General features: G+C 38.3%; 3 protein-coding genes and 1 long non-coding RNA gene across 4 annotated transcripts; all 4 read left to right on the top strand.

The window, feature by feature from the left end:
• The first annotated feature begins 2,454 nt into the window (after positions 1-2,454).
• Positions 2,455-8,078, top strand: LOC139150263 (uncharacterized). The gene is made up of 6 exons (XM_070722520.1): positions 2,455-2,604; positions 3,917-4,078; positions 5,244-5,394; positions 5,893-5,931; positions 6,828-7,010; positions 7,948-8,078. The coding sequence occupies exons 2-6, from the start codon at positions 3,941-3,943 to the stop codon at positions 8,076-8,078; spliced, it is 642 nt and encodes a 213-aa protein (XP_070578621.1). The 5' UTR covers positions 2,455-2,604; positions 3,917-3,940.
• A 530-nt stretch (positions 8,079-8,608) lies between these two features.
• On the top strand, positions 8,609-9,708 carry LOC139148482 (uncharacterized). Its single transcript, XM_070719953.1, has 2 exons — positions 8,609-8,789; positions 9,231-9,708. Exons 1-2 carry the CDS (start codon positions 8,654-8,656, stop codon positions 9,542-9,544), a joined length of 450 nt encoding a protein of 149 aa, XP_070576054.1. The 5' UTR covers positions 8,609-8,653; the 3' UTR covers positions 9,545-9,708.
• A 3,495-nt stretch (positions 9,709-13,203) lies between these two features.
• Positions 13,204-100,067, top strand: LOC139150270 (uncharacterized). The gene is made up of 10 exons (XM_070722532.1): positions 13,204-13,236; positions 81,315-81,490; positions 82,497-82,659; positions 87,959-88,009; positions 88,531-88,584; positions 89,461-89,565; positions 92,012-92,062; positions 92,614-92,667; positions 93,544-93,648; positions 99,703-100,067. The coding sequence occupies exons 2-10, from the start codon at positions 81,353-81,355 to the stop codon at positions 100,065-100,067; spliced, it is 1,086 nt and encodes a 361-aa protein (XP_070578633.1). The 5' UTR covers positions 13,204-13,236; positions 81,315-81,352.
• Positions 82,749-85,481, top strand: LOC139148487 (uncharacterized). Its single transcript, XR_011555947.1, has 3 exons — positions 82,749-83,005; positions 84,438-84,491; positions 85,376-85,481. It is a non-coding gene; the product is annotated as an uncharacterized lncRNA (long non-coding RNA).
• Positions 100,068-115,080: the final 15,013 nt, after the last annotated feature.

The raw sequence follows: 115,080 nt of genomic DNA on the forward strand, positions 1-115,080 counted from the left end.
AAAAAACAATCGTTTTTGCAGTAGTGTCCTTCAAATTCGGTAGAATCAAGACCCAATTCGATTGCATTCCAGTACAGTTACGCCATAAATACGGTCAAAATGACATGAATAACACGGTGGCAAAGGCTTTCATTGGGTTTTCATAGTGCGCAAATAGAACCTTTCGCAAACATCAGTAGACAGTGCAATCCTTTTGTTTTTATGTGCGGTCATGTAAAAAAAGGGTGACACCAGGTCTACAATACAAGTTAGGCCGCATCGATGGAAACCCTTGATTCTCAATGAGATTGATTGTCGTATCTCTGTAGTGAATCTGAGCCTCCGTGTCATATAGCATTTTGATTCTTGCTTAAAAAAACGTTGAGACTAAAGCTTCTGCTGGCGTAATGCCAGTGTCTTTGTCACTTGAAGACGAAACTACGGTAACAGCAAATAAAAGTCTTATATTTCAAATTGGAGTGTTTCACGAAGAAGGAAGACTGAGAAAATATTGAAACAGCCAAAATAGAGAACACTCACCTAAGTAACAATAGCTCCTTTATACCCCCTCTATTCAGTAAGAGAAATCGTACACGCTTTTAGGAGGTGCGGTCTACGTCTCGCATCTGTACAATGAAGTCGATGGTGTCTTTATAACGGTTAATTGTTCTTGCCTGCTCGACGGCAAACGCAGTCCTGCATTAACTGCTGGTCTGCTCGTAGTATCAAGGATGTTTGATAGAAATTTATGACCTGCAAATTATAGAGTTCTTAAGAAACGATTTGAAATTGTCCCTTGAAATACTAGCGCTTTTCTTCATTTTAAAGTGGAGCTAGATGTTGCCAACAGGTTTTCTTCAAAGGAATTTTTCTCATCTAAGATTACAAGGAAACCCCACTCATACCGTATATTTCCAAAAAGTAGAGAATAGTGAAAAAAGTAGAAAATAAAGAGATTGCGAGCAGATATGAAGTAAGAAGATAATGCACAGATAGTCGTTTTAGTTTTGACTTTCAAGGAATGTTATAGGATCTTATTTTATCCAAATTGCTGCTGTAAGTCATATAATCAGTTTGACCCAATTTATTACATAAACAGACACACACACACACACACACACACACACACACACAGACAGACAGACATACATCGCTATAACATTAGCCCATGTGTTTGAACATGTGAGCTAAAAATATGTGCTGTTCCGATAACCCGACCTACCCTATTTTTTACCTGCCGTCCCTAAACTTTTTAGAGCTACGTAAACACCTGGCATTTGGTTTTTGCTTGAACGAATATGTCTTGTATGTTTTTATTCCTTATATATGTATGATACTGTTTTCTGGAAATGTTGTGGCCAGTATTTGAACGCCTGAAAAGTGCATATTTAAATATGAAAATATTTTGGAAAAAATCCCAGCCGACCTACCTACCCTATTTTTGAAAAACATTTTATCGGAACAGCACAATTTATTTATTTATTTTCTGTTTTATTTTATTTTATAATATTTTTTGCCCTACGAGAATGTTTACGTGAGCCGGCAGGCTCGGTTGTCCCTAAACTTCTTTCCTAGGAGGGTCACTTCCGGGCTGCACACCCTGACCCTTGACTGATAATAAGTGAGAACGTACAAAGCCACTACACCTTACGGTATGGATGTAAAACAATTCACTTTTGTGCATGCATGGTTACGGTAAATTCATCTTTATGGCAGCCATAAACCCGTCGTCAATTAGGCCAAATGAATAAGTGACCGGTTGAAGGTCACAAGATAAAAGAACACATGAATCGATGGGGCGTTTTAGTTCACTTTCGGTCACTTGAATTGAGATGATTTGGATGCTCGCGAGCGACACACAATTACAGCAAGCAACATTAACATTTTGCTCCTTAATCTATTTGCTTCAAATGCTGCCAAAGAACGAAAATGTAATATTGATTCGCTGATCTATAAAGCTGAAAGATATCATCGTTTGGTGGATAGGCCTGGGTAATGGATTTTCAACAGCAAATTGTACATCTAGGCCGGTGGTCTACAGTACTGAATAAATATGATGATGATGCTCTGTCGATGCTTTCAAACAAAATATATCCTGAAAGGCAAAATGGTACTTGTGCCAGTGATACAGGTGAAAAGGAGAGGAAAACCAAGATTAATCAGTTTTATATATGTGATGTCTGGTACAGATTTCATTCACATCTTCTCCAATGCAGCTGGCATAGGCACAGCAAAGACAAAGGAAACTTTCACACTGAAGACTAATTTTGGATAATTGGATCTTCATATTTTTCAAATTTCTCAAAAGTGTTGCAATATTACAAATCTAACAAAAATAAGTATGTACCTTAAAAAGAAAATGAGATGAAGTTACATTTGCAGATTAAATTAGATTACTTCAAAATCCAATAATCCCAAATTAGTTCCAGTCGTGTTAATTTTAAAAGTTTCTCTTTGATCTATTGAATTGGAACAGATTTAGATCCACGATGTCGTCAGTCTCTAATATATTATTCTTATCTATTCACAGATTGAGCCAGATTCTCTCGATACGTGAAGATTGTTGTCAGGGGTGCCTATACAAGTGTGTGCAGCGAAATTCCTGAACGTCGTAGGGCCGGAAAGGTGTGAGCTTACAAACATATTTGACATTCTAACCGATATACACCGTCGATCTATGTTCAATCTGAAGTGATTGTATGTTTGGCTTGATAAGTAGTGTTATTATTATTATTATTCTTTATTTAAACTCGATAACTCCATAAGTGAAATACCTCTTTTCATGGAGGTCGAATAGACAAACGAAAATCATATTACATCACCAAATTATAAACACAAAAAACACAGAAGTACAAGTATAAAAAATAAAAAATACGAAGAGGCATCAGACAAGTAAGTAAAATACAGAAAGTTGTTACAAAATTTCCCAAAACTAGTCAGTGACTCGGAATCCCTGATTGATTTGGGGAGATTGTTATATTCATCCAGACAAGGTGATTTGATAAAGAAGTGTACGTGCTTTTGTAACTTTAAGGAGGTTCTGATTGGAAAAACGAAGTGATCTGGAAGGGATATAATTATTGAACATACTGGTTATATAGTCAGGGGTTAGATTGTGACCTGCTCTGTAACTTTTGGCCAAACGGTTAAACCGGAGTTTCAAGTTAATCGGCAGCTAATGAAGCTGAGTAAGAAACTGTTGACTAAAATTAGAAATTAGAAAAAAAATAGAATTAATTATGACTGCAGTGGGATTTTAATTATCAATGTCAGTAGCATTGTCTGGTATGACGTCGGTCTTTTGTTATAACACTCACCCTAATGGGCTGTCACTTCTGACATGAGTCATCAGTGATAGTTTAACCTTGTTAGCTTTATAAACAAGGTAATAAATAACACGCCCCTTGCATCGATCATACATTACCAACCGACAGAACTGTGTGTCATTTGAAATTGAACGGCTGTCTTTGTATGTCCGTCTGTCTGTATGTCGGTCTGTCTGTATGCATGCGCATGCATGCATGTATGTATGTCTTACTAGTTCTCTACTATTACTTCGCCTCTCATTAAAAGAGGAAACCTTTTTAAGTGAGACCGACGAATAGACATTTTGTAATCCGATATATAGCAATAAATTCGATGAAATTCAGAAATACGAATTCTGATATGTATGTATGTATGTATGTATGTATGTATGTATGTATGTATGTATGTATGTATGTATGTATGTATGTATGTATGTATGTATGTATGTATGTATGTATGTATGTATGTATGTATGTATGTATGTATATATGTATGTATGTATGTATGTATGTATGTATGTATGTATGTATGTATGTGCGCATGCATGCATGCAGGCAGGTAGGCAGGCAAGCATACACGCACTCATTCATGAATGTATGGACATGTATTTATATTATGTACAAATGACAAGTTTCTTACAGTGATACTACTTAAAATGGACGAAAGGCAACAGGCAATTTTAACGAGGAATCTAAAATATCTGTCAGGAAAAATACGAGTGGGAAAGGTTGTGGAAAAAACTCGCGAACGATATCCCGATGTCTTCACGAAACGACATCTCAAGGAAATTGAGGTCAGTCTGCGGTCACCGTTTCTTAAGTAATCAATGTATCACCACAGCCAAATGAAAGACAGACCAGCAGACTATGGTAGATTATGACCTTTTCATATGAAAATGAGCTTCACAGGTGTTAGATTTTTTGGAGACTTTGTTCATGTTTGATAATTGCACGAGATTACGCGAAAAGGACGACGAGATGGCATCGTGCAGCCATGCTTATTTTGTGAGCCGTCAGGGCAGAAACACTGCTTCACGCCAATCAAAACATAACACGTCAGCAGCTTCATAGACACGTCCTTCCATGCCCAACTTTTAAAAGACGATATGACTGACCGTAAACCATTGAGTAAAACCAGACAGTATCGATAAAAGACTTTCAAATTTGGTTCAAAGACACTCATTATATATTCATAAAAATGTGAGAGGAATTTTTAAAATGGTAAAACTCACTTTCCCGAAGCTCTAAACTTTCCCGTTTTCGCCAGCACGCCAATTCCGCTCTGCACCACACCACAAAAACAACACAAAATTTGCCGAAAATACTTTCGCTTAAAAATTGGCGAAAATCCAGAAATTACCCAAGGATGCATGGTCGGAACTCTTCGGAAAAGAGAGGCGAGAGCTACCTGAGGCGAGGCGAACATGGGGAGCTTACGTAAGCACTTCACACCTTGCCCTTGCTAGTCTGTCTTTCTATTTGTCTGTGGTATCACTAAGCCCTGTCTTCAAATACTGAAAGAGGATTGCGCTATTCAAAATCGCCTGTACTGCGGGAATGCTAGTAATGAAAGCATGCAAAAGAGGACACATTGCTTTGAACTTTGATGAAAAAGGATTAATTGTGCAAAAATATGACAATATGATAAAATTCAATTTCAGTACTCTCTTGTGAATCGAAGAAAACACTAATAATCTTAAATTAATCGTTAGGAACCTAGTTCTTGTCGATTTGTTGTTGATGGTGATGATAATGATGATGATTTATATTATTTATACTGTTGCTGTTGTTGTTGTCATTGTTGATGTTATCGTTGACATTGTTTCAAGCTACGTTATTGTCGTTGTCGCTCACTTTGTTATTGTTGTTGCCATTGTTAATATACCGCTTTAAAATTCCTTACTTTATTTGTTCCAAAACCTTTTGTCGAAAACAGTGTTACTTACTTCATCTTCTCAGGAAAAATCTGGAGACCCTCGCGTAGCTTATGTCGTAGGTGTTTTCAAAGCTCAGAGTGACGGGTATGGACAGTTATTTGACGTCCTTAAAGAAACTGGACACGGTGAAAGTGTGTTGAACGTTCTGCGGCCAGGACTCAACCTACAAACACGTGAGTTGATGAAGCGTATGTTGGATATAACTGCTTGATTCGTTGATAAAATGCATGCGTTTTACAAATTGCTTAAAATTTCTTCCATAACAAAAGGGTGAATAGGCAGTGTGGAAACGATGTCTATGGGTTTTAATCTAAAGTTTTTTTATTGAGGTCATCAAAATAGTTTACAATCTCAATAGTAGGAGGGTAAATACATGTCTATTACAAATACTACAATGCAATGATATCAATAAATGTGGTTTTCCTGCATTTCCTTACAACAATATACTTTATTTTGCTAGTTGATTTCCTTTCGTTTTTGGTTCGATTAAAATTTGTTTCATATAACGCTTTTAGAAGAGACAAATTCAATGTGTTTAAAATAAGACTTCGCCTTTGTAGAAAAATCGACACATAATCGAAAACTCGTGATGTCAGATTTCCAGAAACAATCTAATGTTGTTTTGAAATGTCTGTATAATTTTTAACTATGAAGCATGCCTTCAATTTTAGGTGTTGCAATCCCGTCATCCCCTGGACCTGACACTGATGGTAAGTCTGTTGCTTACTTCTGTTTGTGCTTTGTTTTTGTTCTGTTTCAGGAAGATTTTGTATGTCATTGTAAAATAGTGTTTAGGCATTCGTGAACCTTTTTAGTTATCGAACCGGGAGAAATTATTTTTATAACACGTCACTATGAAAGAAATGGTGACGTCCTCAGTGACTATGCTAACCTTTTAAGGAGTAACCTTCCCCCAACGAGCTGACAAAATCCAATCTAAATCCAAACATAAAGTGCATTCTTTAAATCTTCTTTATCAATGTACATACTTATTCTTTCTTTTCGTATTTTTCCTTAAGTTGATTAACCCCATGTCTTTTTATTTCGACATTCCATTCTGCATATGTTTTCACTCACAATATTAATGCAGTGGGATTTTCCCCCAACGTTTTTATCACGTACTCCTAATGTATATAGAAACTGTTTAATAAGTAATTATCAATTGATCCGCTCTATTCTATGGTAGTGTATACGGATTCGTTGAATTGTTCTAAAATTGTTAACAAGTAAAGGGAGGTACCGTGGGACAGTGATTAGGGTACCGGTCGCGCGCACTATCAGAGGGTAAGTTCGAGACCCAGTAATTCAGAGTAACGGACTGATCACTGTCGGAGGACGGTGAGTTCGAGACTCCAGTACGGTGTTGTGCCCTTGAACAAGGCACTTTACTCGTCATTGCTCCATTGGTTGGGTCATGGGTACCTTATGCTGTAATTGGATGTTCGCCTGTATGATAATGGATTGTATGAGAATGAAAACAATAGCTCAATACACGCATCAATGCAAAGTGAAGCACACTGTGTGTCACGAAAGACGAATTACCTAATCACGAAAGCGGTTTACGCTGTCTTGTTTTCAATAGTAATGCTAACATTGCATTTTGCAGCCATTGTAGCAGCCATGAACAACCTCATGCTGGAGCAGGAACAAAGACTTGCGGCAAAAATTGATGACGTCAAGCTTGGTATAGAGGAAGCCATGCAAAGCATGAGAAGCGATCTCAGAGACCTGGGCAATAAAATCAAGAAACTAGATGATCTGGAAAAATCTCTGCGAAAATTAGAGAAAGGTACGAATGTTTAGATTATTTATTTAAGATAGTGGAATATAGCTGATGCAATTTTCTCTTCAAGAGTCGGCCTTGATTCATAAAATCTTCGAATCGACTCTGAAGGAAGTTAGTTCGTTTGGAGTAAACATTAGTCGAATCATGAAGGGATAATAGACGAATAACGATGACTAATGTCAACGCATATCTGAGACAACATATTGTATACTTTGGTGTGTAGAGGTTGGACAAAAGATATTTATTGACTCAAAGGTACAAGAGAAGATCATTATTAGGTTAAGCGTTTGAATTTGTAGCTGCTTGCCATTGTTTGATAAACAGTTTACCACAGTAAACATTTTAAACTTGTAATTTGTTCTCTTTTTGTTTTATCGTAATTATCTATTACATATATCTTTATCTTCCCTTCTCTTACTGTGGCGTTTTACAAATTTCAAATGCCCCGTCAATGTCAACGTGCATACGTTCTTAACATACCTGCATAAAATATTTGACTTTATGAGTTACATAATGCTCGTACATATATCCATCTCAAGTAAAAATGTGCAGAAATAAAGTGTGTTTCGAAGAATGTGCAGAAAAAAAGTATATTTCATAGAATCATCGATTCTACTTATGACTTTACCGATGATGATGAATGCGAAATACAAAAACGGTGTTGAATTTGCCGCAAAAGTTTTCATAATACAGTTTACGTAATATCGTTGGCTGCGTTCGTGTTGTTTATCAAAAGTCAAGCTAGTATGTGTTGTGTCTATCCAATGATAATACATAAGAAACAACTGGGCCTCATGGTAGAACTTTTAACGGTTAGAAATACACTATTTTCTGAAGAGTGAACGTATGTTTGAATTTTTGCGTATGTTGTCTTTGCTATGAAAAGTAAAAGTGTAATAATTGGTCTGCCTGACTTGATATGATTCTCCATGTTTTTAAGGTCTGACCTCGGAGACAAAGTCCAAAGAACAATTGCAGAAGATTGTGTTACAACTCGTCTCACAGATCACTGAACTGAAAAATAAAATTACGGATATTGAAAAGCGAGATGGTAAGGCAATTGACTTATAATGAATGACATCTTCCAATATGTCCACAAATGAACAATGAATCAATAAAGTAACCCAGGCTAATTTAATCGATGTCTACAAATTTGTATACATATATTTACAATAATGGATGGGAGACTAATGTTGAATACTGGGTCGCAGCTAGATCCACGTGATTGTTTGCGTACAGAAGAGTAAAATGGGTGCTTAAATACTAAAAAAGCAGAAAGAGCGCATAATAACCATATAAACACAAAACTTAATTAAACGCGTTTGAAATCCAACCCGTAAAACATATAATCGTTTTCGTAATAAGACGACAAATCAAACATACAAATCGTTAGAAGAGATAATGAAAAAAAATATGAAAGCTTTCTTAGAATGACCTGATCATCTGGCGATTAACGTATGATGAGTGTGAAATTCCTGAGCTAAAAGTTTATCCAGCTGAAATCATTGTCTGTATTCTCAAGTCTTACCAGGGGGAATCGTCCGTCCGTAAACATTTAGAGCCACACTTCTACTAATTTAACCATGTTTGTCCCAGATACTTTAGACACGCGAGTCGTTGACAAAGTAGTAGAAAAACTGAATAAGATGGAAAAGAGGCTTGGGATGAGTGAAATCGACGAAATACGAAAAGAGTTACGACAAGTAAGAGATTGGACAAAACAACAATGTGGCGATATCAGAGAACGAATGAACCAGTTTGAGAGACGATCAAGTGAAACAGGTAGGACAAAAACGCATGATGCTTGATTAAGAAAGTTTGGTAAATGAGATAACAGATCTTGAAGCCAATATGAACACATAGTGATTATTTAGCATTCCTTGAGATCCAAAAGTTAAGAACACTAACAGTGGTTTTATTTCTTTTCATTATCGAGGAATTAAATGTCGATAGATATGAAACAATTTCATATGAATATGCACTGACAGTACACACCCGTCGAAAATTGCAGTTGTTTATGTTAATAATCACAACCAAATAAGAATTTCTTTAAAATAGTTCTTTGGTGAAAGGTTTTACTTATTGATGAGAAGCTTTACCTAGACAAATATTTATAACAAACCGACCAAGACTTGATAAATTTACCGAACCAAATGCTTGAATTAAAAGTTGTTACGACTGTTTTCTCTCGTCTAACAGCTAACTTTTTTTGACACGTGTCAGATCTAAGTCAAGGTAGTGTCGCTATAGCGGAAAGCGATGCAAAGAAGATAGCCGTGAAGATCAAAACAACCTGGGAAGTCATCGCCCGAGATGTTGGCATAGAAGGGGAGACAATCAAACATTCCAGAGGAAGCCACGAGTTGACAGGAGAAGCCGCGGCTGAAGCTTTCATCACGCAGTGGATACAAATGAGTGCTGACAAAAGCACAACGCCCCCAACGCCACCAACATGGGACTCGTTGTACAATATCGCTAGGAGACACAATAAAACAGTGGCCAAAGAAATACAGGATCTGAGAAAATTATCAAAGTAGTGTGAACTGATCGGTGCGAGATATTTTACTTGAATATGAACTTGAAAATCTGTCAAGTCAGCCAAAATAGTTAAATTCTACCATATAGAAATGACCGTGAAACTCGTTTGGTTGCATGCCTACAATACAGTTCACCATTTTGATTTAGTGTCTTCTCATAGACTCATATTTTAAAATAATGGTTTAGCTAGTAGCGACAATGATATCGTTTATAATTTGAAGTAGGCAAATTAGAGAGAGATATCGTCAGCTGTTTTTAAAATGTCAATGTACCATAATCCGATGTATTACTACTGGCTCTTTGTTACAGAGTATAAGGCTAGGTTTTGACCCACCATGAAATGAGAGTATTGACCTATTTATCTGATCAGTTACGTTGGCAACATTTAAGATTATTTGCAGTCTCAAAACTGACCCGTAAAGCTCGACAACAGAAATCCTGAATAAAATTGTGTATGTAAATAAGAAACCTGAAAGCAAAAAAATACGAGCTGTAGTTGTAACTGTTTTTCTACAATTGTTTTATCTTTGAATGTTATCACTGGATCTGAGCCGCCAATATGAGATTACGCCAACACGCATACTTACTTTACTTTGCTTAAAGGAAAAACTAATAAACTTAACGATAAGCAGCAAGAAATGTTTTGTGTCCCGTAAACGTTTTCTAGGTGCTGATAAAAGTCAACACTGTTCGCTTTATTTGTATATTTCTTTCCGCATTTTGACAAAAGAAGCGTGCTTTCAGTGCCAGGCAACGAGAGAAATGATAGAATTAAACGAATCGTTAAGTCAATAGCCGAACAATTGGCATGGTAGTTAGAGTGCGCTCTAACATTACAGAGGAGCCGACTGGGTTATATTTACACGAGTGTTTTATCTGTAAATACAGAGATCCGGGTGTGTAGTATAGTACTATGAAGTCTTTCAAAATTTATCTGAAACACGGCACAACATTCACATCGAACCGCACTTGATATACTTAGAGGCTTTGCACCAAATAAGTTCATACTATCAAATTAAGTGATATCCTAGTGAAGCACGAGCAACATTATTGTTAAAACCGACAGTACATCTAGATCAACTTACACTGTCTGCATTCTAGTGGTAATCTGTTGTCTCAACACCACTTCCACAGAGAATGCGAAAAAGTTTTCAGAAGAAAATTGGAGGAAATTTCTTTTGACGTGCAAAACCATAGACAGTGGAGCGGAAGACTCCGCTGTCTAAACCTAGTATTTTTAGTGTGACATTAGATACTGTAACAAGGATTTCGTCCGTTAAGCAATTCAAAATGACATTTCACCAAGATAGCATACGTTTCTCAATTCGTATGCAGAATCTTCCCCAGACAGCCAGGTATTCAAAGGGGATTACAACATCAATAAAGGAACAATAAGGGTAAGTTGACAAACAGGACATTGGTTCTTTGTTGTCATATATGAACACATTACAGTCTTTAGAACGAAATGTGAAAGGAATGTGCCTATTTGCAGTAGGGTTATCTGAGGCTTTTATGTGGCGAACAAAGCGACGTTCTGTTTATTTAGTGGCACTGTTGACGTCGTCTTTTTTTCCTTGTGTACACGATAACAGTTAAGCATTGTATAGTACAGTCATGTTTACAAGCCCAAAAATTCTTTTTCACAAAGAATGTGACGTATAACGAGGAACCAAGCTGTTTTGTTTTTGACGAAGGCATATTTTGTATATGTAAGAGACGATTCGTAGACATTGACGTCTGCAGTTGCCCAAAAGGTTTAAATTATAATTCTCTCTCTCTCTCTCTCTCTCTCTCTCTCTCTCTCTCTCTCCTTTACCTTACTATTGAAAATTGACAAATGGCAACAGAAGGTTGTGAATCAAACTCTCACAAGTGTGTGTTTCAAAGTAGATTGGACAAATGTTTAAGTGTATGAAGGAAAAACATCTTGATGTGTTGATCAAAGAACATTTAAAGGATATATACCAAGCGTGGCCAGTAGGTTCTGACCGGCTTGATACACAACAATTTTGTAGTGAAGCATCATTAGCATGTCATTATGCAGACCTATAAACACATTGATCATGGTGTTCTCTAAGGAACTGTCTCGAACAAAATAAAAAAGTATTGTTCGTCTCTGTAGAATTGCAGTATGAACGGTCTATGCTGCAGCACGTTCGTGAGTGGAGTTAACAGAAGTTAACATCACAATGACAGGTATTTGTTGTGTAACGATTATCTCAGGAGAGAGACGATTGGTCGGAGAATACACTGATCAAACTGTTGATTGGTCTGCATAATAGCATGCTAATGAACGCTCGACTTCATAAATTTTATGTCATAGCCTCCTTGCATATTTTTACCTCCACGTAAATTGAGACTGTACACTTTTCCGGACGAAATAGAAAGAGGCTCTCATAGTCTACAGTTCAGTAAGGTTTTTTCTTCACATTACAATAATTATTGATAATTTGTTGACTTTTTTAAACATGATGTCAAGGCAAACTGTTCTGTGAATGTCTTGAGGTCAAACCTGATTCTTCTTGAGTGGATATTTAAATTGAACGACGAGGAACTGTCGGATGTCTAAGGTAGCGACAGTGACACCCCCCCCCTCTTCCTCACAATACGAAAAATTAATTAAATTTGGCAAACTTTAAAGAAAAATTAAGACTGCTCAATGCACAGCTTAGTAAAAATTCGGCTTTTATATTGACCGCCGTGATGAAAGTAACAAACAGCCAAAATTGCCTTTGGCATGTTTGTCTATATGCCATTGTTAGTTAGAATTGTTGACTAAATTCGTGTTGTGAACTGCCAGATGTTATAAAATGTCTCGCTAAATATCCTAGTCTGCTCAACGTAGAACCATGAGTAATGATCACATCTGTACAACAACCAGGCAGTCACCTTGCCGAATAGGACTTGTGTGAAGGCACGTGACAATGGATAATGTGGGTAGCTCCACCTCCCACATGTTAAATACATTTGCATTTTCTGATCTGGTCTCGGGGTCAAAGGTGGTAACGCACTTACAAAGTGGTGTCTTTCTGGGTTTTTTTTGCAAGGCCCATATAGGGATCCCCGATGAACATAGTAGGAGTGCATGGCAGATTCATCAAACATCGCCGACAAGAGTACTCTCATCTGAAAAAAGTAATTTCAGGATAAAATATCTGCACCTCCTTTGAATGTGATGTTAGGATATATGATGTAAAATTTTCATGGAACAAATACGAGGAATAAATCCGAGTACTAAGTAGACATTTCAATAAAAAATTGAATTTCTAACTCCAATTTATGCAAATAATTATCTTAAGTTACTAATGAAGTTGATTTTTTTAAGAACATCATGACCATTTTTAGATTGTTAGACGTCCGCACCCATTTTTTCTTGTAACAAAAACAATTGGATGAAATATTTTTAAAATGTTCAGATGAATAATACTTTTACGACGTCGACATTTTTGTAAGAAAAATTTGTAATTTTCCTCATCGCTGTTTGTCAGACATTGTTCCCTGTATTGTCTTATATTGGGTCTCTCAGTCAGTTGAAGGAGCGTTGACTCATTTTGTGTCTACTTTATATGTGAAGCATGTACAAACGCTCATCACCTTCGACCAGCAGACCTTTGACACTGCAACGTGCGTCGGCACGACTGAAACTGGTCGTCGTAAATTGTTTACCAGCCACACCACGGTGGAATACATGGTAATTTACTGTTTGATATCAAGCGACCGTGTAATTGCTGGAAACGTAAACTTTTTTACCTGACTGACGTTGATAACAAACACAGAAGATTTGTAATTCTCCACAGGGTAAGTGTTGACACAGATTTCCAATATTTTCGAGTGTTTAAGTCGTGAAGAATGTCGAGCAGAATGTCTCTCGTGGAAAGAAAGTTTGGCGTTGTACAAGTCTATAGTTACCTATTAACATGTTTAAGGGAGCCGTCATTATCTACCGCATGGGGGTCGGAAGAATTGCAACGTAAACTCCGAAGTTTTGAGTACCCCCTCCCCTGCCAACCATGATGGATTTGAGTAACCTCTCTCCTCTAAGACAGAAATAAGGACTGACCCCACTCCACTTAGAAAAGTTAAATATCAAAACAACTTTTTGTAAAATTTAAAAAATACAGCAATAGTATAATAGATCTTTCAAATCCTGGTGTAGGCCTACCCTGCTTGATTATCATCCATGACGGTTGAAAAAGGTGAAACCAACAAAATGATATTTCAAAGTCGATTTGTTCTTTTACTAGTAAAACTACTGCAACACCCAAAGAGGGAGAGCACGAGCGGGGTGTTCCCCCCCCCCCCTCGCATCGAAAATTTTGAGAAATTGATGTGTTCAATGCCGCAATCTGAAAGGTGTTTCAATTTATTTCGCACTAAAATTTTGCGTTCCCCCTTTTTCTCTGCACGTTTTGAGCAACCTTCTTCTAGCTTTCAATGTCCTGAGTGACTCCCCCTTCAATTATTCCGACCCCAGGCTGTAAATAATGACGTCTCCCTAATCCTTGTTAAACGCCCGTTGACATGTTCTGCAATAATTCACTTGTGAGATGTTTTACCGAAATTGGAGCATAAAAACCCAATAAGATGAAAGGCACTTCTTTGTTATGACATACCAAGGCTGCTTAATCTTACTGTAATGGCAATCATTCGTTTCACAACTATTTTATATTCTAAGTGATTGAATACAACGGAATGATAAGAGCGCTTTTCTTGTTCGGCTAATTGAGCTTTAACCATGCGAGTCAAAGTGAAAATGAAAAACCAATCATTTTTGCAGCCTTGTCCTTCAAATCCGCTCAAATAAATACCGAATTCGATGGCGTTCCGGTACAGTTGCGCCATAAATACGGACAAAATGACATGATTAACACAATGTCATAGATTTTTCATTGGATTTTCACAATGTTCAAACAAAAGCTTTAGCAAACATAAGTAGGCAATGCAAGTGTTTACGTTTTATTTGTGCGCCATATAACAAAAGGGTGACACCAGGTCTACAATACCAGCAAGGCAAAATCAATGGAAACCATAGGTTTACAATGTGATTGATTGCCGTACTCCTGTAGTGAGTTTGAACCCCTGTGACATATTGCATTTAAACTTTTGCTTAAAAACGTTGAGACTAAAGCTTCTGCTGGCTTAATGCCAGTGTCTCTGTCACTAGACGGAACTACGGTAACAGCAAATAGATTTGAATTGAAATGTTGTTTTAAGAAGAACAACGATAAAGAAAAAAACAGCCCCCGCACCCCAAAATACACACACCATATCAAGAATTATGTCTTTATGTATACCCCCTGTATTCAGTAAAAGCTATCGTTCACGCTTTTACGTTTTCCGTGTGCACAATGAAGTCATTGGGGTGGTTATAAAGGTCGATTGTGCTTGCCTGCTTGAAGATAAACATAGTACAGCATCAACACGTCAGTCTACTCGGCGTATCCAGGATGTTTGAGAGAGAAATGAATACTCCTAGAAACTATAGTGTCATCAGGAAACAATCTAAAACATTGAAACTGTCCCTTGAAATACTGACTAGTGCTTCTCTTTGTTTTAAACCCTTCGTACAAAAACTCGTGATCAGCGTGTTGAACATGTCCGATGTTTTGAAACCGTCTAGTACGTTTGCGACAGGGATGCTCAAACCTCATTATCCAGTTGTTGATCCTGGCAACCCTCTGCAGATTATTTAAAATATCCCAGGGCTCTCTCACAAAAAGTTAAATACATGACAAACCTAACATCTTTGGTTGCTCAAAAATATATCTTGGATAAAACTTATTATTTTTGTGACTTAAGTTGCGCACAAAATATTACCTGACTTTAGGACTTTTACGACTGCATGCGCCTGTCATCGAGAAGTGCTTACCAACTTTGTTCTGAAAAAGCCATTTTCTCAAAACATTTTTGTAATATGCACGGTTGACGTTGCATCAATCATGAGTAGAAATCACATATGAACAACAAATCAGGCAGTGACCTTGTCGCATATGATTTCTTTGAACGCACGTGGCATGCAAACGAAGATGATGTTGGATCTGCCTCCCTTTTATTTCATACATTTGCCAGAATACTGGTCCCTATTTTGTATTGAGAGCGTCAGCTTGGCTGGTTCTTTGTGTCAGCATAGGGATCAGCTAATAGGAGAAGAGGTGTCGGCATATTATCTGTTTTTTACATTTTAATAGTTTTGGACGAAGCATTCCCAATAAAGAATTATAATATCAACCTTGGGTGTCTTGGTTATAGCACTAGTTTTGTAAGATTTCTTCTCTCTTTCGTTCAAGGTCAACAAGGAACGCACCAGTAAGTGTACTTTTTCTTTGCAGGAGTGTTCCTTGGTGACTTAGCCTAAGTAACTCCATGATGATCTAGTAACTTCCACAGATTAGTTATTTGCCCTTCCTTGCTGATCATTAAGCAATCATACTCATCATATTACAGAAGCAGTATAGCGATAGTAATAATTTTGATGGTTAGGATAGAGAAGCCCTTTTTCATTTTTCAATGATAATTGATAATACTCGGATTGATTAGAAGTAAAACGCAATAAACTGTTTTGTAAGGTTTTCGGTTAATTTTGTCCGTAATATCGCCCAATGGTAAGCAAATGACGAAGTAATTTTAGAATAAAATAATAATTTTGGTTGTGAGATAGAAAAGCCCTTTTATTTGGTTCTGGCTATGGCTAGATTTTTTCTGATAAGTTTCTCTGTTGAATTAAGGCATAACGACATCAACGGTTTTGTCATGTTTTAGGGAAGGTTAGTTGTGGTATTTGGTCCAAGGTTGTTTGTAAGGCAATTTGCATTTTACTTTTAAACGCTAGTACTAGTGCTAGTACTTTGAAGGAGCATGGACTCATTTTATTTCTACTTTCTTTGTGAAGCACGTACACGTGCCTGTCGACCCAGGGCAGCAGACCTTTGACACGACAACGTGCGAAGGCACTCAAACAACAGTGACGCGGTAATTTATTTACCGACAGTCGCTGAAGGTGGTGTACGTGTGATATCTAACTCTTTGACTGCCAATCTAGCAGTGTAATTGTTAAGACAGTAATCGACTTGAATTGTTTACCAGGCGCACGTGATTACAAACCAAGAAGATAAATTTTCAAAACGGAGAAACAAATGTCTCTATCTTACCGTGTTTAAAAATGATTGTCCTAAAACCAAAAATTAACCATTAACATATTCAGCTCGCTATATGATTCGGATGCAATTATTCAGCGGCTAAATCCGTTAACATATATCCTTCAAGGATGAACTTCCAGTGGATACTAAAGCTATCCTGGCTACACATGAGCCGATAGCTTGTACCTCCATGTTGAAATACATGTTTGATTTTAAAAAGAACTAAACATTGTGCTATTATGAGACAGTTGTTCTTGATCGGGTAGCTTAATCTTAACGTCACTTTTGAAATTCAATTGACAAAACAGCCATGTTAGTAAGCAAGACCCCTGTTCAATATCGTTCAGGGACCTTGGGGCCAAAAACAACAGTCCCGTGTCATGATATACAGCTTCAAATCCTTGAAAACTACTTGTTGTTTTTTTTTCAAATGAGTCCGTTTTCAAATAAACAATAAATCAGACGGCGGCTACATTCTTCTTCAATCTCTGGAATTGCAGGCTTGTGTGCTAAACAATAATAGTGTACGGCTTGGTCTGCACATGCAGACGGAATCGATGAAAGAGCCATAAGATGAGAAACCCTACAATCCCAATATCAATGATAATGCCGTCTGTTTGCTAAGATTGCCCTTTGTGGCATGGCAACATTTGAGTGTTACTTCAATACCTTGAGAATAAAGCTCCTACTTGCTTAATGACGATCTCTCCGTTACAACAGTTGGGATTGTGATGGAATCCTTGCATCGATATTTAAAGCCTCTTCCTCAGCGTAAATACGACGTGTTTACGCGTATTAGTTATATTGATAATTCACGTTTCCGAGGTGTGATCTACATTCTGTGTTAGTTCATATGTTTGAGATTGTTGCCAGTTATGACGAGTAACTGTCTTTCGTCTTTACACAATATAGAAAACAGCGATTCGGTCACACATTAATCTGTGCCAGACATGGACGTCAAGCAGAGAAGGATACTAGTGGAAAACTTGCAGTATTTTACAAACAATTTAAAGGCTAAAGAAATAACCGAGTACACACGAAAGGAACATCCCAACATCATATCGGAGGGCGACGTGTGGTCCTTAAATGTTAGTAATATTACTCGCTGATTATTTGCTTCAGACTGGTTAATTATTACTCATTAAGTCTATCTTATCGTAGTAAATTTTATGAAACTGATAAAAATTACAAAACATGGCTGGCCTTAAAGCTTTATCATGCCGGATTACATACCAGTCGAACTTTCATTTTACAGACCACATTTAGATTGAATAGAACCAGATACTTGAATTACGGTCAGGATCACTGGGTAAAAAGCAAATCTTGCATAGGAAAAGCAAATACTATAGACAGGCTGAATTTTATTTATTTATTAATACATTAATTAATTAATTAATTTATTTATTTATTAATATATTTATTTATTTATTTATTTATTCATTTATTTATTTATTTATTTAGTTATACTAAAGTAATTAGTGAATTAATTAATTTATTTATTTATTTATTTATTCATATATTAATTTATTAATTTATTTATTTACTCCCGCACCAATAAGTTGCCCCAATGATAGTTTCGCTTAAAAAAATATAACATAATAAATAACATTAAATGCAACATATTATTCACGAAACAAATCAGCGCTAGCAGTATCAAAAACAGACAAAAAACACCAAGACAACCTGTAAAACCTATTCAGTAAAACGATCTTGCATAATGCATGTCGGAAATAAGTGTAGTTATTAAAAATATCAAAATCTTGAATATGAGGGATGGAATCAGAAATATGTCTGAGATAATTGTTAGAAAACCCAATCAGAGATACGGAGAACCCTTTTCGCTTTAAGTTTAATTTTCCACATTTCCTTATTGTTTTTGCATTCATTTGCCTGTTGCTGTTATTTTTTTAAATCCGGCTTGAAACAAATGCGAGGTAAAGCTGAATGAAAGTCACGAAGATTAGGTTCTTAAAGATCAATGTTTATATAAAACTTGAGTTTCCCGCTTCAATTTCCTCTATCGACGTTCGAAGCATCTTTATGGATGTAATGCATAAGATTGATAACAAACTGTCTTTAATTTCTTTGAAACTATTTCATAGATACGAACACAAGATGCACGCGTATCATATATGCTGGATTTATTTAAGCGCGCCGAAGACGGGTATAACATACTGTATGAGGTACTTGAGGCGACGAATCATTCCAATACAGTGTTGAGAACGTTGGATCCAAATAGACCGGTTAGAGGCGAAAATGTCCAAGGTGAGAGATTAGTTTATTTTATTGTATAATGATGCCGAGAGATATTACAGTGTAAAGGAAGCCAGCATCCATTAACTTGAGACATTGCCACAGAAAAAATACACACTATGAATGTGGCAATCATTAAGTATCTGTTTGGTAGTCATTGTCGAATCGAAGAAGAAGACGTTAATAATAAAACGATGTGTATTGTTGCATTTTAATAAAGACGTAATTGTGTTTATTTTTCCATACTTTATAGGTGCAGAGGGACCACACCCGAGTCATCCAGGACCAGAGGGTAATACTGGTCAGTCTTCTTAACTATTTTATGACTACAATCATGTACATTATTATAATTATTATTAGACTTTATTTAAACTCGATAAACTGTTGAGCCTGAGGCTCTTCTCACACAGAGTCGAGTAAAACAACATTTACAATATTTACATTAAAAAATAATTCAGGAAGAAAACTTTATACTGAAAAAAATGTAAAAACGCTTCAAGTAAAAAAAAATCTAAAAACAGATTAAAAAAATTACATAAAAGTAAGATTATCCCATCTATTTAAAAAATGGCACTTGCAATTTCTTTTGAATGATAGAAGTGAAGAGCTAGATTTGATCTCTCCAGGCAAAGTATTCCATATTTTATATAAAACTTCTTTTGAAAAAATGGGTTCTATGCCCTGGGATATACAGATCTTCTCTGTTTGCAGACCTTGTGTTACGTCCGTGGATCTGCTTTACACCTCTAAAAACGTTAAGATAATCAGGAGCAAGGTTATTCAGAACTTTGTACATTAAAACTGATTCATTGTATGAAACTCTTTCACGAATTGGCAACCACCTTGAGGATTTAAATATAATATAACTTGGAGTATTAAAGTCTTGATCTAAAATCATTCTAGAAACAGATTTCTGCTGTCTTTCTATACGTCGAGATAAAAGAGTGGTTGAACAATGACCCCATATGTTCGGACAATAATCAAAATGAGGTAAAATGAAACATTTATAAAACGTCAACATTGCTTTTTTAGTTAAGAATGATCGTATACGCTTAAGTGTAAAAGCTTAAAGCAACTTTACCACATACTTTACTGACATGTTTATCCCAGGTCAAAGTATAATCAATTGACAGACCTAAAAGGTTTTCTTGCTTAACACATCCAAGCTGCTCGTAATTACAAACAACTTTATACATTTGTCTGTTCTAGATTTTTTCTGGGGGTTCCAATGACCATCACCTTGGTCTTTTCTGTATTATACACATGTTATTATTACAACACCAGCTCAAAATGGATGTCATGTCACCATTGAGTTTAGTTTCAAGTTCTTGGATATTGTGGCCCACCGCCTGTGCCGTACATGCACTGAAGCGGGCGTGAATTGTCCGTTATGGGTCCCAATGTGTAATGTTGCATTCTAATAAAGACGCAATTGTGTTTATTTTTCCATAATTAATAGGTGCAGCGGGACCACACCCGAGTCATTCAGGACCAGAGGGAAATACTGGTCAGTCTTCTTAACTATTTTATGACTACAATAATGTACATGCAGTGAAGCGGGCGTGGATTGTCGGTTATGGGTCCTAATGTTTCTATCTACAAGCTCTTATTTTCTTTATTTCTTTGCTAGGAGACATGAGGCATGTCAATGACTGTGCTGTGCTGTGCTCTAAACTGGAGCTACATCGGTATTATCAATTTTCGACCGGACAGACCAAGCATGGAAATAATAGAATCTCACAACTCCAATGATCTTGGATCAGATTTCTCACACGAGTTGGGATATTTTGTCTCACACTCGCCTAGACAAAATACCCCCAACTCGTAAGAGAAATCTGATCCCAGGTCCTTGAGAAGTGAGATTCTTTTTCTCACATGATCACAAGCTGCGTTAAATTCACACTGGAAGAATAAAATGATTATTTCAATGTATCAGTGACTATCCTACTTCGCAGCTGTGGCGAGTTCCACTGCCGATATTTCAACTTCAGCTCCGGACGAGATTCCATCAGGAAAAAATGGCGTTATGTTCAACGTTGCGTACGTTCACTTGTCATTTGGAAAATTTGACAGTCGTTGGTGACTCTGTCACCAACAACGTACAACTTTGTCCAAATCGTGACAATGCTATCGTCTCCTACTGCACTTTGACCTGCTTACTTTTTAGTTCCGGTCCGTGAACTACTCATCGCGTCATTGGATAATAATTGCACACGGAGCGAAAGGCCGTTTATTATCCAATCAGAGCTCGTGTAATATACCGCTTTCGTATATGCGGATTTATACACAGTGTTGGACGAGTTCTGAGAGTGATCGATTTTTCCAACACTTTCAAACCTACACTCCTAGTGGCCAGGAATGTGAGAATAAAAATTCACGATATTTGGTGTGAAGTAAGGAATTACACAAAAGTTTATTTGAACTGCAACGTGCAGATTTCCTCCTTACCCTGTATGACATTACCGAGTGTATTGAGACTATATATGTCAGATCGCCGGAGAAGAGGGTACTTTAGATTTTTACGCGTTTCATTGTTCATCGGTTCATGTGAAAATGACAACTTATTGGGTAGGCTCTACATGTGTCCTAAATGTATAAAACCTAACTTTTCCTGTACAGCTTATATCCATTTGCAACTTTATGTAATTTTTTCTTCTATATCTGTAGGTCACTTTGCAGCAGCTCCAAACCCTAATGTTACAACAACAAAGGAACCGACTGGTTAGTTACATAGCAAATATTTAAATATTTAAATCGTTCGATAGTTGTAGCTAAGTAATTCAGCTCAAATTATAGTATCGTCGCTAAAAGTATATCAAATAGGTACTGGTAGGTTCCATGTATATAAATCCTAGATCATAACATACGAACAAGCGTTAACTTTCCATTCATCAAAGTTTAAATATATATAGATGCCAACATGTCCAAATTGCGTAAATGGGAAAACAGGCTACTCACACCTGCTGGAGCTATGGATGGCTGGTGAATATTGTCGTATGGCTATTTTATTATGGTAACTAAAGACTTATCAGTATATCTAATGCAAAGGTTCCCAACCTTTTCGGACTGTACTTTCCAGAACAGAGCTGTTTCAGTAACTTTGACATTTATGTTACACTGTCTGTCATATCATTAGGATGTGAAATCATTGACCTCAATAACATATATCGCTTCACTGTTGCCTTTAATAGACAGGGAACTTCTCTTAAGATTGATGGACTCTATGGAGGTACGATTACAAGGCCTTGCAAGAACTGAAGATATCAAGGGCCTGGCAAGAAGTGATGAAGTTCGGACTTTGCATTCTGAGATAGGTGAAATGGCAGGGAAACTTGACAAACTGACATCTGAACTGTCTTCTTTAAAAGAAGAAATGATGCAGAAATTTGAAGAGGTCGAAAAACGTTTTCAGTCGGTAGAGACAAGTATGTGTTTTGAAATTCTTTTTTGTAGAGGCTGCTCTGAATTCCAAGACAATTTTTTTGTTTTCAAAATCAAAAGTGTCGGGTACCCTATAGCTGAAAGTTACAATATTACAGATTACCCTTAAAAACATGTGAATTGCAAAAACAGAAGAGTAGATGAGCTTAAATTTACTGAATAAACCAATATTACTACAATATCCTATTATCCAAAATATTTCCAATCGTGTTGTTATTTCTCGAAAAAGAAAGAGGCAGATAATTTCACAGTTATTACATAATTTCAGCATCCTATTGGGAGAGACATTGATTGCTAATCAGTTATTACATAATTTCAGCATCCTATTGGGAGGACATTGATTGCTAATCTACTATCTAGATCAAAATTAATCGAACCTCTTAATACAAATTTCATCCATTACAGTTCTGTCGTCTCACCACGAAAAAAGTGAAATTGTGAAAACGGCCATCGCAAAGCTCACGAAAAGTTTCAATGAATTAAATAACGATTACCGGCGGTTTGCGGAGAGCTATCACAAGTCAAACCCTGAGAAAACAGGTAAATACTTAAGCATTTTTACATCAGCAATATTGAAATGCTCTAGGATTGCTGTCCGATGAAAATATAAATGACACATCTTAAAGAATGCATTTGTGAAGTATTAGGACTGCCTAAACAATTACATTGTCATAACGATCATAGGAGTACATTCTAGCTACAGAGTGGTCTTTGGAAATAACATGTCCCACTACAGCATCACAGAATCGTTTGCACTTATCATGAAAAGAAGACTAACATGAGAGTAAAGTTTTCAAGATGAAAATGACCTAATCTCTTCTAAAATAAATTAAAAGATGGAAATGACCCTATCTCTTCTAAAATAAATTAAATTTTTCGTTGTTATAATTTAGATTCGCATGAAGTGGAACTAGTTGTCAAGACGATCATTGAGAAGCTGACAGGTCTTGATGGTTTGGATAAGAAAAACATCTGGCTAGAAGTTAAGAAACTTCGAGAAGATTTCAATGAATATAAGCAGTTAACAGCACCTGTGTTGGAATCGATACAATTGAGTCTTCAACAAGGTATTGTATATGGCTGAAAACAACTTGAATGCTACACAAATTATCATCGACAATCATAAAAATTAGGTTGTTTATACATCGAAATACTTCAATCGACAACCAGTATGGAACAATTTTGTTGTATGATATTTGAAGTTACCACCTGTCATCGAAGTACGTTGATTCAAATATATTTACATTATATTGGCATCACGTTTTATGATTAACATGCGTACTAAAATATTAATTATAGTATCCTCACTTCGACCTCATCGACAGCTTCTTTAACAAACGATGACATACGTCCTATCGCACAAACGATAAAGAGTATCTGGCGCACCGTGGGGATGAACGTCGGGGTCGATATGACGGACTTAAACGATGCGACTTGCAAAATAGATGACGAGGGAAAAGCTGAAGAGGTCATTAAAAGATGGTTGAAGAAGAAAAACAATCGTCTGACGTGGACAGAAGTCATAGCTGTATTATCTGAAATAGACAACACTGTTGCTGGTGCTGTCAAAGAGCTTCAATCATCAGCTGACCATTCTTGATTCTACAAGTTGTGTCATATATCATGGAGACTGATCTCAGTCTTTCAAAAGTAAAAAAAGTACTGTAAATTGTATTTGCTTTAGAAATCAATTGACAGAAAATGATCATTTTAAACTTGTATTCATCATTGTACTTGCTTGCTTGTTGACCCCACATACATGTAGCGATAAGAGTTCGATGTTTTAAAGAATTATTTTGTTAGTAGTATCCTTCCTTTTCATGAACAGACTATGAAAGATGTGATAGTGAAGGAAGTTGACATTTCAACGACTCATTACGTAGTAGGAGGAAAATACAACATATAAGCATTTCCTTATTCCATCTCGTCAGATATTTGTTTACCGTTTGAAAAATCGATACACCCGTGGTCACTTTAGTGTTGATCAAGGCTACTCGAAACAGACAGAAATTATGTTTGTACAAAGGCAAAACTAGCTCTGTCCGGGGTTGTAAATGAGAGTTTACGATTGGCACCCTGTGGTCAAGACTGAGATACGATGTAATATTACCATACGCTGGTCCACGTATAAGTCTTGTTTATTTCAATTTTCCCAGACACACTGTCTGCATGGGACATACAATGCTAGTTTATGCTATAGCAGTGAGTTCATAAAAGTGTGTTGCCTCAATAAACTAAATATCGAGTAGGCTTTCGTGAATGGAAGTGGTATCTTATGTCTCAATTTATAACACACGAGTGCCAATCGTTAGCTCTCAGTTACAACCCTTGGTAGGGTCTGTTTTGTCTTTATACAAGCAGAATTTCTGTCTGTATCAAGTAGCCTTGATCAACACTAAAGTGGCCATGGGTGTAACTCCTTTTTTAATAGACAAGATTGTACTTTTTGTTGTCATGGCGAAGATCATGCGAGATTTAATCGTTTGCGAGGAACTAACAGACAAATACAAAACAATCAATGTGAAGATTTTGTGTATCAAAATATGTAAGTGCAGTTGTGATCCTTGTCGCTTGTGTGGTGGTTTAGTGTAAGTAGACTGGTGTTTGAAACAGTAACATGAGTAAATATTCTTCTTCAAATATATTTCTTTCTCTCAAAAATCTATGCAAGCATGCATAAAGACATGTGTTATGTGGACCTTAATGTGTGGTAAAGTTTATATTTATTTATTTTTATTCATTTATTTGTTTAGTTATTTATTTATTTTCAAAGTTATTCGGAGATAATACTAATCTGGTAAGAAAGGTATTCTGTTTTCTGGTAGGAGTACATCAAAAAACTAACAATCGGTTGAAGTTTATTTTCCTCACGATAACTGAAATCATAATTTAACGTGATCAGAATAGATGCATTATCTTCCCATCTTAATTCTAAATATCAAACCAGCTATAACTTGTGGCATGCAGGCGTACTCATTCTCTTTGATCATCTCAGTTTGTACTATACCGTTGACAAGGCGCCCTCCGACAGCATCCCTGCAATTTGTCCGTTGATCGACTTTTCTGTTTTTTCAACTTGTCAATGAGCTAAGAGATCCTGATGAACAGGTCTTATACCCGCATAAAGAGAGGTTATGTAGGTGTTTTATAGTACACCACACACTCAATGTTGCATTTTTTAATGTGTCTTGATATATTCACTGCAACAATCCATTCTGACAAGTTTATTAGGCGATTTCTCACAGCGGTAACAGTAGTACCAATGTCTTCAAACAAATATTGTAAGCATATCTAGCAACATCCTTGGTTGTACTCGACGTTTGAGCTATTCAAGTTCCAATGCTGTAGATAGGAGAATTTGCTATTTCTGAGAGAGGTTTGTTGCTCATCCCGGGCGTTAATCACGGTGTGAGTCACCAGCATTGTTTAAAAACTGCAGACGACACTACGCGTGACCGGGCACTTGTCAAAAAATAGGCAAAAACTATTCCTACGTTTTCTACGCCGCTGAAGATTACGGTCTCGGTCGACAGTGCATCATAACAGAATCGCTATACGACAAGTTTCCTGTTGACGAGTTAAGATATCTAGGTAGTGAATGATATCATGTATAGCCATAAAATGAGCCACAAAAATCCGACCATACTGAAAATACTCGCGACAGAAAAGGTGCGCATATTATATTTCCAATTTGTACAGTGAGATTCACAGGTCATGATCGTGTCCTTAGTGTGCGGGTTTCGGATACGATTTAAGATATTCCCAAGAAAGTCAAACTTTCGTTTAGGTTGTTTAAATCAGTTTAGTTCTATTTAGGCAAACCAGTAACGAAAATATACGAGCAGACGATGTAAATGCAACCTTATACGTACTGCAAAACAATAAATTCACTTCACGTTTTATCTAATCCGCTCACAAATTCCTTTCTAAGATGGTAAATTCAGCATATTTGACGTCAAAGGACAAGTATAATTCATGGAGATAAACTGACTGGTATGGCTACTATATCCACTTTGCATTCATATATGTCGTAAAGAGTATCTCGCTCTATGCTTTGAGCTGTTCGAACCCGATCGAACACTGGCGCGAGTATTTTGACCCCGTGTTTGGCGGGCCTCAAAAATTTCCCGAAGGGATGAGATTATTTTCCAAAACACGAAAAAAACCCACTCATTTTACACATTCCAGTCTATGTTTTACATCTACGGCCATACTTCACTTCATGATAAACGTTCTTCAAATAATAAAAATCTGTTTCGGCACCGTAATATGTAAATTTTTCGCTCTAAAAGTGTACCATAACCACTCCTTTGAAATGGAATGGCCCAACAGCGGAATAATATCAACAGATGATAAGGTTACCATCACTCCTTAGCAACCAACTTTTTATGAGTCGCAGTGAGCAGTGAGCAAGGTCGATTTCTATCGATTTCGTCGCGAATTTCGGAACGTCCTTATGAAAACAGTCATATGATGTGTTATCGTTTTAGGTAGGGTCATCAGTAAGTCACGCCCGTCACTCTGTATTCACAGCTATACGCTCTTCTATGAAGGTCACTCACCTTTTGGCGTCAAAAACTAAATTAATTTATCCACTATAAAGTCAAATTACCACAAAAACTATTTTATGCCCAATAATTGTTCAGTTTCGAATGATTTCAGGTTCCTAACGATATGGCTTGACGGCATGTGCGTAAACAAAGTGCATCAAGAAGTTTGAATGTAACTGCAATCATTGATTTTCGCTCATACCAGCATCATGTAAGAAGGATATCTAAAATTGTGTTGGAAACACAAATCCTTTTTTGGACCACGCGCACAAACGTAAATGGAAACGCATGTATATTCATACGCGGTTGCAGATCGATATATTTGTGTTACCATCACGTGGTCTCTTTGTGGTACCATGTCTGTAGAACACCGCGCATGTCGTTTTCATTCAGAAGTAGAACCACTGGACCCTCAGCAGGGTAACTCTTGTCCTCCTGAAGGCAGAGGCATACTGTTCAAATTGCATGTGAGTATCCTTCAAGAGTGTCTCTTTCCATTTGCCTCTCCTCTTTTGTCCACTCTTTTTATTTGTATCCTTAATGAATGTGATACATGTCATTATTTAATCAGAGGCCTCACATATTTAACGTGTTGTACACTTTTTTTAAATATTAATCAATATTTCCTATCAAAGATGACATAAAAACCCTTTATACTATATATTTTCGAAAAAGCAGATATTACAAATTTCACTATGTTAGCAATAGTTAACTGGGGGGGGGGGTTTAAGGGATACATATTTTGGGTACAATGTTTCAATTTTAGCATTAATGATAATTAAGAATTAACGCCAAAACTTGATACTATTTTAGCATTAGTGATAATTAAGAATTAAAGCCCACAGTTGATACTACTAACCGTTATTTAACATCTAATTTGAAGCCAGAGAATATGTCGTTAAAAAGACAATTCTGCTCTGCATTACCACTTCTCAGTGATTGAAAGACTGACACTCGAAAAGGTTATTAATTTAAAATTAATGATTATCATGAAGCATCATTGTTATTCAAATTTGTTCAACAGTAATGTATCCGAATGTGACGATTGAAAATAAATTTGGATATTTGTATTTTCGTTTCCCACTGATATCAGCGTTTTCATTGCTTACTTACCTGTTTGAACATATTATTTGTGTGACTGCAAATTTATCGATCACAACTCCCACTGTATATTTGCATTTGCAAGGAAACTATTCAAATCGTTTTCACTACACAGTGCTGCGTTATTGGTCTATTTACACCTGTTACTTACTATAAAAGAACACCCAAATTATTGCCACGTTGAACGTCAATTCAGTATCTCACGCACAACCGTGCTGTTCAGTTGTGGCAGTTTTCTAAGGTAGAAGACGGTGACTTTGGAGGCCTTCTCCTCTCCGTTAAAGCTACAAGTGGTGGGGTGAGTTTCTGTAGACCGATATATGCTTTCATTGTAAATCATTCGTAAGCTCATAGTCGAATATGGACAATTTCAGGACTCTGATATATGTATAAAAACCGTTCTCGTCGGATTTATTGAAGCCATGCATTGACCACAGACAAGACGCTACGTCTATTGTTTTGCTGTGTACGTGATAAAGAAAATTAATTTTTGTCTGTCACTTAACTATTGTAATTTTGTTTTGTGCGACGGGGTTTTTTTTGTAGTAGTCGCCCATTTGTACCTCTATTATGTGTCAGTGGAATAAATGGTTGCATATTGGAATTATTGTGAGCAATCTCCCTGGAGAGACGTGTGAAATGCAAGCTACCCTCATTGGAACGAACTATTGGTCACATTTGGCGTAGTCGGCAGGATCCAGTGACGTGGTTGCAGCTTTGAAAAGGACCCCCATCGCAGATTCAGCGACCAGAAGTCGACAGCTGTTCACAACGAAAGCAGGGACCGGCGTTCCGAAGTATATCAGATAACTCTTTTTTGTTTACTCCCCCTGGATATATTGACTTTCCATGTAAAAGAAACTATCGAATTTTCGAAGTTAATTCAGAACAGTGTAGTGCTATTTTCTTGAACATTGAGTATAACTTCGAATTTTATTCCTCGTACATAATGATATATCTTGAATGACTTTGAAGCAGTACTCTGTATAATTCGTATGGTACATGTTTATTTCCCGACTTTTTCGCTGGCGTTTCTTTCGATTTATTAGACTCTTTGGAAATACCAGTGCCAGAGTTGAAGAATAATTGAAATCATTGCCAAAACTCTTATTTAACTCTACGAACTGCTATATTTTTTTATTTCGGTATATTTCAGACATTTGGTGATTGTTATGTGTGTATAGTTATTCTGTCGTTTAGATTTTGATGTTGTGTACATATCAAGTGTTGTAATTAGCGAAATATTGTAGAAATTTGCTTGTTATTGTCACATTTTCACTTTAATAAGCAATGCAAATGTAAAAAAAAATTGTACTGAGTTTTCTTCCGTATGTGAGAAATTGTTGCTATTTATCACTGTAAACTGTACACTGTTAACTGTTAACTTTGAAAATGGAAGAGTTACAGCATGAAATTGATAGATTACGTGTCGAACTACATAACCAACAGAAGGTAGTGGCTCAAGCATCGGCTATAGATCAGCAGTTCCGTAGAGAAAGGGAGCATGCAGACAGGGCTGAAGAAAGACTTGAAGAGACACAGAAGCAGTTAGATGATCTTGAATGTAAAGACAGTGACAAGTAAGTCGAAAGAGAAAGGGACAACATTTTGATGGTTTACCTGGTCGTACGGTATACGTAGCTAAGGAGCAGAAGAAAATACCAAAACTTGGTGGAAGACCTCATACCGAGGGTGATGTAGACGTTGATGAATGGATTGAAGATGTTGAACGATATCTGAAAACAAGACACCTAACTTTGGAGGAACAAGTCGACTTCATCATGGAACATCTACGTGATCAAGCCAAGTACGAGGTAAGATACCGCTCCACCAGAGATCGTTCAGACCCTTGGCAAATTCTCCGTATAATACACGAAGTGTTTGGCGATCCAGAATCAGTAACTCACTTGCAAGAGAAGTTCTACCGACGAAACCAACTTCAAGGAGAGACAATCCATGAATATTCACTTTCTTTAATGCGTCTTTTTGATAAAGTGACAAAGAAAGACAAGAATGCAGACCTTACACGTGATGCCACATTGAAGGGGAAATTTACTGAGGGGGTATTTGATGAACACTTGCGTCATGAATTAAGACGACTTGATGCAGAATCGCCAGAGCTGTCCTTCTACAAATTTCGTGATAGAGCCATTCAATGGTTGGGAGAAGACGGAAGCAAGAAACATAGCAAAATGGTAAGGGAGACCACTGCACAAGAATCCTCTCCGGATATGACATCACTGCTAGAAGTTTTGAAGAAACAACAAGAACAGATCGATAAGCTGACAGAAATAATATCTGCCAAGACATCTCAGTCCAAGAAAGTGTGCTTTAGTGTCACAAGCCGGACATATCCGGAGAAATTGTCCTGAAACTCGTCAGAACACCGGAAAGAGCAGTCGACAGACATCAGGTAGGACAAGTGAAAACCAACAGTTAAACTAGGAGGACCCACTTCCACGAGCCAGGCAGTGGGTGGTACTTTTTGTGGCTCTATAGCAAATTTGGACAGACAAGCTGTATTTGAAAACGCCATTGGTACTTGTCCTGAAGCTACCGTATTATTTGGATCTACACCAGTAAATTGTCTTCTTGACACAGGGGCGGAGGTGTCCACAATTACTGAGAGTTTCTTTCGAGAACACCCATTCTCGCAGGCCAGAGCAATTATTTCCGCTCCGGTGACCTTCGCAAAAATCAAGCTCTGGCATATTACGCCGGGAAACTGCGGAAGTATGAATGGGGGTTAATTAATTATTCATGAGAACATATCATCAGAATTAGCCAATCACGAATACGTTTTACAAAGTCATGTCGGGTCGTAAGCTCCTCATTGTCTGTGTGTACACAATCGAGCTTTCAGGGCCTGAGATCTAGATCCTCTGGTTCTGTAGCACCTCTTCCGATATATGTTGCATTAAATCCGACAGCTTTCAAAATTTTGACTGTTTTTCTGTCATGATCGAGAGCAACGGCGACACCATGTGAATACTATGGCTTCGATAGGTACACAGACTACGGCCATCAATGAACCCTACCCGGTCCCACTGCAAGGTCGTCCCCGTACACTCAGTGTGACTATTTTCGGACGATCTCGGTTCGGACATTCAAAGACATGCTGTTCGTTGTACTCACTTTGCTCCGTATTGATAGCGTTTAACAAGTCATGATACCGCATATTAAGTCAGGTGACGCTGCTGTCCCGTTTTGAATAGTTAGTTTTTTTCGGTAGAAGCTATTCGGGCGCTATAAAACTTACGATCTGAAGCAACACACAGAGACAGCCCATATCCGATGTAAGCACCATACACGTCGAAATATAGTTGCGTCGTCCATGGGTTGAACGTAACTAATTATCACAAAATTTTTACAAACAGTTTTCTCAAGACATCGAAATTGAAAATCGAGGGTTTGAAGTTTCAAAATATCAATATTTAGCCCCTATTCACATTCCAAATACGACGTCCGATTACTACGCACTCACTATGGAGTCAACAATTTGGCAACTTTGACCCCCCAAATACCACTTCCGTCCTGTTAACAGTTTTAGGATAAACACAATAAAGTTTCGAAGGGTATGTATGGTAATAAGATTCGTACTGCACGTTATTTGTGAAACGGCTTTGGGCGAAATTCACTATACTCTGTCCGAAAATTGTCACCAGCATAAGCTTATACGTGTTCGTACCCCGCTGAACTGCAAACCCATGGAACAAACTAAACCTCTCTTGGTTTGATTCCGTTGTAAGCGTAACTTTTGTGATGAATTAATGAAACATAATCGGACTTGAACAACTACGCAATTTCCCGAGATCTGTGATTTCGGCAGTGTTGAGACGATCGGGAGCCTAGCGTACATTTGTGATTTGTATCGCGGAGCACCAGCTCGAATGAAAGGGCCCAATCAATAATGCAATATGCCTGGATACGTTTCTAGCTCCATGTATACCCACAGCACGATAAGAAAGCTTTCAGTGTGAACCTTAATGAAGAGATCGATACATAAACGTTTATACATAACTTGTGGTAAAGTAAATTTATGATCAATAGTTTTGACCAACGGGTTTTACACAGCGGTGTTGTTCTACGTCTGGGTCGGACACAGTGCATAGCGAGGCGTGGGGCCAGCTGCTCCAGTTATGCGATACCCTTCGATATAACGCCCGTGAAACACGATGGGCCGGACGGCCTGCCATGCCTGGTAGCATACAGACTTGCCACCGCACGCTGGTCCTTGTGCAAAGAAACCCATCTTTTCCTTGTAAAATAATTATCAATGGCGTCTTTTTGGTGTGAATAGAGCGGTTGAGTCCAAAAACATTAAACATTTACACATTGCGCGCTCTTCGTCGACAGTGAACGCTGTGTGGTAAGCACCAAGGTCAGCTCTGTAACGGGCAATCTGATTGGCTCGTAGGTTTTTCCTCGACTATCATAGAGCCTTGCAGCAATGCGTGAACGCTAAACGTGGCCAGTGATACCACGGCCTTTTCGGCGTTGGGTGATAAGACTCGCCGAAGAGGGCGTGGTTTACGACGATGAGAGCACCTGGCAAGTGACAAAACTGAAATTTGCGATACAACAAGCTGGTTGAAAATATATGCAGCTAATACTATTAATATTCCATATGTTGGTTATATAGAAGTAGATGTTACCTTGCTTTGCTGCACTGTGCCTGATGTTGGTTTACTTGATATAGAAGACTACCCTAGACAGAATCGCGGGAGGAAAGTACCTGGAATTATTGGCAGCAATATTCTCTGTAGACTACATGATGCACTGGAAGAATCAGTTAGCGATGATTTTTTTACATCTGTGGTCTCGGAACCACAAGGAAAAGATTGGGCTGAAGTCCTGATGCTTTATAAGACGACCAAAGAACAGTCAAAACACTCATCGAATGTAAAAGACTGCATTGGTTACGTTAAAGTTGCTAGAAGAAGGCCAGTGGTAATCCCTGCAAGAACGGTGAAAACTATCAAAGGAACAGGATGTGTCATGAGTGGAGAATATTGTGCCATGGTGGAAAAGATTGAATCTGTGGACTGCACACTTCCGAAAGGTTTATTATTGATACGATCATATACAAATGTGCGACGTGGCCATGTACCATCGGGCGTTGCCAACCTGGGTAATGAAAATGTAACACTCCAACCCAAAACTAGACTCGCACAGATGTATTTGGTAGATGAACTGGATAAAGAACAATTTCGAAACTGTTCCATTCAGCAAGTAAGCCCAGAGGAGGTACGTATTGGACCAAGTTCAACCAGTATTCCTGCGAAGCCTAAATGCAAGACCTCCCAAGATATATTGACCTGCAGTTCATGTACGCAATGGCACCAGCGACAGAAAAGATGAGGATCAACAGTGGTGATGATGATGTTACACAGTAGTTTTCTGCAGTCGTTACCAGGGTTGGACGGAGAGGCTGGGTCATGGAGAAATGTTCTCGACAGATATCACTTATAAGTGCACAGGATCTAGGACAAAACTGAACTGTTGTGAATTCATCCTTTATATTATCATAGAAATGTATATTTTATTTGACTTGAGTTCAACAACCATTTGGACATTTAACCATACCATAATGACATGCTACCCATCCAAATTTAACAATACTATATGGTCGGAGACTGCTTATTAGGTGAGCTTTTATATCTACATATTGTTACATGGGCTCAGGTAAGCCAAACTTTCTGTTAGAGAGGGGGTTACTCAAAGTCATCATGGTTGGCTGGGGTGTGACTCAAAATTTCGGAGTTTCTGATGTAATTCCTCCGACCCCCAGGTCGTAAATAATGACGGCTCCCTAAACAGCTGTGAACGCCTGAGTCAGAACGATCGGGATCAGTATACGCACGGTCCCTCCACAAGGAGGGACCGTGGTATACGCAATGCTGTATCTCAGCGAAAATTCAGTAAAAAACAATGGAGCTACTGCTAAGAAATTTACAGACTCTTGGCTCTTGATGCATCAGTTACTGAGCTTTTATACTGGTAAAAAGGCATTCTGAATACTGCGGTAAATTTCCTCCCAAACGAGAAAGGATAACGCGCGGGCATTCTGCAATGGACGCTGTCAATTTATACCTTGCTGCAGGCCCCACACCAATCTCGGCCCGGCCCCGCTGCACAGCCTTACAGGACTAGTAGCCGACCAAACACACAAAAAACAACGTCGCAGTGTAAAATCCGTAGGTCAGAACCGTTGATCATAAATTTTCAGAACCAGTGATGTTTAAAAGTTTTGTATTGATCACTTCATTTAGGTTTATGTGAATGACTTTCTCATCGAGCTGCGTCTATAATTGTCCCGGGCATTGTCCATGCGAATTTGGGGCCTGCCTTAGCTCCCTCCGATCGTCTGTAGACTACAGCCAAACTCACAGTCCTGAGCAAATTGGACAGTTGTGAAAGTCAGATATATGTATTATGAATTTTAAACAAAAATATACAAACAACAGAATCAAACCAAGAGGTTAGTTTGCTGTCGGGCCGGGTGCGCAGGGGACGACTTTGCAGTGAGGCCGGGATCTCTCTTGTGTTCGAACTTCTAAGCTTACAATGCAATATCTGGAGCTCAATCGCATCGCAGCTAGCCGATAATTGTACTACTGTAGTCCTTGTGAGGATTAGATACCAGTTACGTTCGTTTACTGCATTCAATATATAATTTTTCCTGTCTGAGCGTTTTCAATTTACGCCGTACGGCAACGATATGCGAAGTTGATAGGCTGTGTGTTGCCTGCAGCGTAGCCTGGCCGTACACAAAACTTCGTTTGAGTAGACGGAGCAGAATCAGTCCCGTCATTTATTTTCAACGAACTTTTCATTATACTCCATAATGGAAGAAACGACTAGTTCAATGATTACAATGGTGAAGTGTTGAATTTTTATTCATATATGTTTTTCTCTCTCAATTCATTCAGCAAACTCTCCGTACCATCGGTCACAACGTGCAGTGCCTTGCATCACAGAGGAACATAGACTATTGATGTTTCTCTATGCTTGCATGAAGCTTACAATCGACTGCCTCCGTCGTTAGTTTAGCTGTTCAAGACGTTTGTTCGCACGGCTCATTATAGTCGGAACAATCTATAAACACTTACATATTTATATCTTTCCGGTATTTCACCTAACTTTCGCGCGTTTTTAGCTGAGTCTCCAGTTTCGATGGACCAGACCTTTTCGAAGAGCGTATGGTTTCTACGGACGCCACAGTAAAACTTGCGTAGATGTGGTTGAGCATGCGCGGTTGTGTGATTACGTTTCGTTTCGTGTGTCAACAAAGCTGACTTCTGGTCCGGACAAGAAGTCATTTTTCAATCCTTTTACTGTTAATCGTGAGGAGGGCTGGGCATGCAAACCATGCGATTCAGTATTAATTATGGTCTACTTTCACATACTGAGGATGTCATTTTAATCAAAAATATGAAAAAAAATGTTAAAAGTTACAAATACTGGGGCTTTAAATGTGTGTCTGATTAGCCTTAGCTATCAAGTGTTGGCACGCACAAAACACAAAACTTTCAGATGATCACACCACAGATCCATTTTAAATGCTGGGAAAATGCCAGGTACGCAACAAATGTGCATGAGTTAGGTATATAGACTGGTCCGCAGCACAAAATCTCATGAACCAAACTGCAGGGACTGACGCAAAATTTATCTCTTTACTAATTCTGTCAACAAAAAAACACATTGATTACACAACAAACAAGGATGAGCGCAACACATCTCTAAACCGAAGCAATCCGGTTGTTTCGTATCAAAGGCATTTTTCGCTCGGATGTAAAATTTTCGAAAAACTGACGCCAAATTTCTCTCCCTACTTGTGCTGTCAATATTAAAACACATTGATTGCACAGCAAACAAGATAAAAGCGACACACCTAACCGAAGCAACCCATTTAAATTCTCTAAATGCAACTTTATTTCGTAATTCACAACACTTTGTAAAATTGTGTTCAGTCTTTTGTAAACGTGGAGTTTTTACAAATCCCTGTTTCAGATTTTCGACTATTCATCAAAGTTTGGGTTGACGTATGATTGGGAAATGAATCGGATAAGCATGAAGACATGCGTTTACGGTAGTTCTCTTTTTGGAGGAGGTGATTGCCCTGTAATGGCCATTTACTCGGTTTCAGATAAACATAGGAGGTGGAGCATGCAGACATATTTGCAATCGGAACTGCCGATTCTTTATTTTGTTTTGATAGTCCTATAGAATATAGTTGCATTTTGCCAAGGTCGGTGCCATTAACTTTACGAAAGCGACATAGCCATTCAGTCGCCCGAGATATAGTCTTAAACTGCAGAACTTGCAATTGTTTCTTTCGACTTGCTGATTCCTGCTTCTTCAAGTGCACGTGTGACAACGTAATTGTGGGATGAGCTACTACAAGATCGTGTTGAAATTTTGCAACAATGGCGACGTCATGACTCAAATTATGAAAAAAAACGCAAAATGCCTTTGCTCAAAACCCTATGGCTTGCCTACGAACCTGACCTAGTCCGACAACAGCTGCACGAAAACAACGTTTTCAACGCCAGCTTTTTCATTTACCCGTGATAACCAAGCCTTGCTATTCCGGGAACGTTACTCGGTTGATCTTCGGCATTGTTCGGCAATGGTCGGTTACCCATAGCTACAGGGTATCATTCATACTCGGATAGACACGATTCAACCGTCGGGGGAAATCGGATGGGGATCGTGACATCGTCATCATCGCTTGCATCAATGACGGCATCGGAAGATATTTCAATTCACAAAAGGTGAAACATCCCAAACTGCGGTCAAATTTAATAAGTAGCCATAACTGTCAATTTTACTTGTGGTCAACTAATCATAAGCTTGCCGCACCGGACGTTGTCAGTTCTTTTCGCGCTGGCTTTGCTCCGAGTCATCTATTTTGCATTGGTCGATCTCTCATTCACATTTTGGAAATTGCATTGTCACTGTGTCAATCGTTCAAGTAGAGCAAGCTTTGAAAATGCGAACACTGACTGCAAAATTAAAATATGATCATGGAGGTAACTGCGCGATACGATATTACATTGTTCAGTACAAAAGACACTGACGTGCGGATAAAGAAACAACGACGGACGTGAAAACTTGAGTAAGTGGAGATTTTTTGGCTATCGGATATGTTGTCGAGTTGATTAATCAGATATCGGCACATGAAAACGGTATCGGGCTCGATACGCTAACAAACCCCTTTGAGTGAACACTACATACGTACTGCCGGAATCAGTAGGAGGCTTCGTATCTTGGCTAATCTAAAACAGGCAAAACATTTCACTGTAAAGAAGTAACGGGTCGTTTGTTAAAACACGTATTACCACCCGACAAAATCGCTACATTTACGAATCTCTGAGTAGTTTCCCAGTCTACCCATCGTGGAAAGGAACTGGCGAGTGAACAAAAGAGAATAATCGATCTGGAACAAGCCTTTGTTTATCAGCTAATCCCAATTAACGAGGATCAGTTAGCACCTCCCGGCAACTGAAAGAAACCGTACTTGACAGTCCGACGTCATAGGCTAACCTGCCATCACACTAATTTATGTGAATACACAAACTGCCAGGTAGACGGTTCATTTTCTGGCGGAAACGTACTTTTTTCATGAAATTTGAAATAATTGTGACATTAGCCGTCTCCGCAATGCGATTTTCACCTCGTAGAAATTTGGATAGGAATCCTAACTGATAAGGGCACAAAAGTAGTTTTAAGGGGTACACCCACCTTCCTTGAGTGATTTTGGTCATTTTTTGTTTTCCGTGTAATATATAGCCTTTGAGTGGACGATAAGTTTGAAACCATAACATACTCGGAAATGTGTTAGATTTTAACAAAAATGAACATTGTGGGCCAGTTCGCGTGCCATCGTTTATCTTATGTCTTAAGGTAGATAAATACCAAATTGGTCATTTTTCTGTCAAATTTTCGAAATTCTCAGAGAATACGCCTTGAAATCAAGGCCATCATTGAGCTGTGTCGCTCATTCATAATAAGTAATTGTTTCCGTGTAATACACGATTTTTAAAATTCAAAACATATGCACGTGGCTATCCCGGTCAAATCGGGGAGCTTTTGTAAACATTGTGGACACATTTGCATTCCTATTTGCATAATTCCCCTTGAATGACACAGCGTAATTTACATAGTGACGTTGTTGGGCTTCTCCAAAACCCATGATCACTCCCACCTGTCAACAATAAACCGTAACAATAATGTTTTTTGAAGCACCGTCCCTCCACCCAGGAGGGACGGTGGTTGAAGCCTAGTCCAATAAGTCAGTTTTCGACATACGGAAGTGTCTCCGCTCAAAAGCATTGCGGCCAAAAACTACCTGTTTTACCGGTATGTTTCACGTCTAAGCTTATCCATACCCGATAAGAGACAACTGTTCTCCATCCAACTTAATATTACGACCTCAAAACCCCAAAATACGTCCAATTCTGTTAACATTTTACATGTGAGTCGACATGCAACAAAGTTCCACACTCAAAATTCTTCGATCCTGCTCTGAATGAAATTAGGGTCGAAAAAACTACCAAAAACCACGACTTTTTCTGGTATATTATGTCGGTCAATACAATGTCTGACATTCAAAAACTGTTCCAGAATCCCAACCTATGATGCAGAACACCAAATTATTATGTCCGTTTCTGAATATATTTAGCATATCTGCTCAAGTCCGACATCCAAAATTGTACCTACTCCGGACTAATTGGAGCCGAAAAAAAAACGAACATCTTTTTCTGATGCAGTGATTGTGTTTTACACATCGGTCAACCATGGTCAAACTCGGTAAAGTTCGCGTTGTAAGCTTATGCACCTTCATCATAGCATCTGAACGTAATCACAGTGAATAAAGATTACGTTCACGTACCTCACCAAGGGTTTCAGTGTCGTTTTATTTTGGAAATGGTTGCGATGTCATACAATTTGACAGTCGATCGGGCGACATCCCCACGAACTCTTTTGAACTCCCCGGATTGTACGCGAAAAAATATGCCGACCGCTCCTCGGACCCTATCGGCAAACGTTGCCAGGATATTCGTCGATTGTTTTACATTACGTTCGAATGACCTTGCTTTGGTTTGGAATCTCCACCCTCTGACCGGAGCTCAGAGCAATTCAAAAACCTGTTTGTTGAAGGCACGATAAAGTTGCTGCGCTACTTGCCAAAATACGGAAACATCAGTCGGTACCCTCCAAACTTCGTATGATAAGCCTAATTATACAAGTAAGTTTAAGCTATACCTCGAAAATACCGATAGTTGTGGTTGGAGGATGAACTAGCCGCTTTGCGGTGCTTGACGGTTCTAGTCATTTATTAGATTACTTCTCACAACTTGTGAACAATAAACATTAGTCCGATGTATCTGGGGAACGTAGGCAAGCTTATATTATGAATTAGGACACGTCCGATCTCAGTAATGACTCATCGTCGTCATTTTTTTGCCTGGTAAAGCCATTAGCTCTGGCGACGTGCCGAAACGAAGGCTCCAAAAATCGGTAGTTTTCCGTGATCTATTTTATTTATTCATTTTATTTTTCTCGGAACTTTTCTTTGAACAACTGTCATTCCCGATCGACATTATCACTAGGTAATAAAATATGCCTGCGTTTAGGTTAATGCACGTTTAATTATCAAATACCGTCGCGTCGAAGTAACAAAACAGGTTTTTTGCGTTTTTTCTCGAATCTACGTGGTCTCTATGCAAAGTATAGTCTGACATTCAAACTGACCCCGTCTCAATCAAACTAGGCCTACTCCGAAAATCCAAAAATTACGTCTTTTTCTGATAACACTTTACATGTTCGTCTGCACCTAATGAAGTCCGACATTCAAAATCGATCCCGCTCCGAACTAATTGCGACTGACGATAAAAATGTCAGATGACTTTTATGTCTGCATATGCCCAGTGAAGTCTGGCAATCAAAACTGTTCCCGCTTTATACTGCTACGGTTTAAAGCATGCAATGAACATTACGTTCCTGTACGTCACCAAAAGTTTTCTGCCTTTTTTTGTGAGAATGGTTGCGACGTCTTTTTGTTTCGACAGTTGAGCGAGCAACATGCCTCTCAGTAGAAATTAGAAATAATATGCCAATAGTTCGAACTTTTAAAGCGACAAAATATCGCACCGGTGTCTGCTCTGCCCGGTTTGGAAAAGCTTATCGTTATGTAAATTCTATGCGGGTAAAGAGGGAACGTGATACGGTAACGCACGTAAAGTTTTGCTATATTACATTAGAATGATGCTGTGATTTACAATGTAAACACAATGTTGACCTAGCATTTGTTTTTCAATCTGTACCGGCGCTCTTATAGAGCAGACCACGGTCCCTCTATCACGAACAGTTATATAGAGCAGACATAATTTGTCATTGGCGGACTGCTTATGAAATGAGTCGAAGTCCAGGGTCGAAGTAAATCTCGATTGAAAAGTATGCGATATTTCACAGCACAAATTCATGTCAGTATAGCTTGAAAACGATATTGAATAAGGTAATTATACACTTATGCAATAAATTTAAAGAAACCAAAATAGAAAATAATAGAATTATTTCCATGAACTTGAAAAAACTTAAACAACCACGAAAGTGCTTTTTTCGAATCACCAACTGCTTTTTCCTGTTTATAAACTCAATCACGCGGACAAACAGCGTGCTGCTGGGTGGTCTATCATCGTTATCTAGTTCAACGGCCAGTCGCCACCGAAGAACGACGAATGCTCGATTCAACATATCAGAAAACGCGATATTCAACTGTTTGACTGAAGTTCACGTATTTCTTTACTTGTACAAGACTCGAACCTCACGATTTTAGAATGACGCATTCAGTTATAAGCAGTGTGCGAAATAACGTCGGTCCGACGGTCCGAGACCGACAGATTTCTCGTCGGGCGAAGGTTTTTGGCAACATGTCGGTCCTTATGACCGACTGAAATTTGGAATAAATGATGAAAATTTCTCCGTCAAGACCTGTAACAGATGCAGATGATGACTGACTCTGAATCATGCGATTCAGACTTGAATGTCATGCACCTATCAATGTTTTCCACCGTGGGAGTGCGGGGCAACAGGGGATATTGATCGCACTTCGTGTCCTGGTAGTGGGGAATTTGATCTCTATGGTACACCAGACCGGGGGTGGTGGGAGTTGACAATGTCGCAACATAGTAATTTTTTGTCTTGCGACTTTTTACATTTACAAAAAGTCTAACCCCTCCGATCGACGCGCATAGCACGGTGCAACTGATTACATTCAGATCAGTATGAATTACGTCCGTGCATGCAGATTCTAGCAATGATGGAATGGATTGATTTTGGTGCAACAATGTGACACAATATATAATAATACTCGTCTAGAGAGTGTAACCCTGGTAATGTTAGCATATCTGTGTCATATGATAACAACACCCAGTACTACTTCACTAGTTCAACACTTTAAGTGTTCGGAATTTACATGTACACAAATGTACATAATACAGCCCTTCGTTTTATCAAACTGACTCTATTTTCTTTGCTTTGATTTTTCATTGAAGCGTTAAAAACATAAACGGTTCACAGAAGAGGTTAAGACAAAAACCTACTACGAGAACAGTGCTGTTGACTGAACATGGAGGTATTTGTTTACCTCAAGTTTTGAACAAGGACTAGATGTTACACGACAGCCCAATTGCACTACCTGCAGTCGACAGTCAAGTTCAAGTTTCGCTGCGTTTGTTTGTGGACCGCTAGAACATCTTGCTTGCTCGTTGGTCTTTAACCAAAGTTCACAAGGCGACTCTTACCACGACATATCGTGATAACAAGTGTGCATTTTATAAAACAGAGCGACCTTATCATTAACAGTTTTGTCGAGTTGCACTGTCTGTCGTGTATACTCTCAGAGGCCGAGAGTAGGGCTTCAAATTGTTTCGATGTATACCGTTTTACGACAGGCAGGCAAAACTCAGCGTCATCATGGACTGTAGGCCTAAACATCGCAAAAATTACGTCTTTTAAGATTTTACGGTATCATTAACTGATTGTGTCGATGGTTTTCAGCAGTATCGAGGTCTGTCAAACTTTTCAGAGTCATTTTAATAACTTTACGTCACTGTTCTTATTAATATGCAAAAATAATATTTGTCCGCATTTTTAGAAATTGAAATTGCGCATACAAAATCGACGAAAACAAATCTCAGTAGGCGACTGCTAGTGTAACAATGAATAATAAAAGGCATATTCAGGACTCAGAGTACAACCTGCAAAAACGGCCATGTGTGCAACATTGATAAAATTGTCCGCATTTCAAGCTGTGTGTCCGATGTCGCGCGCGTACAGCTATATTTAGGAACAAACGTGTAACCGTGAACAGCGCTATTGTACACAGCAATGTAGAGAACACCATTCCCATAGAAAGTTACGATAGAAAAAATTTTCGCTATCATCAGCCACATGTAGCCAGTGCATGAGCCTGTATTCCCCGGCCCCTGGGTGTTTGACATCATTTTATAGTCCGAGAGTAGGGGATTTGACATGGCTAGGAAAAATGTCAAATTCTCCTGTTAGTCCCGTTGTCTCCCCCCCCCCCCCGGTGATGGAAAACATTGATAAATGTGTGCGCATAACCTTGAGGAAGATGAGGGCTGTGATCTTTTTCAGATTCCTGATCATGTAGATGAATATTTCATGATCATTCATTTACACTATTCTGCAATCTATGTGAAAAATAGTCCTTTGGAGTGAATACTTACTGACTCTATTGATAAAAGGATATGAAAAATTAAATATTACAACATTCAAAAGCATAGTATCGGTGGAGAAGTTGACTTTAATGGTCGTTAACAACTGCATTTATTGAGGACCGGCAGTTTTCTGTAAGGACCTGAAGCTTTGGCTTGGTGCAGGTCCTTATGACCTGAAGCTATTTTCTCTTAATTTTTTACATGCCTTTCATAAAAGTAATTTAATTATTTCTGTTCAAGGGCGACACGCTTCCTCCATCGATAGTAGTCGATCGCGACCTTTCACAGGTAGCTTGTAACTGCGACCTTGTTGATTTTTTACATGATTCCCATATTCAATATGTTTTAATTTGTGATTTACGGCATAGAAATACCTGATGAAGAATTAGTCGATGTCGGGACCTCAAAATAATACTCTAATTAATGGGTGACCATCCTTTGAAGCAGTCTCTTCTACCGCCATGCACATATTAAAGATGTCTCTTGTAAAATTTCGTGATTGACCTCTCTATTTTATATCGGTGGCGTTATTTTCTTATTTACTTCGACGATTTTGAATTTCAATCGTATTTTGTGATACAATCATGTAGCGTTCAACAGTAATATTGGTCAGTACAAACTGAGTACGCTGGGTTTTTAACGCCCAATTTGGCAATAAAGTGAATACGTTTGTCCATTGACGCACATGCATAAATTTCAGCCTTGAGACAGGAAAGTGAACATCCGCGTGGTCCGACAAACGAAACTAGCTATGAAATGGCCACGACGTCGATGGCTCCTGAAATCTTTATCACATGATAGATGTTCTAACAACTACTAAACCGCGATTTGTTATCATAAACAGTAGAGTGGGCTCCCTCTACTGTCTATAGTTGAATTGCGTTAATTTGGGCATCTTTAGAGGGGACGGTGAGAGGGTAATAGAACCAAACTCATGATCTGTGACACTTTACTATTTTACCATGGGTTTGGTTTGTGTTGATCTGGTTGGTTAGCCGTCCCAGGGCCTGGGAACAGTAGCTGCAGGCTTGTCAAACACTAACTGGTGTCAACAGATTAGTCAATTAGGGGCTACTTATCTAACCGGTACACTGTGCCAAAAGTGAAAAATCCATTGAGGATTCTTCTGTATATTGTTCTGGATACTTCAAGAATCCACCAGAATACTACGATGCCAGTGGATTCTGGTGGTCAATGGATTTTGTAACACACCTCATCCGCAGTCTGTATTCTAATTCGCCAGTTCATAGTCACGTGGGATGCATTCTTTTTGTGCTGATCCACGTAAACGACGTCATCAGCATCATTTGTTGGAACTGTTGCCTGCCAGGCATCAGTTCCGAAAAATGATGCCCGCTGACGTCAAAAACGACATTGACGCGTGCACGGACCGGAATGTAAACAAAGATGTCGTCTGCGGCGCCGATGGAACGATAGTCGAGATTTTTTGGTTTATCCTACTTTCTGAAGAAGAATTGAATGCTTTGGTTTCCAACAAGGACCCGAGGTGCATTGAACGTTTTGCAGAAGTATTGCGGTCCTGTTAGGAAAAACGTTTTCTTACTGAACCACTTCAACATATTACATCGTAGGCCTACATGAGACAAGTTTTGTGTATAGTACGTTCTTGTGCATGGCTAGGATGCGCTATGAGATGTGTTACAAAACACATATTGACTGGCCATGAGGGCAACAGCATACGTCTTTAACCCCTCGGGCCTGTGAGTCACCCCCAAAAACAGACTGTTTCCCTCGGCCTACGGCCTCGGGAAACAGTCTGTTTTTGGGGGTGACTCACAGTCCCTCGGGGTACAGACGTATGCTGTTGCCCTCATGGCCAGTCAATATGTGTATACTGTCGGATACGGAACAGAATCCATTGCTTAATCCATTGCAGGATTCTGCTGGATTCACATGTTATCCATTATATATGTATTTCAGGATACTACTGGATTCTCTAATTTATAGAGAATCAAGGGACCAGTACTTTTGGCTTGATTGATTACATAATAATGGAAGGGACAGTTGCCGCATATATCCATACTTATTATTCACCAATTTTACATAATTATCCAACACTGGCTTCGGGGGACCTGGGGTGTGGGGGTGGGTCCTCAAATAACAGTAATGCTTTGTAGCTTTTGACTCATGTATTTCTACTCATACAGGCATCACATACACTATATATATATATATATATATATATATATATATATATATATATATATATATATATATATATATATATATATATGTGTGTGTGTGTGTGTATACGCAATGAGTACTCTTTTTACAAGTGAAGACACCAATGTAATGATGCTTTCTACAGCAAAATAGAGTACAGATTGCATCTGAAAACTATACTGCAATTTAGATACACAAATCCAAGATCGCTGTAAATGATTCTTCTTATTCCAAAGGAATGTGTAAATGTTAGTAAAATAAATAAAAGGCAATATAAAGCATTATGTAGACTACACTGATTAAAAAATACAGACAAAAAACATTCAGAACAATTTTCCTGAGACACATTCAAAGTTATCTTCTATACTGTAAAAAAAGAATTTCCATAGCCTTGATAACTCTAATATCAATTAATGCAGTCACTTTTAAATATGCCTGAGCCTAACAGGGAGAAATATGGTTCATCAGAACAATTTGATATCTTACCCATTATCATCCCTATTGACCTGTATACAAAATTTTGAAGCAATCTGTTGACTGTTTCAGAGAAATTATTTTAAACAAAAACAGGAAAATAACCCAAAATACAACAAGCAACTAAAAATCAGCTCAATTAAACCCATATGACAATTTTAAATATAATAGAATTCATTTTTCACGGCCTGATCTGTGAAATAAAACACAGTGAATCATGTGTCCCAAACAGCAAAATAGTGAAATTAAATCCTGGTGAAAATTAATGCTCTTTACAGTATGCTGTAAATTTTGGCATACGTTAAAAGATATACATGTGTAGTATTCTTAAGTTTTGTACATTTTAATTTGTGTCAATTGAGATGTGTCAGCTAATGACTGTGTAATTCACCAAATTACAAGATCAACTATGTGTACCTTTAAATATAGGAATAAAAAATCATTTCAAGAGTTTCTTGATTGAATATGAAGCACTCAAGCTATCTACACAGCAAGAAAAGGCAGACACATGCCTGTAACAGAGGATAATCATTACCTGTAACAGGCCCAGAGAAATAACCTTTTTTGCAAGACCAGTAAAAACCTGTCAAATTTTAGGGTTGTGTAAATTCTGATTCATGGTGGTACAGGATTGTATACAATGCTGTAAATTCTGACTGTATCAAGACCTATAATTGCAGCACTGAACCACCGGTGTGCGTACAGTGGTGTGTCAGCTACAGGGCCTGAAATTTGGATGGATTTCAGGGTGTAAATTTGTTGTAAAAATTGGCAAATTTTGATGATAGAAGCAGAAAGAAATGTTATTGTTTGAACACTGAAAAATTTCAGACCCTGTTAGAGATCAGTGTTCACAGCACTGTGTACAGGTGCTGTAATTGGTAGAAATACAGCCATGTGTTTACAGTACTTGATACAGACATGTGCATCAGCCCCTGATAGAACTCCTTCTGTATTTGCTGACACAGACCTGTACACAGTTTGTATCAGGGCCTGTGCAGGAACTGTCTCAGGGGTGAATTTTTTGTAGTGTATGTTTAATTAACTCTTACTTATCACATACATGTATGGCACTGTTAAATCGTAGCTTTTGTTCAGTTAATCAAAATCTCAAAACCTAGGAAAAATTGCTCTGAAAAACACAATATTGCATATCTCAGGACAAACTGATTACTGCTTCAATTATATTATCCTAAGAGACCTGCATTTAAAATTTCAAAGCAATCTGACAAGCAATTTCAGAGAAATTTTTGGACAAGAAATAGAAAAATACCATCAGTAACACGGTGTGGCTCACATTTGTTTCAGCATGTTTAAACACTGTAACTGCACCTTGATAAATTCTTGAGGACACAAATCCAGATACGTCAAAGTGAGACAAATTTCAGCAGTACTTCAAAGATGTACTTGTGAAGTATTTGTAAGTTATGCCTTGGTTATACTAAACTTTTCTTGGTGTAACTGACCTGTGCCAGCTAATGACTTTATATTTCACTGAACTTACAACACCAGCTCTGTGTACTACTTTTCAAGTAAAGCAATTAAAATTGAGAACAAATCAGTTGTTGACCAACAGAGGGATGATGGATAATTACTCAGAAAAGCTGTGCATCACTGTTCTGTCTCACACAATTGTCACTGAACTGTTTTATCAGGTGGTCTCTCACTGGCTCTGCCATACTTCCTCTGCAGTATGTAGTGTCTTGAATTAGAGTCATTAAGCATTCGCTGATTGAGTGTGTCTATCCTATCAAAACGTTTAGTTTGTCAGATCGCCAAGAAGGCCTGGAGGCAATTATCCTTCCATCTGGTGGGACCTCCTCATCAGACATCAGGTCTGCAGTTACATCATTCCAGAAACCCTTCTCATCTGCATTGATCACTGCACTTCTCTTTAAAATCTGTAGGTAGAAATGATAAATGATGGTTATTTAAAATAATGCAAAGAGTGAGATAAATGATGGCATAATACTTAAAGTCACTGTCATAACTAACAATATGGTACATTTGATATTTTAAGATCAACTTGGGTATCATGACTTATTACTGATTTGAACATATTATGTTGCCTTCCATTCCACCTATGCTTAGGAACATAGGGAAATTCATGTATCATTTTAACATTGGCATCCTTGTCCAAAGACCTTTGAGCACATCAGAATGGAACTGTCAATTTACATAACCCTCAACTAAAGTAAGTTTTGCTTTGTTAAATTTTATTTGAACCCATTAGTACATTTGTACAATTATTGTGACAAAATTGTTGACTCTGTATATCTAATAGTGCTAACTATGCAAAGACCAACCCATACTACAAATATCCCATGATTCATTCTGATTTGTACCAACAGAAATTCCCTAGTCAAGCCAGGCATAGCTCACATGTGTAGAGAAAATTGTAGACTACTAAAAATAAAAATTTTGAAAAAATGCTTTGAAGGAGACTCATTGTCAATTACCATTTCAAATGATTTTTCAATATCATGCATTATTTAGAGTACATATAACACGATGGGAACTAATTTGGGATAATTGGATGAAGTAATGTCGATTTCATCTACAAATGTAACCTCATCTACTTTTCTTTTTATGTTATGCACTTGTTTTTATGAGTATTTGTAATATTGCAACATTCAACTATAGGGCACCTAACATCTTTGAGAAATTTGAAAAATATGAAAATCCAATTATCCCAAATTAGTTCCAATCGTATACATTTTATATAATTTTCAAGAAATTATATAGACAGCCATACAGAAAAGTTTGAAGTATAATAGAGATACTTGAAGCATGGACTGACTGTTGTGAATACTGTTCAATAACTGTCAGTCCAGCCACTAAGTAAATACTAGTTCAAAACTATATCCTTGTTCCCAGCGGGTGCAACACTGAAGCTGTTTTGACTATGCAAAATGTTTTTATGAAAAAATGTATATTAAGTTACATTTTGTGAAATAAGGCAAGAGTTTTCTTGCACACAGTTGGTTGTTCCAAAAACAGTTTCGTATAATGTTAATAAAAGATAAAACTATGGTTTTTAGCACATCGTGTAACCTGGAACATGTTATCAGAGCATAAGCTTGTTTATCTTTCAATATTAAATTTGCAACAAACTCTTGGACATGAGTTTGTCTTGTGATATTGTTTCAAAGTTGTGTTCCCAGGCAAGGTTCATAAAATACACTTCATGGATTCCTTCAACAATATTTTGGCCAGTTAAAAGCTGTTAAAAGTGTTAAAAGCTCATCCTGAGTTTGACTATGCTATTATTGTATGTTATGTTATGTACATTTGTGTTTTGAACTCAATCTAAGAGCCCCTTAAGTTGTTTCAACACTACAGATAAAGTATGGCATAAAACTTCGCCTCAGATTGCCTCTGTATCGTTTCCGACATTGCTGTTGCCTCATTTGTTTATTTTCTATATCGTTTCATTACCGCCTCTGTATCAGCCTTGCATTGCTTCCGCATCGTATCAGCCTAAACATCGCCACTGCATCGTATCAAGTCAATTTCATGGTCCCAATTGGCCACGGCATATTATTCACTCAAAAATGCAACAGCAAAGTTGCCGCCTTCGGAAATTTCGCCGCCTGGCATTGCCCATGTTTTTGAGAGTAAAGGTATACAAAATGAAAGATCAAATACATGTGTCCGACCCCATATGTCCGACATTATCCATTCATGAAATGTTGCTTCAACACACAAAAATGGGAACAAAGTTGAAACATATTGTGATTATAATGCGCTTCTTTTACGAATTGCTTTTATTTGATATGAAGTTTGTATACCGTTTTATTTGCGAACATTTTTGTAACAAGATAGCACTCTACCAGGGACAGACATTAACGGTTGCAAGTGAAAGTCGCGTTTGGGCAACTGCAACTGAAACACCAGTACGGGTTGCCCGATGAGACAAGTGTCAAAAAATGACGTGGGACAACTTTTCCACTGACTAGAAACCCAGAAATGTGTGGTACTGTGTGCGGATGACCATTTTAAATGACTGAAATTAGTATTTTTAAGCTTAAATACATGTACGTCCTTGAAAGCGCACAAGAAAAACTGGCCGTACAAAGTAAGGACGAATTGCTAAAATAATAACTGCAGTGTATCATATACTAGGTTAACACATATAGTGATGCCGCCATGAATTCTCCTAACGCTTTACACAGTGACCTTTAAACCCGATTGACGTGAATAAATTATGATGTAGAGGAAGTCCGTGACCTTTAGTCACAACACATTGATAACACTCTGATAGCGGGAACTTCCAAGTGTTTCAATAATTGCTACGCAATTCATACTATAGAGTTACACTCCGCAACCAATTATCCATCAAAAATAAAATTAATTTTAGGCAAACTATCACACGTGCGCATACGGTATAAATCTGAGTAGGCCTACATATGTCACGCCGCGCCAATCACTCTAAATCACATACCCACATCGTCCAAGACGTTCAAATTCATGATTATTAACCGATCATTTACCTTAACTAGATAAAATCTTGTCTATATTCTCAATTTTCGATGACTTTTGACGAAATGACATCGACTTTTCATGCCCAATATCTCATATCCGATGTCTTTGAGTTCCGTGAATGAGGCGATGAGCTAGTGAAACGATACGGAAACGATACCAAACAACCGAGTGAGCGATGTTGGATTTGGGGTTGGGCGATGCGGAAACGATACGGAAACGATAATGAGGCTAAAAAAGCGAAGCTTTGGGCGATACTTTATCTGTATGTTTCTCTAAAATAATTTGCAGGGTTTACACATTTCATTGTGATCTCAAAATTTGACATTGAATAAGCTGCATAACTATCGATTACATCTGTATCTTCAAGGGAAGGTTAACAAGCGACCTAGCGGCCGATATAGCTCCGCTGTGTTTATGTAGAGAATAACTATTTTTGACACATGTTGGTGAAGAAGGTGGAAATCTTTGATAGCTCATTTCAATGGCCAGAAAAAAGAGGCTAAAATATCTGCAAAAATATACAATTGAAGATTTCATCATAATTTGAATTTTTACATCGGATCATTCCAAAGAATCACACAAAGAACACGTCCACTAAAGCTATCTGACGAGTAGTTTTTAGAGAATAAAATTTTGTGACAAAAATGGCAATAATTGTCCCCAAATAAAATTGCAGATTTCACCATAATTTCAGTATATCACATATTACAATAATCCCTTGGAACCTGTATACCAAATATCAAAGCTATCCACTTGCAGTTTTTGAGAAACAAATTTTTTAACAGAAATGGCAAAAATTGCCCCAAAATATACAAAATTGCAGATTTCATCATAATGTCAAAATATCAAATTTAGTTAATCTGTAGGAACCTGCATATCGAATTTCAAAGCTATCAGACCAGTACTTTTTGAGAAACACATTTTTCGACCAAAAATGGCAAAAATTACCCATAAATAACAAAATTGCAGATTTCATCATATTTCAATAAATACCATTAAGTTCATCGGTAGGAACCTGTATAACAAATTGCAAAGCTAAGTTACCCTAAGTAAACTGCACATCAAATTTCAAAGCAATCCGACGATCGGTTTCAGAGAAGATGACTTTTTTACCAAAAACAGGAAAAATTGCCCCAAAAATACAATTATGGAAATTTCACCACAATTTGAACAACCTTGACTGGGGTTACCTCCAGGAACCTCTATACCAAGTTTCAAATTAATCTGACTTGAAGTTTCAGAGAAGAAGATTTCTTGACCAAAAACAGGAAAAATGCCCCAAAAATACAATTATGCAAATTTCACCACAATGTGAACAAACTTGAGTGAGGTCACTCCTATGAACCTCCATACCAAATTTCAAAGAAATCTGACTTGCGGTTTCAGAGAAGAAGACCATTGTTGACGGACGGACGACGACAGACAATCAGTCTATCGGATAAGCTCCGCGTCTCTGACAGCGGAGCTAAAAAGGCAGATTTTGTCGCTTAAAGCTGTTAGGTGCTCTGCAAATGTATAACCAAATATCAAAGCTCAACTAAGTAAAATTGATTTTACTTGTGTCATGATGGTTCTACCATGTACTATAATTCACCAACACTGGTGCTTTGGTTACCTTGTCCTTCAAAGTTCACTGGTTAAGACTAAAAAATTATCAGTGCAGACTTTGTAGTACATACCTCTCTTATTCTCCTGTTGTTGGCATGCCTTTTTGTGTAACTCTGTCTTTCCTTGGGACACTACCCTTTCCCTACTTTTTCAGTGCCTAATAAACATCTCCAAGGGGCCTGCAACTTGCAAGGATATAAATAAAAGAGTTAAAAATCTTACTGTGAAAAATCAAAATATCTGAAACACAGATGATGAATCATCATATTTCATGTGACAATAATGACAATGAATAATCATATTAATCTGACTATCAATTGGTATTCACATTTGAATCAGACAATAGCATTCCCATGGCCTACAAAGGCTTGACATCATCGGATTCCCACTGCACTAAGCATGGATGAAAGATGACTCTTTTTACATCCATGGTTATACAATAATACAAAATGTCATGTTGAAAATAAGACCATATTTCATTTGATACAGAAATTGCATTAATTTAGAAAGTTGGAAATCATTAATGAAGTGATGCAAAATAAAATGACATACCATGTTTAGGTAAGATCAGAATTATTCTCATGTTTACTTTAAGGCAGATGAGTTGCAACTTTTGACATTATTTTTATAATTTTTATATTTAGATTAAAATCAGTTCATAGCAAATTTCTACATACTCAGAGATGTTTGCTCTAGTATAATTATCCACAGAGTTGGACTGCATGAGGAGATTCTTGTAAGACAAATAATAAATGGGTGCCGCACCCAAATATGGCTGCCTACATGCAACTACATGATAAACAGCGTAAATGGTGGATGTACACATTTAAATCTTTACAAATACAACATGGTGCAACCCACTGAAAGGAAGGGAAAGGGATTCACTCCACTTAGAGGAAAAATTCTTGTTTTCACCTATTATGGCAAGATTTTGAAAATTGTGGGAAATTTAAAATTAACAAAGATGTGCTCAATTTCTTGTCTATTCTGCCACAAGCAAATGCTGTTGAGGCACAGTTAATGACTATATCGTTCAATTTGTAGATTGCAATGAATATCTGAAGAAATTGAAGGTACTTTGAGGTGGACAAATTTCACAGTGTTGCAGCTCACGGCCTTTTAAAGCCCCAATAGCAGTATCTTTAAGCATTATTTATGCGCTAACCCTTTTCCTGCCAAGTCCATATTTCACCATCAGGTCAAGATCATGATAGTTAAAATTAATGAAACACAACATATTCCATATGGTGTATTTTAACATAATATTGTACATTTGAAGGCTGTAGAAAACATAAATATTGTAAGCTTGATTTTTTTGGACTAAGATGCTATAACAGGCCAAGCCAAGCAGGTGAAAAAACGCCATGTTTGGGCTCAATACCGCGTTTTACTGACTTGGCTGATTGGGAAGTAATAGTCTTAATACTGTCTGGCAGGAAAAGGGTTAACTTTCAAGTTGAAATAAGTTTGTGAGAGTGTTTAAGGTGGTGTGTAAGAAGCTGGGTAGAAAGGACTGATGTAGGGTAGAGCTGTGTGCATGTGACATGGCTAATGAATGTAAACAAGACAAAATAGACTGTGCATAATGGCGACACGCTAGTTGCGACTTTGATTTTTAATGCCAATAGTTGATGCACCCCTGTTTTAGACAAAGATGATGGGGCATGCCCTCAAATTGAAGCGTCTGCAACGTCTACCACCCATACAAAGGTTTGAACACTACAAGGCAAGCATCCATGTAGGGCCAGCTATGATCGTTTTGAACAGCAATATTTTAGGTCGGACATATCTGATTTTCCAGAGAAACAGCGCTATGTAAAACCCTTAGGTCAGAACCAATGATCATTAATTTCCAAATACATACAAGATAACAGTATGTTTAAGAGTTGATATATACTTTCTTTAACCCTTTCACCCCCAGTTCCCTGTACACAGATCCAACTTTACCATAGAAAACAATGGATTTGGGACAAACCATGGTGGTGAAAGGGTTAAAGCTCCATAAGCTGTATCTTTCGGCTATTTTTTCAGAACTTTTGTTTTGTGGTTCGCCATCCTTTCTGCATTGAGTCACTAAACTGTAATTTAATGCCAAGTATTTAGCATATCAACACAGACTAAATGAGTATAATCTACGAAATTACGGTATTGTTGAAAATTCCATTCAAGCCTGGACTAGAATTCATTTGTAAACAATAAACAATGATCACTACACACATACAAGCTGTGTTGACAAAAAGAATACTTGAAATTTCAGCATGACAAACTTTTTAGGATCAGACACAGTAGTTGATATACAGAAGCAGAACACTGAAAAACTTGCAACAAGTTACAGCTTATGTCCCTTAAATCCCACGTTGTTCACTTGTTTCATGTGTTGTTTGGAATGTGAATGGTTTAAAAACGAAATGGAGCAATCCAGATTTTTTGCTATATTTGAAACAGTTTGATTTGATATTCTTGACAGAAACATGGATGTCTGATGATTGTGTTTTTAAATTAGAGGGTTATGATTTTTTTCATCACGGTCGTCAGAAACAAACTCAATTTGGTCGTCCATCTGGTGGAATTAGTATTTTTTACAGGTCTCACCGTTTCAAAAATGTTCAATTTTCTCATTCTGATTTATCCGACGATATTGTATGGTTCCTTGTCCAGTCTGGGGAGTTAAAGTTTTGCTTTTGCATTGTTTACTTTTCACCACAAGGTTCAAGTAGCTATTCAAATGATACTAGTTTTCAAATTCTCGAGGACGAGCTGGCAAACTATATGGCCAAGTTTCCCGATTACAAATTTTTTGTTTGCGGTGACTTTAATGCCAGAACGGCTGAGGAACCAGACTTTATTCAAACTGATAGTGGTGATTTTATTTTTGAAAACAATGTCAACTTTTTTGATGAACAGTTACCCCTGAGATCTTCAAATGATCGTATAATCAATAATTACGGTAAACTCTTACTGGATTTGTGTAAAAATTCAGGTCTCAGAATACTTAATGGCAGACTTCATAGTGATAAAGGTTTAGGTCACTTTACCTGTATTAAGGATACAGGAGCCAGCGTTATTGACTATGTACTTTCTTATTTTGAAAATTTTGATCTTTTAAGTGATTTGGTGTTCCGAAAGACCAGACTCTGATCATCTACCTGTTATTTTTAGTATTAAGTCTGAAGAACCATGTGAAAATACCTCAGTGACAAAAAATAATAATTCGTTCATTAGATACAATTGGAATGAACGCTATATAGAACATTTTAATTTATTTTGGACTGGTGAACTACAAAAAACACTCTCTGACGATTTTTATGTTTTTATTAATTCCAATAATATTTCCGAAGCAGCAGACACTCTTATAGAAATGTTATACAGTGCGACAACTTGTATGAACCTCAAGCAGAACTCAAATACACATATCTATAGGAAGAATACATGGTTTGATAAGGAGTGTCACAAGATGAAATGTCTGGTGAAACGTGCATTGCGTCATTTTCGTAATTTGAGATCACCTGATAGTTTGAATAATTATATTTCGCTCAGAAAAGCATATCGTCATATCATTAGAGACAAGAAAAATCACTTTATTATTAATGAAAAAACAAAATTATTAAATGCAGCGAAAGATTCAAATTCTAAAAACTTCTGGGCAATGGTGAAAACTAGACAAGGTGGTCCATCAGCAAATATCCAGCTGCATGATTGGTTTAATTTCTTTTCAAAGCTATTTGTTGAGTCTGACTCACAAGTGGGGTCAGATGGCGACACATTTTTTGAGGAAGTGAAAGAATTTCTGGAGGGTCTAGAGACCATGTCAGACTTTAATTTGGATATTGACACTAGTATCCTTGACTGTGAAATTTCTATGGATGAATTGGATAACTCTATTGCTCGTCTTAAACCGAACAAAGCTCCAGGTCATGATGGGATTTCACCTGAAATTTTTAAACACATTCCACTGTCCTTTAAAAAAATACTTCTTGTTCTTTTCAACAAAATCCTTAGTACAGGTTCTTTTCCAGATCAGTGGGTTAAAGGGTTGATTATTCCTCTCCATAAAAAGGGTTCAAGAGATGTTGTAAATAATTACAGGGGAATCACTCTTTTGCCAACCATTACGAAAATTTTTAGTGACATTGTGTATCGTAGATTGCTTGATTGGGTAGAACTTTATTATCCCCTCGTTGAAGAACAAGCAGGTTTTAGGAAAAAATATTCCACTATTGATAATATTTTTATTTTGTCTACTATTATTAAGCGTTATATGTCTCTGAATGGTAAACTTTACTGTGCCTTTATAGACTTCGAGAAAGCCTTCGACAAAATAAATCATTACATGTTGTTTTATAAGCTGGCGAAAGTAGGAATGAGAGGAAAATTGTTTTCAGTTTTGCAATCTATGTACCGTGATATTAAGGCATGTATCCGTACACCTGTTGGAATTTCTGACTTTTTTAGATGTGAACTAGGAGTTCAACAGGGTAGTATTTTGTCACCTCTTTTGTTTACCTTATTCATCAATGACCTTGGTGATGCATTGTATCATGAATATGCTGGTGTACATATTGCAACCATCAAGTTATTTTATTTGTTGTTTGCAGATGATCTTGCTCTCTTTAGTACTACTGCTATTGGTCTGCAACGACTCTTGAATAATTTATCTATCTATGCAAACAAGTGGAGACTTAAGGTGAATATAAGTAAATCAAAAATTTTAGTTTTTAGACGAGGTGGCAGGCTGAAATCATATGAAAATTGGTTCCTTCATGGTAAAAAACTAGAAGTTGTTTCTACGTATAATTATCTTGGTATTTTATTTTCTAGTTCTGGGCTGTGGAGCTGTGCTCAGAGAAATCTGGCTAACCAAGCAACCAAAGCACTTTTTGAAATCAAAAAGGTCATTAACAGATTTGGGGATATTGATGTGAATATATCATTTAAAATTTTTGATGGTAAAGTTCTCCCCATCTTAATGTATGGTAGTGAAATCTGGGGTTTCCATAGGGGTGATCAGATTGAAGCTGTACAGAACAAATTTTGTCGTTTTGTGTTAAAACTTTATAGTAATGCACCCAGTCTTGCAGTTAGAGGCGAATTGGGTCGTTTTATGTTACGTACAAATAGACTTGTAAGAATTATCAAATACTGGCTTCGTCTTTTGTCAATGCCACCTAATCGTTTAGCGTATAAATGTTATTTGTTCCAATATAGTGAAGCTGAAAATGGGAAGTTTTGTTGGGCTTATGATGTAAAAATGTTACTTTTCTCAACGGGGATGGGTGAAGCATGGTTTAACCAAGGGGTTGGAGAAACTGTAAATTTTCTCAATTTATTTAAGCAACGCTGTCAGGATTTAGACATTCAAAATTGGCGTAGCTCCTTATGTTTATTTCCCAAACTTGACACTTATAGAGAGTTTAAATTAGTATTCGAAAAGGAACAGTATCTGCGATTAATAGATAAAGGTCGCTACAGAGAGGCGTTGTGTCGTTTTAGAGTTTCCTCTCACTCCCTTCGCATAGAAAAAGATCGACCATTACGTAATATCCGTGAAGAAAGAATATGTATATTTTGCGAGAATAGTAACATTGAAGATGAGTTTCACTTTTGTATTGTCTGTCCTTTCTATTGTGAATTACGTTCAAAGTATATTCCAAAATACTATCATACAGTCCCAACATTGATAAATTCATTCTTCTTATGCAATCCCAGAGTGCACTGATTTTATGTAATCTTTCTAAATTTATTTTCTTTGCCATGAAAAAGCGTTCTGACGCTATAGATGACACCATTATTTAACACTGTTCTTTTTTGGGTTTGTTTTTGTATGCACATGTCTTAGTGCGTCCTCCAGTGAATCTTTTGTAACAGATATGGAATACTTTAAGGCCGGTGGCCTATTGTATCTGAATAAATTGTTGTTATTATGTCCCTTTAAATCCCACGTTGACAGAATATAGTATTTTCCACAGAAGATTCAAGGGTTTTACATGTGTGTTGATGTCCCCAAAATTTCTAAAATGGTCCCCTTGGGACAGGAGTAGGGGTTTACAGTGACCCCCTGTTTTGACATCCCAGATTGAACACTGACAGAGGTGAATGTTTTCACCTATGACGTTGCATGTTCTGTTCCTTAGGAATATTACCAAAATCAAAATGACTGTTAAAATTTGAATTACTCATCATATGTTTCCAAATGTATGGTTTCCTACTGCAGTAAAAGCCAACATCCTTCAGAGCTGAAGTAAGTTTGTGAAAATACAGTAATTTTGGTGTATGTGCAATTTTGCACAAGGTAAAGATTGTGCTGTGATTAAATATTTGCCCAAACATGCAAACACTGAGGATACTGTGCATACCTGCACTGAAATCTTCACATAAAGTGCACAGAGTAGTCTAATGTATAATGCAGAGCGCTGAATGTTTTCAACTTAGACATTGTATGTTCTATGTCCTTAGTAATATTACCTATTTTTGAAAATGGGGAATGCGAGGTGTAAGTCTTCCTAAAAGTTTATTTTCTAGAATCGATTTTCATTCTAACATTACTCAAACCTAGCGGCCGATATAGCTCCGCTGTGTAACTAAGGGATACTGTCGCATACAGTTGTCTAGCAGCAATTCCTTGCAAGCTCTATTTTGGAGGCCAAAAGAGTACGCGACAGCTTTGAAAAGAAATGAATTTTTATGTATAAAAATGTGAAAGAACCTTGAGGCTCCCACCTCAATATCAAAACGTTTATGTTACAATATATTTTGGTCTCGACAAGTTTATCCAGCAAAATCGCTGTAGTGAATATCGCCATGCATTCTGGTCATTTTGGATAAAATTAGCATATTTTTAATTGATATATTTACCTGCAACGCGGCTCGGAGCAAAGAAACAGGAGCTGTTTCCAGACCGGTGGGTGGAGGGACGGTGATTCACTTCACATTGTATCTATGAGGAAACCATTAAATCTTATTTTTCAATACAGAACTAGCCACATCTGTGTATTTATAGATGCTTGATTATTGATATTAATGTACTTAATTAGACTGAGCTGGTTACTAGTGAATGTTGGTGCAAGAAATTTGGTTTTTCGAATAGTACCGGATGGTGAGAATAGCGTTTGAAAGCAGATGTGAACAACAAATATGCTATTGGACTTTCACCCAAGTGATTACATGTTTCTAAAGGTTTAGGGTATTCTTTGAAAGTTCAAAGGTCAAATAAGAAATTTTACGTCAGTTATTAATAAAACATCAAATAAGACTGTGACACAAAGGACAAATGAAAGTTGGGGGCAATCTTTTTCTTGAAAACACTTTTGAAGGGTGATTATTCTATATTTTCGAAACACCAACACCAACACCCCAACCCTAACACCCCCCCCCCGTAATTTCTGTACAGTCCCTCGCCACGAAAAGGTTACATTAGCATGAAGTTGCCTGGGAATTAGATGTTCATTGTTTATTGAAATTTTATCAGCAATATTATCGATGATTTAAACAACACAAACGTTAGACATTTTTGCAAGATAAAGACATTGCTGAACACGTTTATACGAGAAGGAGTAGACGTATGTAAGAAAAGACACTTGGGCTGGTTACATATGGCTGGTTAAGAATAAGACAAAGAGGACAAGTTAACTATACATACCTGTACCTGGTAATACTGTACACGACCTCCGTCCAGCTGATGCAGCAGCGATCGAGGGGGTCGACCTTTCGCTTTTGCGAAAAGAGTTGCCCTCTTCCGTCCAAATTGCTAAAATGGGTTGTCGAGTTTCGTCCCGATTGAACGGAGAATAAACTTGCTGCTTGTCGAACCGTTGAGCTTCTGGTAGTAGCTCTAAACGTAACTAAGTTCATGACATCGACAGGATTGGACGACTCTCCAGTTGTACTAGATTAAAACGTACAGCGTAGTCGTCGAGATGGTCCAGGATTTCAAGGTAGACTGTAGACATTCCTAAACACGGGCGGGACATGTCAGTAAACGCTAAAAGATGAACGACTGGAGATTTTGATCATTGTTGGCGGTACGTGTAAGCGACGCCACGCCAACACCACACTGGGTCTTCTGATTGACCTTTGACCAATATGGCTTACGGCTCCTTAGGTTTTCAAATATTCACGAAACGAACTGCGAAGAATTTGATGATAACTATCATTTTTTACTCAATCTTGAAGAAAATGTTATTTTTTCGCTCTCGTTAGACAAGAATATTGCTAACTTAGCCCCATCTTCGTCTTACACCAGATAAATGTACAAACTCAAGGGCAGCAGGCTAGAGGGTCAAGTTTTGCCGTGCTATCAGACTGCGGCTTGTATTGTATTTACGCAATATTATCCTCATGAATATTCTGTGTTACGCACACAGACGTGCCAAACCCGTGCACAGAACAGGAACATCGAAAAAAGCGGTTTTTGAGGGCAGGGGAAATTTTAATTTTGCTCAGGCAGGGAACATGTTTTTAAGTGGCAGGGGAGCAAATTTTAGTGTTTGTTTTGTAGGGCAGGGCAGATATCGGTTGATTGTCCCTGGGGACAGAGCTTGGCGAAAAACGAGGAGAGAGAAAGCTACTTTTAAAACGGGGACAGGGGAAGTTGAGTCATGGTGTTTCTGGGGATTGGGACACAGGGCTAGTACTTATAACTTTTCATGTCTGCAGGGAAAAGGAATGACAACATTTTGAGGGAATTTTTTTCCAGGGCAGGGGAAATTGGCAAGTTTTTTTCGCCACAGGGCAGCTTCAAAAATTCATAGTAGGGAGGGGAAACGGGCAAAAATAAGTGGGGAGTGGGTTTGAGTGCGGCAGGGTAGGTCGAAAAAGTTTTAGTGGGAGGGCAAATTATGAATTAATTACCCTCTCGACTGAAAATTAGTCAGTTCACATTGCTTGCCGTGCACAATATATACCTTATCATTAGTAAGGGCCCCTTTAAAAGTGAATTGTTCGTTGGCTGCACCTGGCTGAACCGGATATTTGGCGAGGTCTTTTTCAAAATAGTAAAAAATAGCAGCAATTAGGCCTAATTAAAACTTTGGGTAAGGCCTGCAATCGTGTGTCAGTCATACTACGAGGTACCAAAACGACTGAAGACAGTATTTCCGAACCAAAAAAACGGGGGTGTCAAAGAAAGTCGATACTAAATTTAAAAGTTGAATAAAATATTCGTGGTCGTTGCTCACTGTTGATTAATTCGTGGAAAGTATCGTGTCTCCCGACTTTGATTCAACATACCCTTTCTTTCTTTTTTTTTGTCGATCGATAAAAGTATTTTAATCTTTAATATTCCATCATTTGTAACCGATGTCATATCCAAACCTACTGTATTTAGTTTCTGACGAAAATACAAGGACGTGTCCAATGCGCCAACGTGGTGCAATATGTTTTGAGACATTGAAGAAATATTGTAGTTCGGTCGCGCTCAACCAGGTTGCTCCAGAAGTAAGGATGTCACAACAAGGTCTAGGCGAAAAGATAACGAATCAGCCGTCCCACTCGCATCCTTATTTTACTACGTGTTTTGACGGCTGTGGTGTTGACTCAATCACTTAATCCGCTGATACGGACAGCGGATTAGCAAGTTGGCAATGTTTTCGGAGCAATTACAGTGGTGTATACACAAGTTGGAGAGGAGATAAGGACTTGTCGGTAATATATAAAGCAGTCAGACGGTGTGGAGTTGAACTCTTTATTTGAAATATCACAGTCAAAATTAATAAAATCAAATAAGGTAAACCGTTGCACAAAAAAAAACCTCCCCACCCCAGGGTCCTTTCATCTGTTCCCTGTGGTAGCTACCGAGGGACACATCTGACTGCGTTCCCGCTGTATATCGTAAATGTTCTTGTTCTGTACAAGTTTACGAGCATTTTCGTCTCGCCAGTCGTTAATAACCCGTTCCAAACGCCAATCATGTGATTTTACCCACCCAGCAAACAAACAAAATCTGCCACACATCCAGTTAAAATATTGTTTCACTGTCCTTAAAATATCCACTGCCATTAAAAAAATAAAACGATTCCCCTGCCCCTTTTCGATGAACAGCTCCGTTGACTACCTGTACCTGAAAATTTAGCGTTCTTTCAACTGTCACTATGGGTCTGGTCAGTTTCTTCGGCCTGGGGGATCCCAGGCCATGGAATTTTACCCGAATAACCGCCGTCACCCCACAAAATGGAGTGGCCATGAAATTAACAAATCACACAAATTGCGTAACTTCTCACCCGTAGGATGGGACCGTTAGAGACTAGTGACAACTGCTTCTGAGAATTAGTCTTTGACTGTTGAGAAGATTTTGCGGTCATGTAACGTCTCTTGTCTTACCAATCAGATATTGTTCATTTATATGTTTATCATCAAGGGGAGGCGTTAGAATCTAGTTTCGCCTTACAGAAGTTTAGCTATGTTTTGTTGATCCTTTGACAAAATGCTATCGGCGCGTGCCATGGGACCGCAAAGTCATGCAAACACGTGCTTTGATGCAAATACTGTATTGCTGATGCGTCAGTTTTCGGTGCGGAGCTAAATCGTGGCGATCAACAGTGCTCAGTGAACGATGGCTTGAAGCAGGGGACCTGGGCGATCTTCACCGCTCCTAAAATTAAAGGCTGTTTTTTTTTCAGTGAAAACCGACTGTTTTGGAGAATGCCCGAAATGTCACCACCATTATCGTTTAACCTCTTTGACACTGATAGTACTCGCACCATACACCATAGGCGAAAGAAATCAGTCCCCTGGGGTAGGGAGGGAGGTTTATTTGTGCAACGGTTTACCTTATTTTATTTTATTAATTTTGACTGTGATATTTCAAATAAAGTTCAACTCCAAACCATCTGACTGCTTTCTTGATCATCGAAATCTTTATTTGAAATACCACAGTCAAAATTAATAAATTACTTTTATTAATTTTACCACAGTCAAAATTAATAAAATTACTTTTATTAATTTTGACTGTGGTATTTCAAATAAAGATTTCGACTCCACACCGTCTGACTGTTTTATATATTACCCGACAAGTCCTTATCTCCTCTCCAACGTGTGTATACACCCACCGCCCGTGGAGGGACGGTGATACACCATTGTAATTGCTCCGAAAACATTGCCAACTTGCTAATCCGTTGTCGGTATCAGCGGATTAAGTGATTGAGTCAACACCACAGCCGCCCCACACATGTGGGACGAATGTGGTGTTGACTTAATAAGCCAATCCGCTGATACGCTGATACAAGTTGGCAATGTTTGCGCAGCAATTAGAGTGGTATGTGCACTGGTTGAAGAGGAGATAAGGACGTTGGAAACACAGTCAGACAGTTTGGATTCGAAAGCTTTATTTGAAATATCACAGTCAAAATTAATAAAATCAAATAAGGTAAACCGTTGCACAAAAAACCTCCCACCCCGGGGACTTTCATCTGCCCCCTGTGCATACACAATGAACCATTAATTACAACACCGTCCCTCCACCTAGGTGGGTGGAGGGACGGTGATTACAACATCGCTTCAACCCGTGAAAACGACAGGTTGAAATCTCATTTCACATGCATATGTGCAAATCCAAAGCCAAGACGGCTTCATTTAGATGCAAATGAACGAAGGATGCATTTGCTAATCATAATATCAAACAAAGGACAGCCGACTTTAAGAATACCTAACATTAAACTATTTCCCCATCGATCTGCGTATCATAATATGAAAAAGTTCTCTGGGAAGGAAATCAATTCTATAATTTTAGCGTAGCATTGCGGTGTTTTGTCCAACAGTAAAACCATATACAGAAACAAAGCCTGTGGTTAAAAATGAGCTTACGCGGACCACGGTCCCTTGGTGGAGGGACTGTGCACGGACAAGTACAATGAGACATACACTGATTTTCTTGATTTCGTTAATGCTTTCCTCTGACTAATTTTTCTTTGATTTTTTCCTTCTGAGTCCACCAGTAGAATTGAAAGCCATGTAGTCGATCGACACCCGTGACACACTTGTCAGATGTTATCTTCGATACCTCTGATGTCCGATGCAACATTCTCTTCGACAAGCTTGCTTGACTTATTCTACCTGCAACTTAAAACTTATAGTGATTTTGTAGCTCATTCCACTGTCATTCTTTACTATTTTGCGTAGTATTTGATAGCCGGTACGTTCTCTCGATACCTCGACACACTTGTCCGACAACCTCTCAAATGGGTTATTTCTCCGGGAATATATTGGCTATGAAATGCGGACCTGTGAACTTTTATCTCATTTTTGTACTAAATGAACTGACTTGGCTTCAATGTTTGTCGGCTGAAATATTTTTTTCATGATTGTTTAGAGAGTTTACTGGCGCAATGGTAATTGACACGTTTTGTACAAAGAAAACACCGTTTGAACGACTTCCTCTGCGGGAAAAGCGTACCCGTTTCACACGATCTACATTTGTTCACCGTCCCTCCACCCACGGAGGGACGGTGATTTGTTGCATAATTGTTCATGTCAGTGGCTTTTCTGCATTTTGGAAAAAAGTTATGTTTCTATCATTTGTCTTTCACTCGTAGTTCTGACGTCGCGAAGGTCGGACGAATTCTGATCGCATGGTTTAGATGTCAAAGGAAAGTTTCACAAACGGCGATTTTCAGAAATTCTCTTGGATATTTGAGGAAGCCATTAGGCCGATTACCTCTCAGCCATGATATAGCTGAATGATCTGGGCCTGACCTACACTTTGACAACTGTAATTACCACGATAAAAATTTGCGTTAAAAAGACTGATAGCTTGTGGAATAAAAGAGTTTGCGTAGCGCTGGCTACCGGTGGCCTACCGGTGGCCTCCAGCCAGTCGTTTCAGCCCATGTCGTTACGATCTCAATTTCCGGCCGCAAGTCACATCGGCATCGTGACCTAAGTCGTTTCAGCATCCCTGTTTCGATTTTTTGTTTTGTTTTGTTTTTCTTGTTGTTGTTTTTTTTTTGGGGGGGGGCAAACTTATCAGTCATTGACTGACTAGTCGTATTCGTAAGCTTGATTGACCTTTGCATTCTTACCTTTACTTTTACGTGCATTTTGTTTTTTCTCCAACGGATCCGCCTTCAAGCTTTTGATATTATCAGCGGCTAGTGCTATCGATAAACTTGTGTCACAGAATTGAAAATGATGTGAAGATATTACTGTGTTTTACCACGGTTTTGTGGAGGGACCGTGGTTTTACCATGTTCCCTGTAAGATAGAACCACGGTCCCTGGAGGGACCGTGATAGAACATGCTAGAGGCCGACACGAAACGGCTTGGGGTCGGAATTTACGACTTTATGCCGAAACATCTAGAAATTTAACCCGGAAATAAATGTTAAAATACGTGCCAGGAGGGACCGTGGCCAGTATCATGGCGTTTCCAGTCAGTGGACTTTTTCAGGAATTTCCCAGTTTTCACTGAAGCGCCATTATAAATTGACGAAAGTCCATCATGTGTTTTATGATAATTGATTATTGCATCTGTCTTTGAGGTTGCGGTATTTTGTAAGTATATCATAGTTCCCAGCGATATAAACATGATAGTGCTGGTTGCTCACAGTGGCAAGAAAATTCATATCATGCAATTGCAGATTCCATCGCGAAACATGAGGTGTCAAGAGGTAGAACTACATTTACACATAAGTACCAGATACACCTCCATGCTTAGACTTGGTTCAAGTCGGTGAATTTAAAAAAAATAAAATCATTTATAATAGTTTCTTTGTGTCTCTCCTATTTCGTACAAACCTATCCGGAATTTGGCAGCTCACGCCAGGTTTTCCCAGCGATTGAATGCGTCACGTTTGAGTCTGCGCAGTAGTGAGTTAGTTTCTGCCGGATTCACCGACTTGGACTTCTTGCAAAGTACAGGCGGTGAGACGGACTGTGTACACAGTGACGTAGAGCAAATACAAAATGATTGACAGCCCCCGCCGTTATTCTGGCCAATAAGAAGAACGCTTGCTAATAAACCTCTGCATGCATTAAAAAGTTTGTTGTCATCTCCGTGCAAAGCTAGACATCGAGTACGTTTTATATCTGGGCGAATAATAGCATCAAGTTCGTACATCCACCGTGTTTTGCAACTGATCGGTCAACCACCGCTAATCATGCGAGATTACCAAAGAAAGCTTGTTGAGAGTTACATTGAGGGAAAAGATGTGTTCGTCTGCACACCAACCGGCAGCGGAAAATCACCGACATACAAAGTCGCTCCACATTGTTTTGATTTCCATCGCTTCGGGCACGTAAGAGCATCGCTTCGGGCACGTAAGAGAACAAGCTCCAACTGTAAGGACGGTGTCTTTTTCCATCCTTGAATAACCGGCCATGATTTTCGCATTTTGTAACATGGGCCCCACAAACAACACATATTTTCACGCGTTTTCGGTGATAGAACAGAGGTCGTGCTGACTTTTGTGGGAGTGATCGCACTCGACATTTTGTCAACAACGCCATGTGAGTTTTATGCACGTCTCGTTTGGGTCAATTGGTAACTCCTCCCAATGTGTAAAATTTAGTGATGTCATCTTATGAATAATATATGAGTAAAGAAAACGTCATCTCATGAATAATTTATAGCAACGCAAACCCTGCAAGAAAGCCAAGTCTGTGATTCCGGGTGAAACTCCGCAGTATAGCGTTCACTCCACTCATCGCGTTCACCCTACTCATGGCATCCACTCACGCGCGCGTTTCACATGAAAGCAAAATACAAATCATTGCGTTCACTCCACTCAAACATTCACAAATCACAGACTTGAACCAAGTCTACTCCATGCTCTATTGTATTTCACATTCAGAACAGGCGTGATCGGCGTTTGCGAAGAAACGCTTTGCGTTGTTCATGTAGTTATGTGTTTAGGGACTGTCGTTGTACATATGATTGTCAAATTGATAAATTGATGTATAAATTAGCGACATTTCCTATAGTATATGTATTCTTGGCAGCTATTCTATTCATTCGAGGAGATTTTCAGGTGGATAATTCACTTCACTCATGGAAACACGGTCCCTTGATCGTTCGAAATGTCAGTCGTACCGGCTTACTGTCACTCACAACTTTTTATCCTGTTCGTCCTGTAAAACATCGGAACATCGCTCCGTCGCAACTTACTGAAACCACGGTATTTAGCGGTTCACTGACCTTCAAAAACAGGAACAATTGTTTTCGAAAGTTTGCGTAATATGCCTTTTTTTTCTATAACACGACCCTAACTTACACTAAACTTTTTTTCGCATTTCAAAAATTACTAGTGAACTTTCTTAATTTTATAGTTTTTTGTGCGTCCCTATTGACCAGCCAGCGTTTTTGAATGTAAGTTTCGGGAAACTTATTTTAGGCTCAAATCAAAAGTAGCACGCGCGCACCTAAGGACCTCAGTAGGTAACGACATCGTCCAATTACTGATCAACGTCCAGCCAGAATTATTGCCACTTCGATCCTGATCATTCTGACCGCCAAGCTGTTTGTGTGAGCAGTCAATCCATGGCTAATTACACATCAAATCAGAGTGGGTTGAAATGATTCAACATGTATAGTTATGAGGTAAAGAAGGCGCTAGGCGATAATGCGTGCTGGTAGACACTAATGAATGCCATGCTACCGTGCCTCGGAGTGAGAGTTAACACGTTCTTGAACGTACTACATGTAGTACCTAGAATTAGCTTCGCCTTAAAACGTGCGTTAACATGAAGAAAAGGAGTGAAATGAGAATTTCCCTTGTTGGAAGTGACTAAAAAGGGGAATCAATGTGGCCGCGGCAAAACTAGACGTCGAATAACTCCTGTCGAAATGGTCCGGGTGTCCAAGTGAAGCTGGCTACCGTCAGCCTTTAGTTACTGGGAAGACTACATATTTACTGGGAGACATTCTGTGCTAAAATTGACCGAGGCTGCTCCACTATTAATGTTCCTTTATATACCAGAACTAAAAGAGTGGTGGTCATAGTATTAGTAAGGCACGTAACCGAAGCGATTCATACTTCCTGTGTGTTACCCGAGCGCGTTGCTTATGTAATCACAACGGACAGTGGTGACAATTGCCCCGTCTGTCCACTGACGCCACTCGCTAGCAACTTCGACATAGTTGAGTAACCCTGCTCGAAACCATATTTTCTATCCAGTTTTAGCTCCGTAAACCACAAAAGTGCATGTTAAAGACAACGTAGATCACTATGTTAGCACTATAGTTGAAAATTGCAACGAATCACCCTGCTGAAACGTGCATTTGGGCGTATTTGTAGATTCGACGTACACGGCCTGTAACAGCTTAAGTGTGAGATTTAGGATGTGTAAGTTTCTGCCGGTCACACCCCTAGGAAATATAAGCTGGCTTAATCGACGGGACAGGAAGTGGATAAGGCGCGTTTACGTTAGCTTATAAAATCGTAAACGCCCGATTTCATACAGTGCTGCTAAACATTGGTAGTGATCTAACTGATAGCCAGCAGAACCAGTTACACTCACTCCTGGAAAGACACACCCAAGTTTTCAGCCTAGATGATAATGACGTGGGTTACACATAGAGAATCAAACACATGATTCCAACTGTTGATGATACTCCCATCAAACTTCCACACCGACGAGTTCTTCCTCATCTTCAGCCTGAGGTCAAGCAACACCTTCAGAAATGGTTGACCCGAGGGATTATCAGACCAAGTACAAGTCCATACGGATCACAAGCTGTTCTTGTGAGAAAAAAAAGAGGTTCACTTAGAATATGTGTTGACTACAGGGCACTCAACCGGAAAAACAAGAAAAGATGCCTATCCCCTTCCTCGAATCGATGAGTCATTGGAGGCCTTGCAAGGTGCAAAGTACTTCAGCACTCTTGATCTGGCACAGGGATATTTACAATGTGCAATGGAGGAAGAAGATATACAGAAAACGGCATTCAGAGTTGGTACAGGTGGATTGTATGAATTTACACGGATGCCCTTTGGACTCTGTAATGCGCCAGCAAGTTTTCAAAGGTTAATGGAGGCCTGTTTAGGAGACCAAAACTATGAAACCTTGTTGTTGTATATTGACGACATACTGATCTTTGCTTCTTCCTTTAATCAGATGCTGTCCCGTTTGGATCTAGTCTTTTGTCGTCTTGAAAAGGAAGGCCTCAAGTTGAAACCAGAAAAATGTCATCTATTCAAAAGGGCGGTAAGTTACCTTGGACATCTTGTATCAGAGTCTGGTATTGCCACAGATCCTGGAAAAATAAAAGCTACAGAACAATGGAAGGACCCAACGAATGAAACAGAAACTCCGTGCGTTCTTGGGTCTTGCTGGGTATTATAGACGCTTTATTCGTGTCTTCTGTCCATAGAAGACGTAGTCATGGACATAGGCGTTACCATCGGCCTAGATTGGATACATCTACCTCCAACTACCATGACACATTTCATGAACTGCTTCTTTTATATAGAAGCCTTTAGGTCTCCATCACATTCGTACTTCATTATTTGCTCTTTCAATCAAGGACTTGAGAAGGTTGCATGCCTATGCATTGGGATTGTCTTTGAAAGATCCAAACAAACAACCGTACAGACTGGTCAGTATTATGATGAATTCCTTCAAACATCAGCATCCTGTGACTGCTCTACATCTCCCTTCAAATACACTCCAGTTGGCCATGTCATCACTGGTGATCTGAACTTGGTTGAACATCATCACCTTCGTAAGATATTATCTTGTGGACCCAAGTTCAGAGAACCTCGCAGGATCAACTGGAACCATAATTTTAAGATCGTGATGGACTCTGTTGAAGAATATGCCAGGAAATGGGCTAAAAGGGAGGATGTAGAGATGGACGCACTGTCAGAATGGGTCAAATCTGTGAGGAAAATAGTTCGTGGCCGTATTGGTCGACTAAGATCACATGTTTGCAGAAGACCCTATTCTGTATTTAAAGATCCTGATGCTGTTAAGTGTTTGAATGATATCCATGACAAATATGTTGTCGTTCCTGCTGATAAAGCTGCCAATAACATTGTATTTGTCTGTAAGAAATATTATTTTGAATGTCTTATAGACGAACTTGGTGTAACTAAGACCTCCACCAACTCCACTTACAGACAATCAATGTTCAGCAAATCTGAAATTTTGGCAAACCATAAGTCATTCATGGATAATTTTAATGTTACAATAAAGGATGACCATAATAAGTTGCCTAGCTTATACTGGATACCAAAGCTTCACAAAACACCTTACAAAACTAGGTTTATCGCAGGATCTTCAAAATGTTCAACTACAGAGTTATCGAAGATACTGACTTCTGTTCTTTGTACTGTTAAACGGGGACTTCAAGCATACTGTGATGTTGTCTTTTCTCGGAGTGGTATAAATCAAATGTGGATATTAAAAAATTCGAAGGAACTCTTGGAAAATTGAAATCAAGATCTGTTTCAAAAATAACAATTATTAAACCTTTCGATTTTTCCACATTGTATACCTCAATACCACATAATAAATTGAAAGAACACTTGAAAAACATCATCAACCAAGCATTTTTCTACAAAAATGGTTCACGCCATTACAAATATGTGGTATTGGGGTATAATTCTACATATTTTGTTAAAAATACTACTAACGCTAAAGTGTTTTATACCGAGAAAGACATTATCAGTATGCTTGATTTCCTCATCGACAACATATTTGTAGAATTTGGAGGGCACATTTTCCAACAGTGTATAGGAATTCCTATGGGCACTAACTGTGCTCCCTTGCTTGCAGACTTATTTCTGTTCTCATATGAGGCAGAATTTATCCAGAACTTAATTAAACAGAAAAGGTCTCTGAGCTCGAACTTTCAATCTAACATATAGATACATAGACGATGTTATTTCTATGAATAACTCTGAATTCAGTAAATATCTCGCTATGATTTATCCTCCAGAATTGGAGATTAAAGAAACTACAGAAACGGCCTTTTCTGCTTCATATCTTGACATTTTACTTGAATTTGACTCTAATGGTCACCTTTCTACTAGGCTATATGACAAGAGAGATGATTTCAACTTTAGTATAATCAATTTTCCACACCTCATAAGTAATATTCCACTCTCACCAGCTTATGGGTATACATTTCCCAGCTTATTCGATATGCTAGAGCATGCAGTTCATATGGTGATTTTGTAGAGAGACATGGCCATCTCTCTTACAAACTATTAAATCAAGGTTACACCAGAGCAAGACTTGTCTCTACATTCAAACGCTTTTTTGGCCGGTATCGCAAGCTGGTAGATAAATACAATATCTCTCTTCGACAAATGATCACTGATGGCATCGGTGACAGTGGGCCTTAGTTAATGACCACTACCTATCTGACTTATAGATTGACATATGGCGGGTGCCACATGTGGGGCAGGATGCGCTTACTATTTCGAAACACCTGACATCACTTCTTGGTCTTCTGGCCAGAGGTCCATATATCTTTCTTTCATGAATATGACTTTGTTTGTGTACCGTCTATTTACTGTCTGTTCTGTGCTGTTTTGTGTCTATGTTTACAACTATTGTCTTGCGAATTATGACCTACTGTCATTGGATTATGGATTGGTATGATTGCAATTATTTTTCTCGAAGATTGCCGCACCATTACATTCTCTTTTATCAGGGAGTGCAGACACCAAACACACAAAAAAGAAACTCATATCCCAACAGTTGTCAACGAAACCATGTACATCACGCTGGACTGCTGAATGTCACCAGGCCTTCCAGAAATTGAAGGACTCCTTGGTAACAGCTCCTATACTTGGATACCCTGATTTTACCCTGCCCTTCAGATTGGAAACAGATGCCAGCCACAAAGGTCTTGGTGCAGTGTTATCTCAAGAGCAAGCCCAGGGAACAGTGGTAATCGCTTACGCAAGTAGAAGTCTCAAAAGTCTCAAACCCAGTGAGCGGAATATTGACAACTACAGTTCTGCAAAGCTGGAGTTATCGGCACTTAAATGGGCAGTCACTGAGAAATTCAGAGATTATTACAGTTTACACGGATAATAACCCCCTCAGCTATCTGCAGACGTCCAAGTTGGGTGCTACTGAGAGGAGGGGGGTTTCGCAGCTATCCCAGTTCAATTTTACGATCAAGTATAGAGCAGGTCAACAAAACAAAAATGCAGATGCTCTAAGCAGACACCCATGTCCTGACTATGATACTGTAAAGCTTGTTGATGTAGAAGCTACGCTTTCAGGGGTAGTATGTAGTTCAGGATTGCCCCTTGAGCTTAAAACCAGTCTAGAGGCAACTGTATTCGTCCAGGGTACTGACAGCCATGCAATCGAACTGGAAACGGTAACTTCCCTTCCGACTATTGCAAACTCAAACATGTCTAAACTGCAGCATGAAGACCCATTCATAGGGCGGGTATTGAAATACTGGAAATCTGGTCATGCGCCCTATCTTCGTGAGCTCTTAAAACAAGGAAAAGATACAAGAAAGTTGCTGCGAAGCTGGTCTAAACTACAGATGATAGATGATGTCCTATACAGGGTGATATACAAGGATGGAGAAAAAGTAAACCAACTATTGCTACCAGAAGTTCTGAAGAAGTTGGTGTTGAGATCACTACATGACAATACAGGACACCAGGGAATTAAACGCACCCTATCTCTTGTAAGAAACAGATGCTACTGGCCAACTATGGTGAAAGATGTTAATAATTGGTGCAAGAAATGTGAAAGGTGTATGCTTGCCAAACAGCACTATCCAAAGGTAAAACCCCTAATGGGTACACTATGTGCATCTCAGCCATTCGACATTGTGGCAATAAGCTTTACAGTATTGGAGCAATCAACAGATGGCAGAGAGAATGTCCTCGTCATGACAGATGTATTTAGCAAATTTACACAGGCCATTCCAACCAAGGACCAACGGGCTCGTACTGTTGCCAAAATATTGGTAAAAGAGTGGTTTGTGCGATTTGGAATTCCTCGCAGATTGCACAGTGACCAGGGACGCAACTTTGAGAGCGACATAATACAGGAACTCTGTAAAATGTACGGCATTGAAAAATCACGCACAACTCCTTATCATCCCGAAGGAAATGCCCAATGTGAACATTTTATCGTATAATGCATGATCTTTTACGTACTCTTGGGAATGACAAGAAGAGAAAATGGCCAGAATATTTATCTGAATGGTATATATGTACCATGCCACTCCTCATGCATCAACTGGATTATCTCCACACTTTATTCTGTTCGGACAAGATCCAATATAGCCGATTGACTTCATACTGAGAGGTGATGCTTCCTCGTCTAACGAAGATGGAGTAGATGACTGGATCAAAAGTCACAGGGAAAGGCTGAGTGATACCTATGCAAAAGCTACCGCCAACATGAAGCAACGTGCAGATGTACGGCAAGAACGGCATAACGATTTGCCAAGGAAGCATCTATTCAAATTGGTGGTAGAGTGTTTCTTCGAAATCGCAATATCAGAGGGAGAAATAAAATCCAGGATTTTTGGAATCCACTACCCTACAAAGTGGTGTCTCGACCTGACCCAAATGGAAATGTGTACACTGTTGTGCCAGTTGATGGAATCGGAAAATCCAAAACTGTACATAGGAATGAACTGCTCGACACAGGACAGGTTGTGGGTGAGTCTATGGTTGAATCTGAACCAGAATCTGACTCAAGCAGTGACGGAGATATCCAATCGTCTGTCTTTCAACTACCACCTGCCAGTCGTCATGGCGATAGACACTTGGTTGTACGTCCCGAAGTGCCTGTTGATGAAAACCAGCAGAGAGGGAGTCCATGCAGAGCAGGGAAGCCCAGCAGAAATATAACTGATACAGTTTCTCCAGATCGAAGCAATGATACTTTTATGGAAACTGTAACAGAGGAAAGACCGCCACCTCGACGCTCAACAAGGTCAAACTTTGGTAAGAACCCGAACCCTCATAGACTTCCAAGGTCAGTCCTTCAACGTGCAGTCGCTGGAGAACCTATCCCAGCAACGGTTGCCAATCAATTTGATGAGTTTAGTAATGCTGTATCTGCATTAGGCAATAACCTTGACGACTTCTTCTCGAGGGTTGGTTACAATCAACAAAATAAAAGTAAATGCTGAATTTGAAAAATACTGAGGTGTGTAGACTAGTGTGTTTGAGAAGACACACATGGAGCAGGGAAGAGTGTGACGATTGAAAATAAATTTTGATATTTGTATTTTTGTTTCCCACTGATATCAGCGTTTTCATTGCTTACTTACCTGTTTGAACATATTATTTGTGTGACTGTAAATTTATCGATCACAACTCCCACTGTATATTTGCATTTGCAAGGAAACTATTAAAATCGTTTTCACTACACAGTGCTGCGTTATTGGTCTATTTACAACTGTTACTTACTATAAAAGAACACCCAAATTATTGCCACGTTGAGCGTCAATTCTCACGCACAACCGTGCTGTTCAGTTGTGGCAGTTTTCTAAGGTAGAAGACGGTGACTTTGGAGGCCTTCTCCTCTCCGTTAAAGCTACAAGTGGTGGGGTGAGTTTCTGTAGACCGATATATGCTTTCATTGTAAATCATTCGTAAGCTCATAGTCGAATATGGACACTTTCAGGACTCTGATATATGTATAAAAACCGTTCTCGTCGGATTTATTGAAGCCATGCATTGACCACAGACAAGACGCTACGTCTATTGTTTTGCTGTGTACGTGATAAAGAAATTTATTTTTGTCTGTCACTTAACTATTGTAATTTTGTTTTGTGCGACAGGGTTTTTTTGTAGTAGTCGCCCATTTGTACCTCTATTTATGTGTCAGTGGAATAAATGGTTGCATATTGGAATTATTGTGAGAAGTTTTTCCTTGGAGAGACGTGTGAAATGCAAGCTGCCCTCATTGGAACGAACTATTGGTCACATTTTTGTTATTTTTGTTATTTTCCTCATAAGAGCTTGTCAGACATTGTTCCGTCCATTGCCCTATACTGGGTCTCTTTGTCAGTTGAAGGAGCCTGGACTTGTTTTGTGTCTACTTAATATGTGAAGCACGTATAAGTTCTGATCATCTTGCCAGCAGACCTTTGACACTGCAGCGTGCATCGGCACAACTGACACTAGTCGTCGTCAATTGTTTACCAGCCACACTACAGTGGAATACATGGTAAGTTACTCTTTGATATCAAACGACCGTGTAATTGCTTGAAACGTTACCTTTTGTTTACCTGACTGATGTTGATTACAAACACAGAAGATTTGTAATTCTCCAGAGGTAAGTGATGACACAGATTTCCAATATTTTCGCGTGTTTATGTCGTAAAGAATGTCGAGCGATATGTCTCTTGTGGAGAGAAAGTTAGGCGTTGTACAAGTCTATAGTTACCCTAACATGTTTAAGGGAGCTGTCGTTATCTACCGCCTGGGGGTCGGAAGAATTGCAGCCGAATTGCTCCGAAGTTTTGAGTACCCCCTCCACTGCCAACCATGATGGATTTGAGTAACCTCTCTCCTCTAAGACAGAAATAAGGACTGACCCCACTCCACTTAGAAAAGTTAAATATCAAAACAACTTTTTGTAAAATTTAAAAAATACAGCAATAGTATAATAGATCTTTCAAATCCTGGTGTTGGCCTACCCTGCTTGATTATCATCCATGACGGTTGAAAAAGGTGAAACCAACAAAATGATATTTCAAAGTCACAACAAAATATAGATTGAAAAGCTCACTCTATAACCAGTATCAAACCAATGTACAGTATTGTTTAATTTGGGTGGGTATCATGACAGGGTTTTTACTAGGATATCTGACTAGAACTAGAACTTGAAGTAGGGGAGAGAACACGTGAGTTGCTAAGGGAATGCAATCTGAGAGGTGTCTTCAATTTGTTCTTTTACTAGTAAAACTACTACAACACCCAAAGAGGGAGAGCACGAGCGGGGTGTCCCCCTCTCGCATCGAAAATTTTGAGAAATTGATGTGTGCAATGGCGCAATCTGAAAGGTATTTCAATTTATTTTGCAGCAAAAATAGAGTACCCCCTTCTTTCTCTGCACATTAAGATGAGCAATTCCCTTCAATTTTCTGAGTGACTCCCCCTCCGATTCCTCCGACCCCCAGGCCGTAAATAATGACGGCTCCCTAATCCTTGTAAATCGCCCCTGGCATGTTCTACAATAATTCACTCGATAAGATGAAAGGCACTTCTTTGTTATGACAAACCAAGGCTGCTTAAGGTTCCAAGACAAGAAATTGACCCTTTAAGCTAACGATTCTCTAGTGGTTAATAAGCTCAGCACCCCCGTAGATTATATATTTCCGAAAGCCTAGATATAGGGGGACATTTTTGTTACCATAGTATCACCATTGTTTACATAGCTATCACGTGACAAGTAATTTGCATAACCTTTCAAAAATCAGTTTTCCCTATGTTTTGTTTCAATGCTTTGAGATATGTGGCTGAAATTTGTGTGAGTGCAAGCAGTCCTAGGATCTTCCAAAGTGTGTCTCAAAATTTTTTAAACCTTCTTAAACAATTTTTATGCCTGAAAAACTTCCAGAGCGGTGTATTTAACCCTACTTTATTTCTTTAAAATTGTACTTTAAAAAAACTAAGCAAGATATAGAAAATCTGAGACACACTTTAAAAGAGCATTGTTACAGATTGCATTCCAACAAGTTTGAGTTAGATATTTTGAAGTATTGAGACAAAACATAGGGAAAACCGATTTTTAAAGGTTATGTAAATTACCTGTCACGTGATAGTTATGTAAACAATGGTGACACTGTAGTTACCAAAATGTTCCCCTATATCTAGGCTTTTAGAAAATGTATAATTTACGGGGGTTCTGAACTGATTAACAACCAAAGAATTGTTATATTAAAAAGGTCAATTTCTTGTCTTGGAACCTTAATCTTACTGTAATGGCAATCATTCGTTTTCACATCTATTTTATATTCTAAGTGATTGAATACAACGGAATGATAAGAGCGCTTTTCTTGTTCGGCTAATTGAGCTTTAACCATGCGAGTCAAAGTGAAAATGAAAAACCAATCATTTTTGCAGCCTTGTCCTTCAAATCCGCTCAAATAAATACCGAATTCGATGGCGTTCCGGTACAGTTGCGCCATAAATACGGACAAAATGACATGATTAACAAGATGTCATAGATTTTTCATTGGATTTTCACAATGTTCAAACAAAAGCTTTAGCAAACATAAGTAGGCAATGCAAGTGTTTACGTTTTATTTGTGCGCCATATAACAAAAGGGTGACACCAGGTCTACAATACCAGCAAGGCAAAATCAATGGAAACCACAGGTTTACAATGTGATTGATTGCCGTACTCCTGTAGTGAGTTTGAACCCCTGTGACATATTGCATTTAAACTTTTGCTTAAAAACGTTGAGACTAAAGCTTCGGCTGGCTTAATGCCAGTGTCTTTATCACTTGAAGACGGGACTACGGTAACAACAAAATAGAGGCCTTACATTTCCAATTGAAATGTTGTTTTAAGAAGAACATCGATAGAGAAAAAACAGCCCCAAAACCCCAAAATACGCACACCATGTTAAGAATAATGTCTTCATGTATACCCCTCTTAAGTAAAAGCTACCGTACACGCTTTTACTTATCCCGTGTGTACAATGAGGTCATTGGGGTCGTTATAACGGTTGATTGTGCTTTGCCTACTTGCCTACAGTTCGCTGTTCCCTGTGGTTTCAGCGCTCATATCAGAACACAGCCAATGTGACCGACCGTTCACTCTTGACAAATTCTAGATCTACTTTGCTCCGCAGAAGTTGTTTTAGAATTGCGCATACTCATGATTCGGTCGCGATGATTAGTGTTCTTAGTAACTGATTTGTTGTTTAATGAATTTACCTGACAAAAATCACGACAAAACAACAAAATCACTTACATATGAAAAGTTGTCACTGTTGGCAAAGTGAGTATACTTTCTTTGTTGTAAATGTTCATCATATTTTATGTCATTATGTATGTGTCATAAAGTCAAGGAAAGAAGCTGGATCTGATGTTGATGTATAACTGGAACTTATTTATTGAATACGGAAACCATGACTTCGCCTAACGACACAGTCAACGATACATGAATCTGCCTGTGTGTCAATCGGACCAAGTGAGTTTGTCCTCTGTTGAGTCTTTGTCACTCCACAGAGGAGTGACCGTGGTCCAAGTTTCAATCGAAGTATTAAAAATTGCAAATGTTTTGAAAATTAATTAAATTCGCAAACTCAGTGAAATGTCAAAAGAGCAGTTCGTCAATACGACATATCTATGATCAACCGACTCATCTGTAGGCTCACATTTATACTTCCATGCACAGACAAAAACTTGCTGAAATTTGTTCGACCATGGTCTAGACCGTGGTTCGTCTGTCTTTGATCTCTTCTCAGTGGTTTCCTTATTTCCATTTTTTCGTAAGCTATTTTACACCCAGTTCTTTCCCAGCTGAGAAAAATCAATAAACTATTTTTAGCCGCATCGCATCGTACCGTGCATTTGTAACACATTTGCATTGTTTGAGTGGGTGTCTCGAAACTACCCAAATCATACACGGACCGGAGTATACAAACTGGGGACCTTGAAACTTTTTCACGCATGCTCATTTAAGCTCTGGGCAAAGTCCAACTCCATCATTTTAGTCTGTCAGTTGCATGTCAGGAACTTGCCGTCAATCATCGGTGACGTACGACAAAGCAACGAATTATTTTGTTCAAAGGCTAGATATTTAACTGACTGAATATTTCAATAATCTGACTGATCTAAGGTTAATTTCATACGTTAAAAGTGACAGAACCGGCGTGATTAAAGATGGTGCACGCTATTTGGAATACGTAGTGGCTGCTAATAGTGCTATGCTGGCCGGCGTGAACTCAAATTACCCTTCATGCGTGCATCCTGATGCGCCGTACGTGGTGAAATATTTCGTACAATGCTTGCAGCGTTTGTGATGGAAAATTTGGATTGCGGAAAATAACGTAATAACGTAGACTAATTTGTAAAAAGGACTAGCTGTTAGAATAGTTGGCTACATAAATAATCCAGTACACATTTGGATCGATCACAATGAACACCCGTATGTAGATATTCTTCGGGGAAACCGTCAGTCTTGGATCGCAGGACTGACAAGATTTACGAAGGCATCTAGGGTCAACACGGCACCCGGTCACGAGCTTTCGCCGCGCGTGGCGAAGGCGTAACAATTTTTTCGCTACATCGGACATTTAATCGCAATTGGCGACTGTGGCGAACGTTAGCACCAACCCTGTGTATGGGAAGATGAGTCTGATATCTAAAGAAAGCTTAAAGAAATTAAACGAAGTTAACATATCGAAGCACTTAAGTTTCTGAGTGAATGTCCTGTCTCGGTCACTCCACAAGAGAGTGGCCGTGGTTATCGGTCCTTGTTAGTCTCTGAGTTAGTGTGTCCATGTATACAGTATCTTGGCTGTGTCGGATGCCGACGCCAAAAAGAATATAATAAGACAATATTTTGATTTACCGACATTAGAAAAGATTACAAAAGTAGAAATTATCACTTGCCCGTGCGTGGCTTGTTATAATTCTTTTGTTTCAAACACACGCAATGAATAAATTTAAATGATAACAACGGCTCAATATTACGATTGGTTGAAACACAATAGAACATTGGGATAGTATGCAAAATACCTCCATGAGAAAAATTAGTTACTGGGTAATAATTCTTTAAAATGCGTAAGTGAGCGAGATCATGTTGTCAATACTGTGCTTGTATTTCGTGGCGCCAGCATTGTAGAGTGCAAACAAAGAAACGTCAGCTTGATCACTCGCGTCCCTTAAATGTATTTTGAGCTTAAGATATTACTATTCTGTGTGCCAATTTGGAAGATTATGACATATGTATGATGTGTATGATGTAAATTTCGTTAAAGAAATGAGACAAAGGACTGCCAATATAATTTTCCTATAGTGTCTTTTTAATAATTAAGCCTAGACGTCATCCGTACAGCCGTACCAAATGTGTGCTTTTCATTAGCGCAAAGTTATTAACGAAGTTTTTTAAATACCATGATGATTTTGATGGTTTGGCGTCAGAAACCCTTTTTAAAGCTCAATGATAATGACAATGGTTCAATGATAATGACAATGGTTCAATGATAATGACAATGGTTCAATGATAATGACAGTAATAATGACAACGATAATGATAATACACAATGGTTTTATAATAAATTACTCAGTTTGATTACAAATTAAACATCATCAATAGTTTTATTAGGTTTTCAGATACTTGTATCAATAATATTACCTAATCAAATTTATGCATATCATCAACACGTCACAGAGTTTTTAGAATGACGTAATAATTTTCGTGGTGAGACACAGAAGCATTTTTATCTGATTCCAGTCATTCATGGAAGTTTTTTCCGATAACTTTCTCTGCTGAATTAAAATCATGACGACATCAACGGTTTCGTCAAGTTTCAAAAAAGGTCTGTTTTCAAGGTATTTTGGTCCAAGCTGTTAGTAAGACATTTTACGGGCCTGAAGGAGCATGGACTTATTTTATTTCTACTTTCTATGTGAAGCACGTACAAGTGCCTGTCGACCCTGTGCAGCAGACCTTTGACGCGACAACGTGCGTAGGCATTCAAACAACAGCGACGTGGTAAATCATTTGCCGACCTTCGCTGTAGGGTGTGGGAGTGTGGTATCTGACTCTTTGATTGCCAATCTAACAGTAACTTATTTACCAGGCACATGTTGATTACAAACCAAGACGATAAATTTCGTAATTCTCGAGAGGCTAAGCGTTGAAACAAATTTATTTTATCTTATCGTGTTAGAAAAGTCTGGCGTCTTATAGCCAAAAGTTTATATTCAGTTCGCTATACGATTTGGATAAAATTCACTATTGAAATATTCGGCTAAATTTCAGCATCAGAAGGGTTTTACAAATATCCATCCTTCAAGGATGAAATTCCAGTAGATGCGACAGTTGTGACAGCTATCCTGGCGATGAAATATTTTGTTTTGCTTCCAAAAGACTATATTTTATACGATAATGAGACAGTTGTTCGTGATCGGGTAGTTTAATCTTAACAACATCTGTAAAACTCAAATGACAAAATAGCAATGATCGTAAGCCTGACCAATTCAATTTTGTTACGGAGCAAAAAGGCTGAAAGAAAGAATCCCATGTAATGATGTAAGGCCTAAAGTCTTCGTAACGACTTTGAGCTTTTTACTTGGGCAGATGAATACGTTTTCAAATAAAAAATAAACAAGTCGGTAGCTACATTCTTCAAGCTCTGGAAGTAGTTTAATGTGCTACATAACAAAAGGATAGGACTAGGTCTGTACACGCAAACTAAACTGATGAAAGAGCCATAAGAAGAAAACCCTACATTCTCAATATGATTGATAATGGCGTCTGTTTGCTAAGGTTGCCCTTTGTACCTTGACAACATTTGAGATTTACTTCAATACCTGGAGAATATGGCTCCTATTTGGCTTAATGCCGATCTCTCTGTTATAAACAGTTGGGATTGTGATGAAAGCTCTAGTGTCGTATATTTAAAGTCTGCTTTCTCAACGAAGGAAGACAATTTAACTAACAAACAAACAACAACAAACAAACAAACAAACAAACAAACAAACAAATTAACAAACAAACAAACAAGACCAGTTAGCATACGAAAACTAATTCAATACTACGTGTGTACCCTTATTACTGATAGATATTTATAATTTACGTTCCCGGGACGTGATCTTCATTCAGTGTCAGTTCGTATGGTTGAGATTGTTGCTGGTTATGACTAGTAATTGTCCTTCTTCTTTCCACAACCCAGAAAACAGCAACACCGTCACAAAAGAGTCTATACAAGACATGGATTTCGAACAGCAGAAAATACTTTCAGAAAACTTAGAGTATTTTATGAATAATTTAAAAGCAAAAGAAATAATCAAATACACGAAAACGAAACATCCCAATATCATATCGGAAGGCGACGTGTGGTCCTTAAATGTAAGTATTATATCGATTCAGACTGGATAATTATCACTATTCTAGTCGATTTTATAAATCGTTAAAAAGATCAGGCTTAATCATGACGGGATAATCAAAATGCTCATTAAAATAAAAGTTACAAAATAAGTAGACCTAGGTATGATCAAGCAATGACAGAGATGTAGAACTTTCAGACGAACGACGGCCAAGAGTGGTTCGATAGATAATATTTACATTGAATCGAGCCAAGATACTTGAATTAAGGTCATGGTCTGGGTAGAAAGCGAGTCTTCAATAGTAATAGCAAATACCTGCTGTAATTAATGCCGATAAGCTGTAACTTTTACCTATTTTCACCTATTTTTTTGTTCAGTAAAACATGTTAAAACGTCAACAAAATATTCACTTCTTCCAAAATGATGTATTTCCGTAAAAATAAATCGTAAATTACCTCCCCCGCCGATGCACAGCTGCTAAAAATCATCCGTGCCAAGCGCCAGATGTCAACAACGTTGTATTCCAGTCCGGACCATAATGGAAATTGGCAACATAAAATCGCTCGTTGTTGGCCTACGGTACGCGTTGTAATTCCAACTAATGTGTGATTCTGCGTTATTTGATAGGACAATTAACATAAGTAAGTCATCATTGAAAACAAAAATAACAGAAAATATCAAAAGTTACAGCTTATGGAGTTTTAAAGATGTAGGTAAACTGAAAGCTAAAAAATCCAATTACAGGTCCTTGGACCTCTTTACACTTCTATTTTTGAAGTCCACGTTTCCTTCTTTCTTGCTTTGTTTTTATTTGTTTGTTAATTATTTTTTTATTCCGGCTACTGAAAAATTGTGAGCGAAAGGTAAATGAAATTTACTAAGATTACTTCTATATCTTAATATGTGTGTGAAACTTCAGTGTCCGGCTCATTGTTCTGTATCCGCGTTCAAAGCACCTTTTTGGTTGGAATACATAAAATTGATAATCAACAAACGGTGTTTAGTTTTTTTTGAAAACCATTTTACAGGTACGAAAAAAAGATGCACGAGTATCCTATATGCTAGACTTATTTAAACGAGCCACAGATGGGTATAACATACTCTATGACGTCCTTGAGGCGACGAATCATTCCAATACAGTGTTGAGAACGTTGGATCCAAATAGACCGGTTAGAGGAGAAAATGTCCAAGGTGAAAAATTTGTTTTATTATATAATGATATCGAGACATAAAAGGTGCATAAAAGGTAGAATCCATTAACGTGAAATATTGAAGTGCAACAAATACATAGTATGTCTGAATGTAACAAACATTGAATATCTGTCTTGCAGTCATTGTCTTATTGGAAAAGAAACCTTTAATCGTACACATGCATGAATCTTTCTTCTTGGTAACCCTTAACACTAAAATCTCTGTGTTTAAAGGGCGATGTTTATTTTGAATTCTAATAAAGAAAGCAATGCGTTTATTTTGACATACTTTGTATTTGCTGAAGGAGCAGCGAATTCGAATCAACAAGGATCAGAAGAATTTACCGGTCAGTCTACTTAACTAATATTATTTCATGCACTAAGCAGCTGTTGGTTGTCAGTTACATGTGCTAATATTCCTGTCTACAAGCTCTTTTCTATTTGCTGGCAGACATGGTGCATGTCGCTTTTTGTGTTCTGACTGTTGTGTTCAATGTTGCTCTGAACCTGTTTACGTACCTTTGTCGACCCAATATGGAGCCAGTATTACATGTTGTTGACTAGACCGATCAAGCAGTGAAGGGGATAAAGATGCACGTTATTTTAAGTGAAGGAAGGAGCTATATAAGAGTTCATTTGAACGGCAACGTGCAGATTTAATGCTTACCCTGTATTAAACTATCGATTGTATTGAGACTGTAAATCACAGAATGAGGGCGGATTAAAGTGGCACTCCCACTTGGTAACATTTTTAAAGCACATTTTTTAAGGCCAATGGTCGATATTTGACGTGGCGACTGCGCACGGATCACGAGATATCGATAAAAACATGTCCTCAAAAAAGTTAAAGTTTGAATTCCGGTGGCCCACCTATATTCAGCTTCCGAACATCGAACGTTCGGCAGTGGGGCCCTTGTCAACTAAGGTATGGAGTACGAGTCTGCGCTTACGCTGCTGTATGCCACAGTACCACTGGCATCGATGATGGTAATGCCCCCCGGGGGAAAGCCAAGTCTTACTGAATTTGAGAAAAAACGGAAAACAAAGTTTGATTCCACCAGAATTCCCATAGGTGAATAGCACAGTTACGTGCGGTCGATACATAGCGGCCGCCGAGTGGTATGCATAGACGCATACCACGCGCGCGGCGTGTGTAGCAGACGACAAAATGTAGTCATCGGAGGCAGCTAATATTTGACACGTAAAAACTGATGTTTGTATGTGGTATTGGTTAAAAATGTAGTACAACTGATTTAGAAAATGAAAACAACAAAAGCTAGGGAGAAGGTTTAGAAAGCTTATCTGAGGTAATGGCATAATGCTGTATAAAGTCTTTGCAGTGGGAAGTAAATTAACTGCGTCGTTCGAACTTATTGTAGACTCCCTAGAATATCAATCAGCACAACAACAAAATCTTCGGGGGATTTCGGGTCAAAATCAGAAACGATCGTAAAACTTCGGGATGTGACTAATGCGCTCGGGAAATGACATGTTTTCATCGATATCTCGCAATTCCGCGCGCAGTCGCCACGTCAAATATCGACCGTTGGCATTAAAAAAATGTGTTTTAAAAATGTTACCAAGTGGGATTGCCTTTTTAAGAACTGATGAGTGAGGAATAACTGTTACGCGTTTCGTTTTTGAACGGCCCAGATCAAAATGGATACCAATCAGGTAGCCTCTTAATGTGCCCTACATGTATTAAACTTAACTTTTCCTTTACATTTTTATTTATTTATTTGCCTATTTATGTAACATTGGTTTTTTATGTATCTGTAGGTCACCATGCAGCGACTCCAAACCCAAATGGTAGACCAGCAGAGGAATCTACGAGTTAGTTATATAGCAAATATTTAATACATTCTATTGTTCTAGCCACATAATTCAGCTCAAATTGCAGTAGCTTCACAAAGAGCTTATCAAATTGATAATGGTAGGCTCCCTGTACAGAACTTTTTTGAAGTGCTAAAATCCGACCACTTTTCATTATCAACAAACGAACGTTACCAACGCTCGGGAAACTACACAATGGACACAAATTGAACGAACCATGGCAAAAGGGTACCGGTAGGCCTCCGCCTTGGGCTGGCTTGGTACATGCCAAACTGAATTATCAAAAAGTGCGACTTTGAGCAGAGTTATCGAATACAGTCAAGCCACCTCTCTATGTAGGCGCGTCTACTTGACGATTTTAAATTACGTCCCTTAAAGTTGCAATACTTTTTGTCGGTCCCAGGCGGCGTCAGTTCCGGACATTTCATCATCAGAATTTTTAGTTTGCTACATTCCCCTCGGCCAATTGCGACAAAATCTTCGACAGAAAAGTTTTTTTTTCATGCCTGGCGCTACAAGTTTCATCAAATCAGGCCGAGATTTCTCACGTGACTGAAAGTTCCGACTTATGATTGGACAATTTTAAAAAGTATCCCACCTCAAATTGATATCACAGCCAATGGTATATAAGTTTCTCGTCCGTCAGAGGAAAACTTCATGACTACGATATCTAGCGGTCAGTAAGCTCTATGTGAAAAGTCAGTGAATTCAGCATGGCTACCCAAGGTGAACGTGTCCGGATTGCTCTAGTTTATAACGGAGAGAAAAAAAATTTCGCTCCCTGAAGTATAACTGCTGCGAATATCGCCCGAGTTTTTAAAATGAAAATAGAAACTGTATATTTAGAGAGTTAAACCGGCCACCTATTAACCTGTTCTTCCCAGATGAGGCGGGTAGATTCACTCTGAACGGCGAAGCAACCTACAAAGTCCATGGGGAACGCTATAGTGCAGGGAGTCAAGCAGGATTGTCGTTCCAATTTCAAAAAGGTAAGCTGATTGTTCTACTGAAATGTGAAGAAAGATGTAGTCTTTCTTTTGATCATTGAGTACACGTTGACTGAGGAGTGGTTGGCTTTTCCTAGACTATGGCTAACTCGCCCAGACGCTACCTGGAACCCATTTCGCGATTCGAGCGTGCAACCAGAAATTTTTCGTTCAGTCACAAACTTTCATAACAGTGATTTCAGTAACCTGTAAACTCTGGTGTATGTTTCTCGATCTGTTCATAGAGTCTGAATGGCTAAATCTGGTGTATGGGTCTTTCATTTTGTCAGCACATTTCTGGGATAGCAAATTAAATTATTTTAATATTTAAGAATCGAAATCACTTGATTTTATTAAATAAAGAAGTGACACATGAAACGCTATGTTGGCTAGCCAAGCCAAGATGCTAGTGAACAAGACCCGGTTGTCTTGCGTCTAGCTATATACATGATTGACTTGCGCAATGTACTGATGCATTTACTGTCTCAGTCAGTGTACACGTATGATGCTGCTGATAGAAAAAAAGACTAAGGGTATAGGTTAATGAAAGCTTTTCACAACGACAAAATATAAATCGCAGAAATGAAGCGTATCAGATGATAAAAACTTGTCAGCAGTCAAGGATAAAAAATCTATCGAGAGGTTTGTTTTACCAAATGTTACAACTTTTCATACCCTGTGCCTAGTATCGCGGAATCGTCCGTTTGGCTGAGCACACATGTGCGACTATTTATACGTCAGCGATATTGGATACGCATCTTCCTTTGTAGAAGGAAGTGTATGCGCATGCGCGCAACTTCAATGATTTCTCTCCATGGCGCCTATGATCGTCCGTGATTAGGCTGTGGGCCAAATATTATATATTATAGCCCAAACATGGGACTATGTGCCCGAGGGCAGGTGACCATTTGCCCGACGTAAGGAGGGCAAATGGTCTCCTGCCCCGAGGGTACATAGTCCCATGTTTGGGCTATAATGTTTTATTACATGCCTCTCTTACACAGTTTTCACTCAAAATATTTAGATTTATTGGCAAATGATAATCCAATGCTTTATTTCCATCTTAGACGAAAATCCGTTCAAAATGGAACGATTTTCATCATCGAATGGCCCAATGATATATTTAAAGTACTGTCATGCGGTTTATCAATTGTTTTCCTGCAAAATTTTCCAATACCGGATTTCCTGAGCAATACATGAATTTCGACCATTTTACATAAAAAGTTGTCAAGTTGAAAATAGTTCCTGTTCACTTTCAGTCCAATGATGAATATGCGGCCCACGATGTTACCGTTGAATCCTATGGAGCGCGCGATGTTCGATATATGAGGCATGTAATAGACAATGTGTTAGCAGCTGTAAGTTTTGATGTTTTAGGTATTTTGTTCTGTGGATTTACCTCATTTTCTTGTTCAACTCTTTAAAAAAATATGGTAATGTCCAGTATTCAGCTTATCAAAAAAGCTTGTATGTACAGTACAATGAATATTGTTATTGTTGACAATCGTTACTACTATATACATGGAGGTAGAAGATAGCAAAAGTTCGTGGGTTGACACCTTTGTAGCTCTGCGTGGCAGGGGTCGTGTGATGTTAACGGCGATGCCTCAAACCACAGCCCTGCTAACCTAAGTAGACAAACCTGGCGACGCTCAACGGATTTGTTGCGGTAGGTTATTTCCTACGTCAGACTCTGTCCACGTTTGCCGGGGAACCCATCACTGATCATGGAGGTAGAAGGAGAGAGTCTCCTTCTACGTCCATGCACTGATATATGTGCGTGTCCGCCATTTTGAATCAGATGTCAGTGAACACCGTATAGTTCCTTAGAATGAGTTGTCAAGCATAGCTGAGCTCAATATGTGGGCAAATTTTGTAAATAAGATCGGAAGATCGATTGACGCATAATTTTAGTTCACGGATGTCTGTTTTCAAGGAAATAACCCACCACAACAAATCCGTCGAATTTCGCCAGGTTTGTCTACGTAGGTTCGCAGGGTCGTGGTTGCCACTCCGAGGCATCACCATTAACAACGCACAGCCCTGCCTTGCAGACCTAACACCTTTGGATCCCCCGAATGTTTTTCCCGCATTCTCGAACCAAAGGACGCGGACGGACCCCGTCTGCCGGCCTCAGGTTCTCTACAATTTATTGAACTTGGGGGTTAGAGGAGAAAATGGCCAAGGCGAAACATTTGTTTTATTATATAATGATATCGAGACATAAAAGGTGCATAAAAGGTAGAATCCATTAACGTGAAATATTGAAGTGCAACAAATACATAGTATGTCTGAATGTAACAAACATTGATTATCTGTCTGGCAGTCATTGTCTTATTGGAAAAGAAACCTTTAATCGTACACATGCATGAATCTTTCTTCTTGTGTGCCCTTAACACTAATATCTCTGTATTTGACGGGCGATATTTATTTTGAATTCTAATAAAGAAATTAATGCGTTTATTTTGACATACTTTGTAGGTGCTGAAGGAGCGGCGAATTCGAGTCAAAAAGGATCAGAAGAATTTACCGGTCAGTCTACTTAACTAATATTATTTCATGCACTAAGCGGCTGTTGGTTGTCAGTTACATGTGCTAATATTCCTGTCTACAAGCTCCCTTTTTGTGTTCTGACTGTTGTGTTCAATGTTGCTCTGAACCTGTTTACCTTTGTCGACCCAATATGGAGCCAGTATTACCAGTTGTTGACCAGACCGATCAAGCAGTGAAGGGGATAAAGATGCACTTTATTTTAAGTGGAGGAAGGAGTTTTATAAGAGTTCATTTGAACGGCAACGTGCAGATTTCATGCTTACCCTGTAATAAACTATCGATAGTATTGAGACTGTAAATCACAGAATGAGGGGGGATTAAGAACTGATGAGTGAGGAATAACTGTTACGCGCTTCGTTTTTCAACGGCCCATATCAAAATGGGTACCCATCAGGTAGCCTGTAAATGTGCCCTACATGTATTAAACTTACCTTTTCCTTTGCATTTTTATTTATTTACTTGGCCAATGTATGTAAAATTGGTTTTTTATATATCTGAAGATCACCATGCAGCGACTCCATACCCAAATGGTAGACCAGCAGAGGAATCTACGAGTTAGTTACATAGCAAATATTTAAAACATTATATTGTTCTAGTCACATAATTCAGCTCAAATTGTAGTATCTTCACAAAAAGCATATCAAATTGATAATGGCAGGCTCCCTGTACAGAACTTTTTTGAAGTGCTAAAATCCGACCACTTTTCATTATCAACAAACGAACGTTACCAACGCTCGGGAAACTACACAATGGACACAAATTGAACGAACCATGGCAAAAGAGTACCAGTAGGCCTCCGCCTCGGGCTGGCTTGGTACATGCCAAACTGAATTATCAAAAAGTGCGACTTTAAGCAAAGTTATCGAATACAGTCAAGCCACCTCTCTATGTAGGCGCGTCTACTTGATGATTTTAATTACGTTCCTTAAAGTTGCAACACTTTTTGTCAGTCCAATGCGGCGTCAGTTCCGGACATTTCATCATCAGAATTTTTAAGTTTGCTACATTGCCTCGGCAAATTGCGACAAAATCTTCGATGGAAAAGGTTTTTTTCATGCCTGGCGCTACAAGTTTCATCAAATCAGGCCGAGATTTCTCACGTGACTGAAAGTTCCGACTTATGATTGGACAGTTTAAAAAAGTATCCCACCTCAAATTGATATCACAGCCAATGGTATAAGATTCTCGTCTGTCAGAGGAAAACTTCATGACTACGATATCTAGCGGTCAGTAAGCTCTATGTGAAAAGTGAATTCAGCATGGCTACCCAAGGAAAACGTGTCCGGATTGCTCTAGTTTATAACGGAGAGAAAAAAAATTTCGCTCCCTGAAGTATAACTGCTGCGAATATCGCCCGAGTTTTTAAAATGAAAATAGAAACTGTATATTTAGAGATTTAAACCGGCCACCTATTAACCTGTTCTTCCCAGATGAGGCGGGTAAATTCACTCTGAACGGCGAAGCAACCTACAAAGTCCATGGGGAACGCTACAGTGCAGGGAGTCAAGCAGGATTGTCGTTCCAATTTCAAAAAGGTAAGCTGATTGTTCTACTGAAATGTGAAGAAAGATGTAGTCTTTCTTTGATCATTGAGAACACGTTTGACTGAGGAGTGGTTGGCTTTTCCTAGACTATGGTTAACTCGCCCAGACGCTACCTGGAACCCATTTCGCGATTCGAGCGTGCAACCAGAAATTTTTCGTTCAGTCACAAACTTTCATAACAGTGATTTCAGTAACCTGTAAACTCTGGTGTATGTTTCTCGATCTGTTCATAGAGTCTGAATGGCTAAATCTGGTGTATGGGTCTTTCATTTTTGTCAGCACATTTCTGGGATAGCAAATTAAATTATTCAATATTTAAGAATCGAAATCACTTGATTTTATTAAATAAAGAAGTGACACATGAAACGCTATGTTGGCTAGCCAAGCCAAGATGCTAGTGAACAAGACCCGGTTGTCTTGCGTCTAGCTATATACATGATTGACTTGCGCAATGTACTGATGCATTTACTGTCTCAGTCAGTGTACACGTATGATGCTGCTGATAGAAAAAAAGACTAAGGGTATAGGTTAATGAAAGCTTTTCACAACGACAAAATATAAATCGCAGAAATGAAGCGTATCAGATGATAAAAACTTGTCAGCAGTCAAGGATAAAAAATCTATCGAGAGGTTTGTTTTACCAAATGTTACAACTTTTCATACCCTGTGCCTAGTATCGCGGAATCGTCCGTTTGGCTGAGCACACATGTGCGACTATTTATACGTCAGCGATATTGGATACGCATCTTCCTTTGTAGAAGGAAGTGTATGCGCATGCGCGCAACTTCAATGATTTCTCTCCATGGCGCCTATGATCGTCCGTGATTAGGCTGTGGGCCAAATATTATATATTATAGCCCAAACATGGGACTATGTGCCCGAGGGTAGGTGACCATTTGCCCGACGTAAGGAGGGCAAATGGTCTCCTGCCCCGAGGGTACATAGTCCCATGTTTGGGCTATAATGTTTTTATTACATGCCTCTCTTACACAGTTTTCACTCAAAATATTTAGATTTATTGGCAAATGATAATCCAATGCTTTATTTCCATCTTAGACGAAAATCCGTTCAAAATGGAACGATTTTCATCATCGAATGGCGCAATGATATATTTAAAATACTGTTATGCGGTTTATCAATTTTTTTTCTGCAAAATTTTCCGAAACCGGATTTCCTGTGCAATACATGAAATTTCGACCATTTTACATAAAAAGTTGTCAAGTTGAAAATAGTTCCTGTTCACTTTCAGTCCAATGATGAATATGCGGCCCACGATGTTACCGTTGAATCCTATGGAGCGCGCGATGTTCGATATATGAGGCATGTAATAGACAATGTGTTAGCAGCTGTAAGTTTGATGTTTTAGGTATTTTGTTCTGTGGATTTACCTCATTTTCTTGTTCAACTCTTTAAAAAAATATGGTAATGTCCAGTATTCAGCTTATCAAAAAAGCTTGTATGTACAGTACAATGAATATTGTTATTGTTGACAATCGTTACTACTATATACATGGAGGTAGAAGATAGCAAAAGTTCGTGGGTTGACACCTTTGTAGCTCTGCGTGGCAGGGGTCGTGTGATGTTAACGGCGATGCCTCAAACCACAGCCCTGCTAACCTAAGTAGACAAACCTGGCGACGCTCAACGGATTTGTTGCGGTAGGTTATTTCCTACGTCAGACTCTGTCCACGTTTGCCGGGGAACCCATCACTGATCATGGAGGTAGAAGGAGAGAGTCTCCTTCTACGTCCATGCACTGATATATGTGCGTGTCCGCCATTTTGAATCAGATGTCAGTGAACACCGTATAGTTCCTTAGAATGAGTTGTCAAGCATAGCTGAGCTCAATATGTGGGCAAATTTTGTAAATAAGATCGGAAGATCGATTGACGCATAATTTTAGTTCACGGATGTCTGTTTTCAAGGAAATAACCCACCACAACAAATCCGTCGAATTTCGCCAGGTTTGTCTACGTAGGTTCGCAGGGTCGTGGTTGCCACTCCGAGGCATCACCATTAACAACGCACAGCCCTGCCTTGCAGACCTAACACCTTTGGATCCCCCGAATGTTTTTCCCGCATTCTCGAACCAAAGGACGCGGACGGACCCCGTCTGCCGGCCTCAGGTTCTCTACAATTTATTGAACTTGGGGTTAGAGGAGAAAATGGCCAAGGTGAAAAATTTGTTTAATTATATAATGATATCGAGACATAAAAGGTGCATAAAAGGTAGAAACCATTAAAGTGAAATATTGAAGTGCAACAAATACATAGTACGTCTGAATGTAACAAACATTGATTATCTGTCTGGCAGTCATTGTCTTATTGGAAAAGAAACCTTTAATCGTACACATGCATGAATCTTTCTTCTTGGTAACCCTTAACACTAAAATCTCTGTGTTTGAAAGTAATGCGTTTATTTTGACATACTTTGTAGGTGCTGAAGGAGCGGCGAATTCGAGTCAAAAAGGATCAGAAGAATTTACCGGTCAGTCTACTTAACTAATATTATTTCATGCACTAAGCGGCTTTTGGTTGTCAGTTACATGTGCTAATATTCCTGTCTACAAGCTCTTTTCTATTTGCTGGCAGACATGGTGCATGTCGCTTTTTGTGTTCTGACTGTTGTGTTCAATGTTGCTCTGAACCTGTTTACCTTTGTCGACCCAATATGGAGCCAGTATTACCAGTTGTTTACCAGACCGATCAAGCAGTGAAGGGATAAAGATGCACGTTATTTTAAGTGAAGGAAGGAGCTATATAAGAGTTCATTGAACGGCAACGTGCAGATTTAATGCTTATCCTCTATTAAACTATCGATTGTATTGAGACTGTAAATCACAGAATGAGGGCGGATTAAGAACTGATGAGTGAGGAATAACTGTTACGCGTTTCGTTTTTGAACGGCCCAGATCAAACTGGATACCCATCAGGTAGCCTCTAAATGTGCCCTACATGTATTAAACTTAACTTTTCCTTTACATTTTTATTTATTTACTTGGCCAATGTATGTAAAATTGGTTTTTTATATATCTGAAGATCACCATGCAGCGACTCCATACCCAAATGGTAGACCAGCAGAGGAATCTACGAGTAAGTTACATAGCAAATATTTAAAACATTATATTGTTCTAGTCACATAATTCAGCTCAAATTGTAGTATCTTCACAAAAAGCATATCAAATTGATAATGGCAGGCTCCCTGTACAGAACTTTTTTGAAGTGCTAAAATCCGACCACTTTTCATTATCAACAAACGAACGTTACCAACGCTCGGGAAACTACACAATGGACACAAATTGAACGAACCATGGCAAAAGAGTACCAGTAGGCCTCCGCCTCGGGCTGGCTTGGTACATGCCAAACTGAATTATCAAAAAGTGCGACTTTAAGCAAAGTTATCGAATACAGTCAAGCCACCTCTCTATGTAGGCGCGTCTACTTGATGATTTTTAATTACGTTCCTTAAAGTTGCAACACTTTTTGTCAGTCCAATGCGGCGTCAGTTCCGGACATTTCATCATCAGAATTTTTAAGTTTGCTACATTGCCTCGGCAAATTGCGACAAAATCTTCGATGGAAAAGGTTTTTTTCATGCCTGGCGCTACAAGTTTCATCAAATCAGGCCGAGATTTCTCACGTGACTGAAAGTTCCGACTTATGATTGGACAGTTTAAAAAAGTATCCCACCTCAAATTGATATCACAGCCAATGGTATAAGATTCTCGTCTGTCAGAGGAAAACTTCATGACTACGATATCTAGCGGTCAGTAAGCTCTATGTGAAAAGTGAATTCAGCATGGCTACCCAAGGAAAACGTGTCCGGATTGCTCTAGTTTATAACGGAGAGAAAAAAATTTCGCTCCCTGAAGTATAACTGCTGCGAATATCGCCCGAGTTTTTAAAATGAAAATAGAAACTGTATATTTAGAGATTTAAACCGGCCACCTATTAACCTGTTCTTCCCAGATGAGGCGGGTAAATTCACTCTGAACGGCGAAGCAACCTACAAAGTCCATGGGGAACGCTACAGTGCAGGGAGTCAAGCAGGATTGTCGTTCCAATTTCAAAAAGGTAAGCTGATTGTTCTACTGAAATGTGAAGAAAGATGTAGTCTTTCTTTGATCATTTGAGAACACGTTTGACTGAGGAGTGGTTGGCTTTTCTAGACTATGGTTAACTCGCCCAGACGCTACCTGGAACCCATTTCGCGATTCGAGCGTGCAACCAGAAATTTTTCGTTCAGTCACAAACTTTCATAACAGTGATTTCAGTAACCTGTAAACTCTGGTGTATGTTTCTCGATCTGTTCATAGAGTCTGAATGGCTAAATCTGGTGTATGGGTCTTTCATTTTTGTCAGCACATTTCTGGGATAGCAAATTAAATTATTCAATATTTAAGAATCGAAATCACTTGATTTTATTAAATAAAGAAGTGACACATGAAACGCTATGTTGGCTAGCCAAGCCAAGATGCTAGTGAACAAGACCCGGTTGTCTTGCGTCTAGCTATATACATGATTGACTTGCGCAATGTACTGATGCATTTACTGTCTCAGTCAGTGTACACGTATGATGCTGCTGATAGAAAAAAAGACTAAGGGTATAGGTTAATGAAAGCTTTTCACAACGACAAAATATAAATCGCAGAAATGAAGCGTATCAGATGATAAAAACTTGTCAGCAGTCAAGGATAAAAAATCTATCGAGAGGTTTGTTTTACCAAATGTTACAACTTTTCATACCCTGTGCCTAGTATCGCGGAATCGTCCGTTTGGCTGAGCACACATGTGCGACTATTTATACGTCAGCGATATTGGATACGCATCTTCTTTTTTAGAAGGAAGTGTATGCGCATGCGCGCAACTTCAATGATTTCTCTCCATGGCGCCTATGATCGTCCGTGATTAGGCTGTGGGCCAAATATTATATATTATAGCCCAAACATGGGACTATGTGCCCGAGGGCAGGTGACCATTTGCCCGACGTAAGGAGGGCAAATTGTCTCCCGCCCCGAGGGTACATAGTCCCTTGTTTGGGCTATAATGTTTTTATTACATGCCTCTCTTACACAGTTTTCACTCAAAATGTTTAGGTTTATTGGCAAATGATAATCAAATGCTTTATTTCCATCTTAGACAAAAATCCGTTAAAATGGAACGATTTTCATCATCGAATGGCGCAATGATACATTTAAACTATTGTCATGCGGTTTATAAATTTTTTTCCTGCAAAATTTTCCAATACCGGATTTCCCGAGCAATACATGAAATTTCGACCATTTTACATAAAAAAGTTGTCAAGTTGAAAATAGTTCCTGTTCACTTTCGGTCCAATGATGAATATGTGGCCCGCGATGTTACCGTTGAATCCTATGGAGCGCGCGACGTTCGATATACGAGGCATGTACTAGACAATGTGTTAGCAGCTGTAAGTTTGATGTTTTAGGTATTTTGTTCTGTGGATTTACCTCATTTTCTTGTTCAACTCTTTAAAAAAATATGGTAATGTCCAGTATTCAGCTTATCAAAAAAGCTTGTATGTACTGTACAATGAATATTGTTATTGTTGACAATCGTTACTACTATATACATTGAGGTAGAAGATAGCAAAAGTTCGTGGGTTGACACCTTAGCTTTGTAGCTCTGCGTGGCAGGGGTCGTGTGATGTTAACGGCGATGCCTCAAACCACAGCCCTGCTAACCTAAGTAGACAAACCTGGCGACGCTCAACGGATTTGTTGCGGTAGGTTATTTCCTACGTTAGACTCTGTCCACGTTTGCCGGGGAACCCATCACTGATCATGGAGGTAGAAGGAGAGAGTCTCCTTCTACGTCCATGCACTGATATATGTGCGTGTCCGCCATTTTGAATCGGATGTCAGTGAACACCGTATAGTTTCCTTAGAATGAAAAGTTTGGTGTTGAATGAGTTGTCAAGCATAGCTGAGCTCAATATGTGGGCAAATTTTGTAAATAAGATCGGAAGATCGATTGACGCATAATTTTAGTTCACGAACGTCTGTTTTCAAGGAAATAACCCACCACAACAAATCCGTCGAATTTCGCCAGGTTTGTCTACGTAGGTTCGCAGGGTCGTGGTTGCCACTCCGAGGCATCACCATTAACAACGCACAGCCCTGCCTTGCAGAGCTAACACCTTTGAATCCCTCGAATGTTTTTGCCACATTCTCGAACCAAAGGACGCGGACGGACCCCGTCTGCCGGCCTCAGGTTCTCTACAATTTATTGAACTTGGGGGTACATAAATTAGAAATGAAAAGTCAATAATTTTGACCGAAAAATGTAATTTTGTGTCAAATCACGTCGGAGTCTCAGAAATATCGCCGTGCAATCAACCATTGCTACCGTTTTTGAGGTTTTGTAAATCACTGCAAAACACCAAATGTCCTAGGTATTACAACTTAAACTTGATGTAGACAATAGTTTATTATTCTACTCTATCACTCGGTAGTACTTCACTGGTATTTTGATAAAATATACATGAAAGATCAATTTTGTGTTGCTTAAATATGACCGGTCACGAAGTGCAATGGTACACAGTGTGTACTCCCTGGTAATGAAATAGTGGGCAATATGTCAATCATTTGTTGCTGCATATTTGCAGCAATAACCTTGTTTGCCGCAAATTTGCAGCAACTTAGTTGTTTACCGCAAATTTACTGCAAACTGATTTCATGGTTTGCAAGAGAGTCACAGCTAGCTGCAAACTTCTGCAACCCCTTCCTGCAAGCTATATGCTTGCTTCATATTTGCAGCAAACTTACAGAAAATTTGCAGTAGAAATAATCTTCGTAAAGGGTCTCTTCATAGTTCTTGATCTAAATGAGTTGCATAGTGTTATAACACCCATAGATATTGATGCTCTGATAAGTTTGAAATATCCTAGTTAGTCTAATTGCCTCCAGCACATCTATCCAGATGAATTAGAAATCAAAGAAAGAACAGAAAATGTGATCCAGCATCATACCTTGATCTGTGTTTTGAAATTAGAAAAAGTAAATTGAACACTAAGGTGTATGACAAAGGGATGACTGATTTTTAGACCACAACTTTCTCTTCTTGATCATTAATATTCCGTTGGGTCCAGCTCAGGGTGGATGCATTTCACACCCCAAAGATACTGTAGAGCTTGTGGCTCATATGAAGACTTTCAATTGAGAGACAGCTTATTAGTCTTAAAGTTAGTGAGGCAGGGATTTTCACAAAGTAAGTTGGTTACATCGTTTAGGAATTTCTACAGAGAACTTGTATCCAGATGTGACAAATCTGTCTCTTTGATGATGAGAGACAATATTCTTGACTTTAAGGTTCCAAGACAAGAAATTTACATTTTTAAGCTAACAATTCTCTAGTGGTTAATAAGTTCAAAACCCCCGTAAATTGTATATTTTTGGAAAGCCTAGATATAGGGTAACATTTTGATTACCATTATCTCACAATTGTTTTCATAACTATCACATGACAGGTAATTTACATAACAATTCAAAAATCGGTTTTCCCTATGTTTTGTTTCAATGCTTTGAGATATAAGGCTTAAATTTGTGTGAGTGTAAGCTGTATTAAGGATCTTTCGAAGAGTGTCTCAGAATTTTTTTGAACCTTCTAAAACAATTTTGATGCCAGAAAAACTTCCTGAGCGGTGAATGTAATTCTTCTTGATTTCTTTAAAATTGTGCTCCAAAAAAACTAAGTAAGATATAAAAAATCTGAGACAAACTTTTGAAGAGCGTTGTGACAGCTTGCATTCCAGAAAGTTTGAGTCAGATATTTTGAAGTATTGAGACAAAACATGGGGAAAACCAATTTTTGAAAGGTTATGCAAATTACCTGTCACATGATAGTTATGTAAACAATGGTGACACTGTGGTTACCAAAATGTTCCCCTGTATCTAGGCTTTCAGAAAATGTATAATTTACTGGGGTTCTGAGCTTATTAACCACCAGAGAATTGTTAGATTAAAAAGGTCAATTTCTTGTCTTGGAACCTTAAGGCGCAGTGGTCGTTGGGCTGCGCATGATCCTGAGGGGGTCCCCCCTTGTTGACAACATATCCGAGAATGACGCATGAGGTTACGGGTTGATTATTATTTTTGCGATATTGCCGATGATATGGCGACTGATTTGTCACAAGCATACCAACTTACCAAATCTAACACGCAATAAAAGGTAAATTAATCTAAGTTAAATATCTGCTGGTTATTGAACAGTAATTGCACGCCGGATTGAGATCACAGTTGATCATGATTTTCTTGAATCAGTTGAATGGGGTTCGTTCGAGCCATGGAGGTTAACACTGACCCGTACGTGTGTATATACCAACAGACTATCAATGACCGGGCTTTGGTCTTCGACATCGCTAGCAAGGACGAGAACTTTCATTTCAAGAGGCCAACAGGAGTACAATTGACAAAAACGCAAGATACAGAATCTACAGCTCGCACAGCATGCCCGCTGCAGCAAGAAGCATCTGTTCCGTGGTCTGCTTGAATGTCCGGATCAAGAGAACCGGGATATATGGCGCGCCTACACTCAGCTGTGGAGAATCCAACTCCACTACGACGTTTACCCCGTTTGGGGTGCAAACGAGAATTCCGAGTACAGCTATCAAGTCAAGCGAAGGACCTTTCATAGGTCTTCTTGTTATGTGGGGGTTATCTCAGTTGAAAGAGGATTCAGACCTAACCGGCAATCAGGAGGTACAACAACGAAGTTTGCGTATGCAGCACCGGTAGGCCTACACTAGCTAGCTGTTGGATCACTACCATGACCGTGCACAGGATCTGTAGATACGTCCCTATGTGTAGCCGTGCAATTTTTCCGGCCAAATGCCGCGAAAACCCGCTCGTTTAGTCTATTGTGTCCAGTCATTTGACTATTTCTTACCACGTATTACTAGAAGAAGTAAAAAATGGTGAACAACAGTCGTGGGCAAAGTCGTCGCGGGCCGGTACGTTGTGCAGCGGGTTGTGGGACTGGATTCTGTTATATCCGTGTAGGTCAACACTGTGACCTTATCCCTTTTGAAGCAACAGCATCTCCCGTGTCCTGCTCTGGCTTGCCGATCATGGTCTTGAGTGTAATTTTTCGTGTTAGGCATTGTGCTTGTTGCTGGTCTACATATATATATATATATATATATATATATATATATATATATATATATATATATATATATATATATATATATATATATATATATATATATATATATATATATATATATCCGTGTAGGTCAACGCTGTGACCTTATCCCTTTTGAAGCAACAGCATCTCCCTTGTCCTGCTCTGGCTTGCCGATCATGGTCTTGAGTGTAATTTTTCGTGTTAGGCATTGTGCTTGTTGCTGGTCTACATATATATTATATATATATATATATATATATATATATATATATATATATATATATATATATATATAATATAATATATATATATATATATATATATATATATATATATATATATATATACAATGTGATCATTTTAGTGATGTATTTTTACTGTGCTGTACATAGCATTGTGTACAACCAGTGTGACCGCACGCAATCAAACCCACTTTATTCACTGTGACTGCATGCAGTGAGCTCCGCGACATGATATGCAGAGTGTCTCAGTGTTCGTAACAAAAAATCGCGCACGTGCAGCGAGACGACCACTGCGCTTTAACTCACAAGGGTAATTTGGCAGTTTACAGTGGACCAAATCTTTTGTTTCTAATACAAACAGTTGCGTCCTACGGAAAAAGGATCTTTTATTTAACTCTGTGGAAATGCCCAAGTTACCAAAGTTACTGTACAATAACTTTATCACTTTAGCATGATACATTTATTCTAGACACCTGGTAACACCATTTGACTTAGTGCTTTGAGATTAATGCACTATTGATTTTGTCAGTGGTGGCGGTGGTTCTTGTTCTAGTGTATTGTACATTTCTTGGACCCGTCAATTTGCTTGCCCATGTATGAAGATTGCTATAATTGATTTGACCTCATATTGCTTCACATTTCAATGAAGTGCATGCTAAAATTTGACTCTTACCATATGTTCTACCTGATGAATGTATTGTGCAATTGTAAAGTCATATTGTTAATCCCTATCACACAGGGTCAGGCTACTTTGGACAAAGTTTTGCTAGGACACCAGATGTGGGGTCACCTGGTCCAAGCAATTGGTCTGTCAAACATTTAGAAGTCCGTCCATCTGGAATCTCTACACCCCAAATCTTTCAGAAGAAGAAAATAGCCCAGTATCGCAAATCAATTATGATTGTTGAAATGCGGGATCACCCAGGTAAAGTAAAGAACTCTCAAAGAACAAGGGATGTGTACCCTGTGGTGGTGAAACTTACAGATGAAGACTGTACTCTAAAGGGAGTTGAAAAGAAAATTGCACAGGAAATCGGGTACCCGATGAAAATACTAGATGTGAACAATTATCCCATCCATGATGGACCACCACTTCAGGTGTGATTTCTTTTCAATTTGCTCATTAGTCGCGGGAACTTATAGAATGGGTCCCGTCCGTCCGCCCGGAGCTGTTTCTCAGAACCTTCTGGGCCGATTTTGTTCAAACTTGGCACAAAGGAGAAGCATGGTAACCTGCAAATGCACGTCTATTTATTTTTCCGAAACGATCCAATATGGCAGCCGAACAACCATTTTGTTTTTATTTTTTCGTGTCCTTGAACCATTGCTAAAGATCCTTGAACTGACTTTGTTCAAACATGGTACAAAGGGAAAGCACTATGGCTTACATAAGCGCATCAATTTATTTTGTGAGACAATCAAATATGGCTGCTGAACGGCCATTTTGTTGCGATTTTTCGTGTCCTTGAACCATAATTCAAAGATCCCTGAACTGATTTTGTTCAAACCTTGTACAAAGGCAAAGCACTATGGCTTACATAACCACATCAACTTATTTTGCGATACAATCCAATAAAGCCGCCAAACGGCCGTTTTGGTACAATTTTTTGTGTCTTTGAACCATTACTCAAATAATTTTGAGCCAATTTTGTTTAAACTTGGCACAAAGACAGACCACTATGACCTACATATGCACGTTAAATTATTTTACAAATCAATCCAATATGGCCACCAGGCAGCCATTTCGTTGTGATTTTTTGTGTCCTTGAACCATAACTCAAACATTCCTGGTTTGATTTTGTTCAAACTTGGCGCAAAGACAAAACACTATGGCCTAAATGTGCATGTTAATTTATTTTATGATACAATCCAAAATGGCTACAAAACAGTACTGCCGATGTTGCACAACTATAAAAACACAAACGACCAAAATATAGACATCAACGATGACTTGTTCAATTGTATGATGTTTTAAGGTGCAACAGACTGTACAGTGGTCAAGAAAAATGAGATGCACCTTTCAGTCAACATATTCGCATGGACTCGTCCCAAATTGAGTTATATGGTCGCAGCTTGTTGGGCTTTGCACTTTACTTCTGAGGGCCTTTTTGCATAGGCTACAGCATTCATGAAACTGTTGTACCAAAGGGAACCAGGCTCCTTGTTATTCTATTCGATAAAGAAATCTGAACTATTGTTGTTATTATCATCGTCATGTAGCAGCAACTATAAAACAATCATTGTTGATTTTCAATTTCGCCAACTCATATGTTAGGTACTCTTCCCTAGTTTTCCTACACAAGAGATTCAACTGCTCCTGCTCTGATCAATGTAAGTCAGTTTTACTCACTTGAAAAGTCACTAAATCAGCATCTAAAGGGCTAGCTTTTTATTTAACCCTTTAGATTTTACTGAGAATGATTGCAAAAACTAGAGTGGATAATTATTGTCAATTGTGGTATAAGGCCATGACACTTCATCTGAGTACCAATGTTATTCAAGAGTTGCTTTCAATCAATCAAGTTGCTTGGCCATGCGTAAAGAACAAGCTTCGTGATTAGTAGAGTTCAATTTGAAGAATGTTTGTACTCTGACTAGGTATGACTTTTTGTCACCAGCAGTGCCAAAACACCTTGATTTGCCAGTTTTAAAAGTATCATGTGGTAAATGCAGTATGATAAATATCAATCAGCTCTGGCCACTTTTATATTGAACCCCATAGATACGTTCATTTGATGACTGTTTTGGAGAGTAAAACTGATGTGTGTGGATCAAGGCAGGGAGCAAGTTCCATCCCTTGAGTGCATCAATGACTGATTGATTGATTTATTCATTCTTTCATTTATTGTCATAGATCCTGTGTTTTGGAAATCCCCACGAAAAGTAAAGGCCATACCAGTTGACCAATTTCAACAGCTGAGGGGACGTACATATAGGGCAGATGAAGAAGGTGATGTTCGTCCAGAAGAGGTAGGTATCTCATGGCTTGCAACTCTGTAATTTTTACATGTCTGCAACCCAGAGATTGTTTCCTTTGATTGATTTGGTACAACATAAGCGTCTCCCTTGAATTTGTGACAACTATATATGTGCCAATTGTTGCAAAATAGCCAAAATTATGTGCTTAAATAGTTGCTTATAGTAAAACCTTATGAAATAAGGTCAACTCCCTTGCAAAATAGATATGCTTGCCTGCTTGCCCATCAACTTTGAAGCATGCTATTGTACCAGTCTGGGGTAAAAAATCACTGGTAACCTGTACAAGCATTTTAAGGCCCTGCCTTTCAAACATTTCCATGTTACTTTAATAAAACTGTATTAATGGAAACAATGCTGACGATGTGTCTAAAAAAGAAAGTTACACGTACAGTTTATAATCCAATAGGTAAATTTACCCATACTAGAACCCTGTTATGTGTAACGAAAGCTAAGCCTATAAATGTACATGTATTTTTTTCTCAGGATCGTTATGTTGGAGGCAGAAGCACATTGACATGCATTGTATGCATGGATACTGTAACATTTCCTCCATACATTTGCCATGGATGTAATTTGCTGGTAGGATGCTATGTTTGCATCCTTAGGTGCCGTGCCTGTCCAAACTGTCGCCATGACATAAACGTCAAAGCTGGTCCAGTCAGAGGTTTGGATGACTTTGCCGAAAAGATGGGATTCAATTTCTCATCTAACAAAGAGATTGCAGCTGCTGCAGCAAAACGAGTAGGAAGAAGTGGGACCTCATAAGATATGTCGGAAGTACCTCATCCACCATAAAGTCCATTTGTCATTTCAGATGATGAGGATTTACCTCCTGCACTCAATACGGACTGATTGATTTGACATTAAAAGCACATTGAAATCTGCAAACAGAAAATGTAATGTGCATGCAACATAAATGTGTACATTGTAGCAGAGCTCACTTTTTAGTCTCTTCAAAATGTTTATTGTTCTAGGTTGTCTTAGGTTTCCAAAATGAATATTCTCGTAGTACTCTAGCACGTTAGGTACTAAAATTTGAATTCTTTCACTAATTAATTATCTATGTTAACTTTTTTGATATTGTCCCTGCGGACTCCCCGGTTGCAGAAACTATTAAAATTTGCAACTCAACTTTGACCTCTAGGCACCCACTTGACTGCTATTATTAGTTTTGACTGCTCTCTTGTGAAGTGTTCTAGTAACATCATAACTAATCACCTGCTCCAACATGGTCACTTTTGTTGCTTTCTGTTCGACTTGCTAGAAAGTAGGCGGTTAAGTGCCTCCTTTCCTTATTATTAGCTCACAGGTGAGTGAGCTAATGTCATACTGATGTCGCTCTGTCTGTGAGTCTATCTGTCTGTTTACACGATATCTTAAGAACAGCTAGATAGATTAAAGTCAAATTCGACAGACAAGTACCATTTGCCCGTGGCAAAAGCTCATTAGATTTGGTAGGTGTGGCTTGCATAGTAATTAAAAATTGAAAGATCAAATTTTTTCATACAGTGGTTTCCTTTGGAGACATAAATGACAGTGTCGCCATATATCAAGAAATACTGCACGTGCTTTGCTGAAACTTCTCAATGAAGTCAATATTATGATGGTATTATGAATGTCCCGTCAATGGTCTGCTAATTTGCATATCTAGTTGTTTTATTAGTCCCCACGGACACTGTCCGGGGGACTTAGAGGTTTGGTCATGTCCGTCCGTCCGTTCGCCTGTTCACGCAAATATCTGAGAGATACCTGAAGTGATTTCATTCAAACTTCGTACAAGGATTACAAGGATTACTTCATATGTCATACATATGCACGTTTATTTATTTTGTGATACGATCCAATATGGCCACCGTGCGGCCATTTTGTTACGATTTTTCACGTGGAGCAATAACTCAGGCACATCTCAACCAATTTTATTCTAAGTTGGTATAAGGACATCGACCTATGTCATACATATGCACGTCAATTTGTTTCACAATATGGTCCACGATGGCTGCAAGGCGGCCATTTTGTTAATTTTTTTTATGTCCTTAGCCATAACTCAGGCACAGCTCAACCGATTTTATTCAAAGTTCTTATAAGGACGTTGACCTATGTCATACATATACACATTGATTTGTTTTACGATAAGGTTGAATATGGCTGCGTGGCAGCCATTTTGTTACAATTTGTTAAGTCCGGACACCGTAACTCAGACATGTATCAACCGATTTTATTCGAGGTAGGTAAAAGGACATTGACTTATGTCATACATATATAGGTTAATTTGTTTAACGATATCATCCAATATGGCCATGTGGCAGCCATTTTGTTACATTTTTTATGTACGGAGCCATAACTGAAGCATGTCTCATCTGATTTTATTCAAAGTTGGTAAAAGGACATTGATCTACGTCATAAATATGCTCATGGATTTATTTCATTATATGATTCAATATGGCCTCGTGGCGGCCATTTTGTTACGTTTTTTCATGTCCAGAGCCATAACTCAGGCAAGTCTCAACCGATTTTATTCAAAGTTGGTACAAGGACATTGACCTATATCATAAATATGCATGTCTATTGGTTTCACAATCCACTGCAATATGGCTGCCTGGTGGCCATTTTGTTATGATTTTTTCATGTCCGGAACCATATCTCAGACATGTATCAACCGATTTTATTCAAAGTTGGTACAAGGACATTGACCTATGTCATAAGTATGCATGTCTATTGGTTTCACAATTCAATGCAAAATGGGAACCTGGACGCCATTTTGTTACCTTTTTTCATGTACAGAGCCATAACTCAGACATATTTCCAACAATATTATTCAAAATTGTACAAGGATATTGACCTATGTCATACATGTGCACATCAATTTGTTTCAAGACATGTAGCAGTATCACATGTCAATTATTGAATTTTCGTAATTAGGCTGATATGTCAAGAAATACTGCATCAAATTTCATGAAACTTGGTACAGGTGTTGAGCTCACATTGCTTTAACAGTGAATAAAGACATTTATCAGTGTCATGTTAATTAATTTGTAATTGCATATGTAATGAACTTTCCTAATTAAAGTGATGTATCCACAAATACTGCATCAAATTTGATAAACTTTGGTACAGATGTAGATCTCATAGTGTGTAAATATAATTCAATGACACTTGGTGGTATCATTTAAATTGGTTGCCAAATTGCATTTAAATAACGAATTTTTGTCTTTAAGATGAATGTCCACAAACACTGCATCAAACTTTATGAAATATGGCACTGGTAATAATCTGTAAGTGTTACGATAGGATGAAACATCTTTTCGATTTATTATTAATTGATTCATTTAATGACCTTGTGTAATTAGGATGGCAGTCTACATTGGTTATATGTTTTCACCACCATAGAACTCATTCTCGTTAAGCCCCATCTGTATTGCAGTATTTCTAATCACAGACATAATTAATGAAGGGGAACTGGATCCTCTCCGAGGACTTGTAATTAATTAAAGTACTACACCATTAACAAGTGGGGACTGTGTCATCAACGATGACTTGTAATCAGTGATATCAGTAACTAATGCACCAAATTCGATGAAAACTGCTGCAGATAATGATTTGACACATCTGACTATACTGTGAAGCATTGAGCAGAGTACAATCTATAAACAGCTCATTTGCATATTGAATGAAGATTTTTAAATTAGTGACATGACTCACAAACTGCTGCAACATATTCGATGAAACCTGCTACAGAGACTGATTAGACAGATATCTTATTGTTGTGAAACATCTAGTAGTGTTAAGTGTTATAGTTCATTTGCATTTTTAATAAACTTTGTAATTAGTGATATAACTCCAAAAGTACAGCACCAAATTCGATCAAGCGTGTAACAGAGTAAAGTAAGAAAACCGTTCATTGCATATTCAATAAAGTTTTGTAATACTTAGAAACTAGTAGTGTTAAGTGTTATAGTTCATTTGCATTTTTAATAAACTTTGTAATTAGTGATATAACTCCAAAAGTACAGCACCAAATTCGATCAAGCGTGTAACAGAGTAAAGTAAGAAAACCGTTCATTGCATATTCAATAAGTTTTGTAATACTTAGAAACTACTGCACCAAATTTGATGAAACCTGCTGCAGATTTTGATTTGACAAATATCTGACTGTTCTGTGAAGCAAGAATCAAGTTTACTATTGCAATAAAAGATGATCACAGTACTGCGTATTTAGTTTATTTCTCATATATATATATATATTACATAATCTTTCTAAAAGACTGAGCACATTCAGAACATATTCTGGTTCTCATATTGTTGATGATTTTACGTTCAAAGTACTCACGGAGCAAATGTATGGGCTTATTTCTGGTCGAAAATTCTTTATATGTGAAATAGCTTCCCAATTAATTTGAAACATTTTGGTTAGGTAACTAAAGGTGAAGCGGATTTTAAAAAGGAGCTGAAAATTTCAAATTTTGTTTTTGGTCAATTTTTGTTCAAAAGATGTTCTCTAAAATGGCCTGTTGTACTGCTATCAAAGTTGGTATGCGGGTTCCTACAGGCAAAGCAGGTCAGATATTTTTTAATGGTGAAATTTACATATTTGTATTTAAGGGCAGTTTTTGCCTTTTTAAGTAAACTATCACTTTCTTGCCCAAATTTGCCAGGAAATTTCAGTTTGCTATGTAGGAAGCTAAGGTTGATTTAGGTGAGATTTTCTAAATCACGGTGAAAATTGCAAATGTCTACTTTTAGAGTAATTTTACTTGTTTTTGTGTGTGAGAAAACTCATGACGACACTCGTCCAAGTGCTTTTTTTTTATATTTTTGTACACTTTATCAAAAACAGTTGTCTTGTATCAGTAAGTCAATATCACAGAGGAACTCAAAATATCACAGTGGAACTCAATAGGCCGTTAGGTCACTTGTCTTTTTGCTGGGCAAGAATTTGGAAATCATTACACACTTGATTTTCATATTTCACCGATGTGCTTACTGGATACTGCAGACTACCTATTAATGCTATGGATGTGGTACCTGACAGGCAAAATTCATTTTCTGAAATCCAGGAAGGTGTATTTTAATGTCGGGTTGTATATGCTGACACACTGTGCACGGCTACAAAGTCAATAACCTTCATGAAATGCCAATCATTCCTGGAAAATAGTGCTTTTGAAATCACTTGAAAATTTCACGACATGTCCTGGAAAGTGGGATAAAATACTTTTTAAGTTACTTCTTTGCCAATGTGATCCTGTCTATGGTATCAAATAATACAGCTGTGTATCAAGGATGAAGGAGCTGTGAAAATAATAACCAGAGCGGAGCCAGTTTCTTATAGGAGAGTAATGAACGTACTAATTGCATATGGCAACACTTGGCTGTAAAAGTAGTGTGTCCTGCTTTGAATATGTTTAGGCAAAGATGTTTTACAATTAACGGTGTTGTGTACTATATTAGGTTGATCACTTTACTTAAAATAGTTTTTACATCCATGTATGTAACTTTATTGAATTAGTGTTTACAGTAACATAGTCAAAAGTGTTTTTTATGCAACTCTGTATACACATTTTGAATTACATTGTAATGCTTGTGCATTTTATAATTTCATGAAGAAATAAATAGCCCATTTGTTCCACTGTTGTCCTGTGTATTTTACTTCAGTGAACAGGATAATGCCAACAGTAGAATGCATTCATGTTATAAGTGAAAACTCTGTAGCAATTTGCTGTGATTGTCTTTCACTGTGTGCCTTAATTTGTAAGCCATGTCAAACTTATAATAATAAAGCGAGACAGCAAGCTAAACTGGCGAAAGGTTTCACTTATGGTACTGTGGGGAGTGATGAAGCAGGTTATTTGATGGCAGTCACGAGTCTCGGACACCGGCAGTAGGAGTAAAGCATATAAAACACTTGAGGTTTTATTGCATAGAAAAGCGACAAACAGAACTGGTACTCTGAACTCCCCAAAGTAGCTTGAATCTCTAAACTACAGTGCACGTCCGGCGGGAAAAATTGTAGCCAAAACAACATGAGAAAATAGCTACTAAGATTACAGCGTCACTCTTATTGGTCCTAAAGTGACTACGTAATGTAACCTGATTGGTCCATTTAACTCAAATGTGATTGGTCCGCTCCAGGATCCGCGTTTTGCATCAAGCTCGGCATGTATTGTTAATGCACACTTTGCATAGAGAATATAAAGAGTCACTCAGTCACGATAGGTACTATTGTTTAAACACTGCCATAATAATCATAGACAGTAAAGAAGGACGTCGACAGAGCACGTTTAAACAATCGCGCATAGACCAGCGTTTTGTTGTGGATGGTGTAGTCACGTGACACTATGCTTATTGAATTAGCCGTACCAGATTACAACCAACGTTGTGGAGGTAAAGTGGCTTATTCCTTTGATGTTTGCCGGTAGTTGCACATTCCTCTTTTTTATTGTCTATGTTATAATCAATGCAAGTTTTTCAATAAATACCTACACCAAAATTTTCTAGCCAAAGTTCACAGCATAAAAACGCCATCGGAGAACTAAATTCACCTTTCCATAGTGATTGTGATGAGAAACATTGAATTTTTGTGATATAAATGAAATGATTGAAAATACTTTTTAGAACGGGGATGAATCATTAAAAGAATATAGTGAGATTGTAGGTGTGTGTGCCGGCATATGTTGATTTCATCAGCAACGTTTCCATAATTTGTTGGAGTTGCTAGCTACACATTAGTACAAGTACAATTCAGATTCTTTCAGCTGCGTGTATCAGGCTGCAGTACACTAAAATGGGGTTATAAATTATGTACAGCCTATTGTACATTGTAAGTATGGCTGTGACTGGTTGATAAAGAAACACAGTAAACACATGGGTAAATGGAACAAATATAGACATGAACGAGGTAGCCAATACGGAGAACGCCTTATTCAGTGAAATTTCAAAACCCTTGTCATTTCCATGAAAATTATGAGCAAATATGATTCGTAATGCGTTTTGCGCCTTGAAAATGACTCAAGAGTCTGAATGCTAAATACACTTGCATAGGCTATGTTATACCTATAGAATAACATTTTTGTGGACTCCAGTTGTAAAGCAGTTACAATGCAGTTTCATATTGATATTGTCAACTCTGTGCGTATCTCCCTCGAAATCCATGTCATTGTGATGACACTATGTCAAATAATAGTTACAAAGTGAATTATTAAAGACAAAAGCCAGCAAAAATGTGAAAAAGTCACGCTACTGTTAAGACGTACTCTATGTGCTCCCAGATTTCCAGAAAGTCGTCGGATGAACGGCAATAATTTAAATCCAAACTGATATATGACATCTGTGAATGTATACCCACTGCGTTCATGCTGAAAATACGTCGAAGAAAAATGTTATTTACTTCAGAGAACGAACATTTTCACAAAGCGTGGTCAGGGTGTAACAGATAGTTTATGCTTCTCTGATATGCCAACAACTATAGGCAAGTGTTTAAAATCCCGCCAAGTGTTTGCCAACGACAAGGTCACTATCGACGTGGCCTATTGTGTGCCCATGGCGCCGGAGTTATTAGTCGGAAGGTAGGGTTCCCATGCACCCCATGGATGTATTTTTTTAACCTACATTTTTGTAATCCTTAGGGTCTATATTTAATGAATTTTGATGTTCCCAAAATCAAATAGTGGCCCATGGGGTTCATTTGGCGCCATCTTTGCCGCCATCTTGGCCGCCATCTTGGATTTCAACAATAGGGTAGGGGTCACGTATTTACCGCTCGACGGAAACAGAAACAATAAAATACTATAAACGTTACATTTTTAGAAAGCCAAGATCATGGCCTTTTCATTAATATATAACTTAATAGGGATAAATTAATATTCGAACGTCGATTAGCTTTACATCGGCCAATTTGCTAAATTTCACACCCAATAATTAAGTTCCCGTTCCTCCAAACAATTTTTCATAAGGTATTTATATATTTTATGGAAAAACTCAGTGTAATAAACAAGAAAACAACATTAAAAGTATGTGTTTTGAGATTTAGTGGGTGTGAGCTTGTTTTCTTATTACGCGTTATGCCATATATCCGTGTGTAACATAAGGGGTAGGGGTAATGTTTCCCTTTCTGTTTCGAATCATGAATGTTGAAACCATAAAAATGTTACATTGTTTGAAAGTGCTGCATCAGACCTTTCTAAAAATATATAGATTTATGGGAAGTCTCATATTCAAAAGTTGCAAAGCTTAAACCTTTCAGTTTTTGTCGATTTTAAGTGATTTTTAAGAAAGAAATTACAACATATGGGTAGGGGTAATGTTTCCCTTTCTGCCTCGAACCATGAATGATGAAACCATATAAATGTTATACTGTTTGAAAGCTCTGAAAAGGGTCTTCCCAAAAATGTATAGTTTTATTGGAAAAGTCACATATTTTAAAGCTTAAAGCTTATGCCTTTCAGTTTGTGTCAATTTCAAGTGATTTTTTAAACACAATTATAATATGAGGGGTAGGGGTAATGTTTCCCGTTCTGCCTTGAACCATGAATTATGAAACCATATAAATGTTTTAATTTTTGAAAGCGCTGAAATAGACCTTTCCAAACATGTATAATTTTATTGGGAAAAATTGCATATTTGAAAGTTACAAAGCTTAGGCCTTTCAGTTTGTGTCAATTTTAAGGGATTTTTTGCACAATATGCACAAAACAGTTAGTCCGTTGGCCAGGTATCGAAATCATCCCCTCTAAGGCATTTTACCCACTATTATTTTCTGTTAGCTAGTATTCTCAGATGTCATAATCTGCTTATTTTCAAATTAACTGATGGTGTGTAAGAGAGTAACGACTTGTTTGTGAAGGGCTGTCACGCCCTCAGTAGTAAAATAGGAATGGGGTTAGGGACAACATATTAACCGCTAGTCGGTAACAAAACAAAAAAGTACCATAAACAATACATTCTTAGAAAGCCCAGATAATTCCCTTACCTTTGGTATACAACTTAATGGGGATAAATCGATATTCAAACATCGATTAGATTTTATATCGTCCATGAAATGTAAATTGTAAAATTTGCTTAATTTCAAACCCAATAATTAAGTTCCTGTTCCTCCAAACAATTTTTACAAGGTATTTATATATTATTTGAAAGAACTTAATGCAATAGAGAAGTAAAAAAAAAATAAAAGTGTGTATCTTGAGATTTAAGGTGCGTCGATTGTTTTCCTAATATATGGTATGCCGTACATCCCTCTATAATATACATTTAAGGGATAGGGGTATGGGTAATGTTTCCTCTCCTATCAAACGCAGCGAATAAGGAAGGCACATAATATCATATCTCTGAAACACTAACGCAGTTGTTTTCCCACAAGATATGGCTTGATAGGGTAAACTCAAAAATTATGCAGTGACATTGCCTAAACTCAAAAGTTTGTGTTACTTTACTGACATTTACTTGTTAAAAGGAACATAGAAAAATACTCTATAGGTATTAAATAGCACTAAAAAGTTAAAATGGTGGTTAATAAAAGACGTTTTACTCATTTCAATAACTCAAATTAGGGAAAGAAAGTTAACAGCTATAATATGTCAAAAATTATATATTTCAAACTCACAAACACTAAATTTGATGTCATAGTCGTCATGGTAAGTTGATATGACAGCAGCAACAATCAATCCTTTTCTTATTTGTATCGCTAGAGATATATAAGCAGTAAAGCACCACTTGGAAAGGATACCACACGGTTTCGACCGGTAAACAACATATACGCACGAACTTCACTCGTGTGTATAAGGAGTGAAATAGTCAAAACCGAGCTCGAGTGGTGTACCCAACTTATATAGGGGTTGTTTATCGCTATATTATATCAGTATATTGACACTTGTGATGAAAATAAAAACAATGTGAAAGAAACCCACTTTGGGGATAGGAATGGCCAACTTTACAGTATATCGTAAATATATGCACAGTCACATGACCGTCTGGGCGAATCAGAGCTCACTATTAATAGTGTTACTTTTAATACCACACGGGAACACGAGAGAATCTTTTATCGCTCAAAACCAATCAGCATTAATCCACAGTATAGCTTCTCCATACTAAGATAAGATTGATCGACAACACTTTACCTTCCTGACCAGAAAACAAGAGATCATAACCAATTTTTCGAAATTATTTTACAACGCAGAACACTGTATACTCCCAATGAGGATTACATTTTCGACTGGTACTAAAATTAAATAGCAAAATAATTCTGGAGATATCTTTGCCGAATTCTGAACGGCTTGATACACAACAATTTGTAGTGAAGCAACATTAGCATGTCATAATGCAGACCTATTACCACATTGATCATGGTCTTCTCTGAGCAACTGTCTCAAACAGAATATAATAGTGTTGTTCGTCTCGGAAGAAATTGACCGCTTTTAGACGATCTATGCTGCAGCACGGTCCCTCTGTCATAGTGAGACCGTGGCTGCAGCACGATCGAGACTGGAGTTTACAGAAATTATCATAACGATGCAAGGTATTTGTTGTGTAGCGATTATCTCAGGAGACAAGATGATTGGTCGGAGAAGACACTAATCATTGACAAACTGTTGATTGGTCTGCATAATAGTATGCTAATGAACGCTCGGCTTCATAAATTTAATGTCATAGCCTCTTTGCAAAATTTCACCTCCACGTAAATTGAGATTGTACACTTTTCCAGACACAATAGAAAGAGGCTGTCATAGTCTACAGTTCAGTAAGGTTTTTTCTTCACATTACAATAATCATTGATAACTTGTTGACTTTTTTAAACATGAGGTCAAGGCAAACAGTTCTGTGAATATATTGAGGCCAGACCTGATTCTTTTTGAGTAGCATATTCAAAATTGAACGACGAGGAATTGTCGGATGTCTAAGGTAGCGACAGTGACCCCCCCCCTTCCTCACAATACGAAACATTGAATTGCAGGTCGAATATGGCAGAAAGGCACTCAAATATCTGCGTTCAATTCCAAATAAGCATTTTCTCTGTTCTTTGTATTATGATCAAGCAATTTCATCTATGTCTTCGATTGCAAATGCTTCACATCAAATTTGAAGCTCAGAGAAGAACAAATTTGCTAGCATTTGACACTGAAATAAGCTGTGGCTTGTTCTTTTTTGTGGAGGATTTCATGCCTCACAACGAAAAACAAGTTCGTGCAATGTCCTTCCCCTTAACATGGTTCCTGCCTGAAAAGATCGTTAGAAGAGTTGAGACTTAATGGCAATATTTGTTATAATTCTTGAAAATTGTATAAATTAATGATTTGGGAAATTTTAAGGATAAATTAAGACTGCTCAATGTACAGCTTAGTAAAGTCGGGTTTTATATTGACCGCCGTGATGAAAGTAACAAACAGCCAAAATTGCCTTTGGCATGTTTGTGTATATGCCATTGTTAGTTAGAATTGTTAACTAAAGTCGTGTTGTGAGCTGTTGGATGTTGTAAAATGTCTCGCCTAATATCCTAGTCTGCTCAACGTAGAACCATGAGTAATGATTACATCTGTACAACAACCAGGCAGTCAACTTGCCTAATAGGATTTGTGTGAAGGCACATACGTGACAATGGATAATGTGGGTAGCTCTACCTCCCACATGTTAAATGCACTTGCATTTTCTGATCTGGTCTCGGGGTCTAAGGTGGTAATGCACTTACAAAGTGGTGTGTCTTTCTGTATTTGATGCAAGGCCCATATGGGGACCCCCGATGAACATAGTAGGAGTGCATGGCGGATTCATCAAACATCACCGACAAGAGCACTCTCATATCTGAAAAAAGTAATCATTTCAGCATGTTAGGATATATTGTGTAAAATTGTTATGGAAAAAATACGAGGGATAATTCCGAGTACCACATAGACATTTCAATAACTGTACTGAATTTCTATCTCTGATCTGTTCAGTTCAGTTCAGTTTGATAAGGGAATAGATATCCTTTGCTAGACAATGGTACATCCCTCTGTTGTGGCATAATAAAAAGCTGGTGACAGTCAAGATTTTGTGTGCATGTAGCTATCATACATGTTCTTGAATGAGTTAACACTGTTTGCGTTGTAACCACCTAGTCTGGCAAGCTGTTCCACAAGTTGACAATTCGTGGTGCAAATGAGAATTTCCTGATATCCAGTCTTGTAGCGGCTTTATCAGTTTGTACGCGTGGCCTCTGCTTTTGACGATGTGTTGAATTTCAGTGATATGTTACAGGAGTCGATGTGGTTTATTATTTTGTAGACCTCGATCATGTCACCTCTCTCTCTCTGCGACTTTGAAGACTTGGTAATTTTAAGACATGCAACCGTTACTTATATTACATATTGTTTAGTTGTGGAATCATTTTTGTTGCTCGGCGTTGAACTTGTTCTAGAATACTGCTGTCTTTTACTAGCCAAGGTGACCATGCCTGAACTGAATATTCAAGTCTTGGTCTGACTAGTTGCTTATACAGTCTTAAAATAATGTCTGTAGATTTGCATGAGAGTGTTCTCTTCATCATACCCAGAACTTTATTTGCCTTCTTAGCTGCTTCTACACACTGCCGTGACGGTTTCAGGCTTTTATGGACGATAACTCCAAGATCCTTCTCTTCGTCGATGCTTTCCAACGGAATACTATTTATGTTATAAATATGATTTGTGTTTCCAATTCCGAGATGCATTACTTTACATTTGGTAACATTGAATTAATTTGCCAGTCACATGACCACTTGTGTAGCTTATCTAGCTGCAAACTCTTTATGTCATCGTTCTTGCTTACAGTTCTGTATAGCTTGGTGTCATCTGCAAATTTATTTACTCTTGAACTGATGCCCACCTCAATGTCATTTATGTAAATTAGAAAAGGACTGGGCCGACGACTGAACCCTGAGGAACACCGCTAGAGACAGACTGCCATACAGATGCTGAACCGTTTATCACAACACGCTGTTTTCTGTCACTTAACCAGGCCTCAATCCAGTTAGCGATATTGCCACGAATTCCATGATTTGCTAATTTATTACAGAGTCTATGGTGTGGTACCTTGTCAAATGCTTTGGCAAAATCCAGATAGACAACATCCACTGGGTCCTCTCCGTCGATAAAGTGAGAAATCTCATCGAGAAACTCCAACAAGTTAGTCATACAAG

Source organism: Ptychodera flava, chromosome 2 (assembly GCF_041260155.1).
Source record: "Ptychodera flava strain L36383 chromosome 2, AS_Pfla_20210202, whole genome shotgun sequence".
NCBI classification, from domain to species: domain Eukaryota; kingdom Metazoa; phylum Hemichordata; class Enteropneusta; family Ptychoderidae; genus Ptychodera; species Ptychodera flava.

Excerpts from the sequence above, each read along its gene's own strand:
- LOC139150263 (XM_070722520.1), top strand. The coding sequence starts at position 3,941 with ATGGACGAAAGGCAACAGGCAATTTTAACGAGGAATCTAAAATATCTG. Across the intron at positions 5,932-6,827 it reads CCCTGGACCTGACACTGATG|CCATTGTAGCAGCCATGAAC; the intron begins GTAAGTCTGTTG and ends TGCATTTTGCAG. Across the intron at positions 7,011-7,947 it reads TCTGCGAAAATTAGAGAAAG|GTCTGACCTCGGAGACAAAG; the intron begins GTACGAATGTTT and ends CATGTTTTTAAG.
- LOC139148482 (XM_070719953.1), top strand. The coding sequence starts at position 8,654 with ATGGAAAAGAGGCTTGGGATGAGTGAAATCGACGAAATACGAAAAGAG. Across the intron at positions 8,790-9,230 it reads GAGACGATCAAGTGAAACAG|ATCTAAGTCAAGGTAGTGTC; the intron begins GTAGGACAAAAA and ends GACACGTGTCAG.
- LOC139150270 (XM_070722532.1), top strand. The coding sequence starts at position 81,353 with ATGGATTTCGAACAGCAGAAAATACTTTCAGAAAACTTAGAGTATTTT. Across the intron at positions 82,660-87,958 it reads TAGAGGAGAAAATGTCCAAG|GTGCTGAAGGAGCGGCGAAT; the intron begins GTGAAAAATTTG and ends CATACTTTGTAG. Across the intron at positions 89,566-92,011 it reads GTCGTTCCAATTTCAAAAAG|GTGCTGAAGGAGCGGCGAAT; the intron begins GTAAGCTGATTG and ends CATACTTTGTAG.